Below are 144179 nucleotides of genomic sequence, written 5' to 3' on the forward strand. Positions count from 1 at the left end.
TCCAAACACAGCAGATTACACTTTCTTCTCAAGTGCTCATGGAACATTCTCCAGGATAGAACATATTTTGGGTCACAAATCAAACCTCAGTATATTTAAGAAAATTGAAATCATATCAAGCATCTTTTCTGACTACAATGCTATGAGATTAGAAATGAATTACAGGGAAAAAAATGTAAAAAATACAAACACATGGAGACTAAACAATATGCTACTATATAACCAAGAGATCACTGAAGAAATAGAAAAGGAAATCAAAAAATACGTAGAGACAAATGACAATGAAAACACGATGATCCAAAACCTATGGGATGCAGCAAAAGCAGTTCTAAGAGGGAAGTTTATAGCTATACAAGCCTACCTCAAGAAACAAGAAAATCTCAAATAAACTATCTAACCCTACACCTAAAGGAACTAGAGAAAGAATAACAAACAATATCCAAAGTTAGAAAGTTAGCAGAAGGAAAGAAATCATAAAGATGAGAGCAGAAATAAATGAAATAGCAACAAAGTAAACAATAGCAAAGATCAATGAAACTAAAAGCTGGTTCTTTGAGAAGATAAACAAAATTAAAAAACCTTTAGCCAGACCCATCAAGAAAAAGAGAGAGAGGACTCACATCAATAAAATTTGAAATGAAAAAGGAGAAGTTACAACATACACCACAGAAATGCAAAGCATCCTAAGAGACTACTACAGGCAACTCTATGCCAATAAAATGGACAACCTGGAAGAAATGGACATATTCTTAGAAAGGTATAACCTTCCAAGACTGAACCAGGAAGAAATAGAAAATATGAACAGACCAATCACAAGTAATGAAATTGAACCTGTGATTAAAAATCTTCCAACAAACAAAAGTCCAGGACAAGATGGCTTCACAGATGAATTCTATCAAGCATTTAGAGAAGAGCTAAAACCTATCCTTCTCAACCTCTTCCAAAAAATTGTAGAGGAAGGAACACTCCCAAATTCACTCATTCTATGAGGCCACCATCACCCTGATACCAAAACCAGACAAAGATACTACAAAAAAGAAAATTATAGACCAATATCACTGATGAATATAGATGCAATAATGCTCCACAAAATTCCAGCAAACAGAATTCAACAACACATTAGAAGGGTCATACACCATGATCAAGTGGGATTTATCCCAGGGATGCAAGGTTTCTTCAAGATATGCAAATCAATCAATGTGATACACCATATTAACAAATTGAAGAATAGAAACCGTATGATCATCTCAATAGATGCAGAAAAAGCTTTTGACAAAATTCAACACCAATTTATTATAAAAACTCTCAAGAAAATGGTCGTAGAGGGAAACTACCTCAACATAATAAAGGCCATATATGACAAACCCACAGCCAACATCATTCTCAATGGTGAAAAACTGAAAGCATTTCCTCTAAGATCTGGAAAAAGACAAGGATGCCCACTTTCACCACTATTATTCAACATAGTTTTGGAAATCCTAACCACAGCAATCAGAGAAGAAAAAGAAATACAAGGAATGCCAATTGGAAAAGAATAAGTAAAACTGTCACTGTTTGCACATGACATGATACTATATATAGAGAAGCCTAAAAATGTCACTAGAAAACTACTAGAGCTAATCAATGAATTTGGTAAATTTGCAGGATACAAAATTAATGCACAGAAATCTCTTGCATTCCTATACACTAATGATGAAAAATCTGAAAGAGAAATTAAGGAAACACTCCCATTTACCATTGCAACAAAAAGAATAAAATACCTAGGAATAAACTTACCTAGGGAGAAAAATGACCTATATGCAGAAAACTATAAGACACTGATGAAAGAAATTAAAGATGATACCAACAGATGAGAGATATACCATGTTCTTGGATTGGAAGAAACAATATTTTGAAAATGGCTATACTACCCAAAGCAATCTACAGATTCAATGCAATCTCCATCAAATTACCAATGGCATTTTTTACGGAACTAGAACAAAACCTCTTAAAATTTGTATGGAGAAACAAAAGACCCTGAATAGCCAAAGCAGTCTTGAGGGAAAAAAATGGAGCAGAAGGAATCAGATTCCCTGACTTCAGACTATACTACAAAGCTACAGTAATCAAGACAATATGGTACTGGCACAAAAACAGAAACATAGATCAATGGAACAAGATAGAAAGCCCAGGAATAAACCCACCCACCTATGGTCAACTAATCTATGACAAAGAAGGCAAGGATATAAAATGGAGAAAAAGCAGTCTCCTCAATAAGTAGTGCCTGGGAATCTGGACAGCTACATGTAAAAGAATGAAATTAGAACACTCCCTAACACCATACACAAAAATAAACTCAAAATGGATTCAAGACCTAGATGTAAGACCAGACACTATAAAATTCTTAGAGGAAAACATAGGAAGAACACTCTTTGACATAAATCACAGGAAGATCTTTTTTGATCCACCTCCTAGAGTAATGGAAATAAAAACAAAAATAAACAAATGGGACATAATAAAACTTAAAAGCTTTTGCACAGCTAAGGAAACTACAAACAAGATGAAAAGACAACCCTCAGAACGGGAGAAAATATTTGCAAATAAATCAACGGTCAAAGGATTAATCTCCCAAATATATAAACAGCTCTTGCAGCTCAATATTAAAAAAGCAAACAACCCAATCCAAAAATGGGCAGAAGACCCAAATAGACATTTCTCCAAAGAAGACATACAGATCACCAAGGAGCACATGAAAAGCTGCTCATCATAACTAATTATTAGAGAAATGCAAATCAAAACCCCAATGAGGTATCACCTTACACCAGTTAGAATGGGCATCATCAGAAAATCTACAAACAACAAATGCTGGAGAGGGTGTGGAGAAAAGGGAACCCTCTTGTACTGTTGGTAGGAATGTAAATTGATACAGCCACTATGGAGAACAGTCTCTAGGTTCCTTAGAAAACTAAAAATAGAATTATCATATGATCCAGCAATCCCACTACTGGGCATATACCCAGAGAAAACCATAATTCAAAAAGACACATGCACCCCAATGTTCATTGCAACACTATTTACAATAGCCAGGTCATGGAAGCAACCTAAATGCCCATCGACAGATGAATTGATAAAGAAGAAGTGGTACATATATACGATGGAATATTACTCAGCCCTAAAAAGGAACGAAATTGGATCATTTGTTGAGACATGGAAGGATCTAGACACTGTCATACAGAGTGAAGTAAGTCAGAAAGAGAAAAACAAATATCGTATATTAATACATGTGTGTGGAACCTAGAATGATGGTACAGATGAACCGGTTTGCAGGGCTGAATTTGAGACATAGATGTAGAGGACAAATGTATGGACACCAAGGGGGGAAAGCTGCAGAGTGGTGGGGATGGTGGTGTGATGATTTGGGTGATTGAGATTGACATGTATACACTGATGTGTATAAAATTGATGAATAATAAGAACCTGCTGTATAAAAAAATAAATAAAATAAAATTCAAAAATTAAAAAAAAAAAACTTCACAGTGTCCAAAGTAGCTCCACAAACCTTTAAAAAGGTTATCAAATATTTGTCGAAAATGAGAGAATGGAGGACTAATGAGAAGACAGAGAGAGACCTTTGGCATTGAATTTTATCTCCAAATCATTTACTATTGATCATTCATGCATTTGTTCATTCTTGTGTTCATTCAACAATTATTTTTTGAATGTCTGCTGTCTGCCAGGTCTATTACAGGGATTACAGATACACCAAGAAAGGAGACAAATTCCTTTCCTTCATAAAGTTTACAGGTATGGAGGAGACTTTAATATGTAAGTAAATCGGTAAATGAAATGATTTCAGATTGTTGTGCCGTGAAGAAACTAACCAGGATAATGAACCATAGAGTAATTAGGAAGGGTGAGATACAAAGGAGTATTTCTGTCAGGTAGATCAGAAAAGACTTTTTTAAAAATAATAATTTTATTGAAAGAAAAGACTTTTTTGAGGAGGGGATAGTTGGTATAAACGAGAAAGAGAAAATCAGCCCAGAGAAGGACATTTCAATCAGAGGGAGCTGGAAGGACTAGGATTTGAGTCAAGAAAAGTCTTGGGGAGTTCAAAGAACAGAAAAATGGACAGTATAAGCAGAAGATGCTTAGCAAATGGAGAATGAGTGGAAGGCAGGGACCAGATCATGGAGTACTTTGGAGGCCAGAGGCTCGCTTAGTTCTAATTATAATGGAAAGTCACTGTAGAACTTTAAGTAAGACAATTTGATTTTTGTTTCAAAAAGATCACTCTAGCTACTATGAAAATGGGCCAAAGGGGAGTAAAATTAGAATCAGGGAGATTGTTTTAAGAGGTATACAAATAAGAAGAATGAAAAATGATAAAAGCTTGAACTCGGATGGGGTCATCAAACTATGGCCCAGGGACCAAATCTGGCCCTTACAGAAAAAGTTTCCAACCCTTGGACTAAGAGATTGCGTAAAGTGGTTGGATTCAGAGAAGATTTCAAACGTGGAGGTAAAAAGACTGTCTGCTGGATTGGATGTGGACGTGGGAAGGGAGAATGAAGGAGAAGTATACTGGGTGAGTATGGTTTGGCTTGAGCAAATAGGAATATAATGGTGTAATTCACAGAGATGAAAAGACTGACGGAAGAGAAGTTTTGAGACAGGAAAATTAAAAATTCTATTTTTAAATCTGTGTGAACAGCTCTCTAAGACAAAACCCATATGGAAGGTTTTAATCACTTCTGTACTTTGGGGCAATAATAATGATGAACAAAAATGGTCCTATTATTGACACTATTGTTCTCATTTTATAAATGCCTAAACTTGCATGTTCTGAACCCTGTCCAAACCAAACTATCCTGGCATGGTATAAACACATTACAATATTATTTGTAGTACTATCGTCATTTTACTCCAATCTCTCAACAAAACTCCATTCCTGAAGAACCCAGATGACCCGTATTCTGTATTCCTAAATTTGGTCTAAGAATTTCTTTCTTTCTCTACTGGAGAAAAGTTTATAATATTACTGATTTGTCTCCTGCAAATTCAGGTTTCAATCTGTACTGAGCCCTCAGTCTTACATGGCAAGTCTTTTGTGTGTCCCACGTGAACTCCTCTGGGGTAAATGAACAAACTTATTTTTTAGCTGTTGTTATGAGTTGTTCTCCTAACAAATTTTGAACATTTATGACTCTCCTCAAGCATCCAGCCATCACTTGCCACAGAGAACCTCCATCCTCACCTCCTTCAGTGCACTGTGGCCTCAGACAATGACTCTCTCCCCCTCCTATAGTCTTCTCCCAGCAAGCCCAACTTCTCTCCATCTCCTTCTGTTTCTGCCTCCCTCCTGTACACCCATGTCAGTGGAAGAGGTGTCCCTTTTCCTGCTAAACTTACTGGATTCCATCCCTTCTGACCCCTGGGACCTTACTCCATCAATTACCATCACAATAAAAAAACATAGTAACCCTGAAACAAATAGACCAAAAAAAAAAAAAAGTATCAGCCACACCATCTATCTCCAAATATCCCTTTATCCCCTTTATCTCTTCTTTCATCTTCCCTTTTTAGCCAAACTACTTAAAATAGTCATTTAAGTGCCTTTTCATTTATATTCATTACCCATGCTGTCCTCAACCTTTGGCAAAATCAGCTATTGATTACTAACTTAGATATTCCTGGCTCTACAGAAAGTCTATTACATTGATTATCTCCTTTGAATCCTGATAACACTTGAGAGAATCGTTATCATTCCCATATTATAAAGAAATACATCAAGTCTGGGAAAATTAATTTGCCAATTGTCACACTTAGTATTTGGAAGAACTGGGGTTCAAATCAAGAATGTCCTCCATTTCCCCTTAATAGCTATAATGCCTCCCTTCCACAAAGTAAGGTTCATTTTTTGACTTAGTAAAGCGAAAATTTGGAATTTGAACACAAGTTTTCATTTGTGTATTAATTGCATTGGGTTGTATGTTTTCTTGTTTATTTGTTTTTACTATACCAAGCTGCATTTTCCTGAGAATTTCCTTATACTATCTAGGGAAGGGAGTATAGAATTTAGAAGTTTATCTTTTTAGGAAAACAAGGTCTTCTTGATGATAATTCTTTAAATATGTATTGACCTTTAAGCTTTCACTTAATACTGACGTCTCTTCTCATTTCCAACAGAGCAGATAGATACTTCTAAAATCAATAGATTAGTGATTCACACTGTAGTCAAGCTCTGCTGGGAAGTAAGAGATAAATATGCATTTGTGAGATTCAGAATGCAACTTACAAATATCTGCAAAGCAGAGAACACTGTGTCAATACACTCCAGTCACATATTTGAGAGTCTCCAGCCCTTGTCTACCTAATGCCCATTGGATCTGAAGGATGTAGTAAGGGACGTGGGTGTATATATCTGTCCAGATGTCTTGATCCTGATTATGTTAATTACCTGAATGTAGAACCAGGAAGATTTTTTTTTAATTTATATTTGTTTTTAAAAAATTCCAGCTTTACTGAGGTATAATTGACAAATAAGATTGTAAGATATTTAAAGTGTACATCATGGTTGATTTGATATATGTATACATTTTAAAAGGATTCACCCCATGTAGTTAATTAATGCATCCATCACCTTACATATGTATCTTTTCCTTTCTCTCTCTCTCTCTCTCTTTTGGTGAGAATATTTAGTTCTACTCCTTTAACACATTTCAATTATACAATACAGTGTTATTAACTATAGTCACCATGTTTTGCTTTAGATCCTCAGATCTTATTCATCTTATAGCTAACTCTGTACTCTTTACCAAACTCTTCCTATTCCCCACACCCCCCGCCCCTCAGTCCCTGGCAATGACTTTTCTACTCTCCCTTTCTATGTTTGACTTGAAAAAAAAAAAAAAAAAGATTCCACATATAAGTGATACCTTGTGGGTATTTGTCTTTCTCTGTCTGACTTATTTCACTTAGCATAATGTCTTATTTCACTTAGCAAGATTCCTGCATACTGTCCCAAAGGTAGGATTTCCTTGTCTTGTGGTTAAATAATATAACATTGTGTATGTACACACACACACACATACACACACACACACACACGTGATATATATACACATATGTATATATATATCACATATTCTTTATCCATTCATCTATTGATGGACACTTAGGTTGTTTCTGTATCTTGGCTATTGTGAATAATGATGCAATAAACATGAATGGGAGTACAAATATCTTTTCATTATCTAGTTTTCATTTCTTTTGGGTATATACCCAGAAGTAGGATTGCTGGATCATATAGCAGTTCTATTTTTAATTTTTTGAGGAAGATTCATACTGTTTTTTATAGAGGCTAAGCCAATTTACCTTCTCACCAACAGTGCACAAGGGTTCCCGAGGAAGAACTTTAAAGGCCTTCATTTTACCATTTTACAGGTAAGAAAGTTGAGGTTCAAGAGTGTCATGTGAATTGCTAAACCAATTTTAGGAGAACTGGGACTTAAGCAAGTTCCCCTGACATCTAGTGCACTGATTTTCACCTTCAGAGAGTCACCTGATATAACTGAATCTTGTGTATAAGGACACATGGCGATCTGGGCGCTCAGAGATTCTAACAGTTTGCTTATTGGTATGCACCTGCCGACTCCTGAGTCAGGTTGATGATTTCCCATTTCTCAGACTCCCCTGGGGATGTGAAGCTCAGAATTCCAATCAGTGGCTCTTCTTAGATTCTGAACTTTTAATGGACTGTATCCTGCTAGCCTTGTAAACTGGAAAGAGCAAGGGCAACGTGCTTTCCTCCGGCTGAGGAGTCAATGACTTGGTGAAGATTATCTTGATGTAGGTATGCTCAGTGACCTCTGGAGCAGCAAACTGCAGCTTTCAGCCACATTCATCATATGAGTCAATTCATTAGGTCCCAGCCTAAAAGGGCCATTAATCTCTACAGATTTTGCTAGCCAAACTCCAGAAACTTTCTTGTGTTGAAAAATATGCTGATCCACCTACAAACTTGGAGCAGAGAAAAAGAGAAGACCGCACAGCTGGCTCATCATGCAGACTTGGCCAGGGAGGCTCACCACCACGGGCTGACTCATGTACTTGGCTGGAGAAGTAGATGCCAGTTCAGTGCCCTAGGAACCCTGCTCTCCTCCTGTGAAATTGGAGTCCTGAAATGTTTATGCCAGAGAGATGGGAAAGGCTGGAATAATAATTTCTAATATACTCATCTCTTATTCCCTCTCACCCCCATGTCTACCTCTAGCCCTTGAATTTCTAATAAAATTCCCTTCAGTCTAAATGGTGTAGTGGAAAGAGCACTGAAAAGACATAGGCATTTTAATTTTCTGTCAACTGTTCTTTAGTTGTGAGTCCTTAGCCAAGCCACTTAATCTTCTTGGGATTTGTATTAGTTTCTTGGGGCTGCTGTAACAAATTACTACAAATTTAGTAGCTTAAAACAACAGAAATTTATTAATTCAAAGTTCTTGAGGCCAGAAGTCTGAAATCAGTATTGCTTTGCTGAAATAAAGATGTTGGCAGGGTCATGGTCCCTTCAGAGGTACTAGGGAGACTCCTTCATTGTCTCTTCCAGCTTCTAGTGGCTGCTGGCATTCCTTGGTGTCTGACTGTGTCACTAAAATATTCACAGCCAGTATCTTCAAATCTATTTCTTCTGTCTTCACATCACCTTCTTCACTGTGTGTCCGTGTGTAAACTCTCTCTGCCTCTCTTGTAAGGATACATGTAATTGCATTTGGGGCCCTCCTGGATAATCCAGGATAATCTCCCCATCTCAAAATCCGTAACTCTTTTTGCCACCGTATAAGGCAACGTTCATGGGTTCCAGGAATTAGGATGTAGGATCTTTTGGGGACCCATTTTTCAGCCTACTACAGTCCTCAAATGCCTCATCCATGGAATAATAATATTGGCACTCTAGCCACTTGAAATATGCTACTTAGAGTTCCCTTCTGACTGTGAGATTTAAGATGCTATGATTGATATCAATTCCAAATTTCACTGTGGTCCCAAGCAAGTTCTAAATCCACCAGGGAAAATTTCATTAGGTTTCAAAGTCTAAGAGTAATCCTTTGTTTCTCCAGACTCTACTATCTGGGCCCATGATGGCTCTGCTAGCCTCTGCGCCACCTACTACTGCTCTGCCCTTGGAGTCATCCTTCCTTTTCTTGAAGGGTAGGATGTTTGCAGCTGAGTAGCTCTATCAGTCCATTTCCTGACTGTAGAATTTTAGAAGTCCAGCAGCCTTCTTTCATATTTTCCTGTCTCTGTTCCTTTCAGTCCAAGCTGTCAGTGACCCTTAATTACATCTTCAAAGATGGTTTCTTTTTCCAACTAAGGTCATGTTCACAGCTTCTGGTGATTAGAATGTGGACATATGTTTTGGGGGACCACCATACAATCCACTTCATGCTCCCATCCCCACACCCAATATGCAATACTGGAATAGAGACAGGAGATCTGAAATAAACACTTCAGTAGAAGTGAGAAGAATGTGAGAATCCCCAGTCACTGATGTGTTCAATTCTGAACCCTTACTTGGCAAATGTTGTGATAGCCCTCTGCTTTTTGAATGCTTCTTGATTAACTCATACTCTTAGAGTAGTTCTTTTGCCTGAAGTTCTTCATGGACCTTCCCCTGGGAGATTCTTCCTTTTCCATAATCCATCTTAGACACCTAAAAAGTGTTATTTCAGAGTATGCCCTTTGTGAAATCTGAACAGCTGTCTCAGCCAGCTTCCTCCCTGTAGACTGGTGGAAATTAAAGTGTCGTTCTGAGTTTTGAATAGCCATAAACATTTTTTAGCCCAGGCTCACAGTTTCTTTGACACCATAACCCTTTAAAAGTGCGGTAGGATTCTTATGTATTATATTTGATCCTGATCATCTCATTGTGCCAATAGCCACATCTATGGTTCTTTCCTAGACATATTTCTTATATTTGCTATGTTTTTATGCTTACATTACCTCATGCCTTTTTTTCAAATTATTTGTGAGTTTCTCGGTCTGTCAGACTTCATTGGGAGAACCACATATCTAATCTCTTTCCTCTGAATTACTGTGTTCAGTTGACAGTGTCTACTAGGTACCATGAACTTACATGGATCTCTGCTCTGAAACATCTTATTTCATTTAGAGGTTCTAACAAATGGGTGTTATAGCCATGGCTGTGCCCCTGATTTGATCCTTAACTCAAGACTGAATTTTAATTGGCTCAAAGTTCCTCTCAGTTTTATCTGTCACTGCTTAACATGATAAAATGTTGCCTTTTCTATCCCTATGCATACCCTGATTCCTGAATGTTCTCTATTCCTTTTTCTCCCCCTTTTGCTTCTTGTGCCTTGTCAAATTCAGCCATCTTAAAAAAAAGTTGGTACTAATATCTTTTTTACAGCATCTTCTCTGATATGTGAAAATTCATTAGGGACCTAATTTGCCTTCTAAGTTATTACAGACAGGAGTTTTATCAAATGTTTTGTCCCTGTCAACATTGTTCCAGCCTCCAATAAAAGTTTCAATTTCTGTACCAGTTAGATAGTATAGATTTTGTTGAAGTAACAAAGAAACTTCAAATGGTTTTTAAATGCAAAGTTTTATTTTCTGCTCACACTATATGTCTAATGTAGATTAGCTAGGGTGGGGGAGCTTTGCTTCTCATCTTCTGCACCCACTCCCCATGCAAATATTAATGCAATAGATAATGGTTATTGTGTATCTTACACAATTTTCAACCTTAGTATCAATTGTGTTGTCTGTATGTTAGGTACTTTGGCCTCAAAACTAAAATATTAATTAAACAATTTATTTTCACTTTTAACCTTCCCATCATTTTCACTCAAACAAATAGAAAAAAGCTCACAGCTGAAACTATCTCATTTTTTAAATTAGCAAACTCTAGTCCTGAGTGTAACGGTGCCAATATATCAGTATTATTCAGCAAAGCTTACCTACTTGCTAAGGAGCTGAATATTTGAGGTCCACAACAAAATGAGTAGGACAGTGATTTCTTCTGGCTTCAATACATATTATATTTGATCAATATAATATCAGCTTCAATTCTGTTAAAATTGAAACGTGGGTGTGGTGGTGATTAGAGATATTTCCCCATTATTTCTAGCTCTTCATATCCTAGTTATTCTGTGAAACTGTACTTCCAGGCCTCTTTGTGGTTGGGTAGGTCTGTGGCTATTTCCGACCCATAAGTTCTAAACAAAGTGAGACCCTCAGAATTTTCTTTCCACAGTGAGCAGCAATATTTGAGATGGTGGCTGCTTAATCAACTTGGATTCTACAGTAAAGAGGTAAGAACAAAAATCTAAACTTTGAAAGCCATTCGAAGTTTCTTTGTTACTTCAGTAAAATTTATACTTATTAACTGATATAGAAATTGAAACTGTTATTAGAGGCTAGAAGAACCAAGTTGCAAGTATTCTAATATAAAAGGAGATTTTATTGAAAGCATGCTGGATTTTTCTAATAGATTAAGGGAAGGTTGAACAACCAAAACCATTAAAGGGCTTGGATGCATCAGACTCTTAGGGGCAACTGAGTCAAAGACTGAAATGTGCTCAGGGATCTTTCTGTCTTTTAATTCTGCTTTTTTCCAAATGTCAGCTTTTTTCTCCTCTTCTACCACAGGTCATCCTTTCCACAGATGAGAAAATGTGGTTGTGGTCAGTTTTTAAATTTTATACCGTACAGTTTTGGTCACCTGAAAAGGACTGGGTTAACTTTGTCCCGAGTACACAAGGAAATCTAAAGAAATTGACTAATTAATGTGGGCCACTTATCTACTCTTGAGCCAATCAGCTGTGGTTGCAGTGTGGTTACATTGTACACATGGAGAGTGTGATGACCTTGTGTTCATGTGAGGAGGGTAATGACCCTGTGCTTGCAAGGGAATGTGATTTCTTTGTATGTAGGTGGTGACTTCCTCCATACTCATGTGAATGGGGCAAGAGTTTTGAAGGAGCAATTCCTGCATAGGTATCTTCACTACTTGTTCAAATGTTTTTTGCTTGTTTGTTTGTTTTATTTCCTCACTAAATTTGCTAGTTAGTTGAGTAGGTCAAATCAACCATTTATTTTTGGACTCATTTAGGAATAGCAAACATTTCCTTTAAAATATGAAGATAACAGAACAAGCAATTCAAGAGGACAAGGTCAAATGTTTTCTAGCTGAGCTAACATAGTTTTAGAAGGTCTTTTATACAACTGACCTATCAGTGGAAAGAGAATTGGAGAGGCGATTTTTTATTTCCTAGGGTGCTGAGGGTCTCAAAAGGCATCAGTTACCATATTGAATTTTGGTGTCTCTTAATATTTTATGTCCCAGCCAAGGAATAATTTTCTACTCTTTTCTCTGGTATCATGGCAGTCTGCAATATCAAGACTATTACTCAGAGATTAATTGAATGACTCGCACTTAGTGATTCTAGAAGCGCTGGCTAACTTCTCTCTTGAGAGTTTGCATTTATCCAATCCTTTTTTTCCAAAAAGTAGATGTAACACCATGAAAAACGATTTCCATACCTAATTAATGAAGATAACCTTGCTGGCTCACTCTTCATAGGACATGCATCTTGCATCACAGGGAGGACTTATGCCTACCATATTTTCTTTCTTAAAACTGAGATGACAGTACCTACCACTTGCCAAAATGACATATGCCTTGAATTTTATTATTTGTTTCTAAATGGTTTCTCTGATCAGAGCTATTTACTATTGCTTCTTTTCCTTTGAGATATATCTATATCTATCTATCTATCTATCTATCTATCTATATATATATATATATTTAGAGACATGTACAACAAACCCTTTAGGATCTGACTTGTTCAACTATTTAGAGTTGCATTTGTGAGATTAAAATATAATAATGCCATTTAAAAATGTAAGTGAAAGTAGTATTTTCTCGAAGTAAGACTTCAATATAGGGTTGCTTGAAGCAAGTGAAATTGTGGTTAAAATAAAATCAAATGACCAAAGAACAATAGAGAACTAAATGTCACTCTGAATCCTTTGTTAACTAACAACTTTTCACTGTCTATCTCATTTGGGTATGTGCCAGTCATTGAGCTTACAGTGGTGAACAAGAATTATAAGAGGTAAGGAAATGAGGTCAATGGGAAATACACAAGCATATGAATTACAAAAATCAATTATATATGTATGTTTCAGTTAGATCTCATTTTACCCATTGTCAAACTCCTTTTGTTAAAATATTAAGATAAAACTCCCTTTGTTAAAATCTCAAGATTTTGTGCAAATTTTATTTTCCAGTTGATTTCTCACCTAGACATTAATATGATGCATTAGTTTTGTTTCCTCTCCCCTTTTGAAATTAGGACTTCCTCTGGCTTTTTATAAACTCTCCTGTTTCTGTGATATTAAAGTCATCTTCTTTAAAAACAAAAAAGCTTTGTTATGTCACTCTCGACTTCAAAGTCTTTAATGATTACTTGATAGAAGCAATGTAAATTAGGTTATAAGCATGAAATTTAGAAACTGCCAGAGTTGGCTTCATGTAATCTGAGATCTCAGGTAAATTATTTGGCATTCTTCTAAACCTCAAGGTCTTCACTTGTAAAATGAAAGCACTAAAATTACTTGCCTTATAGAATTTTGGTGAGGACCCATTCCGTAGTTTATAATAACTCAATAAATGATAGTCATTATAGCTATTAACTATTGCATATAAGACTCAATTCCTTTAACACATTACTTATCAGATATACTGTGGAACAGATTTCTCACTGGCTAATAGAGTAGTCCAAATGATTTTTAGTCACTTGTTATTAAAGATTTTCCTGGATCCTTGGCCCATTCTAACCCTAAATTTGTATTATAATCATGAAAGAGTAGTATTTAATATATAAATCCCTGAGAATTGGTTAAAATAATTATTGACTCATCCCTTAATGGCCATGACTTGGTAATGGGGCAAGGGATGAACTGTCTGCATGCTGCCAACATCTGCTGGATGCTGACCAGAGACACTGAGATGAAGGACTTGGTGACTCGGTGACAACATCCCCAAGGCTTTAAGCCCAGCATTCTTCTCTTCTGCAGTGATTGCTATTTATAGCCTTAATTTCTGGAGCATTTAAGCAAGTCACCTCAAAGGAACTTATCAAAGAAAAGTAAGAAGCTACAAGGAGAAGTTAATTTCCCTTATATAATTATGACTTTGAATATAATCACGTTGAAATTACACATGGAAGATAATGTATACCTTGATTATATTTCTGACATATGAATTGTTAGTCCCACAAAATAAGAAATAACATTTATATAGTACTCACAGGTTTTAAGTCATTTACCCAAAAGGATACAGAATTCTCCTTCTGTATCTTCACAGAGCTAAAGTTTCCTTTAAAAAAAAAGAGAGAAGTGTGCAGATAAAATGCTGATTCAATTGTAGCAGACTAGAGTCTTTGATTTGGGAAGTTCCTTTCAAGGTCTCTTCCCCATTCCCTTTTCTTCCACAAACAGACAAGAGAAAAAGATCGTGATGCTGAAGCTTCCATCAGGGGAAGGGAAGAGATAAAGAGATTCAAGTATCCTTTCTTAGTTATCTGCATGTACACAGAGTTCTCCTTCATGGCAGGCTGAGTCTTGATATGATCAGCACTTGAGACACATTTCCTATAGTTTTGGACAACCATCAGGGTTCATGGTCAAGTCTAGTGGCTGGACAAGGACCTACTATATAGCACAGGGAGCTCTGCTCAATGTTATGTGGCAGCCTGAATAGTAGTGGAGTCTGGGGGAGAATGGATACACGTATACATATGGCTGAGTCGCTTTGCTGTGCACCTGAAACTATCACAACATTGTTAATTGGCTATACTCCAATATAAAAAATAAAGTCTAGTGGTTGGAGAAGGTGAACTATGTCATTTAAAAGGTAGGAAGAACTAACCTAACATCTTTATAGATCTCTCTAACCAAAAATTAGACAAAAATAAAATACTAATTTGTCATAATTCCCAGTCCCTTCTTAGTTATTTTGATAGAACACGGTAAATGAAGTTTTATTTGAAAATTTCAAATTATTTAGCAATCCTAATTGGATGAAAATGTTTGAAATATTGAGTCTTCTGTGGCAGTTCAGGGTATATATATAGGGAGATAGGATTTGATGGTTTAGCTTCATAAACACTACATATATAGAATTTAGCTTCATAAACACTACATATATAGAATTTATTTATTTATGACTTCATAGGTGATATGTGGACATAAACAATAGTGAAGTGTTTGCCAAAAACTTTGAAAAAAGGAAATAAAATTACCATTAAAAATAACCTAATATCAAAGACAAAATATGTAATGCCATTTTTTATTATTTAGGATAAGCAAGATTTTTTTTTTTATAGTGAAAAACAGTCCCAAGATCTCCATGGTTAAAACATCAAGGTTTGTTTCTTGTTCATAACATGTGTCCTTCACAAGATATCTGGAGGCCTATGTTCCATATTTTCTTGCCCTTGGGACCCAGAGCAGATCCTATCTGGAGCACTGGCTGCTGTTGGGTACCTTGGCAGATAAAGAGAACTCAGGAGAGTTTTGCACAGGTATTTAAATGTTCCAGTCAGAAGTGACTTATATTCTTCCACTTGAAAAGTATTGATCAAACGTATTAGTCACATGGTCCCACCAAACTCAAGGAGACTCTGAAGCGCAGGTGCTCAGAAGGGCTCTTTATAATGACTACATCTTAAAGAAAGTGATTGGTTCACAGGCCAACATGACTATTGACTATAACCAGGTTGAAAAAGTTAACATATCTGAACAAGGTGTCAATTACGTTGTACATGAAGGTCATCTGCCTTAGTAACATAGAAATAGAGTCATGGATTTAGATATTGGCAATGTGCATTCAAGCCCTTTCTAAAGAAGAGGAATTTAGATAGAAACAAGTATTTAGTTATTCTGACAGGTAAATCCCTACTGTAGAAATGGAAGCATCAGTTAGCAAATCCTGATGGTCACTCAGTATTTGATTATTTCAGTTTCCCTTGATCTAATTTTATGATCCCCAAGCAATCCCTTAAGAATGAGTCTTTCTAATGAGGCTTTTCTACAAAGAAAGAAAAGGATGGTCAGGTGGATGCAAGCATCTAGTTCACTTAGTATAATTTTATTTTAAATTAATACATTGATATTATGGTTTTATAAACTGTTTTCTTGTGAACTTAGCTTGAATCAGTTTCCCAAGTTAAATAAACTCCAGGGCACTGAAGAGATGGAGTCTTTGAGCCTATGTAGCTGAAGGTCAGACACTGAACTATAGCAAACAAACCAAATGAAGTATTTTTTCAATATTTGTGAGGACAGTGCTATCTTAACTTGTGCGACAAGTGGCCTCCCCTAAATTTACCAAAATCCCTTTCTATGTAGTCTTTGATTATGCTTATTTAAATATAACAGGAACACATATGTAGCCCATATATTTTATTTTATTTTATATTGGGGTATAGTTGATTTACAATATTGTGTTAGTTTCAGATGTACAGCAAAGTGGTTCAGTTATACATAAATCCATTCTTTCTCAGATTGTCGCCCATATGTTTTAAAATGACTTGGTAATCAAACTAAAATCAAAGAATTTATAGGAAAGTTTTTAGGCAAAAATCACCTTAATAAAAGTATATACAAATGCCAGCCCAATTCTTCTTCCCAAAGCAGCACAGGAAATGTTTGAAGACAATGCTTTAGTAAGTACAATTATTAATTTTTTTAGTACTTTCAACCATAATTTGAGAAATATGGAAGAACTCCCTCTATGTGGTACATTAGAATTTAAAGGAATGCTTTAGCTGTAGTGTTCTGGGCAGTAATGCAAAGGATTGTAACATTTCAACTTGAGCGCCATTTCAAGGAACCAAGGGACAAGACACGAACTTACCCCTCAACCCAAGTTCTTTTAACTTATCAGTCAGGGGAAGCAGTGAAAAGTGGCAAAAATAATGTAAGTGATACTTCTTTGCTGTTCATTATATTCTTTTATGAACAGAATCATAAAATGTGCATTTCTGTACATGGCTTTATGCAGATATATTTTCTATCAAATTTGGCAGTCAAATATATTCATTTTGAAAGTCAATATTTTTACCATATAAAGGGCTGTAAAAGCCAGGGAGAATTAAATACTTCATTCAGATTCATTTCACTATGATATAATCTGTTTTATGGGTCAACTTGCATAGGATAGAGTAAAAAGTTATTTAATTAAACACTTATCTAGGTGTTGTAGAAGTATTTTGTAGATGTGATTAACATCTACAATCAGTTGACTTTAAAGAAGATTGTCAGGGCTTCCCTGGTGGTGCAATGGGTAAGAATCCACCTGCCAATGCAGGGGACATGGGTGGGTTTGAGCCCTGGTCCAGGAAGATCCCACATGCCACGGAGCAACAAAGCCCATGCACCAAAACTACTGAGCCTGCGAGCCTAGAGCCTGTGCTCTGCAACAAGAGAAGCCACTGCAATGAGAAGGCCACACACGGCAAGGAACAGTAGCCCACCCTTGCCACAACTAGAGAAAAGCCCACATGCAGCAACAAAGACCCAATGCAGCCAAAAATAAAATAAATTAAAAACAACATAACAAAAAAACACCATTCACTTAAAAATAAATAAATAAAGAAGATTATCCCTGATAATCTGGTGGGCCTCATCTAATCAGTTGAAAGCCCTCATGTGCAAAACTGAGATTTCCATGAAGTAGAAGAAATTCTGCCTGTAAACTGCAGTGTCAGTTCCTGCCTTAGAGTCTCCAATCAGCTGCCCTGACCTACAGACCAGACTTGCCTGACCCTACTATCACAGAAACCATTTCTTGAAATGTCTTTCTCTCTCTCTCTCTCTCTCTCTCTCTCTCTCTCTCTCTCTCTCTCCCCATCTCTTTCTCTCATTCTCTCTCTTCTGGTTCTGTCTTTCTGCTAGAACCCTTACTGATACAGATCTTTTGTATACTGGGAAGTGGGGTGTTGCTTTAACAAATACCTACAAATATGGAAGTGGCTTTGGAATTGGGTAATGAGTAGAAACTAGAAGAATATTGAGAAGCATGATAGAAAATGTTTAGACTGCCTTGAAGAGACAATTAGCAGAAATATGAAAGTCAAGAGCAGAGGACACAGAGCAAAGCAAGAAGAACCACAATCCTGCAGCCTGTGGAACAAAAACCACATTCACAGAAAGATAGACAAAATGAAAAGGCAGAGGACTATGTACCAGATGAAGGAACAAGATAAAATCCCAGAAAAACAACTAAATGAAGTGCAGATAGGCAACCTTCCAGAAAAATAATTCAGAATAATGATAGTGAAGATGATCCAGGACCTCGCAAAAAGAATGGAGGCAAAGATCGAGAAGGTGCAAGAAATGTTTAACAAACACCTAGAAGAATTAAAGAACAAACAAACAGAGATGAACAATACAATAACTGAAATGAAAACTACACTAGAAAGAATCAATAGCAGAAAAACTGAGGCAGAAGAATGGACAACTGACCAGGAAGACGGAATGGTGGCATTCAATGCTGTGGAACAGATTAAAGAAAAAAGAATGAAAAGAAATGAAGACAGCCTAAGAGACTTCTGGGACAACATTAAATGCAACAACATTCGCATTATAGAGGTCCCAGAAGGAGAAGAGAGAGAGAAAGGACACGAGAAAATATTTGAAGAGATTATAGTGAAAAACTTCCCTAACGTGGGAAAGGAAATATCTACCCAAGTTCAGGAGGCACAGTGAGACCCATACAGGATAAACCCAAGGAGAAACACGCCAAGACACACAGTAATCAAATTGGCAAAAATGAAAGACCAAGAAAAATTATTGAAAGCAGCAAGGGAAAAATAACAAATAACATTCAAGGGAAGTCCCATAAGGTTAACAGCTGATTTCTCAGCAGAAACTCTACAAGCCAGAAGGGAGTAGCATGATATACTTAAAGTGATGAAAGGGAAGAACCTACAACCAAGATTACTCTACCCAGCAAGGATCTCATTCAGATACAATGGAGAAATCTAAAGCTTTACAGACAAGCAAACGCTATGAGAATTCAGCACCACGAAACCAGCTCTACAACAAATGTTAAAGGAACTTCTCTAAGTGGGAAACACAAAAGAAGAAAAGGACCTACAAAACCAAACCCAAAACAATTAAGAAAATGGTCATAGGAACATACATATCGATAATTACCTTAAACATAAATGGATTAAATTCTCCAAACAAAAGACACAGGCTTGCTGAATGGATACAAAAACAAGACCCATATATGTGCTGTCAACAAGAGACCCACTTCAGACCTAGGGACACATACAGGCTGAAAGTGAGGGGATGGAAAAAGGTATTCCATGCAAATGGAAAATCAAAAGAAAGCTGGAGTAGCTATACTCATATCAGATAAAATAGACTTTAAAATAAGAAAAGTTACAAGAAACAAGGAAGAACATGACATAATGATCAAGGGATCAATTCAAAAAGAAGATATAACAATTATAAATATATATGCACTCAACATAGGAGCACCTCAATACACAAAGCAACTGCTAATAGCTATAAAAGAGGAAATCTACAGTAACACAATAATAGTGGGGGACTTTAACACCTCACTTACACCAATAGACAAATCATCCAAAATGAAAATAAAGAAAGAGAAGCTTTAAATGACACAATAGACCAGATAGACTTAATTGATATTTATAGGACATTCCATCCAAAACCAGCAGATTACACTTTCTTCTCAAGTGCACATGGAACATTCTCCAGGATAGATCACATCTTGGGTCACAAATCAAGCCTTGGTAAATTTAAGAAAATTGAAATCATATCAAGCATCTTTTCTGACCACAACGCTATGAGAATAGAAATGAATTACAGGGAAAAAACGTAAAAAACACAAACACATTGAGGCTAAACAATACGTTACTAAATAACCAAGAGATCACTGGAGAAATCAAAGAGGAAATCAACAAATACCTAGAGACAAATGACAATGAAAACACTACAATCCAAAACCTATGAGATGCAGCAAAAGCAGTTCTAAGAGGGAAGTTTATAGCTCTACAAGCCTACCTCAAGAAACAAGAAACATCTCAAGTAAACAATCTAACCCTACAGCTAAAGGAACTAGAGAAAGAAGAACAAACAAAATCCAAAGTTATTAAGCTAGCAGAAGGAAAGAAATCATAAAGATAGAGCAGAAATAAATGAAATAGAAACAAAGAAAACAATAGCAAAGATCAATAAAACTAAAAGCTGGTTCTTTGAGAAGATAAACAAAATTGATAAACCATTAGCCAGACTCATCAAGAAAAAGAGAGAAAGGACTCAAATCAATAAAATTAGAAATGAAAAAGAAGTTACAACAGACACCACAGAAATACAAAGCATCTTAAGAAACTACTGCAAGCAATGCTATGCCAATAAAATGGACAACCTGGAAGAAATGGACAAATTCTAAGAAAGGTATAACCTTCCTAGACTGAACCAGGAAGAAACAGAAAATATGAAGTGACCAATCACAAGTCTTGAAATTGAAACTGTGATTAAAAATCTTCCAACAAACAAAAGTCCAGGACAAGATGGCTTCACAGGTGAATTCTATCAAACATTTAGAGAAGAGCTAACACCCATCCTTCTCAACCTCTTCCAAAAAATTGTAGAGGAAGGAACACTCCCAAACTCACTCATTCTATGAGGCCACCATCACCTTAAAAACAAAACCAGACAAAGAAACTACAAAAAAAGAAAATTACAGACCAATATCACTGGTGAATATAGATGCAAAAATCCTCAGCAAAATACTAGCAAACAGAATGCAACAACACATTACAAGGATCATACACCATGATCAAGTGGGATTTATCCCAGGGATGCAAGGATTCTTCAATATACGCAAATAAATCAATGTGATACACCATATTAACAAATTCAAGAATAACAGCCATATGATATCTCAATAGATGCAGAAGAAGCTTTTGACAAAATTCAACATCGATTTATGAAAAAACCTCTTCAGAAAGTGGGCAGAGAGGGAACCTACCTCAACATAATAAAGGCCATATATGACAAACCCACAGCAAACATCATTCTCAATAGTGAAAAACTAAAAGCATTTCCTCTAAGATCAGGAACTAGACAAGGATGTCCACTCTCACCACTATTATTCAACATAGTTTTGGAAGTCCTAGCCATGGCAATTAGAGAAGAAAAAGAAATAAAAGGAATGCAAATTGGAAAAGAAGAAGTCAAACTGTCACTGTTTGCAGATGACATGATACTATACGTAGAGAATCCTAAAGATGCCACCAGAAAACTACTAGAGCTAATTAATGAATTTGCTAAAGTTGAAGGATACAAAATTAATGCACAGAAATCTGTTGCATTCCTATACACTAATGATGCAAATTCTGAAAGAGGAATTATGGAAACACTCCCATTTACCATTGTAACAAAAAGAATAAAATACCTAGGAATAAACCTACCTAGGGAGACAAAAGACCTGTATGCAAAAAACTGTGACACTGATGAAAGAAATTAAAGATGATACCAACAGATTTAGTGATATACCATGTTCTTGGATTGGAAGAATCAATATTGTGAAAATGACTATACTATCCAAAGCAATCTACAGATTCAATGCAATCCTTATCAAACTACCAATGACATTTTTCACAGAACTAGAACAATAAATTTCACAATTTGTGTGGAAACACAAAAGACCCCAAATAGCCAAAGCAATCTTGAGAAAGAAAAACAGAGCTGAAGGAATCAGGTTTCCTGACTTCAGACTATACTACAAACCTACAGTAATCAAGACAGTATGGTACTGGCACAAAAACAGAAATATAGATCAATGGAACAGGATAGAAAGCCCAGAGATAAACCCATGCACATATGGTCACCTTATTTTTGATAAAGGAGGAAAGAATATACAATGGAGAAAAGAGAGCCTCTTCAATAAGTGGTGCTGGGAAAACTGGACAGCTACATGTAAAAGAATGAAATTAGAACATTTCCTAACACCATACACAAAAATAAACTCAAAATGGATTAAAGACCTAAATGTAAGGCCAAACACTATAAAACTCTTAGATGAAAACATAGGCAGAACACTCCATGACATAAATCACAGGAAGATCCTTTTTGACCCACCTCCTAGAGAAATGGAAATAGAAACAAAAATAAACAAATGGTTCCTAATGAAGCTTAGAAGCTTTTGCACAGCAAAGGAAGCCATAAACAAGACAAAAAGACAACCCTCAGAATGGGAGAAAATACTTGCAAACGAAGCAACTGACAATGGATTAATCTCCAAAATATACAAGCAGTTCATGCAGCTCAATATCAATAAAACAAACAACCGAATCCAAAAATGGGCAGAAGACCTAAATAGACATTTCTCCAAAGAAGATATACAGATTGCCAACAAACACATGAAAGGATGCTCAATGTCACTAATAATTAGAGAAATGCAAATCAAAACTACTATGAGGTATCACCTTACACCAGTCAGAATGGCCATCATCAAAATATCTACAAACAATAAATGCTGGAGAGGGTGTGGAGAAAAGGGAACCCTCTTGCACTGTTGGTGGGAATGTAAATTGATACAGCCACTAGGGAGGACGGTATGGAGGTTCCTTAAAAGACTAAAAATAGAACTACCATACGACCCAGCAATCCCACTACTGGGCATATACCCTGGGAAAACCACAATTCAAAAAGAGTCATGTACCACAATGTTTATTGCAGCTCTATTTACAATAGCCAGGACATGGAAGCAACCTAAGTCTCCATTGAGAGATGAATGGATAAAGAAGATGTGGCACATATATACAGTGGAATATTACTCAGCCATAAAAAGAAATGAAACTGAGTTATATGTAGTTAGGTGGATGGACCTAGAGACTGTCGTACAGAGTGAAGTTAAGTCAGAAAGAGAAAAACGAATACCATATGCTAACACATATACATGGAATCTAAAGTAAAAAAAAAAAAAGATTCTGAAGTACCTAGGGACTGGACAAGAATAAAAATGTAGGCATAGAGAATGGACTTGAGGGCACCCGGAGGGAGAAGGGTAAGCTGAGACGAAGTGAGAAAGCGGCATGGACATATATATACTACCAAATGTAAAACCGATAGCTAGTGGGAAGCAGCCGCATAGCACAGGGAGATGAGCTTGGTGCTTTGTGTCCACCTAGAGGTGTGGGTTAGGGAGGATGCGAGCGAGACTCAAGTGGGAGGAGATATGGGGTTATATGTATATGTATAGTTGAAATACTTTGTTATACAGCAGAAGCTAACACACCCTTGTAAAGCAATTATACTCCAATAAAGATGTTAAAAAAATTAAAAATATTAAAGAAAAGAAATAATGGCTGAGAACTTCCCAAATCTGGGGAGAGATTTGAATATCCAAGTTCATGAAGCACATATGACAGAAATAAAATGAACTTAAAAAGATCGTCTCCAAGACACATTATAATAAATTTCCAAACTCAAAGGCAAAAAGAGAATCTTAAACGCAGAAAGAGAAAAAAAAATTAAAAAGCTTGTAACTTACAAGGGAACTCCCATAGGCTATCAGTGGATTTCTCAGCAGAGGTTTTACAAGTTGTCAGAGAGTGGGATGGTATATTCAAAGTGCTGAAAGAAAAAAAATTGCCATTAAAAATACTTTAACTTGTAAAGCTACCCTTCAGAAATGAAGGAGAGATAAGGACTTTTCCAGAAAAACAAAAGTTGAGGATTTTCATCACTAGAGCTTCCTAACAAGAAATGTTGAAAGGAGTTCTTCAGGCTGAAATAAAAAGACACTACTTAGTAACATGAATCATATGAAAATATATGACACACTGGTAAAGGTAAATATATAGTCAAATTCAGAATACTCTAATACTGTAAAATGATGGAGTACTAACCACATAACTCCAGTATAAAGGTTAAAAAACAAGACTTAAAAATAACTATACTATTAAAAATTAACTATTAAGCTACGATAATTTGTTAATGGACAAAAAATATAAAAGAGGTAAATTGTGACATCAAAAACATAAAAGGGTAGGGGAATAAGAGGGTAGAGTATTGTATGTGATCAAATTCAGTTTTTATCAGGGTAAAATAAACTGTTTTATCTATAAGACGTTTTATGGTTGCTGGGGTGGAAGAAATGGGGGGTTGTTGGTCAAAGGGTTTAAACTTTCAGTTACAAATTGGATACATTCTGAGGGCCTAATGTACAGCATGATGATTATAGTTAATAATACTGTATTATATACTTTAAAGTTGCTAAGACATAGATCTTGAATGTTCTTGCCACAAAAAAACATAACTATGTGATATGATTGAGATGTTACCCAATGCTATTTTGTACTCATTTTGCATAATATAAATATATTCAATTAACACACTGCATACCTTAAATTTACACAATGATATTTGTCAATTCTATCTCAGTAAAGCTGGGGAAAAACCCATTCATATACAAATAGGTACAAAGAGGGGAATAATTAAATGAATTACGATTAGTCATATGATGCACCATAAAAAATGGCTCAAATCATGGAGGATTCACTTCCAAGTTTAGTCACATGGTTGCTGTCTGGCCTCAGTGTCTCATTACTTGGTCCTCTCTATATTCACCTTCAAATCCTTCTGACATGGCTTATGTGTTCCTTCTGAATGAATGATTCAAGAGGGAGAAAGCAAGACAAAATACTCAAGCTGAAAGCCACAATCTTTTTATAACCTAATTCTCAGGATTAACACACTACCAGTACTGCAATATTTTACTCATTAGAAGTGAGTCCAGTCCACACTCAAGGGGAAGGTATTAAACCTCCACTTCTTAAAAGGAAGGTTATCAACAATTTTCTGCACTTGTTTTTTAAACTACCACATTCACATAATCTGCTGAAAGGAGACCATACAAAGATGTTAAAATATTGGGCTGACATAAAATATTTTTCTATGGCCCACAACAATAATAGTCATCTTTTAAAGACATGTCTAAGAGGGCTATCTTCTTTCATTTCCATAAAGTAAAATATCTCTTTAAGTGCTTCTGCATATTTAGAGAAAAGAGAAAATTGATGAAAAACTTTCGTTATAAAAGCCACAGTTTCACAGATAGGAAATCATTACTTCTTCTAGCAGTGTTTTGTACAAGGTATATACATTTAGTAGGAAGATCTTTCCATTTTCTTCGGTAAGAAGTAAAGTTTACATTTTCACAGTCTGCCAAACATGCAGGTACATGAGCAAAGTCTAGTTTGTGTTTGGATAAGATGTCAACAATCTTTTTTTAAAAACATTTTCTGTGGTTTACATAATTCAAAAAGACACATGCAGGCTTCCCTGGTGGTGCAGTGGTTGAGAGTCCGCCTGCCGATTCAGGGGACGCGGGTTCGTGCCCCGGTCTGGGAAGATCCCACATGCCGCGGAGCAGGAATAGATTCCTGTATTCTAGATTCTAGATTCCACATATATACGTTAATATACGATATTTGTTTTTCTCTTTCTGGCTTACTTCACTCTGTATGACAGATTCTAGGTCCATCCACATCTCTACAAATGACCCAGTTTCATTCCTTTTTATGGCTGAGTAATAGTCCATTGTATATATGTACCACATCTTCTTTATCTGTTCATCTATCATTGGACATTAGGTTGTTTCCATGTCCTGGCTATTGTAAATAGTGCTGCCATGAACATTGGGGTACATGTGACTAATTATTAGAGAAATGTAAATCAAAACTACAGTAAGGTATCACCTCACACTGTTCAGAATGGCCATCATGAAAAAATCTGCAAACAACAAATGCTGGAGAGGGTGTGGGGAAAAGGGAACCCTCTTGCCCTGTTTGTGGGAATGTAAATTGGTGTAGCCACTATGGAGAACAGTATGGAGGTTCCTTAAAAAACTAAAAAGAGAACTACCATATGACCCAGCAATCCCACTACTGGGCATATACCTTGGGAAAACCATAATTCAAAAGGTACTGTAATCATTCTTATTTTCATTATCGGTACTCAGGAAACAGGGTGACAACAGTCACAATGTGAAAAAATTTAACTAGCTCTATATTGATACAAAGCACAATTGTTGATCCATAGGCAAAGTAAAAAATGGACTGTTAATTCTTATGATTACCATGCTCTTAAGTTGCACACTTAAGTGTTATTACATGGAGCAATGCAACAGAGGATGACCCATTATTGTGAACTCCAAATATGTAACCTAACCCTGAAGGTGAATGTAGGGTTCCGCCATTGGGAGGTGATTAGGACACAAGGGTCCTGCCTCTTGAATGGGATTAGTGCCCTTATAAAAGATGTCCAAGACGGGCTTCCCTGGTGGCGCAGTGGTTGAGAGTCTGCCTGCCGATGCAGGGGACGCGGGTTCGTGCCCCGGTCCAGGAGGATCCCACATGCCGCGGAGCGGCTGGGCCCGTGAGCCATGGTCGCTGAGCCTGCGCATCCGGAGCCTGTGCTCCGCAACGGGAGAGGCCACGACAGTGAGAGGCCCGTGTACCACAAAAAAAAAAAAAAAAAAAAAAAGATGTCCAAGAGAGCTCTTTTGCAATTTTCTGCTATGTGAGGACACAGCCAAAATGCACCATCTATGAAGCAGAAAGTTGGATCTCACCGGACACTGAATCTGCCCATGCCTTGATCCTGGAATTCTGGTCTCCAGAACTGTGAGAAATTAATTTCTGTTGTTTATAAGCTACCCAATCTATGGTATTTTGTTAGAGCAGCACAGACTAAGAGAGAGATCATGGCAAAAAGCAGCAACAGTCACTATAGAAGGCACATAATGTGTTGCTTTCAATTGACACAAAAAACAGTGTTACTTTCAGCCCTGTGTTTTTGGTCACTGTATGGGTTCTGTACTTTTTCCCTAACTTTCCACACCTATGGCCATTTGGACTTTCTGCTTACTGGGGAAGAGTTTCTCCAGACAGGAGACTTTCAATGTTAAAACTGGATAATCCTGGGCAAACTGGGATGGTTGGTCATCCTACATTATAAAGAAGTCCCTATACTCCAAAAAAAAAAAAAAAATCAAAGTTATTGCCTGGTTGATAAATACACACTGTGAGACCCTTTCTCCAATTTGGCATAACTACCTCTGCTCACCGAGATTCTGCCACAGGTTTCCCAAAGGATACCTTTCTCTCTCCACTCTGTTTCTCCTTTTCCCTCTCAGCACACTTTAAGCTGGCCATTCACTTAGAAGTAAATTAAAGATGTGTTAGTGAGCTTCACAACAGAAAGGAGAAATTGAGGCAGTTGTCTGGACAGTCTAGACAAAGAGGTTTGTTAATGTTGGCAACTTGAAACTAGGCAGAGGTGAGCATGGGCCATGAATAATCTGATCATTGCTATCTTCCATATATTTGGATACATGCAAAAGAAGGAGTTTGTCCTGAGCTAGAGCTGTCTGTGAAATGCTCCAATCGAGGCCAACAAGGAAAACAGGCTCTCTCCCTCAGGAGTGTTATTCAATATAAGAAGCTCTGGCTAGACCTCTTAAGAATCATCTTTGTTCTTCACTTCCCTGTACCTTTCATGTAATTCTTTATTTCTTAAGGGTCTGCCTACAAGTGGTCCTCACCACTCATCTCTAGAAATGAACTTCCCTTATTTCATTACTGATGAGGTCCCAATCCCATCTCTCCGCTTAAGGGCCTGAGTCAGGATGGAGTGTGTTATGAGACACCTGGTTGGCTATAAAAATGTTTCTCCAAAACTTTGAACACTTCTATGAAAACAAAACAAAGCAATCTAAAACAACAACAAAAAGCAATCTATTCCCTGAATAATATTTCAGCCACACTGAATGACACCGTGACCTATGAGCATGTTTGTGGAACACAAAAGTACCTGCAGGGATGGCAAATGGAGTCTGGCTCAAATGGAAAGAGAAGATGCTGTCTAGCAAGGCTCGAAGGTTGTGACCTCCCTCATCCCCATGATACGAGGCTGCTCAGGCTAATGCAGCATGCATGCAACTTTCACAGAGAGGAAGAGCTGCTGTGCCTAGGTGGAATGGTTTTCCTTCGACATTGGGAGATTTTCAGTTTAGTAGTGGCGACAGAGGTGGAAATATCCAGAGCTGCCAGCTAGAACTCAGGACAATGTAGAAAAAAAATGTTGGGGTTATTAAAACCATATTTTACCCAGATGTCGGTAATGGAGACAAGATCTCACACAGCCCAGCAGTGCTTTTCTTGGTGCTGCCTGGAATCCCAGCCCCTGGCATTGCAAAAATGCTAAAGAAGGCCTATTAATTTGCTGCCAGGGATGTACTTGGTGCCAGGCAAGGATTCTTGCTTCTGCCTTTCTCAGCTTTTTTAATTTGCTTAGCAGTGGTTTTCAAACCAAGCTCCTACAGGGAACATTCCACGTTCCATGTCTGAAATGTTTAGCGCTGAAGTGTTCTGTCACTAAAATAGAATAATGGAGGTTACATCCCAATTCACAGAGAAAACAAAATTACAGAATAGCTATCCAATTTTAGCTGTTTCTCTCATAAATGTTTGGCGACCTTTCAACATCTGAATGGACAAGTATCTCATGAAAAAGAAAAAGTAATATTTGTTAAGATGATTGAAAACATCTCTTGGAATCCTCACTCATGTGGGCAAGTTAATCCACTGCTCTAAAGCTTCAGTTGGTTTTACCATCAGTAAAATGGGGATATAAAACTTAGCTCACTGGGTAGTTATAGTAAACTAGATAATATGTTAGATAATATCTGTAAAGACCTTAGTATAGTTATCTTGGACAAGTTACAGACTCAAAAAATATTCATCATTTTTAAAAGAGATATGGATACTTGAAAATATGAAATGTAATCTTCTAGTAAAATATTTTTTCCTAGTTTGTGTGACAGAATTAGTACTTGGGTGAGAATTTCACTGTGTTTGGTTTCACTGAATTTTCTATTCAACCTTGCAGTCAACCTCACTGAATATGTTTTCTTATGCATTTGCCAATGTTTCCACCTTTTTCTAGGAAGATAGAAATCCTGTGCTAAGATCTTAATTTTGGATTCCATCTTTTTGTTTCTCTTCAATTATTTTGTCATTCCTTTCTGGTGTTAAAAAAGAGAAAACCAGCCCAAGGTGGAGTTGTTCATGCTAAGTTCCGTGTCACCAGACTGAGACTTAATTATTGTTTCGGCTTTTCCAGGGATGAAATCTGAAACCTGTCAATCAAAAATTGCCTGATCAGCACTAGTTAGGTAAACTGCCTGATAGACCTCTACCATCCCCTAAAGGAAAGTAACTTTGCAATAACCAATGCACTATTTTGCCTAGTGTAACTTCCTTGTTGCATTCTGCCTATGAAAGTCTTTCATTTTGTACAACTTATCAGAGCTCCTTTCTATCTGCTAGATTGGATACTGCCCAATTTGAATCAATTTTTGCTCAATAAACTCAAACATTTTAAATATGTCCCAGTTTATCTTTTAACACTGGTCTCAGCTCAGGAGTGGCTCAACTAAGGGGTGAGTTTTCCCTTAGTTTAATCTCTCCAGATGCCCATATCTGCACCCAGCTCGTGTGCCTCTTTCACAAATTTTTGCCTCAGCACTGTCTACCCTCCACCTCTGCTATGTATGACTCCATCCAATAGGTCTCACCTAATTGGCTCTAAATCTACATTATCCTGATTTTTTCGGTTATCTTTTGTATACATACCTTCTCTATGACTAGATTATGAGATTCTTAAGGTTAGGATTACTATATATTTATTTATTTATTGTTAATCCTTGTAGCTCCTAGCAGAGTGTGGGACCCACACTTGGTACTCAACGAATACTTGCTTTCAAACTCTTTCTTATTCAAAGCTGAAAGCATTTAGGGGGTCTGAAAAGAAGGATTTCCTCAGGCAATCTTGAATGGCAGATCAGAATGTAAAATTAATACTAATAACAATATCAGCATTTGGTATTTATAGTATGTTTTATCATATCTAAGTTGACCCTCACAACAACTCATTGAGGCAGGGAGGAATTATTATAGTTATCTTCATCTTACAGAGAAAGACTTTAACTCATGAGGATTGAGTTACTTTTCCAAAGTTGTGCAGATTGAACATTGCAGAGGCAGAATGAGAACCAGGTAACCTGACTCTGTATCCCATACTCTCCCAATGGTGCTGAGCTGTTATCTTCCCAACCCAATTGATGAAATATTTCCCTACAAAATCTCTTCTATATCAGTACATCTGAACCAAGGCATGAGGAGTCATACTTTGCCCTAGAAACAAGAGCTCTCATTGTAAAGAAATTCTTTTTCTGCTTTTCTTTTCTGAACTAAATTTACGTAAGACTCGTGGTCTTGGTTAGGGGTGGATTGTTTTCATTTTAAGTTAAAATATTGCCCTTTAGAGAAAATGGTTGTCTTGGAATTTAGCACCTACACCAAGTGTCCAAGCTTGGAAGTCAGGACAAGGTAGAATGCAGCCAACAGGTGCCCAGGGGGCATCTCAGTAGCTGTAGTCCAGCACAAAGCTGTTGAAGGCAAAGAGGTTGTTACTCGTGAGGTACACTTAGGAGGTCTCTCTTGTTGTGCTATTTCAAAATCATCCCTAATAAAGCTGGTTCCTTGAGGAAGCAGGGGTACACCCTAGGGCAAAAGAATGCCCATACATACAGGAGTTGGATGAAAGCTGAACATTTGCCTCAAACATTTGACACTGTCTTCCCATCAAGAAAAAAAATGTGAAACTGGAAGTCCCAAAAGATTCCCTTCATAGCAATTCAGATTAATAGTTTAAGACACACTTATAATGTCATAGAAAAGTGGAGAATTCTGTGAAAATTTAATAATTATGTAATGCTCGTCATAGCAATAATAACACATTCAGCAGTGTATTAAAAATTAAACAAATAATATGGTATTGTGTGAGAGTATAGAGATATGAAAGAAACCAGAAGAGACTAATGTGAATATTCTTGAGTAGCCAAAGTGAATTTTTTTAGAACATCTAATTGCCAAAATTCAGTTTTAATGAGGGCATGGTGCTGTTTACAAACAGGAATCCAGCGTATTGTATGTCATAACACTGAAAGAATGAGGTAATACTAAGCTTGGCCAAAAACTATGGTTTTGTTTCACTCTTAAATGGTTTAACCATTGTGCTTAAATCACCCAGTTAAATAAATCAGATATATTGTTTGTTTCTTCATTGCCCTGATTGGTTGCTTGATGGAACAGTTCAGTCATAATGGCTGAATTATGGCAAAATTGGTCCCCATAAATACGGTCTAGAGAGGATTATATTCTTTTCAGATTGGAAAACACAGTATAGATTTCCTTGTCCAATGTTTGTAATCAACTATACTTTTACAAGTATCGTCTATAAAATCTCATGCTGGAAGGAATTTGGAAGGACCAATGATACTTTTTGGCAAAATTTGACATTTGCCTCTTGCACAGTGCTGGAAAGAGCTTGGGCTTTGGAATCAGAAGTCTTGAGTTCAAGTCTTAGTCCTATCTCATGTAACTATGTAAATTCAGTCAAGTCCCAATCTCTGGGTGTCTACTTCCTCATTTGTAAAATAGGGGCAATAATACCTACCACACAGGTCTGTAGAAGAGCTATATGGTTGTTATTTTTTCCATTTGTATTATTTTTAGATTCCGCATATAAATAATATCATTTAGAAATGATATGTATTAGTGATACATATTGCTAAATGATTTAGTATTTATCTTTTTCTGTCTGACTTACTTCACTAAGTATAATATTCCCTAGGTCCATTCATGCTGCTGCAAAAGGCAATATTTCATTCCTTTTTATGGCTGAATAATATTCAATTATATATATATACACATATCTTCTTAAGCCAATTGTCTTTTGATGAACACTTGGGTTGTTTCCGTGTCTTGGCTATGGCAAATAGTGCTGCTATGAACACTGGGGTCCATGTACCTTTTTGAATTAGAGTTTTTGTTTTTTTCCTGGGTATATACCCAGGAGTGGGATTGCTGGATCATATGATAGCTCTATTTTTAGTTTTTAAAGGAACCTCCCTACTGTTTTCCATAGTGGCTGCACAAACTTACATTCCTACTAGCAGTGTAGGAGGGTTCACTTTTCTCCACACCCTCCCCAGAATTTATTGTTTGTAGACTTTTTGATGATGGTCATTCTGACAGGTGTGAGGTGACACCTCATTGTGGTTTTGATGTGCATTTCTCTAATAATTAGTGATGTTGAGCATCTTTTCATGTACCTGTTGGCCATCTGTATGTCTTCTTTGGAAAAGTGTCTATTTAGGTCTTCTGACCATTTTTTGATTGGGTTCTTTGTTTTTTTGATATGGAGTTATATGATGTGTTTGTATATTTTGGAGATTAACCCCTTGTTGGCTGCGTCATTTGCAAATATTTTCTCCCATTCCATAGATTGTCTTTTCATTTTGTTGATGGTTTCCTTTGCTGTCCAAAAGCTTTTAAGTTTCATTATGTCCCATTTGTTTATTTTTGTTTTTATTTCTTTTGCCTTGGGAGGCTGATCTAAGTAAATATTGCTATGGTTTATGTCAGAGGATATTTTGCCTATACTCTCTTCTAGGAGTTTTATGGTGTCATGTCTTATATTTAGGTCTTTAAATCATTTTGAGTTTATCTTTGTATATGGTGTGAGAGAGTGTTCTAATTTCATTGATTTACATGTAGCTGTCCAGGTTATTTGTTATGTTTGCATTCTTTGGTAATAAGCATGAATAGAATACACATGACTGGGACCAAACTAGCCCTTGGATCTGGAGATGAATTTGCACTGGACTCTTAGTTTCAATGCATACTTGATAGATGAATAAAGAGACAAACCAATGAAGCATATATTGACTGTCAAATCCTGTAAAAGATTTTTTTTCTATTCCCAGCTATCCAAATCCTTTCCACTTCCTCCGTTAAGCTTTCAGTGATTGCCTCCTTTCATCAGATCTGCAGTGGTCAGCTTCTGCGTTTTGAATTTATATATTATCTTTTATTGCTCTTGGGTATCTTTTTTCTATCCAAATAAAATGAGCTGCTTGAGTGTTGTTATTTCATTATTCCCCCACTGCAACCAAAAGGGTGCTCTCCCCACAAGATGTTTTTAATAAATACGTGCTGACCAATGGACTGGAACCTTGCCTGATGATGGGGGACATTGTGTGGTGGCAAACAGTGGCACAGAGCATGTAATGGAATGCAATCCGTTGCTGTGCATACTAACCGATAAATGCGATGATGTTAACGTTACATGTGGTTATTTTGAAAATGCATATTAAAAACGTCTTGCTTTATAAAATTCATTGCATTTTATGAAGATTATCTGTACTTTTATTTGTTACTTTTATGGTATAATCAAATTTCAATTTGTACCAGAGTATTGTCTTCAGTTGAAAACTTTGGTGAGAAATACAAGTCCCCTACCATTCTGGGATACATTAAATTTAAAGTCTCCTGGAAGTTCTGATCTTTGTTCAAAAGTGTGCTTTGTTTTGCAACACTTTTCCTGCCATCTAACTACTCTGTCTGTTGTCAGGTAATATTAATTCAACACCCATTGGTGAACACCTGCTATAGGTCATAAACTGTAGTAGCTACCAAGGATTCAGAGATAAATATGACACAATCCCTGTCCTCAAGGATTTTACTGTCTGAGGGTGGGAATATCATTTTAAATAGTTACCATAAAGCATTGTGGCAAAGGCAGTGATGGTTCTGTACACAGTATTGTATGATCCCCCATGAAGACCTCCTAACCAGCCTGGGAGAGATCAAGGAAGGCAAGGAATGGGGAGACAAGAAGCAGAGGACAATCCCATGGAAGACAGTGATGCTTTATTAGGAAATGGAACTTAAACCCATGCACTATAGGGAGCATAGAAAGCAAGAGTTAAAGATCACTATGTTAGATCACTTTCCCAGCCATGTGTAAGTGAAATTTGAAGGAGGCAAGTCAGAATGGAGATAAGGAGACCAAATAGAAAAATGTTGCAGTAGTTTGGAAAAGAGATGATGAGTACTAGTTGTAGTTATTTTTCATGGAACTGTAGACTGTCTGGTGTTGGAAGGTACTTCTTTCATAGTTTAAATATTTATATAGTTAATAGTTAATAAACACCTACTGTATGTGGGACAGTGGGTACATAGGGACAAAGAGAACATTTAGTCTTTGTCAAAACAGGAAAAATGCAAAAGTATGACAAATGCTGTGAAGTAGGTATAGTTAGGTATTATGGCAGCACCAGTGAAGGACTACTAACTCACCCTGGGGAATCAGGGGTACAGCACTGTGAGACAGCCAGGGAAAGAAGGTGCAGGTACAGAGGAATCCAGGAAATATAAGAATGGGAAATAATATATAAAAGATACAAAGTCATAGAGGGACATGTCATGTTCTCTTCAGGGAAATGTGAATAATTCTGCATGGCTGGAGCAGAATTACACCCGAGGGGCACAGTGTGAAAGAATATATGTCACTGGTAGGAATATGTTTAGGAATCATGTGAAGATTTTAAGCAAGGACAAAACATATTAGATTTATGTTTGGAAAAATCTTCTTCCAGCAGATGGATAGATTTCAAAAGAAAACTGTAGCTAAGGAGACTGTGAGGCAATGATAAGGGTTTAAATAAATGTAGTAGTTGGAGATTAAATAAAATAGGTCAAATCCAAGAATTGCCCAGGAGGCAAAAATTATAACTGATGATTCCATAGTACTGGGAGCAAATGTGAATGTATGGCCCCCACTCAAGAGGAATGCAGGAAAAACCAGGATTTACTAAAAACAAGGAGGAGGCGAGGTATGAGTCTATGAAAATGATGGAAAATGTATGTTTATTTATTTTCTTTTTTTGAGCCATGGGATAGAAGTTCTAAGAGCTTAGGTAGTATAAACGTTTGGGGATGTGAGAATGAAAGCAATAGTGAGATAATATGATTAGGAGAATATGAATAAAGAGTATGGGAGAGAAGAGATAAATAAAGGGGCTGCCACTGAGGGCATTAGCCAAGAATAATCAACTGATTAAGCCATTCATTCACTCAACAAATACGTTTTGATCTCCTACAATGTACTAAGTACTCTACTAGGTGTTGGGAATACAGTAATGGGCCATGTTTACCAGGGGAAGACTGACTGGCTTTATAGTTTCAGATGTTGAGTTGATTTGGTACTCTTGCTGGCTGAGGCCTCAAGTGGGGAGAGAAAGAATGAAATTAGTGGTCCACGGCATCACCTACAAAGAGCAGCATAGTGCAGTCTACATTACAATACTCATGCACTGGACTCAGCCAGGTCTGAGTCGGCTCTGATGTGTAGGGTATGTGGCCTTGAAAAAGTAATTCAATTTCTCTGTTGTTTTTCTTGTTTATAGAATGAGAATAATGATAGCCACCTTGTAAGTCTACTATGAGTATTCAAATGAGGTGCATTTAAGGGCTAAGTACCCAGCTCAGAGTATGTACAAAATAATTGTTATCATCATCACAATTTGGTACCTATATTTACAGCCACATGTAAATCAAAGACTTGGTTACCTCAGGACATGGAGACCGACTCTGAATTCACTGAGGCCTGTGTGGGCTGACGTGACACGTAAGGTCAAAGGCAGCTTCTTTAAGGACGACTGACTTCACGTGCAAGGACCTCAAAATTGCCACTACTGTTAATTTGCTTATTTTCTACTTTTCTTTTAGCAAGTGAGATCTTTACAATGTTTGATGGAGCTGGGACACTTTATTCTACTTCTTTAGATTAGGGGTCCAAATTCCTTCACTGGGATTAAAGCTAATAAAAAATAATTTATATTTCTATTGAATAGGTTGTGATTACCAAATTCTAGTGATCAATTTGGTTTATGATGCAGGTAACCTTCATCCTTCACGATAATGTTGGAAAAGAGCCTCATGATAATGTTGGAAAGAACCTCTCTTCTCATGGAAAAAGAGCCTCATGAGAAGAGCTTTGATATCAGTCCAACACAGTTATCAGTCTGCTAACACACTGGGTATCCTGGGGTTTAATCAACTGAAGAGAACAGTAGTACTTATTAAGCATGATGATTCTCTAGGCAGAAATCTTCCCAGGGCACATGTGGCAAAGAAAAATGAGGCTGTGACTCTGTGTGGAGCTGAAATAATTGGGGAGGCTGGGGGACCAAGCAAAGGTAATTATTGTCTCAGTTGTCAGAATAATCCTGCTTACTTGGGTTAGATTGAGCTTATGGAATTGAAGGTTTGTGATGTAGGAGTCATTTTAGAAGGCAGACAACAAAGAGTTATTGTAACTACAGGAGATGTTGAATCTGTTCCTGATTTTACTATGATGGGTAAAGTCTACAGTAATATGAAAAAGTAGAATAGTAATGCTATGATTTTCAGACCACTCATTTGGCTTTTTAGACCTTCAACCACGTTTCTCCACTTACTGTACAATGTATCTCTCTCTCCAAGGGTAATATGTAAAATATTGGAATACATCTGTAAATCTTTTCTTTATATTGTACAATATTCAGCTATGGAAAAATAAAACACAGAGTCTAAAAACTTTCTGTCTCCTTACTCTCACTGGAAACCCTTGACTCCAGGTTGACACAGCAGAGAGAAACTGGGTTTTGCAAACAGCCTGACTTGGGTTCCAAGTCCACTCTCACTAGCTGTGTGACCTTGGGCAAGTTACGTTCTATTTCAGAAACCCTTGAACCCATCTAAAAAATGACAGTAAGCAAGCCTACCTAGAGTAGCTGCAAGTGTTAAATAGGAAAGCCTGTTAGAGAGGAAAGCCTGTTAGAGCACAGAGTTCAAGGGCCTGAATCACCCTTTCATTTAACCTCACTAAACCACTGAACAGGGACCTGGGAGTGTACATAACTAATATCCCAGGCCTTGAATTCTAGATCCAACTTTGCCACTTATTCATGGAGTGTCCTTGAGCAAGTCGTTTACCTCAGTGGGCTCCAGCCTTCCATGGGTAAGAGGTAAGAATTGGACTAATGGGCCCCAGGGTTTCCCTCAGCTCCTTGAGAAGCACCTCACTTCCATATGTATGCCCAGACAATCTCCACTATTGGCTTGACTCTTACTCTTTTTTCACTTGTCCCAATGTCTTCTATTTCATCAGCCCATAGTGATCCTCCTACCTCTGCAATAGCATGAGATTTCCTGGGTGTATCACTCACCGTACCCTTGATTGTCACCCACTGGGCACTTGATTATAAGCAGCCTTCTTTTAATTTTTAAACTTTCTTGAATTTTAGGTCTTGGCTCCTTATCTAAAACAAAAATCTTCCTGAAGAAAGGAGTCTGTGTGTGTGTGTGTTTTGCTGTTTTTTGTTTTTTTTTTAATAACATCATTTGGTCAAGATTTACTTCAAGGCCTGAAAATATTGACTAATCGAAAATGGTCCCACTGCAGTTTCTTATAATATATAAATACTTAATAAAAAACTTTAAAAAATGTAGACACTATTAACTAATTCCTAAACCACACACTATAGGTTTTTCAAAAGCAATAGTAATTTAACAAAATGTAAGGTGACAACACAATATCAAAGAATTTTCACACCTAATTAGGACAGAATCAGCAGCAAGGTACTCGAACAAACACAAATCTTTTTTACACTTTCCATGTTCATTTTTAACTTTGTTTCATAGAGCCACTGATAATTGAGGCTTCTTTCAAGTATAGGATTTCTAACATTAAATTACATTTTCTAAGTATTTCTATAGAGGATAAATGAAAAGAACACATAGTACATTGTTTGCCGTAAATTCACACACCAAAAATTCAACGCAATCCAGCTGAATTTATTGCTGCTTCCCCCTTCTCCAAAGTTAGCTTTAGATGTTTTTCTAAATATTATATAAACTGTTTTGTTAAAATCAGTTCTCTCATTTATACGGATTAGGGGAAAATGGTTTTATAAAGAGTTATCTTTAAAATTAGCTTCTAGATAGCACTCTTTAGCCTTAAATTACATTGTGCACATACAACTACAACAGTTTGCATTTGCTCAGGAACATATAATCACATTAAAAACAAATAACTTTGTATTTCATAGTCTAGTTGGCTTTTCAATAGTTTTCCTAAGGGGGAAACAAGTATTTTGTGTTGTTTAAGAAACTGATACATATATAAATGAACTGCTAGGTGCTCATTTAAACTTTGAGGAAACCTAAACATGAAGTTTTGGGTGTTTTTTCCAAAATGTAAGAGCTATGCACTTGAGTGCTGCCAAAGGTCTGCAGAGAGAAAGATGCTGCTGTGCGGAGGTGAAGGGAATGACAACCACATGCACAGAAAGATAGACAAAATGAAAAGGCAGAGAACTATGTACCAGATGAAAGAACAAGATAAAACCCCAGAAAAACAACTAAATGAAGTGGAGATAGGCAACCGTCCAGAAAAAGATTTCAGGATAATGATAATGAAGATGATCCAGGACCTCAGAAAAAGAATGGACGCAAAGATTGAGAAGATGCAAGAAATGTTAAACAAAGATCTAGAGGATTAAAGAGCAAACACATAGAAGAATTAAAGAACAAACAAACAGAGAAGAACAATACAATAACTGAAAAGAAAAATACACTAGAAGTAATCAATAGCAGAATAACTGAGGCAGAAGAACATATAAGTGACTTGGCATACAGGATGGTGGAATTCTCTGCTGCAGAACGGAACAAAGAGAAGAGAATGAAAAGAAATGAAAACAGACTAAGAGACCTCTGGGACAATATTAAATGCAAAAACATTCACATTATAGGGGTCCCAGAAGGAGGAGGGAGAGAAAGGACCTGAGAAAATATATAAAGAGGTTATAGTCGAAAACTTCCCTAACATGGGAAACGAAATACCCACACAAGTCCAGGAAGCACAGAGAGTCCCAGGCAGGATAAACCAAGGAGAAACATGCTGAGATGCATAGCAATCAAATTAACAAAAATTAAAGACAAAGAAAAATTATTGAAAGCAACAAAGGAAAAATGACAAATAACATACAAGGGAACTCCCATAAGGTTAATAGCTGATTTCTCAGCAGAAACTCTACAAGCCAGAATGGAGAGGCATGATATATTTAAAGTGATGAAAGGGAAGAACCTACAACCAAGATTACTCTACCCGGCAAGGATCTCATTCAGATTTGATGTAGAAATCAAAAGCTTTACAGACAAGCAAAAGCTAAGAGAATTCAGCACCACCAAACCAGCTCTACATCAAATGCTAAAGGAACTTCTCTAAGTGGGAAACACAGAGAAGAAAAGGACCTACAAAAACAAACACATAACAATTAAGAAAATGGGAATAGGAACATACATATTGATAATTACCTTAAACGTGAATGGATTAAATGCTCCAACCAAAAGACACACGCTCGCTGAATGGATGCAAAAACAAGACCCATATATATGCTGTCTACAAGAGACCCACTTCAGACCTAGGGACACATACAGACTGAAAGTGAGGGGATGGAAAAAGATATTCTATGCAAATGGAAACCAAAAGAAAGCTGGAGTAGCAATACTCATATCAGATAAAATAGACTTTAAAATACAGAATGTTACAAGAGACAAAGAAGGACACTAAACAATGATCAAGGGATCAATCCAAGAAGAAAATATAGCAATTATAAATATATATGCACCCAACATAGGAACACCTCAATAAATAAGGCAACTGCTAAAAGCTATAAAAGAGGAAATTGAAGGTAACACAATAATAGTGGGGAACTTTAACACCTCACTTATACCTATGGACAGATCATCCAGACAGAAAATTAATAAGGAAACATAGGCTTTAAATGACACAACAGACCAGATAGATTTAATTGGTATTTATAGGACATTCCATCCAAAAACAACAGATTACACCTTCTCAAGGGCACACGGATCATTCTCCAGGATAGATCACGTGTTGGGTCACAAATCAGGCCTCGGTAAATTTAAGAAACGTGAAATCATAGCAAGCATCTTTTCTAAATGTAACACTATGAGATTAGAAATCAATTACAGGGAAAAAAACGTAAAAAACACAAACACATTGAGGCTAAACAATACGTTACTAAATAACCAAGAGATCACTGAAGAAATCAAAGAGGAAATCAAAAAATACCTAGAGACAAATGACAATGAAAACACGACGATCCAAAATCTATGGGATACAGCAAAAGCAGTTCTAAGAGGGAAGTTTATAGCAATACGATCCTACCTCAAGAAACAAGAAAAATCTCAAATAAACAATCTAAACTTGCACCTAACAGAACTAGAGAAAGAAGAACAAACAAAACCCAGAGTTAGTAGAAGGAAAGAAATCATACAGATCAGAGCAGAAATAAATGAAATAGAAGCAATGGCAAAGATCAATAAAACTAAAAGCTGGTTCTTTGAGAAGATAAACAAAATTGATAAATCTTTAGCCAGACTCATCAAGAAAAAGAGGAACAGGACTCAAGTCAATAAAACTAGAAATAAAAAGAAGAAGTTACTATGGATACCACAGAAATACAAAACATCATAAGAGACTACTACAAGCAACTCTCTGCCAACTAAATGGAAAATCTGGAAGAAATGGACAAATTCTTAGAGAGGTATAATCTTTCAAGACTGAACCAGGAAGAAATAGAAAATATGAACAGAAGAATCACAAGTAATGAAATTGAACCTGTGATTAAAAATCTTCCAAGAAACAAAAGTCAAGGACCAGATGGCTTCACAGGTGAATTATATCAAACATTTAGAGAAGAGCTAACACCCATCCTTCTCAAAATCTTCCCAAAAAATGCAGAGGAAAGAACACTCCCAAACTTCTACTACAAGGCCACCATCACCTTGATACCAATACCAGAGAAAGATACTACAAAAAAAGAAAATTACAGACCAATATCACTGGTGAATATAGATGCAAAAATCCTCAGCAAAATACTAGCAAACAGAATGCAACAACACATTACAAGGATCATACACAATGATCAAGTGGGATTTATCCCAGGGATGCAAGTATTCTTCAATATACGCAAATCAATCAATGTGATACACCATATTAACAAATTCAAGAATAACAGCCATATGATATCTCAATAGATGCAGAAAAAGCTTTTGACAAAATTCAACACCGATTTATGAAAAAATCTCTTCAGAAAGTGGGCAGAGAGGGAACCTACCTCAACGTAATAAAGGCCATATATGACAAACCCACAGCAAACATCATTCTCAATAGTGAAAAACTAAAAGCATTTCCTCTAAGATCAGGAACTAGACAAGGATGTCCACTCTCACCACTATTATTCAACATAGTTTTGGAAGTCCTAGTCATGGAAAACAGAGAAGAAAAAGAAATAAAAGAATACAAACAGGAAAAGAAGAAGTAAAACCGTCACTGTTTTCTGATGATATGATACTATACATAGAGAAATCTAAAGATGCCCCAGAACACTACTAGAGCTAATCAATAAATTTGGTAAAGTAGCAGGAAACAAAAGTAATGCACAGAAATCCCTTGCATTCCTGTACACTAACAACAAAAGATCAGAAAGAGAAATTAAGGAAACAGTCCCATTCACCATTGCAACTAAAAGAATAAAATACCTAGGAATAAACCTAGCTAAGGAGGTAAACGACCTGTACTCAGAAAAGTATAAGACACTAATGAAAGAAATCAAAGATGACACAAACAGATGGGGAGATATACCATGTTCTTGGATTGGAAGAATCAATATTGTGAAAATGACTATACTAACCAAAGCAATCTACAGATTCAATGTAATCTCTATCAAATTGCCAGTGGCATTTTTACAGAACTAGAACAAAAAAAGTCTTAAAATTTGTATGGAGACACAAAAGACCCTGAATAGCAAAAGCTGTCGTGAGGGAAAAGAACAGAGCTGGAAGAATCAGACTCCCTGACTTTAGATTATGCTACAAAGCTACAGTAATCAAGACAATATGGTACTGGCACAAAAACAGAAATATAGATCATTGAAACAGGATAGAAAGCCCAGAGATAAACCCACACACCTTTCATCAACTAATTTATGACAAAGGAGGCAAGGATATACAATGGAGAAAAGACAGTCTCTTCAATAAGTGGTGCTGGGAGAACAGGACAGCTACATGTAAAAGAATGAAATTAGAACACTCCTTAACACCATACACAAAAGTAAACTTGAAATGGATTCAAAACCTAAATGTAAGACCAGACACTATAAAACTCTTAGAGGAAAACATAGGAAGAACACTCTTTGACATAAAACACAGCAAGATCTTTTTTGACCCACCTCCTAGAGTAATGGAAATAAAAACAAAAATAAATAAATGGGACCTAATGAAACTTAAAAGCTTTTGCAAAGCAAATGAAACTACAAACAAGATGAAAAGACAACCCTCATAATGGGAGAAAATATTTGCAAATGAATCAATGGACAAAGGGTTAATCTCCAAAATATATAAACAGCTCATGCAGCTCAATATTAAAGAAACATACAACCCAATCCAAAAATGGGCAGAAGACCTAAATAGACATTTCTCCAAAGAAGACATACAGATGGCCAAGAAGCACATGAAAAACTGCTCAACATCACTAATTATTAGAGAAATTCAAATCAAAACTACAATGAGGTATCACCTCATGCCAGTTAGAATGGGCATCATCAGCAAATGTACAAACAACAAATGCTGGAGAGGGTGTGGAGAAAAGGGAACCCTCTTGCACTGTTGGTGGGAATGTAAATTGATACAGCCACTATGGAGAACAGTATGGAGGTTCCTTAAAAAACTAAAAATAGAACTACCATACGACCCAGCAATCCCACTCCTGGGCATATACCCTGAGAAAACCATAATTCAAAAAGAGTCATGTACCAAAATGTTCATTGCAGCTGTATTTACAATAGCCAGGACATGGAAGCAACCTAAGTGTCCATCAACAGATGAATGGATAAAGATGTGGCACATATATACAATGGAATATTACTCAGCCATAAAAAGAAACAAAATTGAGTTATTTATAGTGAGGTGGATGGACCTAGAGTCTGTCATACAGAGTGATGTAAGTCAGAAAGAGAAAAACAAATACCGTATGCTGACACACATATATAGAATCTAAGAAAAAAAAAAAAAAGGTTATGAAGTACCTAGGGGTAAGACTGGAATAAAGACATACACCTATTGGAGCATGGACTTGAGGATATGGGGAGGGGGAAGGGTAAGTTGTGACAAAGTGAGACAGTGACATGGACATATATACACTACCAAACATAAAATAGATAGCTAATGGGAAGCAGCTGCATAACACAGGAAAATCAGCTAGGTGGTTTGTGACCACTTAGAGGGGTGGGATAGGGAGGGGGGAGGAAGGGAGACGCAAGAAGGAAGAGCTATTGGAACATATGTATATGTATAACTGATTCACTTTGTTATAAAGCAGAAACTAACACACCATTGTAAAGCAATTATACTCCAATAAAGATGTTAAAAACAAAAAGAAAACAACAAAAAGACACAGGCACCCCAATGTTCATTGCAGCACTATTTACAACAACCAGGTCATGGAAGTAACCTAAATACCTATCAACAGACGAATGGATAAAGAAGATGTGGTACATACATACAATGGAATATTACTCAGACATAAAATGAATGAAATTGGGTCATTTGTAGAGACATGGATGCATCTAGAGACTGTCATACAGAGTGAAGTAAGTCAGAAAAAGAAAAACAAATACCGTATATTAACGCATATATGTGGAACTTAGAAAAATGATACAGATGAACCGGTTCGCAGGGTAGAAATAGAGACACATATATAGAAAACAAACATAAGGACACCAAGGGGGGAAAGTGGCGGGGGGTGGTGGTGGAATGAACTGGGAGTTTGGGACTGACATATATACACTAATATGTACAAAATAGATAACTAATAAGAACTTGCTGTATAAAAAAATAAATAAAATAAAATTCACACACAAAAAAAGTGAAAAGATTCTGAGAATGGGACAGGACCCAATCCCTTAATGGCTAAATAAATTATGATTCTCAAAGTAATTAATTAATAAAAATGGATGTGAAATCTACAAAAAAGAGCGATATGCATTTAATCGCTGTTTATATAGTGAAGGGATGGGATGGCACATACAGACGCAGATGAAACTCTACATTTTGTAAATGTAGAGTTGTAGGATATTCTAAATGGAAAAACTGACACTGACAATTGTTTACAGGAAGCAAAGGTTAAGAAAAATGTTGAAGAATATCTACTCTTAAAAAGAGAGAAGTATTATACAACACAAAAATTAGACCTAGAGATTCGAAAAATGCTCATTTTACTGTTTTAAAAGAAAAACAAAAAAATAATAGGCACAGAGTGTAGACCAATTAAAACTGAGGCAGCTGTAACAAAAATGGAACACAGTACAGTGATTTGAGCCCTTAAAGGAAATGACTAATTAAAATGAAATTTCGCAAGTCTACATGTCTATAATAATATATAAATGCACAAAATATTAAAAATACGAAGTCTGGATCTTTCCCCTTAGGTTTGTAATAAACTGTCAAACTTCTGCTTAATATAATTGCTTTTATAAGCCTTCTGATTAGTAAAGCATGCTATGCAGGTACATGCATGTTAGAATTTTACCATGAGAATTATAGTTCTCATCTCAAACTAATGACTTGCCTGTTACCCATATTTATATATATTTCTTTTCCATTATAAAACACTTAAGACCTTTCTAGTGGTACATTTTAATCAACATATATAAAACAGAATCTTGATTTTTAAAATGAACCTTTTTAGTACTGTAACATGATGGGTTTAATTGAACAGTTGGAACATAATATGGTAACATTAAACTGTTTAAACTAATTCACAGCTGTAGGAAAATGTTTGATTTTTAAAATACAACCAAGATGAGACTGTAGAGTTATGAGCAGTAAAATATTAGAGAACAGTGAATGAATAAATAAAATGCTTTTCCATCAGTGGCCATTCATTATTTTGCTTTTAGGAACCGGGAAGAAATTGTTTTCTTTGAGTTTCAAATGTTCTGGTAACTCTAGTCGTTTCTTGGCTTCCTCAATATCACCTTGAATTGCTGAATCAAAGAATCAAAGTTCTCTTCTGGTCTGAGGTGGCCAACAATGGCCACATTAAGAATTTCCCCATAGAAGTCCTCTTTGAAAGTATGCATGATATGAGAATACTTTTTTGTATTCTTGTAGTATGGGTTCCATCCTATGCTCACCACCGTCTTACGGACGACTCCACTTCCAACACCGGCCCAACCATGATAAATGCCAGTGGATACATCAGCTGGAATATTATCTACTACTTGTTCAGGAAACTTAGCTGTAGGGATGCCCGGCTGCTTGGAGCCGCGACCGAAGCCCCGCACCACTTGGCCGCGGCAGAAGTACGGCAGGTGCCTCATGACGTCTTCCGCTCGGGGTGCGGGCTGCGGTCCAGTCCGCGCGTCCGGCGGCGTCGCCGTCGAGGCGGTGCCCGGACCCCCCGGACCAGCCGGGGGATACGGGCTGGAGCTGTGCCGGCCGGCCGGCCCGGCGAGCACACGGGCTCACAGCCGGCCGAGCCGCGCGGACCACACGCTGCGGCGAGACCCTCACGCCGCTGACCGAACAGAAGGTGCCGGGCGCCGCAGAGGCTGCATCTGGGCTCCGGAACGCCGGCGATCGCGGAAGTAAGTCAGGAGTGTGTTTTATGCTTTGTGGCTTCCTTCAGTTTGTTCCAGGAACAAAGTAGGTGATTAATGATACCTTGTTGGAGTAACAGTCAACATTAAATGCACAACAGCACAGATGTGTGAGATTATGGATTTAGAACAAGCAATGGCGCCATTCTGGGAAGGGCTGAGCCTGATGCCCTGCCCCAATAATCCACTCATCCACATCTTTCCATCTTTTTCTATCCGTCTGCAAGGACTTTTATCAAGGCTTACCTACGCATGTGGAGAACTAAGCCTGCCTTCTCTCTGAATTTCTGGGAAGTCCTTCTCCAACTTGAACTGTGCTGTTTTACACTGTGAGAGATTTTCAATTCCTTTTTCCTGGGAGCAATGGGCAGAACTAATTTGCATGACATTCTGCGGTCTCGGTAGGGGACAGGCAGGTATGACTCAGAGCCTGTTTGATTTCCAAAACGTCTTTCCGAGGGGTTATGGCTAATGAGCTCACCTTTGAGTCTGCCAACAAAAGAGGCCCAAGGAGACACCCAGGTTAGTTGAAATCCACCAGTCTCAGAGAGGGAAGATGTGGCACACCAGCACGGCTTATGAATGCCTGCCAAGCAACCTTATAAACAGGAAACGCTGACTCTGAGAAACTAGCTTCACCGCTTCAGTCCAGCTTATCACCAGCTAATCCCACAAGTAACTCTTAGTGGGAATAACCAGGAAAAACAAGGGTCATAAAGTCTGTATTCATGAAATTTTAATCTGTGTTAGCATCAGTCTTAGGGCTCTACTTTTATTTATTCATCAAATATTTGTTGTATCGGGGATGCATCAAACAAAAATCACTGCCCTCCCACCCCCCTAGAACTCATATGCTGTTATAAGACTCAAAAAGCATCCAAATTCATACAGAGTTACACCAGTTTACCAACCTAAGCCCCTTTGCCCCTCAGCCCCCAGTCTCTTCAGGGCTTAGTTAACTAGGCTCTATCTCATGTGCAACAAATACTTAGCCCTGTCCTTGCTGCTCAGATATTGATTTCAATATGGTTGAAAAGGTCATAAAAACACCAAAATTCACATTCTGGTCATTAGTGCGGTAACACACTTTCTGAACATGTGCCAATTGTGACTCGTGTGTTTTCCAACTCCCTCATCATTAGTGAGTAGCTCTGTAAAGGATGAAATTGATGATTACCTAATGATGCTGGGGAAAGAGCAGGAGATAGCATTAACCCCCCTCAAAACCACAGCAGCATCATCATACCATGCCTCTTAATAGAACTACACAATTTTCAAAGTACATTTACTCATGTTTTCAATTATGGATTGCTTAGAGCTTTGGTAGGTTTTCCCAATAAAAACTGAAAACCAACTAGAAATCCAGATTAATTTTAAAACATATGTCTTGGATGTCCACTATGTGTAAAACACCTTGCCAGGCACTAAAAACCTACAAATGAACCAAAGAGGCAGGACCCCTGCCCTCATGAGAGTGAAAACAAAGACGTGGAGTACTGAGGGAGCCAGGGAGGGACCCTGAACGAGTCTTAGAAAGCACTGGAAGTTTTCTGGGGAAGCTGAGCCCATGCTTGGCCCTGAAGGGCAAGTTAGACTTTGGTGAGTGGAGGAGTTTAAAATATGAGTTTCTCATTGGCCGTATGACAGAATGAACATCTGTTCCATTGTCTCTGGGGATGGTGAGAGACGTTGGAAAGAGCAGGTAATTCTGCATATTAAATTATAATTCACTAGGTGGCCGGTTAGATGAAAGAGTCTGGTTTTATAATCTTTCTTTCCATGAAGTCACCATATGCTCACCTTTCAGCTGGAACATGGTCCTGGGGCTGAAATGCTTGGCAGCTCGTGACCGTTTTTGTTCCATAAGATTAAAATTACTTTTTTAAAAAAATTATAAACACAATCAATGGGAATTGTTTTTTAAAGTTGGGAAAAGCAGAAAAGTATAAAAAAGAACAGAGAAATAAACAGTAATGCTACAACTCAGAGAATTCAGAGAATATAGGAATTTACATTTTTTAAAAGAGATTTCTATTCAACATTTTTCACTGATACAGATACTCATTCATTCACACAGACAACTGGGCTCCTTCCGGGTGCATTGGGAATAGGAGAAGAAGGAGGTCACAAATGGTACATTTCCAGTACTTAGCAAGGCACAGCGGAATCTAATAAATAGGTTTTAAAATACATAGGTAGTGTTGGTTGGTTTCTAGTTTTTAGGAGATTGTGGTTATTTCATCCTGTGAAAAGTTTAAGTTCCATGAAAGTCTGTGCTATGCGTGAATACATTATTATTTAAAATGACTTTTTGAGGTAGGTGTGTTTTCTTATCCTTGCTTTACAAAGGAATAAGTTGATAAAATATATTCATTTCACTTACCTGAATGACTCTGGCTTCCAGAATGGTAACTAGGCTCTGGTACTACTTCTTAACACAGTGGTTTAACTTCAGAGAGCTAAACAGAAGCGCTAAACAGGTTTAATTAAAACTGATGGGAGCTTTGTAAGATTTTCTTTTTTTCTTTTCTTTGATTTTCTTTGTAAGAGTGGACTCTATTGACTCTATGGCCTTTGCTTGTGTTGGCCACCTTGATATGCATCCCTGTTTGGACGAGCAACCTTTTCCTTCATTAATAGGGGGAGAAGAATCTGGAAGTGTAAGAAGAGAATCAAGTAGGTTGGAAGCTAGATGGAGGACCAGCTAGAGAGAGGGAAAACCCCTGACTACATGATGGACAATAAAAAAAAAAAAACATGGCAGAAGGAAATGTCTAAATTTTTAAGTTTTTTTGTTTTGTTTGAGTTTGTACATTCATTAATGCTTTTATGAGAATACATTCCTCTGAAGGGACTAAAAAAAAATGTTGAGTTTCTGGTCTGGGTCAAAGCCGTTGATGGTAAAGATAATATATGTGGATGAACACCCAGGATGGAGAGAAAACTTCCCAGGCCCTGGTATTGTGCATATGAGAAGAATGGAGGAGCAGAGACGGGAGTTGATAAATTCCCTCTCCCTAGATTTCTAGGAGGCCCCAGCTGCAATCTGAGTTCTAGATAGATATAAAAATTGCAATGAATATGCATAAATAGTTTATGGTACTGATGTGAGCTACCAGTACATCCTTAGGGCATTATGACTGCGTGTTGTGCCTCCCAGACACCTTGGTGACATCAGTGTTTCCCAGGGAACCTTTCCTAAGCGTATACATCTTTTTATGCCTTCCATGATGTTGTTTCTCTTGCCTGAAATGCCACTTTCCCTTTTCCCACCCTAACCTCTCACCACTCTCTATTGAAACGATACCTATTCTTGACTTATCAATCTGGACTGTAATGATTTGTTTGCTTGTCTGACTCCCTTAGTTTATAATCCTCTGGAATGTAGGAACTGTGCCTAGTACAGGGGTTAATATATAATAAGAACTTAATAATTTATTGATTCAGTGACCGAATATGAATAAACAAATAAATAAATGAATGAGAGCAAAACTTAAGTCCCACCTCTTTTATGAATTTTCCTATTCTTTATCTCTACTAATATCCAGCTTACCTGAGGAACATTTTTTCTAATATATACTAATAATATGCCATTCCTCTTACTACATTTATTGGGTACTTATTATGTATAATAAGTAAGTACATATAATAAGTATAATAAGACACTGTGAGATTGCATTTAATCCTTACAACAACCCCATGATGTGGGTACTATTATTGTCTTTACTGGTAAGGAAATAGAGTCTCAGGGAAGGTAGGTGACTGAGCCAAGGTCATGCAGCTGATAAGGGACAGAACCAGGATTTGTGCCCAGACAGTTGGACTCCAGAGCCCACACTTTTCCCACTCACCTCACAAGTTCTCCTGGTCCTTCAGGGCTAACCATAGGCTTGGCTTCCTCAGGAAACTTTGCTGCACTTGTGTCTCAATTGTCTATTTTCTCATCTCTCCCTACCAGACTGTAGACCCTGTGAGGCAGGAATCATGTCTCTTTTCTTCCCATTTTATGTGATCACCATCTTGTGAAGTTATTGGAAAAGGGATTCCTGTTCGTACCAGGCAGATGAAGAAAGGGTGGGCCCGGGGATTTGTCTAGCATTGCACAGCCACTTTCTGTCAGAGCCAAGGGTAGGACCTAGGTTTTCAACTCTCATCCCAGGCTTCTTCTCTGGAAGAAAATGCCTTAGCAAAGCCCTTTGTAAACAATTTGGGGCAGATGATAGCATTTACGGAATTCTAGGATTGCAAGAAAACACAATGATTACCTAGATAAATGTCCTCCTAGAGTGGAGAGGTAGCTCATCCAAGGTTGTGGACAAGTAAGTAGAAAGATTGGAGTAATGAGAGCACAGAGAGAGAACTTGCAGTCAAAAGATCTGGGATTTAGCCCCAGTCTGGCACCCAGTTCTTACTGACTGACATAATAGAAAGTATAAATTATTCAGGTTTGAACCAAGTTGATAATGTCTTTACTGTTATTGTCCTTGGCCTATATGCAAAAACAGCTTCTCTCATAGTTTTTCTCTCCTTTTATTCTACTTGGCACAGACACTTATTGGATTGCTTTATTATTTTTTTTCCTCGACTTGTGCTGTCTGGCAGTCTTCTGGACTGCTTCTCCCAGCTGCATCTCTCCAACCTCAGCCCTGGTGAGGTGCAACACCCCCTACACACCTTTGGTTTTCATCATAGCTGCTAAGTCAGCCAGTCTGTGTTGCTTGCCTCCCTTCCAGCTGTGTTCCACACACCCAACTAAGTCCATTTCCTGGCTGCCATCCTGACCCAGAGCTGCAATTGCTAAAATATTAATGATGCCCATTGTGAAACAACACTGTGAAGCTTGCTGTAAAGTAACATTGCCAGAGAGGTGGAAACAATGAAATGGAAGAAATAAAGCGAAACCATAATATGAAAGAGGGCCTCAGCATTAAGGCAAAGGAGGACATATCCTTAGCTCTGCCTTCCTCTTCCTAATACCAGGATCTCACTGTGGGAAATGCAGCATCACTGGCTGAGATTCACTATCTTGGCCACCTAGATGGCTTGCATAACAAGGTGGGTGACCCCTGTGGTTTTGCTTGGCTGCCTGCTCTCCTGGGTCCCCTGAGAGAGAAAAGAAGGGAAGGGCAGCATAGACCTGAAAAGAAAAGGCCAACTGTATGGGTAAAGGAAATAGGGGCTCCCTGTGGTTAAAAAGCATTGGTGTGAGGAGGATCTAAAGGCAGAGAAATGTGATTCCACCCTTTGTCCAATCCTTAATGGAATCACTTAGCCCTTTATAGTTTACGTATTGGATTTCTTAACCATATTCTGTCATTATCGTTATTGTATTCCTGGTGCCATGCATGGTACTTGGCACAATCACAACGCTAAGCTGTATTTTCTGAATGGATGGATGAATAATCAGAAAGGGGAGTGAAGCGAGAAAAAAGCTGACCCTTAACATTTGCAGCATAGTAAATGTTAATATGTTTATTCCTTTTATGACGAAGAGAGTGAAAAGGGCTGGGGACAGAGACATCACAGGAGGAGGAAAGATAATGCCACCTCTGCAAAAGACACTCCTAAACTACACATAGAAGAGAAGGAGACCCTCCAGGACAGGCCTTCCCATCCAGAATATTGAGACCAATCCGAGTGAGTTTTCCAGAGCTCTCACAGCTACAGGACGTATGCCAGCCTTTCCAGGTGCCAGTGAGTCAAACCCCTTTTTCAGTTTTCCAAAGCACCCTGACCACACTCCCTTTCCCTCCAGGTTCCTAATTTGAGTTCCATTCTCTGACCTCTCTCTTCTTTCTTGTTTTTGTCTTACTTGAGACAGATTCCCACAGGTTCCTCTGGTTCCGATGCTCATTTTCATTACTGGGTGTGCTAGTAGTCTTCTTCCGATTTAGGAAATTCTTCTAATCCTCAGTCTTTCAGCCCCCAAACTCTTCCACCTCCCCATTTCACCTCACAGTCTCCTCCCTCCTGGAGCACGGAGCTCTGTAGGTGAACTTCTAGGCAACCATGGCTCATGTGGTGGGGGAGAGTGGAAGCATGTCCCCTGAAGGCAGAAGGTCTGTTCTAGGTGAGGACCCTAGGTTTCCTTCAGACAGTCATAGCTGCAGACCTTCCTTCCCCTTCCTCAGTTTCTGCCCCTTCACTCCACTACTGAACCTGTTCACAGACACTGCTCAGCAACAGGCAGCTTATTGGGTAGTAAAAGCAGCAGCAAGGCTGTGACAGGTGCTCCAGCAGCCAGGCTTCTTTTTCAGGCTGTGAGCATGCACACAGAATACATGGTGTGCAACAGAGCCATTGTCACTCATATAAAATCGTTGCTATGGAACTTGTTGAAAGTGAGAAACTGTGGATTTTATTATAAGTGTGATACTAGTCAGAAGGGCCCAGATAGCCGGCATAGCAACTATCAACAAGCTCAGGGAGAAGAAAAGAGAGCGGTAGAAACCATTTAGGAGTCCCAACTGATGTTAACATAAGTGGACATCCTCAGGTCTCCTGGCCCCTTTCCCTTCACCCAGATTGGTAGGTTGCAAATCTAAACATTTTCAAATTCGCAGTTGTAGTCAGTCATCCGGCACATTATGAACTTCCACTGGCGATCCCTGTGGGGAGAGAGTCAGAGAGCTAACGTCAGTGAGAAAAGACACCTTAGGAAAAACCACTGCTAAGAGTAAAGGAGTGAAAAACCTTTGGAGCATTTAGGGCCAACTAATTTCACTTTCCTCTCAGAAGACACATCTATGAAGTCACTAGAAAACCTACAAGTAATCGTCTATGAGGTCAGGAGTCCTGGACACCGCCTCACCTAGTTCAAGTTGCACCTAGGAGGGGACTAGCTAGGTCACTGGCATGTCGAGGTCCTGTTTATCACCAGTGATCAGTTCACCACTGCTCTGTCTCAAAGGGACCTCTTGGACATATAGGTTAACAACTTGTAATAAAAGCATTTATTCAACATTGTCTCCATTTCACGGTAAAGAATCTTCTCTTACCTAGGCCATCCATCTGCTCATTCTTTCTTTTCCTAAATACCTATCATGTGCTACGCTCCATGCTATGCCCTGTGTGTTCCCCTTCAGAAGACACTATCATAGGGAAATGAAGGGAGGGGAAACAACTCTAAAACCCGTAAAGTGAAAAAGAAAATGCCTGCCATTCTTGTATAACAAATTGAATTGAGTATTTGTTTAAATGGTCAGGCATGGGTATGAGAGGACATAGAATTGCTCAATTTTGAAATAACATGGTGTGGATACATTTCAAGGAATGTTCTTTGCTAAGGGCTAGCCTAAGTTCTTTGTTCACCCATTTAACAAAAAATTTTTGAGATCCTACTCTGCACAGCACTTTTCTGGTCTGATTTTGTTTAACAATGTTAACGGTGATGGTATTGACAATTGTAACTACTATTTGCTGAGTCCTCCAATCTATCCAGCATTGCACTAGATGCTTTACATATTTTTTCATTTAATCCTCATGATAAGTCATTGTTAAGGTGAAGAAGCAGACTCAGAGAAATAAGTGGCCTTCATTAACATAATTAGGTGACAATTTCAGGTTCCAAGTTTGTTGAACTCAAATCTTCCTCTTTATCTTATATCAGAATGCCTCCATAACTTGATACCCATAATCCCATCGAGGACATGGGCTGTCACATCCTTCGCAAAGTCTTGATGAAGGGCAAAAAGAAAGAGTCATTCCATATACGATCACACAAATGCTTCCCAAGCACAGTGAGGTCATTCAACCTTAGAATATCCTTCTTCCTTTTCAATCTGAAAGGCCTCTTCCCAGATCAGTTTCTCTAAAACACCAACAGTGGTAAGATCTCCATCCATCTGGAAGGGGGGCTGACTACTCTCAGTTCTGGGAGATAACAGCAGCTATGGTACATGCTGCTCAAACAGCCTAAGGCAGGCTTTATCATTTGAGTCTGCTGCTCCAGCTTCTTTGTGTAGAGTTATTGGGCATAGGGTCCTCCAGTACAGATCTTTAAGAGCCTGGATAACCAACTATTTATTAGTATTTATTCCTGCAGTTGGCAACAGAGGACATGGCTTGTTTTAGATGGAGGTTAGAAAATTGGTAGCATGCATATTTATCAAATGAATTTTATTACTGTAGACAAGTCTTATTTATCTCTGTGCCAACAGACACAGGTAAATGAGATCTTCAGCCAGGCATTCACGCTACTCTTTTACGAGGCTTTTAATTGATGCTAAGCAAAGTGTAGACTACTTGGTTGTAAAAGAATCAAGGTACCCAAATCAGGCTTAGTCGCTGATTTCTTTCCTGGACAGTGGTGCTCAAGCAGGGGCAGTTTTGCTCCCCAGGGTTCGTTGTTGCTGTTGTCACAACTATGGGTGGGGGTTGCTACTGCCAGCCAGTGTGTAGGGGCCAGGTGCTGCTGAACATCTAGACTGCACAGGAAAGGCTCCTGCAACAAAGAAGTATCTGGCCCCAGTTGTCGGTAGTGCCCCAGATGAGCAACTCCATTCCAGGAGGAAACCACTACGATTTGCATGTAGAGGAAAAGCTCCTGCCCAGTGAGTCCTGTGCACTGACAATATTTATCCAAGGTAGTGGCCTCAGCCTCTTTTAGCAGAATGGAAGAAATCGAAGTTGTGGACCTTTAAGCCACTGATTGTTAGTGACAGTAGCAAAATTACATGGGTATATTCATTTTAAACAAATGCATGACATAGTATCTCAGTTTTCCAAGATTTTGAGTTAAACCACATAACTGAAAATTTCCAAGCCAAGCAGCTGGACATTTTAACTGCCAAAATGTACTTATTTGCTGGAAATTTTGGATGGCATGCTTTCTTTACTGTATTCCTTCCTGCCTTCTTAAGGAGGAAATGCAGAACTAATTTTCATGATGACTTGGAGACATCATTAGGAATATTGAGCTCTCTGCTATAATGTTATCCAGTGCTGCCTGTTGGGGATACACACTCCTGCTAAATGTCACCGGGCTTCCATAGTCTTTGAGTTCTTAGGTCTTTCCTTTTCTTTCTTTCTTTTTCTTAAGTATGTTTTTGTGTGTGTCACATCATTCAGCTATTTCTTCTCACTGGTGAAGTGAGTCTCATTCTAAGTAATATCTTCCCTCTTTATTTTTTAATTTGCCCCTTCTAGAAAATAGTAACTAAGCTAGATAAAAACATATCTAAAATACAAATAACTAATGTGTGAGAACTAAGAAGTTCTCCTATGAGCAAATGTAAGGGTTTTTGTTCATGGAGCCGGCAACACGTATTGTGTCTTTTCAGAGCTACTTCATGGGTTTTTTTTTCTGTTTTATTTTTCTTTTTTTAAATTAAGGATTGTATCAGTTGTATTGTATTGTATTGTATCAGTTAGGTGTGATATCATTGCACTCAAAAGCATAAATATACACAAAACATAAGTCACACTCAAATTTGTCAATCTATTATTTAATGAGTTAGGTTTTGTCCTATTTGAAAAATATTTATTGCTAACTTTTCAGGAATTCATTTGCTGTGTAAAGTGATGATCACCTGACTAAAAGTAGACAGATCAACCTTTTAACACCTGAATTTATTCATGTCTCTTTATTAGTAGGGAGAAGAATTTTTATTTTCTTCTTCTTGTTTTGTTTTGATGTATTCAATATTTGTGATAAGATTGGGAGCTGATTGTGAGAGCAAACAGATTTAAAAAATTAGTGTCGTTTTCTTTTCCGTTATTTAAATTCTCCTTTTTTATTTCTAAATAAGGTTGGTAAGTTTTGTGTGTTTCTCCCCTCCAGCCCCCTCTCCTTCTTTTCTCTCTCTCTTCCCACAACCCAAAGTGGGGACCATATGGAGAAATGGCATTGGAGAGGGTTCATTTTGACAGTGGGTACTCTTTCAATCATTTTTGTACTCTCTTCCTAATGTTTGGTAAGGAAAAATGCTCTTTGAAATTGAATACAGGGAAAAGCTTAGAACATCATGGAATACCAAGTTGGGAATTTCCTGCTCTGAGCAAGCTGGAACACAACCTCATCTCCAAGGGTGAGCTGCTCCATGAAATGGGTTCAATTCTCATTGCTTTCCACTATCCCATCAATCTCTCAGTTAATCTTAGACCAAGTAAGAAACTCAAATAGGGAAAACCCCAGATCCAGGTTCCTGCAGGCATGATCCTTGTGTGGAGCTAATTCCTGACCTCGCTAACCCTAGCCCATGGTGAAGGCTCACCTTTCCACTGGAGAGAAAGTGGTTGTTGCTCCTCGTATATAGTAATCGTAATTGTAGGAAATCATGTCCATTTCCTCACCATAGTGGCCTGGATATTCTGTTGTCAGCCTATGTGGGAAGAACAAAAGGTTAGAGGGAAAAGATAAAACTATTATTGCTGGAGGCAAACAGGAGCAAACAAGAGACATACTATAAAGGAGAGATGGAGTTTGAACGTTATGGGAGACCCAAACCAGAGGTGGATGGCCTCCACCAAGCTATTCCAGGCTGCAAAATGATGGACAGCTTCCTTGCACTTCTCATATTCCTTCTTGCCGTTAAATTATACACTGAAAAAGATGTAGATAAATCCTCAGGCCTCGAGGAAATATTGATTAATATCAATATTAATCCATTCCATTCAAGTCCACTAGAACCACGTTTTCAAACTGTGGATTGTGACTTAGTTGCAGATCATGAAATTAATTTAATTGGTTAGTACCAGATGAACTTTAAAAAAAGAAGAAACAGAATAGAAAATATCAGAGACTGCATTGTACACACTAAAGATAAGTTCTTGGGTGTGTGCGTAAAAACTTTGTTTCAAGTATATATGCATGTTTGTATTTATATGATGTTTGTATTGTGTAATAGTTTAATATGCATTTTATATTGTGAGTCATGATCTAAAAGGTGTTTGAAAAATATTAAAGTAAAAGGTAAGCTGTACAAGGGTGGTCTTTACCTAGTCTGCCATTGTTTCTTTGGCGCCTAAAACAGTTCCTGGTACCTAGTAAGTATTTGCTGAATAAATAAATAGCCTTGGGAGAGTCATTTAATCTCAGTTTCCTGGTCTATAGAAGAATGAAAGCTACCTTATAGGTTTGTCATTGACAGTAATACAAATATGTGTGACACGTGGTAGGAGTTGAATTATTAGAAGAAATTTTGTTTCTTCTTCCTCCTTCTCCTTTCCTTCTTTCTCCAAAATTACGTCAATCCTGGGCCTCTCTCTGAAGAGGTTCGTTGTGGTCCACCCTGGAATAAATCTTGAATTTCCTGGTTCTTATAAGGCTAAACCACTGGGGCTCTTGAAGACCAAAATAGTCCTTTCAGTATGATGCAGGTTCCCCAAAGTCTTCATCTGCATCCCCAAGGCTGCTTGGGAAACAAATAGTGAGTGTTAGTAATTTAATGTGATTTGGGGTCATTGTATGTTGATGATAGAAACATCTCTCCCTGTGTAGTCCTAATACTGCAAGATTGTCATGAAATCTTAAAAAGATTGATTTATAAACTGGAAGGTCTCCCAAGAGAATCTCAGTGCTTAGATGCAACAAGATCAATGGTTAGCTCAGGGTAACCTGGGTTAGCCAGAGCCCTAAAAATTCACTGTCTTTGTTCATAACCATCCCTTTTCCCACATTATGCAGTTGTCCTTGTTCTCTGATTTTTCTCTTCTTAAGACATAAGCATGCTCTATCAGGATGCCAGACCCAACATGTTCATGAAAGGAAATAAGGCTAATGCAGAAGTCTATTTTGTGCTTCTAAAGAGACCCAGAACAGGGGCTTTATCTTTCTAATGAAAATGTTAAATGACTCATAAGTGGACCTAATAGGTTGTCATTTGGATTCCATTGGTTTATGATCCCTGAGGATCCTAACAAGTGCTAGATTCAAATTTACCCAAAGAAAGAGGGATTGGTTGAGAATGTGGATAATGCAAATTAGGATTAAAAGAGATGGAGTAGGAGGTGGTTTTCTTGCATCAGGAAGCACAAAGTATTTTCCAGAACTTTTAGAGCATTCTTTAGATACAGTGTATAAAAGTTAATTGCCAAACATTTTAATACCTGCTGAGGCAAAATCTACACAAGGCAATACTGCATTAGGCTAAATCCAATTGCCAAAACTATTGGAAATAATTAGGCTAGTCTTCTATTTAAGTCTTTACTGATCTACCTTCAGATGATTTGGATAGTTAAATACATTTGGAATAAGTGGGAAAGAGGCTTGCATTTTTAAAAAATCATGACATTTTAAGCTTCAAAGGGGGACAAAAGTCATCCAACGCTTTCTCCAACGAGCATTCCCTATTGCTTCATTTTTGGAGGTGATCAGACCAAAGGGCCTGCTGTTCAACTGGGAGATTTCTCTGTGGGGGACTGCTGTTCAGTGAATTTCTAGAATGCCCTGGAGAAGGTATTATGCATGCTTATTTGTGTATTTCCATCTTGATCCCAGGCAAGTTTTTGTTTTTGCTTCATTTCTGGGGTTTGGTGTTGTTTTGTTTTAGTTATAAAATCATGAGATAAAGTTTAGACTATCTTACAGAATCCTAGATTAAAGAGGCTAGGGAAGGAGTTTGGATATTGATAGAAATTATCCCTACTTTATGAAACTGAAAATACAGAGGGAGAAAGGCCCCTTTCCTCCCCTTTGGGAGGAAAGTGAACCTCCCAAACACCATTCATAGAGGGAGCTGCTGTTTCAATACGGTCCAGGATTCTGAATTTTAGAACCAGATAGATGTGTCTCCGTTTAGTTCGTGATGACATCATGCACACACAAAATATTCTAATAAGTGAAAGCCCTAGTAATGGCTCCTCAGAGGAAAAAAAGAATTTAAACTTTCAGAACTAGGTATTGGGACAAGGGCATAGGGACTTGTCGGGAAATTAAGAGACTACAGGGAAGCAGAAGATCAGCGTTTCATAAGCTATGGCAATGAGCTTCCAGAGGGAGAGAGGGGGAGAGTTCAGTGTGGTTCCAGATTCCTTGTGAATTACCAGGTCACTTCAGGCAGCTTTTTGGCAAAACACACATCATACTGAGCATTGCCGTACATTCCTAGGCCAATTACAACAATCAAACAAGCCTTCAGCTTGGCAAGATGAAGGGAAAGTTCAGTCAGAAAGGTGTCTTTATTCAATTTACTGAAATGAGTCTATTACTGAAGCTCTTCTATCAGGAGCCTTACATACCCCTTTACAAAGAAGTACATATGTGTGTGTATGTGTTCCTCCTATCACTTTTAGATGAGTGACTATTGGGGTACAATTCCTCGCTTTACATTACTTTTTATGCCCTATGCAGGCAAGATGAGAGAGACAGAAAGTTGTTCCAAAGCTAAGTGAGAACTTGATAACATAGAACCACTTGTACAGCTTCTTGTATTAGATAAGGTTGAAGGAGATGGAAAGAAATTAGTTATGAACTGAAGAGAGCCCATACAAATGGAAGGGATTTTTAAGACTGATATAGGATTTTCTCGTCTAAGGTTATTAAAGCTCTGAAATTATCTGTAGATCCAACTAGAATCAATAAATGTTTTCTCTCCAATACGTTACCACTAACTGAACTGCAGCTGATAGATGGCATTCTCCTTTGCTGTGAGAATAGGACATATCACAGAGCTTACTCAGATATATGTTATCACATTCATTTTAAAAAGGGGAGTAGAGATAGAATTTAGTTAGCTAAAGAGGACAATTTTACTTTTTGTCGGAGGTTTGCTTAAGAAATTATGCGGTTTTTAATAGTTAAAGGGTTTTGACTCTATTCTTTAACAGAAAGTGACTCAGTATAAGATTTTAACAAACTTCACCTTTATTATTGATTACTGAGACTTGAACATAAAGTCAGACTTCATAGCACCAGCATCTATCTGTTACTTGTCTGACCTGCTGGTAGGTAGGACAGCTGGATTATTTGGGGTCATCCTAGAGGCTCCACTTTCAGGCCATGCACCCCACTGGAGTGCACATGAACAAATGGGGCCATGTCTCATGACCCAAAGTCAGCTAGTGTCACATCTCAACCTTATCCCACTTCGTGAAATGCCAGAGAGGCATACACTACAGACTCCTACTGTAAAAACTGGAAGAAAACTCAGCACTTACAAGTTAACAAACCAGAAGGGGGTACCTGAGGAAGCCATACTTCAGCATTTTTAAAGACAAGAGGAAACAGTGTTTTCCATCCCATTGTTAAGAGCTCAGCCCATGCTCAAACAACATTTCAGAGAAGCTTCTTCTGGTCAGTCCAATCTCTAGTTCTGTTTTGCTCCTATTTTCTCCACTTCCTAATTAACACCTCATCTAAAATATCACATTCTAATGTTCTATTACTTGTTAGCACCACATATTTAGCATCTGATTAAAAACAGAATACTGTATAGCATCTTGTTTCACGATGATGATCAATACAGTGAACTCTTTGAGGGGTCATTGGTACATGGAGGTCATATACACCTTTATGATCTAGTTCAGCAGTGGGCATGGAGGAGAAATTCAACATTTATAGACTTGATGTGTTGAAGCTGGCCTACATTCTGCATCCAGCCAAAAAGAAGATGCCCCTTTCTGACAGGAAAATCATTGAGAAATGTCTTAAATAAACAGAATCTGTTTGTGATCAATCCTCTTGCATAATAAATGCTTTTCTAGGTAAGCTACAAGAAATGAGAAAACTTTAGGTTAGGCTAATTTGCCAGTCGTCTGGCACCCGCAATAGGTGCTGTACCAGAACCTGTTTGAATTACTTTTGCAAAAATGCGAAAAGTAAAACCCAATTGCACTTATGCATAAAGGAAAGCAACCTCAAGGGAACAGTCACCCTGGCTTCTACTGCAAAGAGCTGGGGAAAGTGGTCAAGTGAGACTAAATGACTCTGTAGTCACCAAAGTGCCCTTCTCTGCAGAGAGACCCTGAACTCTGGGGGTATGAGAAAGAATGCAGTATGTTCATGTCTGTCCACTTGTGGCGGATTTTGGAGATCTATATATCAAACGGTTCAAATATGTATCACAACATGGGGAACACAGTTCCAGAGATATCTGTGACTTAAATTAGAAGAGGAAAGTCCCTAAGTATTTTCCAAATCATTCTCTTAGAACTGAGTTTCCAGCTCGCTGTCCAAGCTCAGGGCTGGTCAGCAAACACATTTGTTTTGATTCATGCTGGCTTTCACTGGCCAACTTACATCATGGTTGCTATGGTCCTGCAATCAGTGGGGGCAACTCCATCTGCAACATCTCCCCTTCAGCAAAAATAACCACTTTCTTCTCTGTTTTCACTACTGGGTGCCTACTGTATTGTTACCTAATACTTCACCTGTCCAGGTCTTATTTCCTTATCAACACTCAGAGAGCTCAGTTCTCTGCAAAGAACATGGGATTGGGAAGCAGATAGACCTGTTGGAATTGAGTTCAGTACTTTGAACAAGTCGCAATTTCTGCACCTCAATTCTCTTATCTGTGTCATAGTATCATGAGTTGCATGCATAAGAAATAAACGAGGCACAAGCCTCTTAGATAGCCTCATCCACCAGAGGGCAGCCAGCAGAAGCAAGGAGAATTACATTCCTGCAGCCTGTGGAAGGAAAACCACATTCACAAAAGATACACAAAGTGAAAAGGCAGAGGACTATGTACCAGAGGAAGGAACAAGATAAACCCCAGAAAAACAACTAAATGAAGTGGAGACAAGCAACCTCCCAGAAAAAAAATTCAGAATAATGATAGTGAAGATTATCCAGGACCTCGGAAAAAGAATGGAGGCAAAGATCGGGAAGATGCAAGGTGTGTTTAAAAAAGACCTAGAAGGATTAAAGAAAGGATTAAAGGATTAAAGAAAGAATTAAAGACCAAACAAGCAGAGATGAACAATCCAATAACTGAAATGAAAAATACACTATAATGAATCAATAGCAGAATAACTGAGGCAAAAGAACATATAAGTGACCGGGAAAATAGAATGGTGGAATTCACTGCCATGAAACAGAAAAAAGGATGAAAAGAAATGAAGACAGAATAAGAGACCTCTGGGACAACATTAAACACACCAACATTTGCATTATAGGGGTCCCAGAAAGACAAGAAAGAGAGAAAGGACCTGAGGAAATATTTGAAGGGATTATAGTCAAAAACTTCCCTAACAGGAGAAAGGAAATAGCCACCCAAGTCCAGGTAGTGCAGAGAGTCCCAGGCAGGATAAACCCAAGCAGAAACATGCCAAGACACATGGTAATCAAATTGACAAAAATTAAAGACAAAGAAAAATTATTGAAAGCAACAAGTGAAAAACGACAAATAACATACAAGGGAACTCCCATAAGGTTAATAGCTGATTTCTCAGCAGAAACTCTACAAGCCAGAAGGGAGTGCCACAATATACTTAAAGTGATGAAAAGGAAGAACCTACAACCAAGATTACTCTACTTGGCAAGGATCACATTCAGATTCAACAGAGAAGTCAAAAGCGTTAAAGGCAAGCAAAAGCTACGAGAATTCAGCACCACCAAACCAGCTCTACAACAAATGATAAAGGAACTTCTCTAAGTGGGAAACACAGAGAAGAAAAGGACCTACAAAAACAAACCCATAACAATTAAGAAAATGGTAATAGGCATATACATATCGATAATTACCTTAAACGTGAATGGATTAACTGCTCCAACCAAAAGACACAGGCTCACTGAATGGATACAAAAACAAGACCCATATATATGCTATCTACAAGAGTCCCACTTCAGACCTAGGGACACATACAGACTGAAAGTGAGGGGATGGAAAAGATATTCCATACAAATGGAAATCAGAAGAAAGCTGGAGTAGCAATACTCATATCAGATAAAATAGACTTTAAAGTAAAGAATGTCACAAGAGACAAGGAAGGACACTACAGAATCACCAAGGGATCAATCCAAGAAGATATAACAATTATAAATACATATGCACCCAACATAGGAGCACCTCAATACATAAGGCCACTGCTAACAGCTATAAAAGAGGAAATCGACAGTAATACAATAATAGTGGGGGACTTTAACACCTCACTTACACCAATGGACAGATCATCCAGACAGAAAATTAATAAGGAAACACAAGCTTTAAACAACACAATAGACCAGATAGATTTAATTGATATTTATAGGACATTCCATCCAAAAACAGCAGATTACACTTTCTTCTCAAGTGCAAATGGAACATTCTCCAGGATAGATCACATCTTGGGTCACAAATCAAGCTTTGGTAAATTAATTGAAATCATATCAAGCATCTTTTCCGACCAGCACACTATGAGATTAGATACAAATTACAGGGGAAAAAAAAGAAAAACCCCACAAACACGTGGAGGCTAAACAATACGTTACTAAATGACCAAGAGATCACTGAATAAATCAAAAAGGAAATTAAAAAATACCTAGAGACAAATGACAACAGAAACACGATGATCCAAAACCTATGGGATGCAGCAAAAGCAGTTCTAAGAGGGAAGTTTATAGCAATACCATCCTACCTCAAGAAACAAGAAAAATCTCAAATAAAAAGCCTACTCTTATACCTAATAGAACTAGAGGTAGAAGAACAAACAAAACCCAAAGTTAGTAGAAGGAAAGAAATCATAAAGATCAGAGCAAAAATAAATGAAACAGAAACAAAGAAAACGGTAGAAAAGGTCAAGAAAACTAAAAACTGGTTCTTTGAAAAGATAAAGAAAATTGATAAACCTTTAGCCAGACTCATCAAGAAAAAGAGGGAGAGGACTCAAATCAATAAAATTAGAAATGAAAAAGGAGAAGTTACAACAGACACCACAGAAATACACAGCATCCTAAGAGACTACTAAAAGCAGCAGTATGACAATAAAATGGCCAAGAGGCACATGACAAGCTGCTCAACATCACTAATTATTAGAGAAATGCAAATCAAAAGTACAATGAGGTATCACCTCACACCAGTTAGAATGGGCATCTTCAGAAAATCTACAATCAACAAATGCTGGAGAAGGTGTGGAGAAAAGGGAACCCTCTTTCACTGTTGGTGGGAATATAAATTGATACAGTCACTATGGAGAACAGTATGGAGGTTCCTTAAAAAACTAAAAATAGATTTACCATATGACTCAGCAGTCCCACTGGGCATATACCCAGTGAAAACCATAATTCAAAAAGACACAGGCACCCTACTGTTCATTGCAGCTCTATTTACAATAGCTAGGTCATGAAAGCAACTTAAATCCCCATCTACAGATGAATGGATAAAGAAGATGTGGTACATATATACAATGGAATATTACTCAGCCATAAACAGGAACAAAATTGAGTCATTTGCAGAGACGTGGATGGACCTTTAGACTGTCATAAAGAGTGAAATAAGTCAGAAAGAGAAAAACAAATATCGTATATTAACGCATATATGTGGAACCTAGAAAATGATACAGATGAACCAGTTAGCAGGGTATAAATAGAGACACAGATATAGAGAACAAATGTATGGACACCAAGGCGGAAAGCGGGGGTGGTGGTGGTGGTGGGATGAATTGGGAGATTGGGATTGACATATATACACTAATATTTATAAAACAGATAACTAATAAAAGCCTGCTGTATTAAAAAATAAAATATTCAAAAAAAAGTCAATGTGTTAACATGATAAGTGCTCAATAAATAAAAATCATCATTATCATCATCGTGATCAACAGGAACTGAATCAAATTCTATGAGTTGTGCTTATTTTATATTCATTTATATTCAGTCTGATTAAATGAATTCATGAATAGAAGAATGAATGATTATTTCTAGAAAACAGTAAAGGAGAGCAGACTAGAGAGAACAAAATGACAAATTTGGTCTCAAATTGTGAGGTTTACTTTGTTTTAAAGTAGCAAATAGGGCCTGGCCTTCGTTACCCAATACTTACTAGACAACCAGCGACATCTCTGAAGTTTCTTCTCTTGAAGTTTGTGCATAAGAAAGGAGGCAGCACTGATATGCACGCAGCAAACACATTTCTGTATTATAAATATGGCACAGTAATTACGATGGCCACCCCAACTGATGAAAGGTATGACTGATTTTGCTCAAGCTCAGAGGGGCCATTGTCTCCCGAATGAGTGCTTTGTGCATCACGCAATGCCAGGCAATGGTTGGTGCAGGGCACCAAAGCATCTAAACTCAATGCACGCTGCTTTAAATGTTAACATTCAGTCCTATTTCTCAAAGTGTGTGTGTCTCCATCTCTATAATAACAGCTTCCCACCTGCTCAGAAGAACCAGTGTAGAAGCTGCCCTTCCCACCAGACCTCTGGGAACAGTGCCGCAGCACGCATTTGAGCTGGGGCGGGGGTGACAGACGCCACAGTGGAGGTACCTATGAGGTCATTCTTGTCCCTGCCACGATTTCATGGGGAACAGTCATGCAGACACTATCCATCTTGTATTAAAATCTGAACAATAAGAGTAGGAGTTAAAGATTAGCTTTGATGGAGTGCTTTGGGGTAGACAGAGGAGAATGTTATGATGAACTGATTTTCTTGTTGTTGTTAGCTAGAGCTATCTAGGAGTTAAGAAGAAAAATTCTGTGGCTATGACTTGAGCAGGGGAGAGGGGGACAAGGCAGCGGAAAATAGAATGCAACATCTGAGAGTCGTAGAAACTCAAGGCTGAAGGAAAACTAACGGGTTATCTATGTTAATTCTGAAGAAGGCCATTATTTTTTTGGTCAAAACATATTATCCAGTGAACCTGATGTAAGGTCACGAATCTGGAGAAGAACCATTTAGGAAAGGAAACACATGCTCAATTCAAAACTGTCGGTTCCTGGGACATATTCTCCACATGGACAGCCTTAGCATGCTGATGGGGGACAGCCTGGGGCATGGCATGCAGCCGCTGGAGCCGTTTGGAGACTGAGGAATTATTTCAAACAGTCTGTGAAAGGTTGTGGCTTCCTCAGTGACGTGTTTGTGGTTTGCAGATGAATGGACTAAGAATTAATTCTCACATATAAATAAATATGTGTAACGTTTACATATGTATCCAACCCCAGTGGGGACCGGTGAGTGACGCCATGTCTGCATCTATCAGGAATTCGCTTTCTTGCCAGAGCTCAGTGATGCTGTATTATCTCATGAGAAACTGCAGAGACTGAAATGGGAGCAGCACCTTGGTTCCCACCAAACAAATAAATCCCGCACTTATGTGGGAGTTGGTTGGATGATTTTTTTTTTTTTCCTGTGCAGAGTGGTGCTATTCCTGAATCCCTAAAAGCTTGCAAGCACAGAGAGGATAGATGCTCACTTCTCAGTGTCAAGCTCAATGCTGCAGAATGGCCTTCAAAGTGGGAAGAGAAAAATGTCCCCACCTACACATGTCCAGTTCCCTGGGAGGTGATTCAAGCTAGTTAAAGTGATGTAAGGGAAGGTTTCAAATAAGAGAGTTATCAGGAGTTTTCACTGTGGGAAGGTGTGGGAAAACAGTTCTCACTCCAAAGAGCTGTTAAAAGGATCAAATAAAATGATGCTCGTGAATGAAGTCTTTTTCCGCTATAAAACATCATCATATCAATGTCAGGTTTCACCACTGTTACAGTTCCTATGCGCCTGTGATGTTTCGTTATTCATTCGAGAAATGTATTAAGGGCCCGCTTTGTGCCAGGCGATATGCTGAGATGCTGAAGAACTATGACCTAATTCATGCCCTAGAGGTTTCATTCAATTTAGAAAAACATATACCGTCATGACTCCGGAAATGTAAAGATGCCACTAAAATGTCTAGACACACCAGTGGGATAGTGAGTCATGCACTGCTTACCATGGTGATATGGCAGCCTCGTTCTGCTGCTGCTCCAAGTGTCCCTTTGAAAAAGTACCATTTCCTTGACAACCGTGGTAGCTCTCAGCTCTAACACCACGCAACCGGAAAGAGGTGCAGTAAGTGAAGCCTTCCTTAGAGGGACCGCTTCTAAGTTGACTTGCTGTGTCTTTCTGAGTAATTCTCTCCTTTCTCCCCCCACCCTTTGGTTCTACCATCCATCAGTGACATGTCTGGGTGATGTAGTGGGATGAGGAAGGGGCAGGGTAGGGTGGTGAAGGAAGATGGGCAGACCATTGCAGACCAAAGCCAAGGATAAATATGGTTACCAGAGATTTGAATGTCTTGGGCAACTTAAGAAAAGTTGCACATCTCTATCTGTCAGTCTTTGATATCAAGACTTTGTGCCTACCTACATAGTTCCATGTTCATTAATTTCCTAGCATCTTAATGATTGGTGGGCTCCTTCTACACTACCCCAGAATGTGAAGCCCCTTCGGCCTTGGATTCAGGACCTTTCACAGTTATATCCTACACCCTAGCCATGCCTGTTTGCCTGCTGTGGTGGAGTAAGAACAGCTTTATGGAGGCATTTTGGAAAGCTGGACGAGGTCCCTGCCCCATCAGATAGCTACTGATATCAGCTGACGTTGATCTCTGAAGTTACCATTTATCATTGCTTCAAACAGAAAAATGTTAAGAGTTTGGAGATGCATATCCTTAGAGACATTGTGCCCCACGTGGGCATCTGTGGAATAATGCTCTCTGGTTGCAGAGAATAAGCATAACCCACAAGGCTGTTCTTCCAAGCATCACTCTGAGGAGAGATACATCATTTGAGTCAGCCAACCTTCAAATGTTGACACTTTTGGATTCCTTTGTCCAAAGCAGAAATGTCTGACTTGTTTGCAGACTGAAGAACTGGGAACAAGTTACGTTGTCAACATCCAGTGTAAGTTATCAGGGTAAATAAATATACATCCTTCTCCTAGTCAACCCAAAGTCTAGGTCAGGGGATATGTGGCATCAGCCCAGGGAGCCGGAAAGGAACAAAATTTCACAGACTGGAATTACATAGTTATCTAGAAAGCACTAGCCTCCTTTTTCAGTCTGTAATTATATACTATGTTTGCCACTCTGACCTGGAACAGGGTTGGCTTCTTCCAAAGAAGTCCCGTGGGAAAACAAAAGTTCCCAGATGGGTTCAGCAGCCTTGGATGTGATGAGTAGTTACTGTGATAGAGGGAAAAGAGCACTAAAACAGGAGTCAGTACACTTCAGCTTAGAAGTGAACCCCCATGAAATAGCTGGGTGGTTTCGGGCAAGTCACATCCTTGCTCTATTCTGTTTGTTTCCTTTTCTGCCAAAAGAGGGATATAGGAGCAGTGGGTTGATGACTTGTAAGGTCTCTCCCAGTGTGAGTATTATTCTGACATTTTCTTCCACTCATCCATCCGTCCATCCATCCATCCCCTTCTATAGGCTAGATGCTATATTTAAAACTTGTTTGTGACAGCCCAGGCTTATTTGAAGCCAGAAACCTGGACCAGAGCACCGCCCCCCACCACCCCGCAAGCTCCTCTCCAGCCCCAGAAGCAGTGAGGAGTTGCGTTTGGCTGCTAAACTCACCAGCAGGAATATGGGCATCTCTTGCTGTAGCGACAACAGTAAAATTGCCACTCCCGATCCAGCACTGACTCGAAGTAGCGGCTCTGGAATCCTGCCACCAGTCCATTGTTGGAGCACGTCTGGTACCTGAAGAGAAGAGAACAAGTCCAAGTCATCCAACCACAACGATGCACAAGTAGAGCCCCCCTTTCCAAGATCCCAGCTCCCTCAGTTATTGAGTCATGACACTCTTTCAATGACCTAGATTCTTTACAATTTATTCCATTTTTATGCAAATCATAAAAAAACTTTGTTTTACTGGTAGGAATGATGTATACTCACCATTAAAATTCAAATGATTCACAGTCTTTCAACCGAAGGAAAATTGGGAAACTCTGCTCTTGTTAGACCTCTATGAATATATTGTTAGATGGAAGAATGCATAAATGAATGGATATAGAGGCATCTAGAATTTTTACAAATGCAATATTATATTGTTCATGCCATTTAAAATAAAAGATAATGTAATTCACATTACTTGCATTAAAATAAAAAGAATACAAAGAGAAGCTTTCACAAGACCTTCTTAGAAGCATAAGCCTGGAGACGGAGCACAAGGATACTCAGCAGGCAAAGCCCAGATGGGCACAGCGATTTGCACAGGGTGACCCAGTACAAGCTGTGGGGAGCTGGGACCACAACCCCAAGTTTTCACAACTTATCCAGGAATCTTTCTATTGCCCACTAGACGGCAAGCTCTACATGGTCAGGGAGTGTTTGGTCAAAATTCTATCCCCAGTGCCCACTGTGGGTCCTGGCATATGGAGGCAGTCCTTACAGAGTGGTGACGGGCCACCTGAACTCCTCAAACATCCTCTAAGGGTCCCTTTCCTGTCTAAGCTGCTCAGTCCTAATTCTTCTAGTCTACAGACCCTCCCTGCAGTCACATGAATTTTCACTGTTTCATTCTATCTGGGCTGCTGTTGGTCTAGGAATCAGCCTGTTTCATCTTCACAGCACCTTGCTAGCTAAGTGTTGGCTTAGAATAGTGTAATCATTTCTCCCTTTGTTCCATCTCCTGTCCCACTTTCTCCCACTCCTTCCCCATATCCCACCGGTGCCTTAAGGCTTGCTCCTTTTGCTGTGTTGATGAGGTTGCTGTTCTCCACCTGGCCACAGTGGGCTCCCACCTTGCGCAGAGTGAGAGCTTTCATAAAACCTTCCAAAGGAGGTCTTTAGCTACCTCTGCTTCTTTGTATTTTTACCCACCTGGCCATTGATCATGTTCCCTCTTATGAGTAAGCAGAGAAGGCAGTTGTCTCTGTGTCACAACCTGACAGCTGCTGGAATACAACCCTGCTTTTCAAGGAAAGGTAAGTTTCCAGAAAATATAATAGATAAAGTAAGAATAAGTACCTGATGCTGATAGGTGAGAGGGACCTTGCTGACACACAAACTATAAAACCATCAGTGACTGGATTTCATTTCATTCTTTTTAATTATTGGAAATGATCTTCTGGGTCTGACAAAACTAGATATTAAATATATTTCATGTCTGGTCAGAAAGCATCTGTGCTTTTCATCATTTATTATTCATTTATTCATTTATGCTTATATATATTCAAACATGTATTTATTTATCCATTCATTCATTCAACAAACTTGTACTCCCTCACTATTCTGTTTCAATCACAGTGCTTCTGTGTGGAAAGAAGAATTGAGAGATGGGCTTGGTACTCGGTCACCATAAAAACTGGCTTGAATTCCAGGTTCCCAGGACCTGTAAGAAGTTCTGAAAGACCTTAGAAAGCTCAACTGTAGGAGAGCAATAGTGCAATTTATGACATAAATTGAGACCTGTGCCCTTTGATGATCTAGTCTTCTTTGCTCTACCAGTACTCGCATCTCATCAGGAGTATTACCGCCTTGGAAAACACCTGGTATGTATCAGGAAGCCACACACTTGGAATGGACAACCAAGGTCTGAAGGGTAGCCTTGGGGGCTGATCTTTTAGCATGGTCTCATTCTATCCTAATCCTAGCAATGCGAGTGAAAGCCAACTTCAACAGAAAACTCTAAGAGTTGTAAACAAAGCTCATATGTGTCCAAAGAGAGACAGTGCAGCAAACTGGTGCTCTCTGTGAGCTTCCTCCTTACCATCACTAAAATTCTGCCTTCCTCTAAAACAGCCCTTTCAGAACTGAGCCAGGCTGTGGTTTCCCTGGAGCTGTTGTTCCATTGTCTTGGTTTGTCCTGTGCACTCAGACTATCACGGGGATAGCATTCCCAGGGTGGTGAGTTCCCATAAGCAAAAATAAATGTAGCAAGATAAGCTGAATGGTTTCACGGGGTACCAGTTCTGAAGGCTATCCAAGTTCCATGAATTCTCCGCCGGCTGCCAGCCAGGCAGCTGACCCCATAGTCCTGTATGGGAAGTGTGTGTGTGTCACTCTTTCACACACCACCTCAGATAACACTGCCCTGTGAAGATTATTTGGACACTACAGGCCCAGGGCCTAAGAACATATGATGAAAGTTAGACAACCAAAGAGAGCTCACCTCCCCCAGCTTCTGTCCCATTGCACTCACATTTTAGTAGAGTGAGCCTGCACTGGAGTTTGGCAGTACATGAGGCCAACACAATGAAATTATTCCTTCTAGAATTGGATTTTTGTAAGGGTACATTTTCACACTCATGTGGGAGCAGTATAGCAGGGTGGTTAAGAGCATAGGCTATGTTGCTGGACTGGTGCTCCAACCACTTCTGACTGTGTTACCTTTGACAGGCTTCAGACCCTCTAATGGTCTCAGTTTCCTCATCTGTGAAATGGGCATAATAACAGTATGTACTTATTAAAGTTATTGTGAAGACCAAATAAGGCAATGTATATACAACTCTGGGGATAGTGTCTATTAATGATTAATAAATTACTTACTATTGTCATCATACTTTCATTTAGTCCACACGGCACTTGTGAGTATACTCTGTGAAATCTGCCCTTGGCTTCCCAGTCTCCATCAGTGGAAAGCTGGTGGACTCATATGTGTTCCTTGAGCTGCTGTTTCCCTAAAACAAAGCTCACAGCAGTCAACTGTCTTAGTCACTGACACACCCACTTTGCAGCATAGATATTTGAGTATGACTTATTGCCCCCAATAGATGGTAAAGTCCTTGAAGGAGAAAGATCACTTAATCTTCAATTTGAATTCCCCACAGTGCCTGACAATGGGGTCTAGCAAATGTCTGATGGAAGAATGATGAACAAATGAATGATCAGGGCATCTTCCATTATCAGAGGCAGAATGGACTTTTAAAAGCCCGTCATTCAAATCCAGGAAGGGCCCTGAAACTCCCTCCAAGTAGTTCTCAGGAACTCACGTTGAGCAATCCATCTTCCCACTTCCACCTTCTCTTTCAGGAACAAAGCCTACTCCAGGACGAGGGTGAAAAATGAATATAGCTTTAGGCATTTCTCTCCCTTTCAATCACCTTTTTAAAAAGTACCTTATTTAATAAGACTCAGTTAAACATTTGGCCACAAACTGCAGGATTGTAAACACAGGAACCAGGCAGGTGAGAAAGGGAATGAGGGCAGCCTGTCAATGGGAGCGGCGGGGGAAGTTGGAGAAAACTTGAATCATTAAAGTGATTCAGATTCAATTTTTTTTTAAAGAGTTTTATTAGCAACTAATCAAGATGCTTTTTTTTTTTTTTTTTTTTTTGCAGTACGCGGGCCTCTCACTGTTGTGGCCTCTCCCGTTGCGGAGCACAGGCTCCGGAGGCACAGGCTCAGCGGCCATGGCTCACGGGCCCAGCCGCTCTGCGGCATGTGGGATCCTCCCGGACCGGGGCACGAACCCGTGTCCCCTGCCATCGGCAGGTGGACTTTCAACCACTGTGCCACCAGGGAAGCCCCAGATTCAATTTTTTAAAAAGGTTGATGGTGAAAAGACATTCTTGAGGATCTGCTTTACTTCCCAGCACTTGGTTGTTGCTCCTGAATGGTCCACAGAAAAGAGTTTGAGCCCAAGACTGTAGCTTTCCTGGTGTACAGTGACAGGACCCCAGCTGAGCCCTAGGCACAGACTCCCTGAGAACATTCCCTCAGAGTCTCAGTACACTGGGGTGCCCTCATTCAGGACTCTCTCCTCTCCATTTGAAAAGCCATATTTTCTTTCTTATCATCTCTTTGAAGCTTGGAGGCTCAGTTTCACAAACTGGAGCACTGTTAGCTGTGCTCCATCTGACACTAGAAACTTTCTACTAGGAAAATCAGCAGGCAGTTACTCCTCCTCTGACAATAGTCATGGACCTTTTCTGAGAAAGTGGTCTTTCTGAAAGTGGTTTCTCTCAGGGCCTTCACCCTAAAAGCAAAGACAAAACCTTCTCCTGTGTCCACAATAACAAAACATGGAAGTGATAGGATGCAGGGGAAAGAGCCCTTGTTGAGGAATCAGCAGCATGAGTTCTGGTCCTAGCCCTGACCTTCACATGCTGTGTGGAGCCTCATCTAAGTCACTGTGAGGATGAAATAAAATGATGCCTGCAAAAATCTTGGCGAAGATAGAAACAGGAAGATCCAGGATCCAAACTCAGATTTTTCTGAGGCCAAAGCTCCTGGTCATGAACTTTCAGGGAGCACAAACTGCTGCTCCAGGATTGTCATTCTGCTTCTGGTCCAATCTTCGGCCAGGCTTTCTCACTGTTTTTTTGTGTTCTTCATTGGGTCCAGGGCTGTTGGTCAGGCCCAATGATGGAGGCCAGGACTGGAAGGTGTGCACATATCTGGTTTTGCTGGTGAACTCCTCTGTGAAGTTTTAGTCTCTCCTTCCAGTCTCTGCTGGTCTCAGTCCCAACTCAAAGAAAGTCCAAACTCTTAGCAAGTTGGGCGTGGCATTGGGTTGAGTGGAGAACAGGGTAAAGGAAAGCAGCACTATCTTGGTTAAGAGCTTTTATAGTCCCATCAAATGGGTGGGCTGGTTGTGCTGGTAGCTTTCTTCCAGCTCTATAAACATACAGACGTGTTTCCAGGACTGTTCTCCAGTCTTCAGCTCCACGGCAAATATGAAATAAGAGCAGCTTTGATCATCATCCAGGCTGGTGGCCACTCCATGTGACTGGGAGACCATGTGGCAAAGCTCTTACTCCCCAGTGTTTCTCTCCCAATCCAGCTTGATGAGGATTTAAATTCCACCAAGGGGGACTCATTCTCTTAGAGTAAAGTTTGACTCCTGTAAATTCTATTTTCCCCAGAATAATCCTTTGAGTTGCTATCAGACATTTATAACATGGGTCACAGAGTTTCAGAATGTTTGTTAAGTTTTTCAACAAATAGTCATTAGAACCTACCTATGTCAGGTGCTGTACTTGGTCTGCAATCCTTTCCAGACAACTGTGCTAATAAGAGACACCACAACAATACAGATATTGGAGAGAAGAAGTAGATTTGTAGTAAAGAGAGAAAAGAGAAACAAGAAACTGGCTTGGGATGGTGGGGCAGTGAAATGGCAAGGCGCAGAAGTAAACCAATTTGGGAGCACGTTTGCCTACTTAAAGGAGCTTTAAAAGTTCTGGATTTCTCTCTTAAGCCCCAAAAGAATGACTCCATTCCCCATCTTGTCCTTTCTGCTGACATTTATACCTACTTCCACAAAATGGAGATGACAATTTCTACCCTGATAGTATTACATGAAGATTAAAGAGAAGCTATATGTCAAGTGTCTACCCCAGAGCATAGCACAAAGTTTATTATGAAGGGGCAGGAAAGGAGCTCTCCCAGAGATCTCCCTCTGAACGTTAAGACTGAGCTCCACCCAACAGCAAGCAAACTCCAGTGCTGGAAGCCCAATGCCAAACAATTAGCAAGACGGAAGCACAACCCCACCCATTAGCAGAGAGGCTGCCTAAAATCACAATAAGGTCACAGACTCCCCAAAACACACCACAAGACACAGTCTTGCCCACCAGAGAGAAAAGATCCAGCCTCATCCACAAGAACACAGGCACCAGTCCCCTCCACCAGCAAGCCTACACAACCTACTGAACCAACCTTGCCCACTAGGGGCAGACACCAAAAACAACAGGAACTATGAACCTACAGCCTGTGAAAAGGAGACCCCAAATACATTAGGTTAAACAAAATGAGAAGAAAGAGAAATATGCAGCAGATGAAGGAGAAAGATAAAAATCCACCAGACCAAATAAATGAAGAGGAAATAGTCAGTCTACCTGAAAAAGAATTCAGAGTAATGATAGTAAAGATACTCCAAAATCTTGGAAATAGAATAGACAAAATGCAAGAAACATTTAACAAGGACCTAGAAGAACTAAAGAGCAAACAAACAATGATGAACAACACAACAAATGAAATTTTAAAATCTCTAGAAGGAATCAACAGCAGAATAACTGAGGCAGATCAATGGATAAGGGACCTGGAAGATAAAATAGTGGAAATAACTACTGCAGAGCAGAATAAAGAAAAAAGAATGAAAAGAATTAAGGACAGTCTCAGAGACCTTGGGGACAATATTAAACACACCAACATCCAAATAGTAGGGGTTCCAGAAGAAGAAGAGAAAAAGAAAGTGTCTGAGAAAATATTTGAAGAGATCATAGTTGAAAACTTCCCTAACATGGGAAAGGAAATAGTCACCCAAGTCCAGGAAGCACAGAGAGTTCCCATACAGGATAAATCCAAGGAGAAACATGCCAAGACACATAAAATCAAACTATCAAAAATTAAATACAAAGAAAAAATAGTAAAGGCAGGAAGGGAAAAGAAACAAATAATATACAGGGGAATCCCCATAAGGTTAACAGCTGACCTTTCAGCAGAAACTCTGCAAGCCAGAAGGGAATGGCAGGACATATTTAAAGTGATGAAAGGGAAATACCTACAACAAAGATTACCCAGCAAGGATCTCATTCAGATTCAACAGAGAAAATAAAACGTTTAGAGACAAGCAAAAGCTAAGAGAATTCAGCACCATCAAACCAGCTTTACAACAAATGCTAAAGGAACTTCTCTAGGCAGGAAACACAAGAGAAGGAACAGACCTACAAAAACAAACCTAAAACAATTAAGAAAATGGTAATAGGAACATACATATTGATAATTACCTTAAATGTAAATGGATTAAATGCTCCAACAAAAAGACATAGACTGGCTGAATGGATACAAAAATAAGACCTGTATATATGCTGTTTACAAGAGACCCACTTCAGACCTAGGGACACATACAGACTGAAAGTGAGGGGATGGAAAAAGATATTCCATGCAAATGGAAATCAAAAGAAAGCTGCAGTAGCAATTCTCATATCAGACAAAATAGACTTTAAAACAAAGACTACTACAAGAGACAAAGAAGGACTCTACATAATGATCAAGGGATCAATCCAAGAAGAAGATATAAAAATTGTAAATATTTATGCACCAAATATAGGAGCATCTCAATGCATAAGGCAAATGCTAACAGCCATAAAAGGGGAAATCAACAGTAACACAATAATAGTAGGGGACTTTAACACCCCACTTTCACAAATGGACAGATCATCCAAAATGAAAATAAATATGGAAACATACACTTTAAATCACACATTAAACAAGATGGACTTAATTAATATTTATAGGATATTCCATCCAGAAACAACAGAATACACTTTCTTCTCAAGTGCTCATGGAACATTCTCCAGGATAGATCATATATTGGGTCACAAATCAAGCCTCAGTAAATGTAAGAAAACTGAAATCGTATCAAGCATTTTTTCTGACCACAATGCTATGAGACTACATATCAATTACAGGAAAAAAAATGTAAAAAAATACAAACAGATATAAGCTAAAAAATACAATACTAAATAACCAAGAAATCACTGAAGAAAGGAAAGAGGAAATAAAAAAATACTTAGAAAAAAATGACAATGAAAACATGGCAACCCCAAACCTATGGGATGCAGCAAAAGCATTTCTAAGAGGGAAGTTTGTAGCAATACAATCCTACCTCAAGAAACAATAAAAATCTCAAATAAACAATGTAACCTTTCACCTAAAGCAATTAGAGAAAGAAGAGCAAAGAACCCCCCAAAGTTAGCAGAAGTAAAGAAATCATAAAGATCAGATAAGAAATAAATGAAAACTAAATGAAGGAAGCAATAGCAAAGATCAATAAAACTAAAAGCTGGTTCTTTGAGAAGATAAACAAAATTGATAAACCATTAGCCAGACTCATCATGAAAAAGAGGGAGGAGACTCAAATCAACAGATTTAGAAATGAAAAAGAAGTAACAACTGACACTGCAGAAATAGAAAGGATCATGAGAGATTAGTAAATGCAACTATATGCTAATAAAATGGACAACCTGGAAGAAATGGACAAATTCTTAGAAAAGCATATTCCGAGACTGAACCAGGAAGAGCTAGAAAATATAAACAGACCAATCACAAGCACTGAAATTGAAACTGTGATTAAAATTCTTCCAACAAACAAAAGCCCGGGACCAGCTGGCTTCACAGGCGATTCTATCAGACATTTAGAGAAAAGCTAACACCTATCCTTCTCAAACTCTTCCAAAATATAGAGGAGGGAGGAAGAATCCCAAACTCATTCTATGAGGCCACCATCACCCTGATACCAAAACCAGACAAAGTTGTCACAATAAAAGAAAACTACAGGCCAGTATCACTGATGAACATAGATGCAATAATCCTCAACAAAATACTAGCAAACAGAATCCAATAGTACATTAAAAGGATCATACACCATGATCAAGTGGGATTTATCCCAGGAATGCAAGGATTCTTCAATACATGCAAATCAACAATGTGATAAACCATATTAACAAACTGAAAGGTAAAAACCATATGATAATCTCAATAGATGCAGAAAAAGCTTTCAACAAAATTCAACACCACCTTATGATAAAAACTCTCTAGATAGGAGGCAGAGAGGGAACCTACCTCAATGTAATAAAGGCCATATATGACAAACCCACAGCAAACATCGTTCTCAATGGTGAAAAACTGAAACCATTTTCTCTAAGATCAGGAACAAGACAAAGTTGCCCACTCTCCCCACTATGATTCCACATGATTTTGGAAGTTTTAGCCACAGCAATCAGAGAAGAAAAAGAAATAAAAGCAATCAAAATCAGAAAAGATGAAGTAAAGCTGTCACTGTTTGCAGATGACATGATACTATACATAGATAATCCTAAAGATGCTACCAGAAAACTACCAGAGCTAATCAATGAATTTGGTAAAGTAGCATGATACAAAATTAATGCACAGAAATCTCTTATATTCTTATACACTAATGTTGAAAAATGTGAAAGAGAAATTAAGGAAACACTCCCATTTACTATTGCAACAAAAAGAATAAAATACCTAGGAATAAACCTACCTAAGGAGACAAAAGAGCTGTATGCAGAAAACTATAAGACACTGATGAAAGAAATTAGATGATACAAACAGATGGAGAGATATACCATGTTCTTGGATTGGAAGAATCAATATTGTGAAAATGACTATACTACCCAAAGCAATCTACAGATTCAATGCAATCCCTATCAAATTACCAATGGCATTTTTTACAGAACTAGAACAAAAAATGTTAAAATTTGTATAGAGACACAAAAGACCCTGGATAGCCAAAGCAATCTTGAGAAAGAAAAATGCAGCTGGAAGAATCAGGTTCCCTGACTTCAGACTCTACTACAAAGCTACAGTAATCAAGACAGTATGGTACTGGCACAAAAACAGAAATATAGATCAATGGAACAGGATAGAAAGCCCAGAGATAAACCCACACACATATGGTCACCTTATCTTTTATAAAGGAGGCAAGAATATACAATGGAGAAATGACAGCCTCTTCAATAAGTGGTGCTGGGAAAACTGGACAGCTACTTGTATAAGAATGAAATTAGAACACTTCCTAACACCATACACAAAAATAAACTCAAAATGGATTAAAGTCCTAAATATAAGGCCAGACACTATAAAACTCTTAGAGGAAAACATAGGCCAAACACTCTATGACATACATCACAGCAAGATCCTTTTTGACCCACCTCCTAGAGAAATGGAAATAAAAACAAAAATAAACAAATGGGACCTCATGAAAGTTAAAAGCTTGTGCACAGCAAAGGAAACCATAAACAAGACAAAAAGGCAACCCTCAGAATGGGAGAAAATATTTGCAAATGAAGCAACTGACAAAGGATTTTTCTCCAAAATTTACAAGCAGCTCATGCAGCTCAATATCACAAAAACAAACAACCGAATCCAAAAATGGGCAGAAGACCTAAATAGACATTTCTCTAAAGAAGATATAAGGGTAGCCAACAAACACATGAAAGTGTTCAACATCACTAATCATTAGAGAAATTAAAATCAAAACTACAATGAGGTATCACCTCACAGTGGTCAGAATGGCCATGATCAAAAAACCTACAAACAATAAATGCTGGAGAGGGTGTGGAGAAAAAGCAACCCTCTTGCACTGTTGGTGGGAATGTAAATTGGTACAGCCACTATGGAGAACAGTATGGAGTTTCCTTAAAAAACTAAAAATAGAACTACTCTTTGGCCCAGAAATTCCACTAGTGGGCATATACCCTGAGAAAACCATAATTCAAAAAGAGTCATGTACTACAATGTTCATTTTAGCACTATTTACAATAGCCAGGACATGGACCCAACCTTAGTGTCCATCGACAGATGAATGGATAAAGATGATGTGGCACATATATACAAAGAAATATTACTCAGCCATAAAAAGAACCGAAATTGAGTTATTTGTAGTGAGGTGGATGGAGCCTGTCATACAGAGTGAAGTAAGTCAGAAAGAGAAATGAAATACTGTATGCTAACACATATATATGGAATCTTTAAAAAATTGGTTCTGATGAACCTAGGGGCAGGACAGGAATAAAGATTCGATGTAGAAAATGGACTTGAGGACATGGGGAGGGTGATGGTAAGCTGGGACAAAGTGAGAGAGTGGCATGGATGTATATACACTACCAAATGTAAAATAGATAGCCAGTGGGAAGCTATCATAGCACAGGGAGATCAGCTCAGTGCTACCTAGAGGGGTGGGATAGGAATGGTGGGAGGGAGATACAAGAGGGAGGGGATATTGGGTATATCTATACATATAGCTGGTTCACTTTGTTATACAGCAGAAACTAACACAACAGTGTAAAGCAATTATACTCCAATAAAGATGTTTAAAAATAAAAAAGGCAGGAAGGCAGGAAAGGTAGTAGTTTTTATTATTACTATTATCATAAATATTTGCAATTAAATGGAAAGAGAAGCTACATTCTAGTCTCCACAAAACTCTTTCTGTTGGAGCCTACATTAGGAATTATCAAGGTTGAACACTTCCAGTGGGGCAGTAAGATTAGCCTCAGAAAGTAGATGATAAAACTTAATTTGAAGCTCACCTGCTCCAAGAAATCTTCCTTTCTTGACAATTGTAACTCTTGCTGATTTTTCTTCCTCATGATACATTGATGTCACCATCACACATTTCACCTAACATGTACTATCTCTGAACCATCTCATCGTGGGATAGTGCAGGGGTTTTGAAGGTAAATACTGTACCACTGATTACTGGTCCCCCTGCCACAATGATGGGGATATGAACAGTCTCTTTAAATAATGCTGAGTTATATGCTGTCTGCTCTCTTCCTGCCCACATTTGGGTAAGAGTTCTGCTATCTTCTCCATGTAGGGTTTTAATTCTGCTAGTATATAGCAGGTTTCAAGATGGTGAATCAGAAATGAACTGCTGAACAGCTTCTCTGGATAGAAAGCCATAGGACAGGACAAGGGAGAAATAGAAATTCTTCCCAAAACACAAACTCCTGCCCTGTTTTAGAAAAATACAAGCAGTAGAGGCCAACCCAAAGGCCTCTGAGAAGATCCAGGTTATATTATGAGATGTATTTATGTCCTGAGATCACTTTTGGCCTGAGCACAATTCCAGGTCACGCAGGGATTTCAGGCTTAATTAACCACAGGAGCTCCTGAAGTCAATTATTTACAATATTTGTTAACCAAGCGATCTAATACTACCGCTGTGTTATCTGAAATGTGAAAAATATTTGACATTCATATTGTACACTTAATATGTATACTGAATTATATGTTCCCGAAACGAAATGTTACCTGTCAGTGGTCTTTGTAATCTAGCAATTTGTATATTTCAACTCCAGCTTTATAATTTACCAACTGTGTGACATTTATCTCTTTGAGTGTCAGTTTCCAGAGAGTAGTCATTATAGTAAGGATAAATAACTCTTATATAGGACTTACCATGTGCCAGCCATTGTGTTAAGCACTATACCTGCATTATTTATTTTAATCACCAAAACAATCCTGTGAAATGGGCTTGGATAATCAGTTCCCCACCACCACCACCATTTGATGGATAAGGAAACTCAGGTTTAGAGAGGTTAAGTAATTCCCCAAAGGACACACAGCCAATAATACATATATATTATCTCATTTAATTCTCACAACAATTCTGGGGCATTGTCTTTGTAGAAGTAGAAGCTGAGGCTTAGAAAGTTGACATGACTTGCCTAAAGTTAGTAGTGGGGCTGCATTTTGAGAACTGTTCTGTTTGTCTCCGAAGTCCATATTCTTTCAATTACTTCAAGATACCTCGAAGAAACACACACATACACACAGAGAGAGAGGAGAGAGAAAGGTATCCTAATTCTGTGGAAATCTCTTATTCATTAGGAATATTATATCTGACAAGTATGCAGACAGAAGCAAATCCCCTACTGGGAGGAGTGAACGTTTACCATCCTATGAGCACAGCCAAGAGCCATTTTGCAAAGCCCAAGTTCCCTCAGACAATTGATTCCTAGATCTCAGGACAGTGACCAAGATGGAAAGTTGGCAAGAACCCTAGATCTGCTATAACTCTATTCTCCCACACTCAACCTTGTTTCCCTCAGAGGTCAATCTTACAGAGGTGTGATATCTTCTTTAGCCCAGAACTGACTACAACTTTATTCAAGACCAAAAATACCACCAACATTTAATATTCACCGGCAGCACTGTGGTATCAGCACTGTGGCTTGGGTTCCACCTCTGCACTAGCTATGAGCAGGCAAGTCTCCTAATGCTTCTGAACCACGTTCCTTCATGTATAAAACGGGGGAAATAATAATGCTGCCTTGCAGTATTATTGTGAAGATCAAATAAGATTAGACCATGAGTAGCACAAGGGCATAGCCTGTATGTTATTTATCTTCATAATCTTGGAGTCTGGCAAAGTTTGTGATAATAAACATTTGGTAGTGAATGAATAAGAAAATGAATGTATGACTGAGGAATACTTTATAAACTATAAAGCACCATATCAATTAGGATTAAGATAATGGCACTTATACTTAATGTACTTGTTTCACTGCTTTTTCAGTTGCTTCACTCTTGGCTTTAATTCCTAATCTATGATGTAGGGAGGTTGTTCTGGATGTTACATGAGATCCCTCCCAGTGCTGAGATTTTGTGATTCTGTTACACTCTGCCCTTTAAACTCCCAATATGTACTCTACCAGCCTGCCTCCTTATTTTTTAATCTTTTAATTCTGAAATAATTTTTGAGATACAGAAGATTTGTAAAGATAATACATAGGATTCATGTATGCCCTTCACCTAGCTTACCCTAAAGTTATCTTTCGTCACTCTGGTGCCTTTATGAACACTAAGAAATTAACATTGTACATCACTAAACTCCAGACTTCATTTAGGTTTTACCAGGTTTTCCATTAATGCACTTTTTCTGTTACAGGATCCAAACCAGGATACCATGTAGCATTTAGCCCGTATGGCTTTTGCAATAAAAAGTTTTGCTATTGTATTTTTAAAAGCGTATTGGGACATTAAGATTTGTGGGATAATGGAAACCTAATAAAGAATTTATCCTGAGCTAACAAGTGTGTCAGCCATCCTCTGCACATGGTTTAGAGAACTTCAGGAAGTCAAAAAAGACCATCCTGCATGGTGGTGAATGCAAGAAGCCAAAATGAATTGTGTACAATAAAATTGAGCCCCATATTATAGACACTGGAATATTGAGAATCAAAAATGTAAGCATAAGTTTGTTTTTGAAGTCTGTGAGTCTGTCTGTTTGTAAATAAATTCATTTGTATCATTAGATTCCACATATCAGTGATATCATATGATATTTGTCTTTCTCTGTCTGACTTATTTCACTTAGTATGATAATCTCTAGGTCCATCCATGTTGCTGCAAATGGCATTATTTCATTCTTTTTTATGACTCAGTAGTATTCCCCTGTATATATGTACTGGGGGGGAGGGATAAATTAGGAGTTTGGGATTAACATATACACACTACTATATAGAAAATAATCAACAAGGACTTACTATACAGCACAAGGAACTCTACTCAATATTCTGTAATAACCTATATAGGAAAAGAATTTGAAAAAGAATGGATATATGTATATGTATAATTGAATCACTTTGCTGTACACCTGAGACTAACACAATATTGTAAATCAACTATACTCCAATATAAAATAAAAAATTAAATTATAAAATGTAAGCAAAATGGTTTCCCTTGCAGGAAGATCTCAGGCTTCTTTGTTTAGGGCACTGTGAGATGCTCGATGCACTAACTAGTCTTATTTGGTCTTTTGCTACATATTTAGTGGGGCCCACTATGTGCCAGCGTTATTCTAGTGCTGGGCAATATTCTATACAGTGGTGAATGAGACAAAGTCCCTACATTCATGAAGCTTATAATCTGAAGGGGACAAACTATAAATACAAATCATGTAATGACAAGAGCACTGCGGGAAACGTAACGCAGCTTGGGGAGTAGAGTGTGAGAGACGTTGGTTTAGAGGAGGTGGTCTGGGAAAACGTCTCTGAAGAGGTGAGCACTGTGTGTACTGAATGATCAGAATAATGAATCAGGACGGATTGCTCCGTACTAGACAGAACCTTGGTCTCAGTTAGAATCAGATTATGGAAAACTGAGTTCCTACTGTAAAAAAATTAATAAGCAGAAACCTCAGTTAGAGTCAGGAGACCAGAAAGGGGTGCTCTCATACCCTTCAAAGATAGCAGAGCCCAACAGAAGAAGAAAGATTTCCTCTTCTTGCCTGACAAGAGCTCAGCCAATGAGAGATTGTCATAATGCAACCAATGAAAAGCCATGAACTTTGTTTAATATAGGCCCCCCCAACTTCCTTTTCCCCTCTATAAAAGAGTTTTCTCCTCTCCATTTTGTGGGGGACTTGTGCATGCCTCACTATAGTTGTAGACCCTAAATTGCAATTCTTTGCTCCTCCAAATAAACCCATTTTTTTCTGGAGTTATAACTGGCTGTCTATTTGTTTTAGGTCAACATTTTGTTGTTCCATATGTGGGCCCAGTGAAGCCTGGATCTGAGCTTCATCCTCTTTGCGTTTTGAAGCTCTCCAGGTTTTATTTGGGATCTGTTTTAAGGTTTCATCTTTTTTGGTTAAGACCTTGTTCTGTATGCAACTACTCATTTGGCACTTCGGCCTGATTTTTGAAATCAGACTTATCCAGCTTGAACTGGCTAGCCACCAGTCCATTCCTTCAGGAATAGGGGCTATTCTATTGGAACTGTGCTGAGCAGCTTCCTGCCTGGCTCTTCCAGGACTAGACTGTTCCCTTAGAACTGGCTGGTATTAGGCCTGCAGGCTGTTTGAGCTATTTGAGCTGCTTAAGTTGTTTGAAAAGAATTATTTTACTCTAGAGAAAAAGCTCTGAGAAATAGGATCCCAGTTATCTAAATATTTTGAGGGTACCCCTTCCCTACAGGGATCCTGGCCCATTTTATGTTTGAAAACCAAGGTCCTTCTTCATATGCATGTCTAACCAAACTGGACTGACCTAACCGAAAGCAATTTAGAATGGCAATGACCATTATGAGGAACTTTTGAAATCCCTAAACGTACTTTTCTTAAAACCAAATTGGACAACCATAGCTCTAAAATTTCCAAAACTAAATGGAATGCCTATTTCGATTGGTATTTTTAGGCTTCCAAACATTATCAGCAGCCTAAAATTGGATCTTTGCAAAATAAGATTTTAAGATGAACTAAGGTAAACAATTAAAGAAAGGTAACATGGCTCCCAAAGCCTCAGGCTCTTCTTCCTTGGCTTCTCTGTCTCAGGCTCCATCTCCAGCACCATCTTGTCTCACTCCTCCTCCTGCTCAGGTCCCACCTCCAGTGCCAGCTTCCCCCTTCCCTTCTTTTTGCCTGCCTACACATCCCTTACATCCCCAGTTCCCCAATACTAATTCTCTTGCCAGACTTCCCCTTTTCTCTGAAACTCTCCCCACTCCCTTTTCCTCTGAACTTATCAGAACCTAACCCTTTAAAATTAAGCCTTTGGGGGATCCAGAGGACAAACCCTTAATTTCTTATATTTCCTAGACTAACACTGAACTGTGAGTCAAGGTCAGAGATTCTCCCAAAGTAACTGGAGATCCTCACAGATTTGCTGAATTAATATAGTCATTCAGATTTATCAACCTGGTTTCTAAGACTTAACATCAGCTTGTTCATAAGCTTGTAGGTGAAGACCACGCCCAGCATTGAATGAAAACTGTTAGTAGAGGAAAGACCAGCCCACTAACTTATTTTATGATCAGATTCAGGCAATCAATAAGTGACTTTGTTGAGGAATTCCTAGGGCTTTTCCAAAGACTGTTGAATGGAACAAAATTCAGACTTGCACACAAAAATCTGATGAACCTGTTTATGACTATTACAATAGATTTCATATTATTTTTAAAGCAAATTCTGGTCTTTCTTCAGATGTTGATTCCACCCATGTAGCTTGTAACTCTATGTTTAGTCATAGGCTGACCCAGAACATCTTCCTTCTGGTAAAAAGGACCAGGACGGAACAGGAAAATTTGTCCACTCCAGATTTAGTTAATCTGATAAACCAGCTCTCTCATACTTTAACTGAGTCACCTAAAAGGAAGACTGACAAAATTCTTAACCTTCAACTCCAGCAAGTGAAGGCCCTTAAATGATCCCCCACCCACCCCGAGTTTCTGCTATTATTGCAAAAAGTCAGGACATTGGAAAAGAATTTGCTACAAATTTAAGTGCTTTAGGTGCCTTCAGCCCTCTAATCAGCCTTTTCCAACATCCTCCCGGTTCTCAGTGACTAAGCTCCTGGGAACTATAGGAGCTCTTCCCAATCCTCCCTCTTAATTGACTTGAAGAACGTTTCTCCAGATTGGAGATAAATCTCTTCCAGACCTCACTGACACTGGAGTCACACTCCTGGTACTCAACCCCTCTACTGTCAATCACCCCTTGCCTTGTAGCGCTAAAACAATTCAAATAGTAGGGATCTCTAATAAACCTCAAGAGGTTTCTGTCCTTGGACATATTCCCTTTTGTTTAGGCCCTTTGAAAGACACATACCCCTTTCTCCTTAGTTTCTCTGCCCATCCATTTATTAGGTCAAGACTTCTTAGAGAAGTATATAGAATTTTCTTTCTCCCCAAAGGAGAAAGCAATTCTAGAATTGACAGTAGTTATCCAAGCAGCCAACCAGGTGAATTAAATGACTCTTTGACATCTTTTATTTGCTTTGTTTTTGATGGTACCAGAGTTTATTCTGGAAACACTGATCATCTACCCCTATTGAATCAACTACCACCCTCCTTATGGGCAAAATCTACAGCTGATATTGGAAAAAGTCACAGCCCACCTCCCATCAAGATTCAGATAGATCTCTTAAAACCTCTTCCCAGAATTAATCAACATCCTGTAAGTAAAGAAGTCCTTCAAGACATAAAAACCATCTTAGAAGATTACAAGGCTCAAGGCCTCACTGTCCCTTAACTAGTCCCTGTAATGCTCTTATTTTACTGGTGAGAAAACCTAAGGACTTAGAGTTGAGGTTTGTCCAGGACCATTTCACCATTTCAGTAGAAGCTCTCCTGAAAATTCTCATCACACTCAACATTTCTCAGCTGCCTCACTTCATAAGAAGTCCTTTCGTTAGCTGTTCCTCACATCACTCTTTTATGTTGTAATAATCTTAATTCTGCTACTCTTCTCCCCTCTGTCACTGATGAAGTTCCTCTTGACTTCTTAACACTGATGGATCACCTACTGACTCCTTGTAAATGATCTGTAGGAAATTCTTTGGGTAATGTTGACTATTCATGGTTCACTAGTAGTTCTTATTTAAAAGGTGACAATGGCAAATGTTGTGCTGAGTATGCTATTGCAACTTCTTTTGATATTGTTGAGGCAGTACCTTCATCTATGGCTACTTCAGCCTAACAGGCTGAATTATATGCTCTTATGTGGGCTTGTACCTTAGTCAAGGATAAAACTGCCAAAATTTGGAGTAGCTCATGATTTTGGAATGTTGTGGAAGTAAGATGGTTTCCTCTTCTCTATCATGTGACTTATCTTTGGTAAATTCATAAATTCAAATAATTAGCTCTAAAACAAGCTACCATTTTGAAATATCTTCTTGGGAATTCTTTGAAGCCCTGGGGAAAAAGTGGATGTCAATATACTGAATGCTCTTCTTCTGAATTCAGACTCCATGTAAAGCTGGTTTGCCTCAAATTAGCCTCATCAAATTTCGGATACACAAAATCTCTATTGACTGTCCATGATGTGCCAAGAATTTGTTTTAGATTTAGATTTGTTTTAGAGTTCTCCTACACTTTCTCCTGTAAGCATCATGGTAACACCCTCTAACAGCTTGTGAGGTGGGTGTCACACTCTTTTCTTTTTTTCCAGAATGAGAAACTGAATGCCCAAGACCACAGAGCTCAGAGATGATAGAAACAGGAGCTGCAAGTCAAAGTTTCCTGATTCTAAGACCAGAGCCCCTTCCACCACACTCCAGCTCAGCCTCACTACAAAATTCCAGTTTCATCCTGTTCCACACAGGACCCACATGTCCTGCAGCCTGGGTCAACCCAGGTTTGAGAATACTCCCCAAGAACAACTGAGGCATGCTCTGAGATGGCAAAATGCCACTCATGGAACCCAGGTAAAGCCTCCAAGCAGTTGTTAGTGAGGGACCAGCATGCACACTTCAGAATCTGCCAACTGAAGAAGTGATTTTCAACAGAGAAACCCTAGCAAAACAGCAGTGTTACAAGTCACTCAGCCATGACGGAAGCACTTTTTAAAGACTGTGCTCCAGTTAGCAAGTGTCTTTAGCAGACCCTATGTACTGTTGTCACATCTGTGTTCAAGATTCCTCGTCCCCTCTTAAAATAAGCCTGAAAGCTAATGTAGTTATACAAGGCAGCCAAATTGCACAAAACTGTCAACTCTTCCTCCGGAACAGATTAAGACCCTGCAGCCAACGGGAAGATATAACTGCTCCCCAGTTTATGAGCAATTTCTTTCCTTCCAGATTTTTCACTGAGACTGGAGTCTAAACTCAAAGCAATAATCATCCAACAAAAATGCCTCTGGAATAATTGAGATCAGTCTTGGGACAGCTGAGTCCTACTGTTTTTCATGTTTGTACATTTTTTACTCTGTGATTAATGGAGGAGGAGATGAGAGAACAGAGGGTGGAAAGGGAGAAAGAAAAAAAAATATTACTTGACTCTGCATACTCAAAAATGTGGAAGAAGAGAAGGTGGAAGAGAGATCGTGCCTGTAAGTCTCTCATTCGACTTGCATTGGTCAAACAAAATCATATAATTTCTACTCCCTCTCATACTTTTCTTCAAACAGTTTGGGAGTTAATGACAAACCAGTCACACTCTGGCAAGTTTGAAACTAAACATAATTTGTCTTCTCTCCCTAGCAGGGGTAAACACAAGAATCAACAGAATGAAAGAAAAATCCAACTGTCTTTTCAGAGCCAAGCAGAGGAAAGAGAACTGGAGCCACGGAACCTTGCGAGATCATGTAGTCTGACTGCTCACTTTCCAAATGTGGTGGGAGCCTAGAGAGCTGAACCCGTGGTTCAAGGTCACCCAGCAAGTTGTCTTTAGAACCAGGATCTAAATCCAGGCCTCCTGATTCACAGCCCAGGGCTCTTCCTTTGGGACTTAAGAAATCATCTGAGTGTGTTTTGCTGTGGCTTTACAAGGGGAACATTAGAAAGGGGCCCCACCCACATAATAGCCCCCTAAGTTGGAGGACTAGACAGACAGTTGTAATTTGGGCATCCCCATGCTCTGTGCCAGGCAACTGGCCTGGCTACAGGGAACCACTGGAGACTGTCAGTCATTGAGGTGAGGCTGCATTTGGAGTCAGCCATCTGTCAGAAGGGGGTTTGGATAATTAAATCTGCTCACTAGAGGCAGTGAGGGGGATGAGAAAGGCCCAATAATGGGGCCCCTGACCTGAAGCTGCCTGTGTGACCCTCTTCCCATCCCTTCCACAGGCTGGCTGAGCCCCTCCTCAGTCATGGTAGTAAACAAGCTGGTCCAATCCCTCCAGGGCTGGCTTCTGCTGTGATTTGCAGAGCCCTCCGTCCTCAGGATGAAGAACTGCCCTGAGTCCAGTCCTGTGGCCCTGGCTGTGCTGACTGAGCCCACAATGGGCAGAGGGAGCAGACTCTCAAGTCTGTCTCACCCATCACCAGGGCTAAGCACATACACTTTGGAGCTGAGACTCACTGAATCCAAATCCTTGCTCTACCACTTCCCGGCTGAGGAAAACCCTGATCTCTAGACTGCGTTCTATCTACCTATAAAATGACTTAGAGATTTGTTTTGAGCATTAAATGAGATAATGCATAGAAATCCCCCAGCATGGTGCTTGCTCAGGGTAAGCACTCAATCAATGGCCACTGTTTTTATTACTGAGAGGTCCCCTCCACCCATCAGTCTTTTCCTCTCGATCTCCCATCATTGTTCTGTGTGCTGCTGGAGTGACCCTCAGAGTTTTGTGCTTGACCATCCCTAACCCCCATTACACCACATGCATGCTGGGAGTCCTCAAAGAATCTTCTCTCTACAGTTACCATAAGAGCAGGCTGCCCGTTGGGCTTCCTCTTCCCCAGGCCAGCCTTCCACAGGGTCTGCTTCCACCCATTCCTCCGACCCACCCAGTGGTCCTGCTTTCATCCTGGCTGCTGTGATTAACTGGCCTCACAGACCATAGCTCCTAGGATGGGCTCTGACCAAGTACTAGGGTGAGACAGTCCCACCCCACAGTGAAGACACAGGCTCAGACCATTTCCATGTCATTAACCATGGCAGAGTCCAGTCAGAAGAGAACAGTCCTTCTCCCCAAAAGACTTTAGTAAACTATTTCCCAGCAATGAAACCCATTTTAAATTCAGACAGAGAGAAGGACCTTGGTACTCAAAACTGAGAGAGCACATTTAATCGGGGCAGGAGAGAGCTATTTAATTTCACTTCTCTTTGCCTAAGCTTCTTTGACCCCTCTCCCCACTCGTTTGCTCTGTATCAATATTTCTCAAACTGTCTGTGGTGAACGTCCCACTGTTTATTTTCCCCAAACTATTGGGTACCAATACTTTTGTAAAACAGTCAAAATAAATTACTACCAAACTAAAATGTCACTTGGATGTCACAATAATGTTAAATTGCTATAAAGTTCCGTAAATACTTTGAATTTCTGTACTTAACTTTTGGCGAACTGGTAAACGTTTCGCAGACCCCTGCTAGTCCTGGACCAAACTGAGAGTAGGGCTGCTTCTGGAAGGAACAGAACCACAGAAGAGTCCATCTGCCATGGACACCCCCCCCCCCCATTCTGGGTTTTTGTCCTGTAATGCGGTCTGCTCAGCAGTGACCCTGCCCCACCCAGAGCATGCAATGGAAAGGTTCCTGGTAGAACTTGCCCAGTCTCTAGTAAGTGCTGTTCCCTGAGCACCAAGCATCCCCCAGTGAGAGGGATATGCTGCGATAATACCGGCCGTGTGCAGCCCGCTGGCTCTTACCATTCCATTCCAGCCCTGTTGATCTCCTCCCACCAGCATTCTGTAGGCTCCCCCAGGCTCTGAGGTGTGGGCATGCAGGCGTAGTTCCACTGTCTGTCAGAACCTTCCTTCTTGTTGAAGATGCTCCTCACGGCCACCACCACCTGCCCATGGGGACACTGGTAGCTGAAGCCCTGCCGGTGCAGATTCACCCACCCATCATCACTATAGTCTTGGTACTGCTGATATGGGTACCCATAGTCTTCATACTGCCCCCAGGTCACGGTGACCAGTGGCAGAAGCACCCACAGAAGAGTGAGGTCCATGCTGTCTGGGTTTCTGGCAAAAAATGTCACCCTATGTCTGCTGGGCTGCTGGTTTTATACAGCTGCTGCTGACATGTGGCTTCCAGATGTGGGCGAGCAAGCAGGCTCCAACTGCAGTGTGTCATCGTTTAAGCAAAACTTTTCAGCGGCGAGATATTGGCCATAAGTACATTCAGTGTGTTTTAAGGTGGAATTCTAAGAAAACGTAAGGAACATGCAAATAGAAGAAACTCCCTAGAGGAGGAACAACTTAGCAGATAGATTATAAAAGCAAATGGCTTCACACACCTCAGAAACATTCACTTGAAAAAAGGAGCAAATTTGTCCCTCATCTCTTAGCACTTCACTTCTCTCTTCCCTACCCCCCCCACCCCACCACTAACAAACCCCTGTATTTGTTCTCCAAACCAGCCTTCCAGGACCACACAAATATGCAGAAAGTGATTTCAAAACACCAAAATAATAGGTTGAAGGGTCAGAGTTATTCACATTTCTGCAAGGCTAGATACCTACTTTAAGTTCTCAGCCCAACATCTTTTAACCCTGAGTTATAAGCATGGAATGCCAGTTTGCAGGCTACTCTGAGAATTTTTAAGTCACATATGGAAGTACTATGGGCCCCTGGAGAGATAAGTTGGGCATTACTGCTACATTTAAACATCCTTCTGAGCTGCTGAAATTGGACCCATCTACACCTAGAAACCATGCTCGGCTGACAAATACGTCATGAGTTTAATCTGAATACAGCCACTTTTTATCCTTCGGTGGTTTTCCCCTCTGTGTTGAGTTTTCTTTTTAATGAGGTATAACTTACATATAATAAAATTCATCTCTTCTATATTCAGCATACAGTCGTTCAACCAGTACCATAATCAAGACACAGAACAGTTCCCTCAACCCTCTAGTCCCCTTATGCCCTTTGGTAGTCAAATCCTTCCCAATACCCAGCCCCTGGTAACCACTGATCTACTTTCCGTCACTGTAGTTTTGCCTTTTCCACGATGTCAAATAGATGGAATCATACAATATGCTGCCTTTTGTCTGACTCCTTTCACTAGGAAAAATGCTTTCTGGATCCATCCATATTGTTGTGTGTTAGTGTCAATAGTTCATTCCTTTACACTGTTGAGTGGTATTCTATGTTATGGCTGTACTACAGACTGCTTATACATTTACCAGTTGAAAGACATTTGTTTTTCTTTCCCAGTGTTTAGTAGTTATGAATAAAACTACTATAAACGTCCATGAATAGGTTTTTGTGAGAAGAAATTTTTATTTCATTTGGGCAAATACCTAGGAGTGAGAGTACTGGATTAAGTGTATATTTAACTTTGTAAGAAACTACCCGATTTCTCAAGTGCTGAACTATAGTGCATCCCTCCCAGAAAAATTGCAGTTTCTTTTATTTTAACCATTTTAACAAGTTACTAGTTTCCAGTAGTATTTCAGTGAGGTTTTGATTTGCATTTCTATAATGACTAATGATTTTGAGCATCTTTTCATGTGTTTATTGGTCATCTGTCTGTTTTCTTTGGTGATTTAGCTGTTCAAATTTCTTGAGCCCTTTGGGCATCCCCTAAGTGGGTAGTATTTCCCATTTTTCATCAGGGCTGTCCCTCAGGAAGTTTCTTAAAATTGTGGTTGTAGACCAATGATTTCTCAAGCTCCTGTGAAGATTGTTAAAATGCAGATTCCTGGGCTCCAGACCTACTAAATCATAACCTCACAGGTGATGCCCAGGTATCTACATTAAAAAATTCTTCCACGTGATTCTTATTCACACCAAAGTTTAAGAACCACTTTCCTAAAGGAATGTGGATCCAGGGGAAAAAAATCACACTATGAAGTCCACCCCTTGTCAATTTATAGCACATTTACCAGATGGCATTCAGGCTAAATTAAGGTCACCTTGAAGGAGAAAGTTACACATGGGAGGAAAGCAAACATGTGTGTGTATTTGTGTGTGTGTCGAGCGTGTAATTTGCTCTGAGGATGTAGTTATCAAAGGGAGGGGAAGAGGCTCTGGGCTGACTAAGCATGAGTCCCAGTTTGTTTTAGTACCACCTTCTCCAATAACAGGGGTCCCCAACCCCTGGGCTGCAGACTGTACCGGTCTGCAGCCTGTTAGGAACCTGGCCACACAGCAGGAGGTGAATGGCGGGTGAGTGAGCGAAGATTCATCTGTGTTTACAGCTGCTTCTCATTGCTCTCATTACCACCTGAGCTCCACCTCCTGTCAGCATTATGGTGAGTTGTATAATTATTTCATTATATATTACAAGGTAATAATAATAGAAATAAAGTGCACAATAAATAGAAAGCACTTGAATCATCCCGAAACCATTCCCAGCTCCCCCGCTCCCCTCCCCCGCCGGTCCGTGGAAAACCTGTCTTCCTTGAAACCGGTTCCTGGTGCCAAAAAGATTAGGGACCACTGTCCTATCTCTCCTATCCCTAAGTAACTCCCCAGTGCTGGCAACTGGAGTCCTCCAAGCTTAGGGCAACCACTTCGGTTTATGATAGGCTGGAGCAATTATTCTCAACCCTGTCAGCACTTAAGAATTACCTGGGGAACTTTTGAAAGACACCAGTGTCTGAGTCTCACCCCAGATCCCTCAGATCAGAAGCTTTTGAACCAGACCCAGACAAGAGTATCCTTTAAAACCTTCCTGTATGATTTGCATGTACAGCCAAGGTTGAGAACCACTACTGTAGAGGTTTTAAAACGGATCGTCCTGATGCTCATGAGTTATATCCTGCATTCTGGATACGTCTTAAGATTTAAAGAGCTCCAAGAGACAATGCAAATCATTGTAAGCACTCATCTTGATCACACGTTCATTTCCCAACACTTTCCAGGCCCTTCCTGTTCCCCATTCTCTGCAGACCTCTTTTATCTTACAGTTTACAGCTTCCATGGCTAGACACCCTGTAATGTGCACAAGTAAACATCTCTAGAGTTTAGTCTAGTTTGGGTATAGATTCTTGTTACTTAGAGTTGATAGCATCCTAACTCATGCAGTGTTGCAGGGGATTCTAGAAACTGAGGACTTGCAGCCCATTGCTAGAAGTTTCCCAGAGACTGGCTGTCCTGAGCAGACATTAAGAATGTACGTTTAACGCATATGCAATTTGCCATGTATTTTCAACTAGGTTATCATATTATCTTTCTCACAGCCTTGTATATATTAGTGAGGCATTATTGGGATTTGTTTTTCACAGGTGAGGAAACTGTGGTCAGGAACTTTTTTGGTTCAAATTCCTAGGGCCGCAAGGGCATGACCCCCAGGTCTTCTGATTCCTAGACTGTGATTCCTTTCATCATTTCATCAAAACTGCAGTCCACTAATTATATATCAACATTTAGAAATAATTGCCGGGCTTCCCTGGTGGCACAGTGGTTGAGAGTCCGCCTGCCGATGCAGGGGACACGGGTTCGTGCCCCGGTCCGGGAAGATTCCACATGCCGTGGAGCGGCTGGGCCCGTGAGCCATGGCCGCTGAGCCTGCGCGTCCGGAGCCTGTGCTCCACAATGGAAGAGGCCACAACAGTGAGAGGCCCGCGTACCGCAAAAAAAAAGAAAATAATAATAATAATAATCGCCAAATAAAATATTGATAAGGTTACTAATATTAAATCACACATAGTAATTAATTTGCACTATGAATTTCTGCTGTTATTGGCAAAGTATGCTCAGTAGGCCCTGGGGAACGTCAAGAACTCAGTATTAGATCAGTAGTTTTCAAAGTGCGGTTCTAGGGCCCGCAGCATCAGCATCACCTGAAAACTTGTTAGAAACTCAAATTCTCTGGCCCGACTCCAGACCTACTGAATCAGGCATTCTGGGGTGGGGCCCAGCAAGATTCATTTTTACAAGCCCTCCAGGTGACCTGATGCATGCTGCAGAACCACTACACACAAGTTATCTCAGAAAACTCTACCTCAATTTCAGGAGTCACTTGGTAAGGAGTAACACAGTCACGCTAACGCCTATCTGACCCCAGCTCAATCATACTTATTCCAGAGCCCACAGCATAATCACTGGACTGTCTCATTTCCTAGTAGTAATGAACTTGAGATGTTTTGGAGAGACTCTGCCAATGAGTATTCCAATGCCTTGATGATTCTTCTTCCTTTTCCTTTTTGTCTCCTTTTCTTTCTTCTCCTTCTCCTCCTTCTAATAGCTTTATTGAGATATACTTCGTACACCATACGAGTCACCATTGAAGGTATATAATTCAATGACTTTTGGTATATTCATAGAGTTCTACCACCATCACCACAATCAATTTTAGAACATTTTTATCATCCAACAAGAAATTCTGTACCCATTAGCAATCACTCTCCATTTTTCCTCAACCTTTAGCCCTAGGTAACCACAAAATTACTTTCTGTCTCTGTGGATTTGTCTCTTCTGGATATTTCATACAAAAGGAATCATTCAATATGTGGTCTTTTGTGATTGTTTTTTTAGTTAGCGTTTTTTCAAGGTTCTTCCATGTTATAGCATGTGTCAGTACTTCATTTATTTTTTTTTTGCCAAACAATATTCCACTGTATGGACATACCGCATGATATTTATCCATCATAAATTGATGGACATTTGAGTTGTTTCCACCTTTTGGCTATGAACAATGTTGCTATGAACATTTACATGCAAGTTTTTGTGTGGCCGTATGTTTTCATTTCCCTTGGATGTGTACCTAAGAGTGGAGTTTTGGAGCTATATGGTAACTCTGTTTTTAACTTTTTGAGGAACTGCTAGGCCGCTTTCCAAAGCAGCTGCACCGTTCTACATTCCTACCAGCTGGGTATGAGTGTTTCAATTTCTCTACATCCTCACCCATACTTGCTATTAGGCCTAGGTTCTTCGGAAAACTATGGAAAGCCACAGCTGCTCTGTTGAGACTTTTTAGAACCTGGATCCACTCCTACCTGGAAGCCTCCTCAGGCATAGAATCCCTTCTTGAGAAATTCTGAATATGCTGTTTGGCCTGATTTCAACGGGGAGCCTCCCCAAAGGCCTTCGAATCAACACATCCCTCTGAGCGAGTTACTTTAGGATTGGGGCAGATCCTGTTGTACATTGCGAGTTAAAACAGTATATACTCACGATGTCACTCTAGAGCAGATCTACACCTACTAGAGCAATCTGGATAAGACCTGTTGGCTCCGTGGACAAGCTATTGGAAAGGCAGAAGGCATGGCTCATCCTAGTGCCTGGGAGAAGGTGGTAGCCCCAGATGAACAGATACTTAACCTAAAATATTGACTGGAAATTATTGGAGGATTCCATTTGGGAGCACTTTCTTTTTTCCCTTTTAACTTCTGTGTATAATTAGGATTTGGCTGCAGTGCTATGTGGCCAAAGTACAGGGTCTTTATATATGTACTCTCAGGAAAGACGGCAAGTGTCTGCTGAACCGTTCATATTTTCCTCCAAACAAGAATATTTGCCAGCTTCACCGTTTAGCTGAGGAAGGTCTTGAATAGCCCTGGTATACCCAGTCTGTCCTCCCCTTCCTCAAGCTTGCCTCTCTTTGTGTGATCCTTTTCTTTCCTATGATGGAACCCACATTTTTGCCATTTGAAGCTAGCCTTGAGAGCTAAAATGTTAAAAATGCTCATACTGCCGGCAGCAGAGAAAGTTAAAGAAGTTCAGGAAGAGCTGAAGTTAAGAAGAGAGAGGAGAGAAGATTGGGAGGGGTAGAATAAAGTGCACCTACTGTGTGCTGGATACTCAACCATGTGCTTTACATGTGACAGACCAGTTAATCTTCCAATAGTTCTAGGCTAACCATTTTATGGTTGAGGAAAATTAGGTTCAGAGAGAATTAATAACGACCATAATTTTCATAGCTAGCACAAAGCACCAAGGGAACTTCATGGAGTTCATCAGTCTTTTTCTCTTAATGTGGAGATGATATTAACCAAGGTAGTGGCAGGACCCGAAAGCCGTGGCACACGATGCTAAAAAGAGCAGGGGCTCCTGGACTCCAAATATCTGGGTTAGAATCCTGGTTCAACAAGTAAATGAAATGACATTAGACCAGAATATCTTGCTTGACACTATTGATACTTTGAGCCAGATAATTTCTTGTTGTGGAGACTGTCCTGTACATTATAGGATGTTTAACAGCATCCCTGGCCTCTATCCACTAGGTGCCAGTAGGTCTCCCCTCTCCAAAACGTGATAACCAAAATACCTCCAGACATTGCCACACATTCCCTGGGGAATAAAATCATCTCTGGTTGAGAACCACTGAGTTAGACAAACTTGTTTTATTATCTGTAAAACGAGAGATAATAGCCACCATGCGATGATTGTGAGAATCATATCAAATTGTGGACTGGCAAAGACTTTGTAAATTATAATGCTGGACACAAACGTAGGTTGTCATTATCACCTCAGAAAAACACTAGACACTGGAGCGGAGGGGATCGTTAGGCAAATCGGTGTGATGTGCAGCCCGGGGCTCTGCAGGCAGCTGAGTATCCTTGTGCAGAGATGTGACTGGCGGAATTAGCCTGGGAATGAGCAAAACTGGGAGGGTGTTGTTTCACCACCCTCAGGGGCTCCGTTAGTCCATGTGAAGAGTGTGGATGGCAGAGGTCACTGAGAATGAGTTGCAGGGCTGAGCAATGAAGGCAGAGAGTGAGGGAGGAGAATTTAGGAGTTCCGGAAGCAGCAGGCAGGAGGAAGCGCCTTCATGGTGGAGAAGGAGGCCTTCACGTGCACTGGAACCAAGGTTGGGAAGGGAGAGCCAAGCCATGTTTGTTCTGAGACGCTCATGGAAGGAAGCTGGTAGGTCTAAGTGCCGAATCAGTATCTGGGGATCTGTGAGGATGAATGAAGCCCAGAGACACGGAGGCTGCTGGAAATATCACTTTAGTAAATAGATTATGTGCTTGTAAGTGAAACAACATGTTGAAATCAGAATACATGTAATCAAGAGCTAATGATCTGCTAGAGAGCACTGCTGAAAGGAATGTCCCGTTGGAAAGATATGGATACAGATGAGGAAAAAAAGAAAATAATTCATTCAGAAAGCACTGACGTGGTGTCATTCCAAGTCACATTTCCTAATTTGAAATCGGCTTTTAAATGCTTAAAGCTATGCATATAATCCACATGATCTAGCAGCTAGTAGGCACTCAGTAAATACTTAGTCTCTTCCACTGGCAGGGCTGTAGCATGAATCAGTTCATCCTTGCGTTGATTGGAGGCGGGAAAGCTGGCCTTATTATTTCCACTTTACCAGTTTGGAAATGGAGGCTTTGAGAAGTAATGGCCCAACTTACAGACATATTGGGTGACAGGGTCTGGATATCAACCCATGTCTCCCACTTCCAAATTGAGGGTCTGAAGCACCCCACATTGCTCTGACAGTCAGTCCCATCACCCCTGCCGGGTTTCTCAGGGCTGTGGAGGACTTGGCATCGTGAGACTCGACGAATGTCTCCTGTAGCTCGTGCACATTTAACAAGCCCATTCTGAAGCAGGCAGGGGCAGGAGCCTCCCTGAAGGTGACTTTCCTCTCCAGGGAGACAGTATTTCCATTGTCTCTGCCAGTTGCTTCCCCAGCACTGTCTGTCTGCCGCTTCCTCTGATCTTGCCTGACTACCTTAACTAAGATTCACTCTCTTGCTCTCATTCCCGCAGGGACGCACTTGTACTTCCTTTGGGGTTGTACACTCACTTAACCTTTCTGGCCTGCAGATGATGGACTTGGTCACCTAGGAAACCTATTGTCTCTCCCAACTCTAAAAACACATGACCACTCCAAATCAGCATTTCTCAAAGTGAGGTCCACAGACCACCTGCAACATATTTATGGAAAAATGTGCTAAAGGCAGATTCCTGGGGCCCCATCAACCCTACTGAAGTGCAATCCCTGGGGACGGGGCCCTGGAATCTGTGTTTTTAATGAGCTCCCCCACCCCCACTCCCACCGTGACTTTCATGCATAACAAAGTCTAGAACCACAGGGTTAGGTGCATGTTCATTCCCTGAGAATGAGTCTGATTTCATATCGTTCCCCGAGTGAGTGAGGCAGACCACGCAAGGCTCCCTCTGCCAACTACCCAGCTGCTGGTCCGGGTCCAGGTGTGTCCCTGGCTCCATGGCACGCGGGGCTGCGGTGAGGGCTTTGCACTATAATCCTGTTTTCACGGAGCCCACCCTGGCTTCCTGCTCACACACCGCCCATGCAGACAGTGACAGAGAAGAACTGAGAACCACAGCAAAGGCTGCAGCCCAACCTTCCTCCCCTCCCTGTCAATAGCCTGGAGCCAAGCACGCTGGACGCTAATGACTGCTATTTCCTAACCCAGCTTTTTAAAATGCTGCAATATTAACATCTACCAAAATAATTCAACCCTCTTGGACGGTGGGGTTGCTTCACCTAAGCAGAAGCACTGATTGAATTGCCAAAGCCATGCAGGCTGTGTGTGTGTGTGTGTGTGTGTGTATCTGTGTGCATGCATGGGTGTGCCCACATTCATGCACTCATAAATATATGCACATACTTTACTTTTAATCTACACAAAATTAAATGAGACAGTATGTAGAAAGTGCTTGAAGAGAGGCTGGTATTAAAAAAATTAATGAGTTATGGTCTTGCAAGGTGATGTGACAGATATTCTTCATTTCACTTTCCAGAGTACTTCTCTTTCCTGCCGGGGGCCCTGAGAAGCATAATGCACTGCGTGAAAGTGCCCTCCGGCCCTCAGGTCCTCATTAGGCTTGGCCAGTGGGAGGCACCAGGGGAATATTAAAGCATGAGAAGAAAGGGGCAAAATAGTAATTTCCCTGCCAAGCCCTGGTAGGCAGTGACTGGGTTTCTCTCCATGAAGCCTCAGCTTCTGTTGGCTGTCCCCTCTTCTAAGACTAGGTTCCAGTAACATCACCCTTTCCCTGCCCCTTCAGGCCTGGGGGCAGTATTTCAACTGTTTCTAGTGTAGCTGACCTGGGTGTTCACCTTTAATCCTGTTCACACCTTTGCACATGGTTCTTTCATTTATTCTCTCCAGTCATCCCTCTTGAATATGTACCTGTTTCTTGCCGGGACCTGGCTGATATAAATGATAAGCGCCTGGATTCAATACAAGGGCAATTCTGAAACATGGTGACTGTCCTCAGCGCTGGACATCTGTCTCCAGTTGCTTGTGGCCCTTAGCTACCCAGTGGGAGAAAAATGTTCCTTTCAGTTGCGGGATGTTGGGAAGCGTCAATGTGGTTCCTTCTTCAATGTGAAGCCAGCCCCACTTCTCTCCACCAACTTTCTACCCTCAGCGCTCATATCACTCCGTCCAAATGCCCACGTTTGCAACTTGTTCCATTTGCGGAGAGAGCAAAGATTTGTGTTCCACCAGACTTTAAAACAGATTATCTGCACCAGCTGAGCGACCTTGGGCAAGTTTCTTTCTCAGCATCAGTCACCCCCTTTGAAAAACTGGGAAAAGTTGTCCTTCAAAGAGTGCAAAGATGACATTCAAAATCATGAGTATGAAAGTGTGTGCCACAGTTAGACATACTGATGTAAGTGTGCAGGTCTGTGAGACGTCAGTTTTCTTTGCTCAGGAAGATCTCCAGGGACAGAGATTGTATGGCCTAGTGGAGAAGCCTGACTCACATACATCAGGACAAGTCAAAGGGATTCCCAATCTGTTTTCTGGACAAGATTTACCTTTGACTTCCTGAATAGAACAAGTTGCAAAGGTGGGAATTTGACACAACTGAAAGGAGCACCCAGAGTCTCCCTAGGGTGCTGGAATCTTGGGATTCTCCCTTACCTCCTTTGGAGAGATAATCCAGATCTGTGAATGTGGCCTCAGATGGGGTCTGCTCCAAGAAGACTTCATGAGAGAAAGGCAAAGGAGAATTTTTCAACATTTATGGTAAACCAGTGCAAAGTTCCTCAAACCCCACAAGGACTAGAATACCCCAAATACAAACTTTGAGGAAGGAGATCTATCTACAAATTTTGACTTTGAATCCTTTAAAAGAATAGTCCAGAAAAGGCCAGGGATAAATATCTGAATACAAATTGTTTTACATCTTGATAATCTCCATAAATATCAAACAATGATGCATTCATCCCTCCTGCTTCTAATAATTGCTATCTAATTTTGACTGATGAAATAAAGTTTCCATTTTAAGGCAAGACAAGAAAAAATTAAACATAAAATTCTCTCTGTGTGTTTATTTGGGCCTCCTCCCTCCCTGGTGTGCAGTGTGCATCTGCATTACACATTAACCACAGCTCCTCAAAGACAGGAGTGCCTGTTCAACCATAAAGATCAATTTTTGTTTTCTTTCTTCTCACACTAGCAATGTAACTTCTCCAAAGAATAGTGTTCTTTCCCAGGTCTGTAGGGAGTCATGGTGACTTGCTGCTTGCTTTGTACGTACTTACCTGGACTATATATCCTTGGTAAACTTTATGTAAAATGTCAGTATGTCATTCTGATGTATGATCCTTTGTCTCGAAAATGTACATGACTATGCCTTTGACTTCTAACAAGCGGAACAGTTCTCAGAGCTTTCTGAGAACTTGCCTCCCCGGTTATAATCCTCAGTTTGACTGGAATAAAATTCTTTCTTTTTCTTCTTGATAGCTAATTGAATTTTCATTGGCATGACAAAGTTTCTTCACTCTCTGAGTACAAATTCTTTCATTGTAAAATAAGGAAATCAGTATTCATCTTGGGAGATTATGGTGAGAATTAATCTACTCCCTTTTCTTCCCAATTGCCAATTTATAATCCAGCTCACAAAAGGAAGACAATTTGATGAAAGGAATCTAGGCTTTTTTTTTTTTCATTTGCTTTCTAGTCCTGGGTTGGAGAAAGGTAGGTGAAGGTATACTTACGGTCAAAAGCCCAGGAGTCTTTGATCAGTTTTGTGGAGCCTACTCTTCCCCTAGTGGATTAGAGAGGTTGGAAAGGAATCATCAGGACTTGAGATCAAATCTCTGCCCTCCAATATCCCTTGAAGCCTCAAGTAAGTAAACATAACTCTCTGAGTCTCCTCAATTATAAAAATTAGCATAATAATATCCAGTTCTCAAATGTATTATGAGGATGAGATGATAATTGAGTCTGTGAAGTGCTCAGGCAGTGCCTGGCTCAGAGGAACCACTCAGGAGTTGAGGACAATCCCTATCCTCTTTTCTAGGCTGCACAGTCCTGTCCTCTGACACTCCATTTCCACTGCTCACCCAGTAGACATAGAGGTGCAGCCTGGGATGCTTTCAACTCCTGCTGATTAGAGAACTTACCCAAATAAGCAGGTGCGTGGTAGAGTGGTGAGGTGAGGGATTCTGGAGTCAGCAAGAAGAACTGCCTTTGGCAGTTGGTTATTTGAACTCTACGTTTGTGTTTGCCCAGTTGTAACATAGGGATAATAGTATCTACTTCATAGGATTGTTGTGAGTATGAAAGGAGAAAATGCACAATGCTTCATAGTAGGCATTCAACAAAAGATACCCGTTGACTATTTTAGGCAAAAAAAAAGCTCAACTCACATGCAGCCTCCTCTCTGAAGAGTTTTCTGATCACACAACTCAGATGTCATTGCTTTGAGCTGCCATAACACATTGCCCGTATTTCTTTTTAGCATGAAATTGTCATGCTGCCATGTGTTAAAATTAGCAGCTTACACGAGACTCCCACACAAAGTTGTGTGCTTCTTGAAGACAAGGACTGCTTGTTTCAGCCATGAGTTCCTCAGAGTCAGTGTGGGTACATAGTAAAGGCTCAAAAGCCATTGTTGAGCTGAACTGAAATGATGAATTAAAACAGAAAACTCCTTCTGCCAAACACGATACCTAGGAAGAGAGGTGCCGTGTCTCCCCAGCAACAACTAAAACGGTAAGAAACAAACCAAATTTAACAGTCGCCCTGACATGGGTGGTCAGGAAATTGATTGAGGGTGAGAAGTGATTGAAACACACAAAAATTCCATTTTATAGGAAAAATAACTGAGAAAAATATGAGTAATGATATTAAACAAGTTATTTGGAGAGCATCGAGATCGATGAATTGGGCAATTTTTCCCAGGTTTGCCAGGAAAGGGAATAAAGGTCACTCAACTCCTGACAGTTTTTTTTTTTTTTTTTTTTCCTTTGGTACACGGGCCTCTCACTGTTGTGGCCTCTCCCGTTGCAGAGCACAGGCTCCGGACCTGCAGGCTCAGCGGCCATGGCTCATGGGCCCAGCCGCTCCGCAGCACGTGGAGATCTTCGTGGACTGGGGCACGAACCCGCATCCCCTGCATCGGCAGGCGGACTCTCAACCACTGCGCCATCAGGGAAGCCCAACTCCTGACAGTTTAACTTTTCAAATTCAACTTTATTTACTGTCACTCAGCTAAAGACAAATCAGTTGACACACTGAGTAGAATAAATATTAAATGGTGGATCACTTAAAACTCTGATTTATGGACCCTGTACAGCTTGTAGTATGTACGCAGATAGCATTGTACTGACAGACTCTGAGAGGGGTGGGGACGAAGTGAGGAGAGGAGAGATGGGAATTAAAGCTCTGCAGGTTTCCACTCATATCACTTCCTCCTCGTCTGGGAAATTTTATCTTCTCCTTATAGTCCAAGAAACTGTTGTGCAAACACCTCACACCTGACAGACCTGTTGGATGAGAACCATGGTATGAGGTTTCAGATATCAGGGCAAGATATGGCAGTAATTTTCCATGAAACAAAAGCAGACAGCATCCCTCAACTCCAGGGCTTCATCAGAAGAGACCAAATACTTGCCAACGGCACCAAACATGCGAGCAGGATGCAGCGCAGGAGAAAGGGAGGGAGGGGGTGTTTATTCCAGCACATATGCAGCCCCTGTCCTAAATCAGAGCCAAACTGGATGCCACTAAACCTAAGTGATGCAGGGTTTCACTGATACAATTCCAGCTCCTCAATGTTAATGAGCCATTTACAATTACGATGAAAAATAATATTTTTTAAAACTAAACTTAGTATCTTTCGTTTGCTTAAAAGGTCCAGAAGATACTGGTGTTAGTGCAGATGGTTCTAATTCTTATGCTCCTGAAGTCCACAGACTTTCATCTATGCCTGGGATCTGCCTTGTGCTCATGCAGACTGTCAGGCAAGTTGCTTAACCGTACAAGTTTGGGAGGGAGTGGGCAGTTTCCCAACCGGTAAAATGAGGAGGTCGGTGTAGCTTATCTCCAAGATTGTGATTCTTAGCATTCTAAAGATCATAGACAACTTTGAGAATCTGATGAAAACACTAAACCTTCCTTCCAGAAGGAAGTGCATACATTAGACTTTTAACATACATTTTCAGGGACGTTATGGACACCCTGAATCCAACCACAGACCATGGGTCCCTGCTCCAGAGGATTCTTTCCTAATATTTTATGACTATGAATTGCTACCAAGAGAGGATAAACCACAGGGCACTGCTTCTGCCTTCAAAGACCTAATTTTAAATTCAATATTCTAGAGAGTATCAGGTTAAAAATGTAAAAATCTGATATTTTCTGAATTTTAACCCATACAGTATTATAACATTTTAATCAAACAACTTCAGATAAGCCTTAGGTTCCTTTCTGTATATTTGTAAATAAAATTAAATTTTCTTAATGAACCAGACTTTCTACTTGAATTATGATTTCAAAGGTATTTCCCTAGGAAAAAAAAATTGACCCTAGACTGTAAATATAAACAAATAATCACATTTTGATAAGAACTAATATTCACCTGTGAAGCCTTATTATAGGCCTGATTGAAGGAACCACCCTGATGTGACCATTTTATTAAAATGCCAGGAAAACACACTTAAGGGTTGACCACTTAGCAGAAGCACTGTGTCAGTACAATCACAAATTCCCTTTTAAATGTCTACTTTGTGACCTGGAGCATTTTAAGGATTGATCCAAGAGGTCAAACAGGAAATGAGTTAGGTGGGTGGTGAGAGGTGACAAGCATAGGAGATTTCAACACAGGGGGAAATATTAAGAAAATGAAACAATCATAACATGGCTAAAAGCTCTATTGGGAGGAAAAAAGTATTAGGTATCTTAGCACCTTCCAAATCACATCCTTTTTTCTACTTAAAACGTGTTCAGACTGTCTTATTCATTTACATATTTCCAAAGCCCAAGTCAGCATCTGGCCCATTGTTCTTTCTGCAAATGTTTTGCTTCCTTCTTCCCATCTTTTGGCCAAAAAAATGACAGAGTAGGAAGCAAAAATATCTGTACATACCTCCTCTTCCTGTTGCAGTGTCTGAAGTCCTATTAGATTCTGTTCCTTGGGCAAGCGTGTACAGTCCCCAACCCGTCCCTGTTTATGCTGTAAATATTTCTCAGATGATTAAGACTATAATGGGATTGTAATCATTAATATGATGTGAAATGTGGTCTCCCAGTTCAATTTCTCATAGTTAGCCGAGGCTGGGTCTGGAAAAACCAAAGACAATGAGCAAGGACAGGTAAGTTCTGACTGACATCCGGAAGAGAGGGAGACCCTAAGAGATGACTAAGGACACTTGTGCTGAGATGGGATGTGCTGGGGGAGAAGACACCCGGCGGAAAGGGAATGCTGAAAGAACCAGTTGAAAACGCACAGGGAAAACTACCTTCTTTTCAGTTTTGACCCAAATAATTCCAATCACTCTAGTCTGGATGTGGCAGTTGTTTTACTTTGAAAACTTTGTACATGGGAGGCAGTAAAAATATCTGTGGAATGAACGAAATTATCACCCACACCCCTGAGCCATATGATAACTAAGTTAAAAATCCTTCTCATACAAAATGCAGCACTAAAGCCGAGGCCCCCTTAGAGCTGACTGACTTTCGTCAGTGACAGTGTGGCCATCTGTCTGAAAAAAATGCTTTTAAGGTCGTTCTCCATAATTCTGCAGCCCATGTTTCTTTCTAGTCATGCAATCTGTGCATTTCATTCTATCATTATTTCCTTTGCTTTTCAGTGTGACCACATTGAGAATACAACTATTCTCCTATTCACTGTATTGGTAGCATTTATGGAGCATCTAACAAGTGCCAGGCATTAGAGAAAGTATCTGAAAATGCATTTGTTCATTTGCATCAGGTTATATTAACACTATCCCCATTTTACAGATGGGGCAATTGAAATGCAGGGAGTTCAAAGCCCTTCAGTTAGTAAGCCCTGGCTCAGGCTCCCATTCCCTACTGTGTGCTTCAAAGGCAGGACTCTAAGTCCGTCTGTGCAGCTGTGCTCTGCAGAGAGCAGGCACTCAGTCAAGGTTGCTGACAAGTGAGAAACAGTTCACCATATTAACTGCAAATCACAGGAGAGCTCAAGTCTCCCCAGGAATAATAAATGCCAAGGCCCTGGTGCCATGTGGGCTCCATTTAGTCTGGACTTGGAGAACTCTCACTCTTCTAAAGCTGTGCCCCTGAGAGCCTGCTGTTCATCAGGCAAAATACAAGGAGGGGGATCTGGCAGGGCTGGGTGCCATTTTCACACTCTGCTCAAAGGTGTGGGTGATGTATCAGAGGCCTGAAAGTGGCCTCGAGAAGTAGACAATTTCTCTCCTACCCCTTCCCATACCCGGGGACTCTGTAGCTCCACCTTGCAGGTTGCTGCTTTCTGGGCAGAGCAAGGCGGCCTGGTGCTGTTTTCCCAGGACATAATCTCACCTTGAGCAATTCCTGTTCTCACTGCTTCATTCTTCTACGCTAGCCTGGTAGAAACTACCTCGTGCCAGCTAGTGAACCGGAACCATGACCTATTCCTTCCTGTAGGGCAGTAAAGGCAAGGTCTGGCCTATGCTGGTAACTACAAACCAGCCTGGGCTGCCCTGGGTCACCTCATCCCCCAGTGAAGCAGCTTGGCTTTCTGATTGCTTTCTGAGTCCCAGCCATCCCAGAGCTGGAAGGTCAAACTACCTGCTCTGAGATTGGCCTCTTAATCATAAGTTCTTGTAATCATCATCACCGTGCTGTGAAAATGATCAGAATGTCTCTGATTTCCCAACTGGGAAGCAGTGGCTCAGCTACGTGAAGGAACATACCCGAGGCACACCCTGGAGAATGTCAGAAAGAAGGCTGAAACCTAGCCTGTCTGGCTGTGCAGTCCACGCTTTCCCCGAGACCACACTAGCTTACAGCCTCTCTCTCCTGCTCCTCTCTGCAGGACACTCAAGCGAGAGGCTCCTCTTTCCAGCTAGGGCTGGATCCCTGCACTATTTATTCCACTGAGCCAGAGCAGGGCCCTGAAACTCTTCCTCTCGAACCCACTTCCCACTGCAACTTAATCACATTCGTTAAACCAGGAACAACTGGCTTTGCAGCAGCATTCACCTGAGGCTAAATTCACCTTCAACCATGTCCTGTGCACTGCTCTCTGAAATCCTGAAACTTAATCACAGGTTTTTCAAAAGCCGGTACCGTTTCCTTATCCCACAGTGCAATCTTCTAGGCTAGAGATCAGAATGCCTGGTCTTGATGTAGTGCAAAGAGCATAGACTCCGGAATCATACAGGATGATCCCAAACCTTAATCACTCTGTGACCTTTGGCAAGTCACTTAACCCCTCTGAACTTCAATTCGCTAATATTTACCTCCCAGGGTAGATGTGAAAATTAGCGATAATGTTTATAATAAACCTAAGAGCGAGGGGACATAGTAGATTCTTCACAACCAGTAGCTATTTTTATTATATGCACCACTTCATTGGTATGTGGCATAGGGAAAAATCTATGCCTATGTCATGCCTCAGTTTCCCCATCTGCAGAATGGAAATAATCTGAGTCTCCTGCCTAATTCAATCTCACAAAAGCTGTAGAGATAGTGTACCTGTTTACTGGCAAAGATTGAGTTCCCTCAATGAGTAAAGGAGAAAAATTCTGGCCATGCGTGACCCACAGCCATTATATTATTATGCAACTTCTTTTTTCTCCAGAGCTTCTTGCACTTGGCAAGCATTTATTTATTCATTCTCTCATCTTCCCTTTTAGCATCATACACTGAGGACTTTAGTAAGCTGTTCCAGGAAAGCAATGCACTTCCTGCCTCTCATTAAACACATGATGAGTCTGGGATGTTGTTAGTTATCCAGAAATAAATCAGGTCACATATAAGCCAGATTTTCTGGCCATTTTAAGGACCAATTCAAAGAACCTCTTGTTGATCTAATAAAAAAACTTACCTAATGATTTCGGGTTGCTTCAGGGATTCATTAACATTTATTGAACACCTATGAGGTGGTGGTAGTTTTATACGTGTATATATATAACATAAAATAAAATATAATATAATATAATTGATATAATATAATATAACAAGGCCTAATGAAGAAACATGAGGATAATTTTTTTTTAATTTTTATTGGGGTAAAATTGCTTTACAATAGTGTGTTATTTTCTGCTTTATAACAAAGTGAATCAGCTATACATATACAAATATCCTCATATCTCCTCCGTCTTGCATCTCCCTCCCGTCCTTCCTATCCCACCCCTCTAGGTGGTCATAAAGTGCTGAGCAGATCTCCCTGTGTTATGCAGCTGCTTCCCACTACTTATTTATTTTACATTTGGTAGTGTATATATGTCCATGTCACTCTGTCACTTCATCCCAGCTTACACTTCCCCCTCCCTGTGTCCTCAAGTCCATTCTTTACATCTGTGTCTTTATTCCTGTCCTGCCCCTAGGTTGTTCAGAACCTTTTTTTTTTTTAGATGCCATATATATATATGTTAGCATACGGTATTTGTTTTTCTTTTTCTGACTTACTTCACTCTGTATGACAGACTCTATCCACCTCACTACAAATAACTCAATTTTGTTTCTTTTTATGGCTGAGTAATATTCCATTGTATATATGTGCCACATCTTCTTTATCCATTCATCTGTTGATGGACATTTAGGTTGCTTCCATGTCCTGGCTATTGTAAATAGAGCTGTAATGAACATTGTGGTACATGACTCTTTTCGAATTACGGTTTTCTCAGGGTATATGCCCAGTAGTGGGATTCCTAGGTCATATGGTAGTTCTATTTTTAGTTTTTCAAGGAACCTCCACACTGTTGTCCATAGTGGCTGTATCAATTTACATTCCCACCAACAGTTCAAGAGGGTTCCCTTTCCTCTGCACCCTCTCCAGCATTTATTGTTTGTAGATATTTCGATGATGGCCATTCTGACTGGTGTGAGGAGATACCTCATTGTAGTTTTGATTTGCATTTCTCTAACGATTAGTGATGTTGAACATACTTTCATGTGTTTGTTGGCAATCTGTATATCATCTTTGGAGAAATGTCTATTTAGGTATTATGCCCATTTTTGGATTGGGTTGTTTGTTTTTTTGATATTGAACTGCACAAGCTGCTTGTAAATTTTGAAGATTAATCCTTTGTCAGTTGCTTCATTTGCAAATATTTTCTCCCATTCTGAGGGTTGTCTTTTCATCTTGTTTATGGTTTCCTTTGCTGTGCAAAAGCTTTGAACTTTCATTAGGTCTCATTTGTTTATTTTTGTTTTTATTTCCATTTCTCTAGGAGGTGGGTCAAAAAGGATCTTGCTGTGATGTATGTCATAGAGTGTTCTGCCTATGTTTTCCTCTAAGAGTTTTATAGTGACTGGCCTTACATTTAGGTCTTTAATCCATTTTGAGTTTATTTTTGTTTATGGTGTTAGGGAGTGTTCTAATTTCATTCTTCTACATGTAGCTGTCCAGTTTTCCCAGTACCACTTATTGAAGAGACTGTCTTTTCTCCATTTTATATTCTTGCCTTCTTTATCAAAGATAAGGTGACCACATGTGTGTGGGTTTATCTCTGGGATTTCTATCCTGTCCCATTGAGCTATATTTCTGTTTTTGTGCCAGTACCATACTGTCTTGATTACTGTAGCTTTGTAGTATAGTCTGAAGTCCAGGAGCCTGATTCCTCCAGCTCCGTTTTTCGTTCTCAAGATTGCTTTGGCAATTTGGGGTCTTTTGTGTTTCCATACAAATTGTGATATTTTTTGTTCTAGTTCTGTGAAAAATGACAGTGGTAGTTTGATAGTGATTGCATTGAATCTGTAGATTGCTTTGGGTAGTAGAGTCATTTTCACAATGTTGATTCTTCCAATCCAAGAACATGGTATATCTCTCCATCTTTTTGTACCATCTTTAATTTCTTTCATCAGTGTCTGATAGTTTTCTGTATACAACTCTTTTGTCTCCTTAGGTAGGTTTATTCCTAGGTATTTTATTCTTTTTGTTGCAGTTGTAAATGGGAGTGTTTCCTTAATTTCTCTTTCAAATTTTTCATCATTAGTGTATAGGAATGCAAGAGATTTCTGTGCATTACTTTTGTATCGTGCTACTTTACCACATTCATTGATTAGCGCTGGTAGTTTTCGGTAGCATCTTTAGGATTCTGTTTGTATAGTATCATGTCATTTGCAAAGAGTGACAGCTTTATTTCTTCTTTTCTGATTTGGATTCCACTTATTTCTTTTTCTTCTCTTATTGCTATGGCTAAAACTTCCAAAACTATGTTGAATAATAATGATGAGAGTGGACAACCTTGTCTTGCTCCTGATGTTAGAGGAAATGGTTTCAGTTTTTCACCATTGAGAATGATGTTGGCTGTGTGTTTGTGTTACATGACCTTTATTATGTTGAGGTAAGTTCCCTCTATGCCTACTTTCTGGAGGGTTCTTATCATGAATTGGTGTTAAATTTTGTCAAAAGTTTTTCTGCATCTATTGAGATGATCTTATGGTTTTTCTCCTTCAATTTTTAATATGGTTTATCACATTGATTGATTTCATTTGTGTATATTGAAGAATCCTTACATTCCTGGGATAAACCCCACTTGATCATGGTGTATGATCCTTTTAATGTGCTCTTGGATTCTGTTTGCTAGTATTTTGTTGAGGATTTTTGCATCTATGTTCATCAGTGATATTGGCCTGTAGTTTTCTTTCTTTGTAACATCTTTATCTGGTTTTGGTATCAGGGTGATGGTGGCCTCACAGAATGAGTTTAGGAGTATTCATCCCTCTGCTATATTTTGGAAGAGTTTGAGAAGGATAAGTGTTATCTCTTCTCTAAACGTTTGATAGAATTCACCTGTGAAGCCATCTGGTCCTGGGTTTTTTTTTGTTGGAAGATTTTTGATCACAGTCTCAATTTCAGTGCTTGTGATTGGTCTGTTTATATTTTTTATTTCTTCCTGGTTCAGTCTCAGAAGGTTGTGCTTTTCTAAGAGTTTGTACATTTCTTCTAGGTTGTCCATTTTATTAGCATATAGTTGCTTGTAGTAATCTCTCATGATCCTTTCTATTTCTGTGGTCTCAGTTGTTACTTCTCCTTTGTCATTTCTAATTCTGTTGATTTGAGTCTTCTCTCTCTGTGCTACCCTCCTGATTTCCCCCTTTTATTACTGTTAGTGTTTGCCTTATGTATTGAGGTGCTCCTATGTTGGGTGCATAAATATTTACAATTGTTACATCTTCTTCCTGGATTGATCCCTTGATCATTATGTAGTTTCCTCCTTTGTCTCTTGTAAGAGACTTTATTTTAAAGTCTATTTTGTCTGATATAAGAATTGCTACACCAGCTTTCTTTTGATTTCCATTTGCATGGAATATCTTTTTCCATCCCCTCACTTTCAATCTGTATGTGTCCCTAGGTCTGAAGTGGTCTCCTTTAGACAACATATATATGGGTCTTGTTTTTGTATCCATTCAGCCAAAGTATGTCTTTTTTTTGGAGCATTTAATCCATTTACATTTAAGGTAGTTATTGATATGTATGCTCATATTACCATTTTCTTAACTGGTTTGGGTTTGTTATTGTAAGTCTTTTCCTCCTCTTGTGTTTCCTGCTAAGAGAAGTTCCTTTAGCATTTGTTGTAAAGCTGGTTTGGTGGTGCTGAATTCTCTTAGCTTTTGCTTGTCTCTAAAGGTTTTAAATTCTCTGTCGAATCTGAATGATATCCTTGCTGGGTAGAGTAATCTTGGTTGTAGTTATTTTCCCTTTCATCACTTTAAATATGTCCTGCCACTGCCTTCTGTCTTGCAGAGTTTCTGCTGAAATATCAGCTGTTAACCTTATGGGGATTCCCTTGTATGTTATTTGTTGTTTTTCCCTTGCTGCTTTTAATATTTTTTCTTTGTATTTAATTTTTGGTAGCTTGATTAATATGTTTCTTGGTGTGTTTCTCCTTGGATTTATCCTGTATGGGACTCTCTGCACTTCCTGGACTTGATTGACTGTTTCCTTTCCCATATTAGGGAAGTTTTCAACTATAAACTCTTCAAATATTTTCTCAGTCCCTTTCTTTTTCTCTTCTTCTTCTGGGACCCCTATAATTCGAATGTTGGTGCATTTAGTGTGTCCCAGAGGTCTCTGAGACTGTCCTCAATTCTTTTCATTCTTTTTTCTTTATTCTGCTCTGCAGTAGTTATTTCCACTAGTTTATCTTCCAGGTCACTTAACTGTTCTTCTGCCTCAGTTATTCTGTGATTGATTCCTTCTAGAGAATTTTTAATTTCATTTATTGTGCTGTTCATCATTGTTTGTTTGCTCTTTGTTTCTTTTAAGTCCTTGTTAAACGTTTCTTGTATTTTCTCCATTCTGTTTCCAAGATTTTGGATCATCTTTACTATCATGACTCTGAATTCTTTTTCAGCTAGACTGCCTATTTCCTCTTCATTTGTTTGGTCTGGTGGGTTTTTACCTTGCTTCTTCATCTGCTGTGTGTTTCTATGTCCTCTCATTTTGCTTAACTTACTTTGTTTGGGATCTACTTTTCACTGGCTGAGTGTTCATAGATCCCATTGTTTTTGGTGCCTGCCCCCAGTGGCTAAGGTTGTTTCAGTGGATTGTGTAGGCTTCCTGGTGAGGGCAACTAGTGCCTATGTTCTGATGGATGAGGCTGGATCTTGTCTTTCTGGTGGGCAGGACCATGTCCAGTGGTGTGTTTTGGGGTGTCTGTGACCTTATTATGATTCTAAGTAGCCTCTCTGCTAATGGGTGGGGTTGTGTTTCTGTCTTGCTAGTTGTTTGGCATAGGGTGTCCAGCACTGTAGCTTGCTTGTCATTGAGTGGAGCTCGGTCTTAGCGCTGAGATGGAGATCTCTGGGAGAGCTTTCGCCATTTGATATTACATGGACCTGGGAGGTCTCTGGTCGACCAATATCTGAACTCGGCTCTCCCACCTCAGAGGCACTGGTCTGACACCCAGTCGGAGCACCAAGACCCTGTCAGTCACACAGCTCAGAAGAAAAGGGAGAAAAAAGGAAGAAAGGAAGAAAGAAAGAAAGAAGAAAGAAAGAAAGAAAGAAAGAAAGAAAGAAAGAAAGAAAGAAAGAAAGAAAGAAAGAAAGAAAGAAAGAAAGAAAGGAAGGAAGGAAGGAAGGAAGGAAGGAAGGAAGGAAGAAAGAAAGAAAGAAAGAAAGAAAGAAAGAAAGAAAGAAAGAAAGAAAGAAAGAAAGAAAGGAAGGAAGGAAGGAAGGAAGGAAGGAAGGAAGGAAGAGAAAAGTTATTAAAATTAAGAAATTATTAAAAATAAAAAATATTAAAAATAAAAAAAGAAAGAAGAGAGCAACCAAATCAATAAACAAATCTACCAATGATAATAAACTCTAAATACTAAACTAAGATAAACATAAGACCAGAAACCAATTAGATGTAGAAAGCAAACCCCAAGTCTACTGTTGCTCCCAAAGTCCACCTCCTCAATTTGGGATGATTCGTTGTCTATTCATGTATTCCACAGATGCAGGGTGCATCAAGTTGATTGTGGAGATTTAATCCACTGCTCCTGAGGCTGCTGGGAGAAATTTTCCTTTCTCTTCTTTGTTCGCACAGCTCCTGGGGTTCAGATTTAGATTGGCCCCGCCTCTGCCTGTAGGTCACCTGAGGGCGTCTGTTCCCTGCTCAGAGAGGACGGGGTTAAAGTAGTGGCTGATTAGGGGGCTGTGGCTCACTCAGGCTGGAGGGAGGGGTACAGAATGTGGGGCGAGCCTGCAGCACAGAGACCAGTGTGACGTTGCAACAGCCTGAGGCACACCTTGTGCTTTCCCGGGAAAGTTGTCCTTGGATCACAGAACCCTGGCAGTGGCGGGCTGCCCAGGCTTCCGGGAGGGGAGGTGTGGATAGTGACCTGTGCTCACACACAGGCTTCTTGGTGGCGGCAGCAGCAGCCTTATCATTTCATGCCCGTCTCTGGGGTCCGTGCTTATATCTGCGCTGATAGCCGCAGCTTGTGCCAGTCTTTGGAGCTCGTTTAGGTGGAACTCTGAATCCCCTCTAGTCGCGCACCCCGAAACAATGGTCTCTTGCCTCTTAGGCAGGTTCAGACATTTTCCCGGACTCCCTCCCGGCTAGCCTTGGCACACTAACCCCTGCATGTTTTGTTCACGCCACCAGCCCCAGTCCTCTCCCTGGGATCCTACCGAAGCCCGAGCCTCAGCTCCCAGCCCCGCCCGCCCCGGTGAGTGAGCAGACAAGCCTCTCGGGCTGGTGAGTGCTGGTCGGCCCTGATCCTGTGTGTGGGAATCTCTCCGCTTTGCCCTCCGCACCCCTGTTGCTGTGCTCTCCTCCACGGCTCCAAAGCTTCCCCCCACGCCACCCCCCGTTTCAACCAGTGAAGGGGTTTTCTAGTGTGTGGAAACCTTTCCTCCTTCACAGCTCCCTCCCACTGGTGCAGGTCCCGTCCCTCTCCTTTTGTCTCTGTTTTTTCTTTTGCCCTACCCAGGTACGTGGGGGGGTTTCTTGCCTTTTGGGAGGTCTGAGGTCTTCTGCCAGCGTTCAGTAGGTGTTCCGTAGGAGTTGTTCCACATGTAGATGTATTTCTGATGTATTTGTGGGGAGGAAGGTGATCTCCATGTCTTACTCCTCCGCCGTCTTGAAGGTCTCTCCGGGATAATTGTTAAGTAATATGAGTACTTTCATAAGGGTATGAACAGTTTTATGGAAATGCCAAAGAGGAAAAGTAAATTCTGCAACATGAGTGAAAAGGCAGAATATCTTCATAGAATAATGATAACAGATATTTGCTGAGATCCTTCCTAAGTGCCAGGAAAGTACACAGTACTTTACAGGTATTATTGTCTCAAATATGCACAACAATCTTTTGAGATGGAGGTTAGTATTACTCCAATTTTAAAAAGAAGAAACTAAGGCTCAGAGACATTAAGTACACTGTATAAGGTCCCGCTTCTGACCACATACGGACGAAGAACCTGCACTTGGCAGTACTGTGCTGTGCTACCTTCCCACCAGGAAGTGACAATTGCATACTTAGTGTGTACCTGGTGGTGTACTCAACACTTTACATGTATTGAATATTATATCATTTAATCCTCACCACAACCCTGAGAGCCGTATGAGATAATAGTTTATTATTCTCATGTAACAGATGAAGAAACTGAAGCTCAGGGAGAACATAAGCAAACTTAGTTCTGTATGTTGTCAATAAAATAAGTTGAGATTTGATTTCACCTGTCTGATTGCAGAAACCTTACTCAATCATGGTGCTATTTTGCCCTTAAATGCAGTGGTGACACTTGAGCCCAATTTTCAAGGGGGAACAGAATTTGGCCAGAGGAGACAAATATTCAAGTCAGGAATGTAAGTCTGGGTGAGGGGAAGAGACTCCCAGAATCACAAAGCAGATGGAGTAGAGAAGTGCTTCTCAAATCTGAAATGCATAAGAACCAATTCAGAATCTTTCTATAATTACAGGTACCAGTACCCTACCTGGACCTGCTAAATCAGAACCTCTGGGGCCAGATACCTCTGCGTCATTAAAAATAGCCTCCAGAAGTTCTGATTCTCACAATAGTTTGAGACCAGCTAGTGTAGAGCCGTATCTAAAAGACACTGAGGAAAGGAGATGTTGGAGAGTGCCCATTCCCTGGATCAATCCTAAATATGCCTTCATGTTATAGCTGTGATTTCAGATCATGGATAGAACTAAACCACTGGGAACACAGCACTGGGCTAATAGAACTCTTTCCTCAAGCAAGAAGGGGCCCAATGCTGACTCAAACATTGCTAATGATGGTCATAATTGTTTCCAAGGTCCTCGAGTGAAAGGAAGCCCGAACAAGTAAATGAAGGCAGAGTGGAGCAGGGCTACCAAGCACAGGATGAGTGTGACCTTTGGAGGTCAAGGTAAAGGAAATAGAGAAACATTGAAGCAGGAAACTATGTGTGATTTGCTCACCGGTGTATCCCTGGGTTAGGGGACACTGTGATGCATTGCCCATGTCCCACCTTCAGGATGGAAGCATAGACTTTCCCTAGCTGCTGGGAATGCTGGCTGCGGACGGTTCACAGCTGAGTGCCTTCTCAGGCATTGTCCCTGGTAGAAGAAAGTTCCTTGCCCAAGGTTTTATCCCCTCTACGGTCGCAGACCAATGGCTGGTCAGTACAGTGGTACAAAGGCCTGGGGCCCTTGCCTCAATTAAGACAACTCTGAAGGGCCATCCTTAGCTCCAGAACTCTCTGTATGACTAGCTGAGGCCTTCGTTGATACTGGGTCAAAATTCAACTTCTACTTTTTCCCAATCCTGCCTTCCTCACTCACTTACAGGTGTCGTAGCCAAAAGCATTTGTCAATAGACCTGCCAGCAAAATCTGTTTCCTAGGGAGCCCAACCCAAAAAGATACTCATTGTAGGGTTCAAATAGTATTTGTGGAAGTCTGAGTGAACACTGGAAGGGGGTAGAGCTGCCAGTAAAATCAATTCAATTTAGTATAAACATTCCTCCAGAGATGGGAAAGAATGGAAACCATGGCCACTTTCCATAGTTTTATAGGCAAACATTTCCTAAGATATAGGACAGCCTCCAATTAATGATGCTGTCATAATTTATTATTTCTTTGAAAGACAGACATTTAAATGATTGCTGCAGAGCACAGTAAACAAAAAGTCCAAAGCGGCCATAAACACATAACTATTCATCAAAAAACTTTTAAAATCCTTTAAAAGTAATGGTGTTTTGCCATGTGTAAAATCCAATAGACCTAAGAATTTTCAAATGGACGTTAAGGTAGCATTACTTTTCCTCTGGCCAAATTAACCAAAAGGAGAGAGGGCAATCTTATTGTCATGTCTATCGGTGTCTATCAGGCCAAGTTCAAATTATATTAGTGTAAGTGGATCAGGAACTTGTGAATTAAATTACCCTTTGGATGTTGTGTATGTAATCATTAAGACCATCACCCTGGCAGATGGAAAATGCTTGCGTCACAGCGCAAATACCACTGAAATCAGACTCCTTGTTACTCTTCAAGAGCCTGTATAATAATAAAACTTGGTCTCTTGATTGAGAGTCCTATCCTGTTTATTATTTCTTTAAGAGGCAATCATTCATACATGAGATGTGTCGTTTATGCTGCCAGGTCATTTCTTATTGAGACACAGATGGAGAAAAAAATAAATTTCCTTTACAACTACCCTCACCCATAGTATAATAGTGTGTGGACTCCAAACCGGGTCTCTCCTTTGTTACTATCACTCTGGGCTAAGTGAGCAGCAGACCTGCCTTGACGTGGCCAATTTGGAGTTTTTTAAGATTTCAGGACATTTATCTCAAGGGAGCCTACTAATAAAACTTGTAATGGCTGCCAATGTTTAATAGACAGGCAAGGTCTTTGGTTCTAGGCACTTTGCAGTCATTATCTTGAATCTTATTGAGAGTCAGATATGTAGATAAGTATTCTTAGTTATGTTTTAAAAATGATAAAACTAATTCAGAAAAGCAAATAGATTACCTAAGTTTGCATAATGATTAAGATAGCAGACCCGGGATTCAAACCCGAGAATAGACTAACAAGCATCACTAGGACATTCTGCTCCTTTATTTTTTATAAGTGATTCCAACTTGATAAAAACAAAGAAAAAGCAGGAATCCGAAAGGAGAGTAAGAGTTAAACCACTGGCTGTCTTGGAGATATCAGCTAATTCTTGGTGATCTGGGTGACCACCCATGTTGTAGGAGTCCATGCAAATCAGAGAGGGTAAGGAAAGCCGGAACCCTAAAGACCATCTACTCTTCACAAAAGAATAAACTAAGTTACAAGAAAGAAAACACACACACACAAATAGGGCCCACAAGGAAAATTGCCGCTTTAAACTTGGCCACAGATGGAGAGGAAAAAAAGTATTATTCCCCGAAATAAGAAATCTTAACTGAACATTGGCCCTCTTGGGATTTCTTGCCAAATTCATATTACCTATTTAGTTTAAAAAAACTGCAAGTTAAAACTTTATTTTTAGATTGTATTCCATCTGTAGCCCCCTATCATCTGGCTAAACAAAACACAATTTCTTTATGGAAGAATATAGCTTCACCAGGACCCTTTTCCACATAAAGTTAAATCAAACAAGAATATAATCAAAAAGCATGGAAAAAACAGGGTATCACGGATGAGAACCAGCAGAAGCAAACAGGTTGTAGAATCAGATGCATGAGGATTTCAGATATTGGATTTGTTAGTTGTGGTATATAAAGTGTGTATATTTAATATGTTTAAATACATTTTTAAAAATTTTGCCCGCGCTGTGCAGCTTATGGGATCTGAGTTCCCTGGCCAGGAATTAAACCTCGCCCCTCGGCATTGAAAGTGCGGAGTCCTAACCACTGGACCTCCAGGGAATTCCTAGTTTAAATACATTTTTAAAAGTGCCAGGGGCTTCCCTGGTGGCGCAGTGGTTGAGAGTCCGCCTGCCGATGCAGGGGACACGGGTTCATGCCCCGGTCCGGGAAGATCCCACGTGCCGCGGAGCGGCTGGGCCCGTGAGCCATGGCCGCTGAGCCTGAGCGTCCGGAGCCTGTGCTCCGCAACGGGAGAGGCCACAACAGTGAGAGGCCCGCGTACAGCAAAAAAAAAAAAAAAAAGGTGCCAAAAGTATGAGCAAGAAATAAGAGACTACAAAAGTGACAAAGGAGAGTCAAATAAGATCAAATATAGCTCCTATAAAAGAAAGTATACTTGAAATTTACAAACTCATTGAGTAGGCTGAGCAACAGATTAGACACAGCTGAAACGATAAGTGAACTGAAAGCATCAATTTGCAGAAATAAGCCAGGATGTAGCACAGGGAAACAATGAGATGGGAAACATGAGGAGTATGGACCATAGAGACTAGATGACTAACTTAGGTCTAATCAGAGTTCAGGAATGAAAGTGGAGAAAAGGCAACACTATTTTAAAGAATTGATGATTGATATGAACCTTTAGTTTCAGAAAGCCCAAATGTACCCCAATCAGACTTTAGCTTTTGTTACCTTCAGTGCACCACCAGCTCCGGATTCTTCTAGCATCATCTTTGGTGACAGTTGGCAGCCTGAAAGTCTTCCTCAGTGTTCCTGCACCACCCAAACCTGCTTTCCTGTGCCCTTGTGATTGAGAGCATCTCATTCCTTGCTTCCTCCTGATTCCCAGCACTAGACTGTTGCTGATTGTTGCTAGGGGCTTGCTAATCTGCTCTAGGCATGCCCTGGGTCTCAGGTTGTTAGGGTGGGTCTTTCTCTTTGGTCCTGCCCTACTCTCAGCAGTGGGATTCTTATAAAAACTGGCCCAGGGAGATTTCCATCCCCTTACCCTGGGGCTAGTGTTTTTTCTTTTCTTTTGCTTTCTCCCAGCCCCAATGGGTCTTCAATTTTTTTTTTTTTTTTTTTTTTTTTTTTTTTTTTTTTTTTGCGGTACGCGGGCCTCTCACTGCTGTGGCCTCTCCCGTTGCGGAGCACAGGCTCCGGACGCGCAGGCTCAGCGGCCATGGCTCACAGGCCCAGCCGCTCCGCGGCATGTGGGATCTTCCCGGACCTGGGCACAAACCCGTGTCCCCTGCATCGGCAGGCGGACTCTCAACCACTGCGCCACCAGGGAAGCCCTGGGTCTTCAATTTTGACCTAGGGGTGACAGAGTTAGCTGCCTTCCCACAAGCAACCGCAGGTTTTTGTTCGTTAGAGGAGAGGGTGTGGGTGATGTTTCATGCTTTATCTGCAACTGGCCTGCACCATCCATGGACGCTCCCTTGGGTCGGTCCCTAGCCCTAACTTCAGACCTTCCATGAGCACCCAGTAGATGTCCAGAGGGAAGAATCTCCAAGTGGATGAATACGGCCTTAGTGTCTCTGGCTCCCAGGGGTTCCATCTTTCACAGTAGCCTACACTCGTCCTCTAATAACTTGTTAAAAAACATTAGCTGCCTCCTTACACGCAAGATATGTAGCCCCGTATTCCTTCTGTGCTTGGCCACAGGTGACTCAGTGCTCATGTCCCATCTCTCCTGGGAGGCCCCCTCTCCACGCAGATCAGTCCAGGATTAGTGAGAACTAAGACAGCCTCTCCCTTGAAAAGCCTTCCTTAGACCTTTTACCTTTGTTACAGACCAAGATGAGTTTCACCCTCTCTATGGAGGAAAATTTGAAGAAATAATACACCCAAGAGAACCAATAAAGTATTATTCCTTTTTTAAACCCAACTCCTGGGTACAGTAGCAAAATTTCAATATATATATAAGTTAAATGAATGAGTCAAGAGGAGATTGCTATTGTTTATTTAAGATAGAGCAGCAGGCCTAATAGGAAGTGTTAACAGATGTGTACCACACCTAGAGAAGAATTTGCAACGTTTAAAATCAATGGGATTAATACATTATAAAAATAATTCCTATTAATCATTGAAAAAATAGAAAATGAGTAAAAGATATGAATACAATGCACAAAAGGAGAAACCTGGACGACTAAAGTTAAAGAGATTCTCACCCTTACCTGTAATAAGAGATATAAAAATTAAAACAACAATATTATGTCACTTAATACCCACTTAATTAATGTCTCTTATGACATATTAATTATGTCACTTAAGAGATATAAAAATTAAAACAACAATATTATGTCACTTAATTGAAAAAAAATTAAAACTTAGAAGACTCCAAGTTTTCAGCAAGTTGGGAGAAACAGGAATCCACATGCCTAGCTGGTGGGAGTGGGAACAAACACAGTCTTCTTGGAAAGTCATCTGGCAGCTCTGAGGGGAATTAGGAAGTCTATGCACCCTAGCTTATTAAGGTAAAATAAAGTTAATAAATGTGGTCCTTCCATAGTCCTTTGCTCTTAGGTTGGGTTCTTCAGGAGGGAGACTCTGGAGACATGGAAATCTGTGTGCTGGAAGTTTATTGGGGAAAGTCCTTGAGATCAAGAACTGTGAGAGAGTAAAGGAGGCAGGGTTGGGTTAAAGGAGAAGCTGAACTACGGTGCAGTCTCCACAAAGGCCTCAGCTGATCCCACAGGAGCTCTGGGCTGCACTGTCCCTTCAGAGTTATCCCGAACTGAGGACAGAGAACCAGGTCTCTCTTCCCTTGCATCAACCAGTCACTCCTCATAATCAGAATTTGGTTCATGGAGGAGCCTGTAGGACTAACCTGCTAAAGTATTTGGTAGTTTATTATCAACTGCTTTTTCGCAACCCAAAGACGGTTATGGGTTTTTTTTTTAATAGATCTTTATTGGAGTAAAATTGCTTCACAATACTGTGTTAGTTTCTGTTGTACAGCAAAGTGAATCAGCCACGTGCAAGATGGCTATCTTGAATGAAGCAATTCTTTTAGAAAATATTATTTGCAAGACACCATGGCAGGAATGCAAATGTATTCATCACAGTTAATGTATTTGGGGGAACTGCGTTTAGATCACGTGTCTGATGCCATGTAACTTAAATTTAGAAATAAAATGAAGTATGCAGAAGTAAATCCTTTGTAAAATGAGGGCAGTAACAATATCTATCTCATAGGGTAGATATGAGGATTAAAAAGACCGCCACAAAATAAATGCTAAAAATCCCCCCCAAAACCAATGTCCACCCCCAAGAGATCTGGATTTCATTCATTTAACTTAAAGTATAGGCCATTCTAAAAAGCCCTCCAGGTGATTCTAGTGTAATCAGGGTTGAGAGCTACTGCACACAGTTAATTCTCCAGCCTCATGAGTTACTTGCCTCTTAGTAGTTGTAGTGAATAATCCACACTTCGTTGAATGGTGATATTCTCTCAAATTTCTGCCTTTCACAGGTGCTGGACAGGCCTTTCTCCCCTTCTTTTCTTCACCTAGGCCTGAGAGTCCATCAAGTCTGTCAACACTTGGCTCAGACGTCGGAGTCCCTCCAGGACGGGGCTGTGTGCCTTCCTGGGTGTTTCCCACTGTCCCGCTGCTTTCCTCTAGCATGGCCTTTGTCCCAATGTGTTGTAATTGTCCAGTCAGTCTTCATGTATATATGGTGAGTCTCTTGAGGTACATATTATATCTTAAAATCTTTTGTGTCAAGAATAGTCCCAGCAGTAAACATTCGAAGGAATCACTGGATCCTGGCTGGAGCATCACGGTGTTTTAGACGAAACACTAATCTATATCTGAGTCCTTTCTTCACTACTAACTAGGTATGTAGGCCACCTCGAAGATGATTCCTCAGTGAGCCCTGTCTCCTGCAGTTCACGCCCCACTGTAATCCCCTCCCCTTGAGCATGGTAGATTTACTGTCTCCCCTCATAAAACACAGAAGAAATGACAGATGTCACTTTCAAGGTTAGGTTGTAAGATGACTGTGGCTCTGTGTTGGGTGCCCTCTCCCATGCTCTCTCTGTCTCACTGAGGGAAGCCAGTTGCCCCATTGTGACCTGTCCTATGGAGAGGCCCACACAGCAAGGAACTGAGGGAGGCCTCTGGCTAAGAGTTAGTGAGGGACTGAGATCCTTAGGCTAACAGGCTGCAGGGAACTGAATTCTGCCCCACAGTGAGCTTGGAAGCCAACCGTCCCCCAGGTGAGCCTCCAGGTGTAGCCTTAGGATAGACTCTGAGCCAGAGGCATCCAGCTCACCTGTGCCCTGATTCTTGACCTACAGAAACTGTAAGATAATAAATGTTTGTTGTTTTAAGTCTCTAAGTTTCTGGGTAATTTGTTACACAGCAATAAATAAAAAATACACTGGCTGTATATTCTTAAGCAGTGATTTAATTCATTACACTCCCGTTTATTCATGTGTAAAAATGGAGATAATGCCATCCACTCCACAAGGGTGTCATGAGACTTAAATGATATGATGCAGATGAAACCTATTCTTACAGTATTAAATGTGACATAAAAGCTAGATATCCATCTCCAGGAACATCATATTTTAGATAGAGGCCTTTTCAATCTTGTTTAATATCATGCATTATGAGCTCCCAGAATTAATAAGGTAGAGGTATATGCTTAACTTTATTATATCTGCTGGGATGACACTGAAGTGTCAAGCTGTGCATTTAATTAATTTAACATTCAATGCCTATACACATTTCTCTTTTCTCATTTCATTCAGCTCACAATTAACTCCTGTAGTAAAAATCACAGCATCCTCAATGGGTGTTTTAGTTCTCTTCTGTTAAACCTAAGGACTGCTTTTCTCAAAAGAATTCAGAAAAGGAGAAAGGAGAATGGGTCCTGTATTCAAAGCCTTAGCAGCTGCCTCTGCCTGGCCCCTGTGCCATGGGATGGGCAGAATGGTGGTGGTCAGCAATAACCGTTTGTGAGGGCCTTGCTTTTGCCCTTGCCCTGTGTTATGCTGATGCCTGAGGAATGAAGAACCGTAAACGTGGACTCAGTTTCCATGGAGCTCACCACCTAATGGGGGTGTAGAGCCTGCAAAGTCACATGTGCAGTAGAACCAGGAAGTGTTATGTAGACTATATATCCTACAGTCTTCAGTGGAGAAAATAACCAAGATGAACCCCAAGAACGGAGGCCTGTTCACTCTGCTTTATAACAGAAAAATAGGAAGTTACGATATTTAGATAGAATTTTAAAATTTTCACAGTGGTTCCTATCTCTTGACTACCTCATAGTATTTAACAACAATCAAGGGACTTCCCTGGTGGTCCAGTGGTTAAGACTTCACTTTCCAATGCAGGGGGTGCAGGTTCGATCCCTGGTTGGGGAGCTAAGATCCCACAGGCCTCGCGGCCAAAAAACCAAAACATAAAAACAGAAGCAATATTGTAAGAAAGTCAATAAAGACTTTAAAAATGGTCCATATCAAAAAAAACCTTTAAAAAAAAAAGCTTTAAAAATTTTTTTAAAAAAACAAGCATTCCTTCAAAAATTATATTTGGGTACCTATTATTTGCAAAACACTATGCTTAATGTTGTGGACATAAAATGTATGAAAAAAGATTCTGTTCTAAAAAAGAGGTCTTCCCTGGTGGCACAGTGGTTGAGAGTCCGCCTGCCGATGCAGGGAACGCGGGTTCGTGCCCCGGTCCGGGAAGATCCCACATGCCGCGGAGCGGCTGGGCCCGTGAGCCATGGCCGCTGAGCCTGCGCATCCGGAGCCTGTGCTCCACAGTGGGAGAGGCTACAACAGTGAGAGGCCCGCGTACCGCAAAAAAAAAAAAAAAACTAAGATAAAAAAGAAAAAAATAATAATCGTACCACACCACCACCACGAAAACTACAACAGCACAAATTATTAAGTGCCAGGCATTGTATTAAGATCCTTGATACGTTGATCCCCTTTAGCTTCACAAAACTTTAATAGGAAGATAAAAATATTTCTATCAAAGATGAAGACTAAGACTCAGGAAGGGGAAACCATTTTTCCAGGGTTATATCAATACAAGTAAAAAGTCATAGCTAGGACCCAAGGGGTCTGTGCGTCCTCAGACCCTTATTCTGTACCTCACCACCTCCCAGTCTGTCTTTACTTTGGTTGTTGATAGCATCAAGTGACATTTTATAAAGTATTGTATGATTCTACAGAAGCATCTTCATACATCATTTATTTTCATGACAAACCTCAAATCAGTAATACCCTGTTTATAGATAAGAAAATAAGGCTCAGGCAGCTTAAATGACTCATCCAGTCTATAAATTTGTGGACTGACAGTTGTTATGAGATTCAGCCCTGAGCACACAAGAATATTACTATTTAAGATGGATTCGTGAGAGGTAGGCTGTCAGGTGCTACATAGAGCAGGGTAGAGAGGGATCATCATGGGAAGAAATGAGTCATTGGAGGAAGAGTGTCTTTAAGGATGAAAGCGGCAGGCGAGAGGTGCCCAGAAGCTACTTCTGCAGGGAAACAGTGCGGGGGCATCTGTGTTGAGGAAGGGGTAGTTGGCTAAGGGTGCCGGTCCCAGCTCTACCCTGTCCTGTCACATGTGGCACAAAGGTGATAATGCTTATCCAGTACCTCAGAGCTGTTGTGACGGCTGAAGTGTTAATGTAAAGGGAGATTGAAAGTTGTAAGGTGCTTTACAAATATCAAGCCTTGTTATCCTGACTTTAGATGAGACAAACTTGAGGTTCAGAGTCTTGAAGTCCTTGCCCAGAATCAAATAGGAAGGTCCAGCAGGACCCGGGTGTCAGCACCAAACTCCTGAAGTACCCGCCAGCACTGCAGACCCTGCCTAGTCAATATTTGGAGAGACACCGATTGCTGAGCTTTCTGTCTATGAGGACATGCTGCTTTCCAGGAACGTGAAGAAATAAGCTAACCAAAGAGAGACCTCTACCTGCACATTCACTGGTCTGAGCAAGGTGGATAGAAGGAGGTTTTCAGAGGGCACCTTATGTTCAGGGTCCCCATTCTCTGCAGAGGTCGGTTTCAGTTACCTTCTCTGTCCCACTTGCAAAGAGAAGTTACCTCTAATGTATAGCTTCAAGGAGAGGTTCTCAAACTTTTCTATGGTAAAGCCCATGTACTCTTCTCAATAATGTTATTAAATATATCAATTACATTGGACTACAAAAGAGACAAATTATATTGAAATGCACTTATCAAAATATTAAAATCTTTTTATATAGTAATTATATTTGTATCTTTATGGAAGTATTAGATAAAAGATTTAGCAGTGGGTCTAATAACTACTTCAATTTCTAAGTAGAGATATGCACAAATGATATTTCAAGTATCTGTCACACCTGTACAATAATATTAAAAAATATGCAATTTCTATTGATGACAAAGTCATCAATTAGATATTCATAAATACTGCAGTAGTTTGTTGGCAGTATTTGTCATTGAAAAACATATTGCATTTCAATTAGAGATCAGTGAAACAAAAATGCCATTTTTTTCCTCTCTAAATCTTTGTACATCCTCCTTTTTCCACCCCGGAATTCTATCATGAATCCTTTGGGACCCAAGATTAAGAATCCCTGGTTTAGAGGAAATTAAAGAAGGCTTTTGAGTGGAAGACAATAAATTGTGGAGGAAATAACACTTATGATGGCATTTAATGTTTACTATTTTTCATTTACTAGTAATATATTTACCAACTTCAATTATACTTTACTGCAGATGTTAATTATATTAATTATTTCTCACTGTAAATATTAGTAAAATAAATGGCTGGACAATTAAGAAGTAAAATATGTTTTTAGGTCACAAATATATCACAAACTGTTACCCTAATGAATTTATACTCTGTGTTTCAGTTTCCCCAGATCATAGATGATCAGGGTAATAGCAGCAAAGAGTATAATGTAAGGGTCAAGAGTATGGCATTTGGAGCCTGAAATAAATTGGTTCTACACCACCACGCACTAGCTGGGTGGTCATAGGCAAATTAATTGACCTTTCCTGTTTTAATTATATAAAATAGGAGTAATGATATTAACTTTTGAGGACTGTTAGAGTGTCAAATGAGACTATATACATATATAATATATATGCATATATTTTGTACATATATACATATATATTATATATATATGTACACACATAGCATTTGCCACTGCATCTAACACGTACTAAGTGCTTAACTAGAGTTTGCTATCACTGCAGCTATGATTATTATTACCTGTAATCACCGGGCATTTTGGCTATCAAATGAAAGTCAATAAGCCTGACATATAACAATGACAACCTACAGGCTCCTTATCAGCAGAGTCCTCAGGTAGACTTAGAGGTAATGAGAAAGAATCAAAACCTGTCCTGTGCTTTGGGACCATCAGCCTTAGCTAGAAAATGGCATAGGGAACAGCCCTTGTGTGATTAGAGAGGACTGACCTTTGGTGTGTTTGGAAAAAATGGGTTCTGTTTGCCTTGGAGAATCTCTTATCACCCTTTCAGAGAACTCTCAGTTTTTGTCGACCCCCTCTCCTATAATCCAGGATCTCTGGTGTCCAGGCTTCTCTCTCTAACACTCCACTGTGTACCTCATGCAAGACAAGAAGGGAAGGGAATTTGTATCGATTGGGCCTCTCCTATGTGATGCACTATTTGGTTCTCCTTAGGTGATGAGTGGTCCCAAGCTTGGAAGCTTTTTATGTTTTCTCTGCTTCATTCTTTCAAAGTCCTGTTTTTGAGTCCACATCTGCCTAATTTTAACCAGTCAATAATACTGAATGTTGAGGATGACTTAGTTTCCAATTTGCTGCATAAAATATATCTATATCTCAACAGAAGCTTTTAATACCAATACTGAGATGGTGTGAGACTGTACACATGGACCCATGTAGACCTGGGTTGCATTCTGGATCTGCTGTATCCTAGCTGTGTCACTTTGGGCGAGGCAGGAGCCCCTCTGACACCATTTTTACTAGTAAACTAGGAATGATAAGAGCGTTAGCAGTTTGGTTAAAATTATAAAATGAGACTTCGTTTATAAACATCTTACAACACTATACATATTTTAAATGATAGTTACCACTAATAAACATAATGGGACTTTCAGCTTGTTGGAGAACATTTGATGTGAGACTAGAAGAACTTTCAGCTGTCTCTTATCACCCTGTGTGGGAACATGCTTGCTTTGTCAATGAATGTTGACACACTGAAAAGATAATCACACTTCAGTCTTTTCATAAACACAGCACCCATAAGGAAAATGTTACCCAACTGATCTTCAGATCCAGGGTGGAGGTGAGGCAAGGTCTAAAATACCAACATATACCTATCCTGGAAACGCTTCACCTCTTGCTCTTGAAACACCACATATCTGGGCCTCCTGGCACAAGAACAAAACTCAAAGTAAGGCCGGCACACAGATTGAGAGTGACTGAGCGCTTCCAGCCTTTTCCCCTCTTGCTTACAAAGGCTTGAAGAGGCAGTCAGTGTAGCCTCTGAGTCCTCCTTAAAGTTTGGGACTCTTCAGCCTTGGAATCCAAATTACTCTTCTGGATGCTAGCCCAGAGCAAAGCTCTGGCTTCAAATTCTCTGGACGGCAGCCATGGTAAAGACATTTGCTACTGCCAGCAGTACAGGAGAAACATGGAAAACACTGCTCAGGCAAGAACACAGTTGAGCGTTTCTAGGATACCTCAACCAGGAGATAGCTTTGTCACCAGCTTCTCAGGATAGAGAAACCAAGCCCTCTGCTTCCCACTTGGCTCATCATCACAAATATAGCAGAATTGAAAGGAACGTCAAGGGATCGAAGACCAGTCTGGGAGAACCACAGTTCATGATTAAACAGAGTCTCAGTCCTCATTTTTCTCTCCTGAGGGTCTCAAGAGTTTCCATGTGCTTAGGTAAAGCACATATGGGGAACCAAGCGTGCCTTTGGTAACACTCTGTTCCACGTTGCATGTACCTTTTCCCCCCTCCTTTTTAACTTTTTGGATTTTAGGTGCAGAGCTTTGATTTAATCAAACACCTTTCTTAATTCATAACACACTATTATGTTTGGTCCCACAAGGTCCCTTTCTTATTTTATTTTAGTTTTCCCTGCATCTCCCATTTCCTATTACTATTCCTTACCATTGAGAAGTCACCTCCTTTATGATGTTTAATATACGTTCTTCATATGTACGTATCTGCAGAAAATATGTGGTGGTGTTTTGTGTATGTACATGCTTTCAGCTTCCATAAGGGTGTCTCATTGTATTTCTTACCTTTTTACTCAATATTATATTCTAATGTATACCCACTAGTTAATTGCTTTTGACGGCTGCATAATATTCCATCTAATCGTGGAGAGCTATTTGCTGCTACAAATAATGCTGCTGTGTACATTTTTCTACATGGTGCTTCATGGGCTTGTGTGAGACTTTCTCAGGCATGTTCTCAGGAGAGAGACTGCTGTATTGTAGGGTGCATAGACTTTCTAATTCCCCTCAGAGCTGCCAGATGACTTTCCAAGAAGACTGTGTTAGTTCCCATTCCCACCAGCTAGGCATGTGGATTCCTGTTTCTCCCAACTTGCTGAAAACTTGGAGTCCTCTAAGTTTTAATTTTTTTTCAATTAAGTGACATAATATTGTTGTTTTAATTTTTATATCTCTTATTAAGTGACATAATTAATATGTCATAAGTGACATTAATTAAGTGGGTATTAAGTGACATAATATTGTTGTTTTAATTTTTATATCTCTTATTACAGGTAAGGGTGAGAATCTCTTTAACTTTAGTCATCCAGGTTTCTCCTTTTGTGCATTGTATTCATATCTTTTACTCATTTTCTATTTTTTCAATGATTAATAGGAATTATTTTTATAATGTATTAATCCCATTGATTTTAAACGTTGCAAATTCTTCTCTAGGTGTGGTACACATCCTTTAACACTTCCTATTAGGCCCAAGTTGAATAGAAATCTTTAATGTTTGTGTAGTCAGATCCAACAATTTTCTACCTCATAATTTGTGTTTATACAGTCTTGTTTAAAAAAACCTTTTTCCACCCTAAGGTCATATTTTCTCCTATTAGCTTTAAAGTTTCACCTTTTATATTTTGGGCTTTAAGCCATCTGGAGTTCATTGTATACATGGCATGAAATAAGAATGTATATATTTATTTCTCATAAGTGAGCCAGCTTTCTTAACACCATCTACTAAACAATTTATCTATTCCCCACCTCTATTATATTCCATTTCTTTACACATGTGCTCTGTTCCTGGGCATTCTTATCTGTTCCATATTTTATTTGTCTGCTGCTGTGCTGTTATATACTATTCTCTCTCCACTCTTTGTATGTGAGTGTGTGTGTGTGTATGTGTTTGTGTGCACACACATGCACACACAAAATTGACAACTCTTTGTGAAACCTAATTTTTCAATATAGACTTTAGAATCAGTTTGTCAACTTTTTCAAAAATTTCAGCTAAAGTTTATATTGGAACATGTTAGATATATACATTAATTTAGGGGAGAGCTGACAAATTTATAATATCAACTAATTCCACTTCATTCATTATTTATGTCTTCTATGTCTTTTAATAGAATTTGAAAGATTTATCCATAAAATTTTGTCATTCCTTGTTATTTCTATTCCTGGAAAGTTTAGAGATTCCTGATATTGTGAATGCCATTTCAATTTCTATTACAGTTTCTTGGTGGTTATTGATAGTGTAAGTTGAATTTGTACCTGGCACCTTTGCTGAAGTCTTATTAGTTTAGTAGTCTATTATGCTGTAGGTTTTTAACACGTATCTGACTCCTTTTATTAGGTGGTACCTTGAAGACAGATGTATACTTGCTCTTTACACTTTTTATCACTAAATCTCCTTAAGCCTTTTCCATGATGGCTGACCCTGTAACAGAAATTCTGGCTATCAATTTTTAGCATTTATTGTGCTAGATACTAACCTAAGCACTTTACATGTAGTGTCTTACTAGTTCCTTACAAAAACCCTACTTGATTTTATTTTTATCTATACTCTACAAATGAAGAAATGGAAGCTAAGACAGTAAGTCGTCTCAGGTCACCCAGCCAGTAAGAGACTGAGACAAAACCAGCTATCTTTGACTCTAAAGCCAAGGTCCTCTACAGTGGTGCTATTCTAAATTTGGGCTTCAGAACTTTTCACAATTAGCTAGGTAAAGTCTATGTTATTCACCTACACACACACTTTCAATGAAAACATGAGGATAGTTTTTATAATTTTACCTATGCTGTGCTTGTTCTGATTATATTTATTTAACCCTAATTTGATATAATACCTAACATAATTATAATAAATATATTTATATTAACTATAATAATATATATATTATGTTATATAATATATAATAATATATTATATATATAATAATATATATTAATATATAATAATAATATATATTATAATTATATATATAATATATAATATATATATGTCTATATATATAGACAAAACTATAATAATAAAAAATAAAAATTGTCTCTAATAGTAAATGCAAAATTGGGGCGGGGGCTTGTCTTTGGCATGTCTTTGTTTTTTAATTTATTTTTCTGATAATTATTTTTATTGTCTTATAAAACAGTTGAAGACATTTTGGAAAAACAACCAACCAAACAAACAAAAACCTGGTTCTTTACCACTGATTGCTTGAGAAGCTGTAATCTAGAGTATGTGTCATTTCTCTATAAAGGTGTCCCTTGCTGGCTTAAGTGCCTGAAGATGCAAATAGGATGGATCAAAAGTTTTGAACCAGTCTGTATTTGGGTGCCTAGTTGTTTCAATCATTTTAAATGGGTGATTTGTATTTCTGAAATACTCCAGTCAAATGAGAGCCATCCTGATGAAAACCTTTTCCTACAGAGAAATCATTATACTGTTCCCACCTAGCCCTCTCTGCTATTTCAGACATCAGTGTCCATTGGATCTACAAGGCAAGAGTCTACTGCTGGCCCTAGAAATACCAAGCAATGCCTGAGCTCTGAGCTGGAGCAAAGTCTTTTATTCTAATAGGAAACTACCAAACTTTACATTTAAATCTCCTTCATTTGGAAAAAGAAAATTGTGAGTATGAGCATGACAGTATCTGGAGGTTAATTATGTAGCTGTTGACAATGAAGCTGTCTTATTTAAAATAATAAATGCAGTATTTGACCATAGATTGGAGTATTTAAGCCATCAGCACAGGTGAGCTTGTATAATAATACTGAAATAAAGCATTGAATCTGTGAAGGAAGATATAATATCTGTAGAGAACTATAGAAAAAGAAAAAAAATTAAGATCAAATCACATTTCTTAGAAAAAGTTGTGTAGGATAGTCTGACAGATCATTCAAAATGATAGGCAATTCAATTAATTTTCAGTCTGGTTGCTTTAAAATAAATTATCTGGCTGTGTTTTTGAGTACATAATGTTACCATATTTCAAGCATAATAATTAGTAAAGCTGGAAGAAGTAATATGGATTTTACATTTAGATTTTAACTTTCCTGTATGTCACTTGTACAAAGATTTTTATAGAGTGCTATTTAGCTCATGGAAAAAAATGGGAAAAAATCCAAATATTTAACAATAAGAGAATTTTTGCTAAGCCACCTTTATAAGTATAATGAAATAGTTATTGCATAATCTTTAAAAATAAGTAAGCAGAGTATATCAATATAGTAAACAAAGGATCTACAAGAGAGTATTGAGTGTAAATCACGAAATCGAAAGATGATGTACATATACAAATTACAACAGCATAAAAATTTGTTCATGAATTCAGAAAAATAACTGGAATTTAGCTAGATGGAATTCATTGTATGTATTTCATCTGTAAGTTTATGACAAAAATATTTTTTAAAATAAAACATCTTTGTGTTGCAAATTTTTTAACTTTACCTCAATGTATAGATAGTTTATGCAATTTGGAGACTTTCATAACTCTCAGATAATATAATAAGGAGTACATAAAAATAAAAGGTAGTGGGTGGGTTTTTTTTTAATTTTGAATTTTATTTAGTTTATTTTTTATATAGCAGGTTGTCTATTAGTTATCTATTTTATACATATTAGTATATATATATCAATCCCAATCTCCCAATTCATCCCACCACCACCACCACCACCACCACCACCCCCAACTACTTTGCCCCCTTGGTGTTCATACATTTGTTCTCTACATCTGTGTCTCTATTTCTGCCCTGCAAACAAGTTCATCTGTACCATTTTTCTAGGTTCCACATATTGCATTAATATACAATATTTGTTTTTCTCTTCCTGGCTTACTTCACTCTGTATGACAGTCTCAGGATCCATCCACGTCACTACAAATGACCCAATTTCGTTCCTTTTTATGGCTGAGTAATATTCCATTGTATATATGTAATACATCTTCTTTATCCATTTGTCTGTGGATGGGCATTTAGGTTGCTTCCATGTCCTGGCTATGGTAAATAGTGCTGCAGTGAACACTGTGGTACATAACTGTTTTTGAATTATGGTTTTCTCTGGGTATATGCCCAGTAGTGGGATTGCTGGGTCATATGCTAATTCTATTTTTGTTTTTTTAAGGAAACTCCGTACTGTTCTCCATAGTGGTAGTATCAATTTATATTCCCACCAACAGTGTAAGAGGGTTCCCTTTTCTCCACACCCTCTTCAGCATTTGTTGTTTGTAGATTTTCTGATGATGCCCATTCTAACTGGTGTGAGGTGATACCTCATTGTAGTTTTGATTTGCATTTCTCTAATATTAGTGATGTTGAGTACCTTTTCATGTGCTTCTTGGCCATCTGTATCTCTTCTTTGGAGAGAGTTCTATTTAGGTCTTCTGCCCATTTTTTGATTGGGTTGTTTGTTTTTTTAATATGGAGCTGCATGAGCTCTTTATATATTTTGGAGATTAATCCTTTGTCCATTGATTCATTTGCAAATATTTTCTCCCATTCTGAAGGTTGTCTTTTTGTCTTGTTTTTAGTTTCCTTTGCTGTGCAAAAGCTTTTAAGTTTCATTAGGTCCCACTTGTTTATTTTTGTTTTTATTTCCATTTCTCTAGGAGGTGGGTCAAAAAGGATCTTGCTGTGATTTATGTCAAAGAGTGTTCTTCCTATGTTTTCCTCTAAGAGTCTTATAGTGTCCGGTGTTACATTTAGGTCTCTAAGCAATTTTGAGTTTATTTTTGTGTATGGTGTTAGGGAGTGTTCTAATTTCATTCTTTTACATGTAGCTGTCCAGTTCTCCCAGCACCACTTATTGAAGAGACTCTTTTTTCTCCATTGTATATCCTTGCCTCCTTCATCATAGATTAGTTGACCATAAGTACATGGGGTTATCTCTGGGCTTTCTATCCTGTTCCATTGATCTATATTTCTGTTTTTGTGTTAGTACCATACTGGCTTGATTACTGTAGCTTTGTAGTATAGTCTGAAGTCCGGTAGTCTGATTCCTCCAGCTGTGTTTTTCTTTCTCAAGACTGCTTTGGCTATTCAAGGTCTTCTGTGTCTCCATACAGATATTAAGATTTTTTGTTCTAGTTCTGTAAAAAATGTCATTGGTAATTTGATAGGGATTGCATGAATCTGTAGATTGCTTTGGGTAGTATAGTCATTTTCACAATTTTGATTCTTCCAAACCAAGAACAGGGTATATCTCTCCATCTATTTGTATCATCTTTGGTTTCTTTGATCACTGTCCTATAGTTTTCTGCATACAGGTCTTTTATCTCCTTAGGTTTATTCCTAGGTATTTTATTTTTTGGTTGCAATGGAGAATGGGATTGTGTCCTTAATTTCTCTTTCTGATCTTTTGTTCTTAGTATATAAGAATGCAAGAGATTTCTGTGTATTAATTTTGTAACTTGCAACTTTACCAAACACATTGCTTACCTCTAGTAGTTTTCTGGTGGCATTTTTAGGATTCTCTATGTATAGTATCATGTCATCAGCAAACAGTGACAGTTTTACTTCTTTTCCAATTTCTATTCCTTTTATTTCTTTTTCCTCTCTGATTGCTGTCACTAGTACTTCCAAACTATGTTGAATAATAGTGGCAAGAGTGGACATCCTTGTTTTGTTCCTGATCTTAGAGGAAATGCTTTCAGTATTTCACCATTAAGAATGATGTTTGCTGTGGGTTTGTCATATATGACCTTTATTATGTTGAGGTAGGTTCCCTCTATGACCACTTTCTGGAGAGTTTTTATCATAAATGGGTGTTGAATTTTCTCAAAAGCTTTTTCTGCATCTATTGAGATGATCATTTGGTTTTTATTCTTCAATTTGTTAATATGGTGTATCACATTAATTGATTTGTGTATATTCAAGAATCCTTGCATCCCTGGGATAAACCCCACTTGATCATGGTGTATGATCATTTTAATGTGTTGTTGGATTCTGTTTGCTAGTATTCTGTTGAGGATTTTTGCTTCTATGTTCTGCAGTGATTTTGGTCTGTAATTTTCTTTTTTTGGAGTATCTTTCTCTGGTTTTCATATCAGGGTGTTGGTGGTCTTGTAGAAGGAGTTTGGGAGTGTTTCTTCCTCTGCAATTTTTTGGAAAACTTTGAGAAGGATGGGTGTTAGCTCTTCTCTAAATGTTTGATAGAATTCACCTGTGAAGCCATCTGGTCCTGGACTTTTGTTTGTTCGAAGATTTTTAATCACAGTTTCAATTTCATTGCTTGTGATTAGTCTGTTCATATTTTCTATTTCCTCCTGGTTCAGTCTTGGAAGATTATACCTTTCTAAGAATTTGTCCATATCTTCCATGTTGTCCATTTTATTGGCATAGAGTTGCTTGTAGTAGTCCCTTATGATGCTTCGTATTTCTGTGGTGTCCATTGTAACTTCTTCTTTTTCATTTCTAATTTTTATTGATTTGAGTCCTCTCCCTCTTTTTCTTGATGAGTCTGGCTAAAGTTTTATCAATTTTGTTTATATTCTCAAAGAACCATCTTTTAGTTTTATTAATCTTTGCTATTGTTTTCTTTCTTTCTATTTCATTTATTTCTGCTCTGATTTTTATGATTTCTTTACTTCTACTAACTTTAGGGTTTTTTTGTTCTTCTTTCTCTGGTTTCTTTAGGTGTATAGTTAGATTGTTTATTTGACATTTTTCTCGCTTCTTGAGGTAGGATTGTATTGCTATAAACTTCCCTCTTAGAACTGTTTTGCTGCATCCCATAGGTTTTGGATCATTGTGTTTTCGTTGTAATTGTCTCCAGGTATTTTTTAATTTCCTCTTTGATTTCTTCAGTGATCTCTTGGTTATTTAGTAACGTATTGTTTAGCTTCCATGTGTTTGTGTTTTTTATGTTCTTTTCCCTGTAATTGATTTCCAATCTCATAGCGTTGTGGTTGGAAAAGATGCTTGATATGATTTCAATTTTCTGAAATTTACCAAGGCTTGATTTGTAACCCAACATATGATGTATCCTGGAGATCGTTCCATGTGCAGTTGAGAAGAAATTGTAATCTGCTGGTTTTGGATGGAATGTCCGATAAATACGAATTAAATCTATCTGGGCTGTTGTGTCATTTAAAGCCTGTGTTTCCTTATTAATTTTGTGTCTGGATGATATGTCCATAGTGTAAGTGTAGTATTAAATTCCCCCACTATTGTTGTGTTACTTTCGATTTCCTCTTTTATAGCTGTTAGCAGTTGCCTTGTGTATTGATGTGCTCCTATGTTGGGTGCATTTATATTTATAATTGTTATATCTTCTTCTTGGATTGATCCCTTGATCATTGTGTAGTGTCCTCCTTGTCTCTTGTAACATTCTTTATTTTAAAGTCTATTTTATCTGATATGGTATTGCTGTTCCAGCTTTCTTTTGATTTCAATTTGCATGGAATATCTTTTTCCATTCCCTCACTTTGAGTCTGTATGTGTCCCAGGTCTGAAATGGGTCTCTTGTAGACAGCATATATATAGGTCTTGTTTTTGTATCCATTCAGTGAGCCTGTGTCTTTTGGTTTAATGGTTTAATCCATTCATGTTTAAGGTAATTATTGATATGTATATTCCTATTACCATTTTCTTAATTGTTATTGGTTTCTTTTTGTAGGTCCTCTCCTGCTCTTGTGTTTCCCACTTAGAGAAGTTCCTTTAGCATTTGTTGTAGAGCTGGTTTGGTGGTGCTGAATTCTCTTAGCTTTTGCTTGCTTTTAAAGCTTTTGACTGCTCCATCGAATCTGAATGAGATCCTTGCTGAGTAGAGTAATCTTGGTTGTAGGTTCTTCCCTTTCATCACTTTAAATATATTATGCCACTCCCTTCTGGCTTGTAGAATTTCTGCTGAAAAATCAGCTATTAATCTTATGGGAGTTCCCTTGTATGTTATTTGTCATTTTTCCCTTGTTGCTTTCAATAATTTTTCTTTGTCTTTAATTTTTGTCAATTTGATTACTATGTGTCTTGGTGTGTTTCTCCTTAGGTTTATCCTGCCTGGGATTCTCTGTGCTTCCTGGACTTGGGTGGCTATTTCCTTTCCCATGTCAGGGAAGTTTTTGACTATAATCCCTTCAATATTTTCTCAGGTCCTTCTTCTCTCTCTTCTCCTCTGGGACCCTTATAATGTGAATGTTTTTGTGTTTAATATTGTCCCAGAGTTCTCTTAGGTTGACTTCATTTCCTTTCATCGTTTTTTCTTTATTCTGTTCTGCAGGAGTGAATTCCACCATTCTGTCTTCCAGGTCACTTATCTGTTCTTCTGCCTCAGTTATTCTACTATTGGTTCCTTCTAGTGTATTTTCCATTTCAGGTATTGTATTGTTCATCTCTGTTTGTTTATTCTTTAATTCTTTTCAGTCTTTGTTAAACATTTCTTGCATCTTCTCGATCTTTGCCTCCATTCTTTTTCTGAGCTCCTGGATCATCTTCACTAGCATTATCCTGAATTCTTTTTCTGGATGGTTGTCTATCTCCACTTCATTTAGTTGTGTTTCTGGGTTTTTATGTTGTCCCTCCATCTGGTACAAAGTCCTGTGCCTTTTCATTTTGTCAGTCTTTCTGTGAATGTGGTTTTCCTTCCACAGGCTGCAGAATTGTAGTTCTTCTTGCTTCTGCTGTGTCATGGGTGTTTTATATAGCCATCTTGATCAAGGGTCAGTGACCATGGCCTGTGCCAAATTCAGCCTGCTGCCTGAGTTTTTAAGTAAAGCTTTATTGGAGCACAGCCATACCCATTTATTTATGCTCTGTGTATGACTGCTTTCCAGCTATGAGGGAAAAGTTGAGTATTTGCCACAGATACCATTGGGCCTGAAACCCTAAAATATTTACTATGTGGCCCTTTATAGAAAAAGATGCCATCTGCTAATCTCGATTATTGGTTGAGTTGATATGAATTAGAATCTATTCTCATTCACAAGATTTCCATTTAAACAACAGCTATCAAGGAAAGACCCAAAACTGCTTCAAATTATTTAGGTTTATGTCTGTAAAGAAGTGTAACTGATTGATGATAGGCTGAAGAAAGTTTGGGAAACAACAATGACAGTATTTTCAGAGTTGAGAAATTTTAGAGTGATGGCTTTTTTTCTAAGCAAAGTATACATGAGTGTACCAGAGCTATAAGACCTGAATTTGGAGTAAAAGTGAATGAATAGAACTCAAATGATAGCCTGGGCCACCTGGGCCCTACTGTCAACTTTCCTCTAAAAGCTTTTTATTTTTCGTGCAAGGCTATTTTGTAGGAAGCTATCTTGTAGGAAGCTATGTCCTCTTAGGGACAAAAAATGTTTTTATGGTAGCATTAAGTTAAAATCTGTGAATTTTCTGAAGGTGTCAGAGCAAGAGTGAGTCTCAGGAGAGTCTAATAAACAGTAAACAGGGTGAACTGCAAAGTCTGCTTCTACAGAAGTTGTCCATACTTGCTGGTTTTCTGTTTCTTCTGCTACATCATCCAAGTCCTTCCCACCTTCCCCCTCCCTCATTTCTGGAAAGATGGTTTTCTGTCTTGGGTTGCAGGTGACTTGTTCCAAAATGGTTTTACATTTTAATTCCTGGAATAGGCCATTAAGAAACTTCATACCTGACTGTCCCTTTGTCCTAGAATTTTGGAAAATGTGTCAGCCTGCTTCCAGAACAATTAACTCTGTTTTGAGGTCACCTCTGTGGATACAATTTCAAACTTTTATGAGAGAAATGAAGTTTACCAGTTTAGTAGCTAGAGAAGAAAATTAGTCATTTTTAGTAGTTTCTGCAGTGAAGCAAAAGTCACTTTCTGAACTCTTCTTTTTCTTAGTGATCACAAGTAAATCTGTATTAGTAACATGATAGAATTCTAGAACACTTCCTGTATGCTATGTATATACTTCCTATACACTGAATACCATTTACTATATACTAGAATACTAGAATGTAGGCTACTTACTATGCAGATACACACACACATGCACACGCATACATTCACACGCATACATGCACACACATGCACTGTGGCTGACAATGACCCCAGAAAACGTGACACTGAGGACAAGAAACCTGAGGAGTTTGGTTAGCTGTGGGGTAGAGAGCCTTTTAACTCAGTGAGGATGCTTTGATATCCCTTTCTCTCCCTTCTGTGCCTGTCCTTATCTTTTTATCCTCCTTTGTCACTCTGTTCCCCAAAGCATCCCCAACCCAGCAGCTGGGTGCTCACACCAATTCTCCTGTGACTAAAGAAAGTTTTCTGATTATTTTATTAGTATATTTTCCGATTAAAGTATCCGTGACTCAGGTATGATCCCTCTCAAGGATATTTACATTAAAAGGACCAAGAGGAGAGGGCAATGCATTACTGAAATAAGCATATTTCTAGTAGTTGTATTTCCATACCATAGTATCACTATATCCAAGGTCTTTTTTTTTTTTAATTCTTTGGGAAATTTGTATAAAATTGGATATTTCTTTCTTAAATGTTTGGAAGAATTTATTGTATTTGTGGAAGTATTTTTTTTGAATTTTATTTTATTTATTTTCTTATACAGCAGGTTGTTATTAGTCATCAATTTTATACACATCAGTGTATACATGTCAATCCCAGTAGCCCAATTCATCACAACACCACCCCCATCCCACACCGCTTCCCCCCTTGGTGTCCATATGTTTGTTCTCTACATCTGTGTCTCAGTTTCTGTCCTGCAAACTGGTTCATCTGTACCATTTTTCTAGGTTCCTCATATATGCGTTAATATACGATATTTTTCTCTTTCTGACTTACTTCACTCTGTATGACAGTCTCTAGACCCATCCATGTCTCTACAAATGACCCAATTTTGTTCCTTTTTATGGCTGAGTAATATCCCATTGTATATATGTACCACATCTTCTTTATCCATTCACCTGTTGATGGGCATTTAGGTTGCTTCCATGACCTGGCTATTGTAAATAGTGCTGCAATGAACATTGGGGTGCATTTATCTTTTTGAATTATAGTTTTCTCTGGGTATATGCGCAGTAGTGGCATTACTGGATCATGTGGTAATTCTATTTGTACTTTTTAAAGGAACCTCCATACTGTTCTCCATAGTGGCTGTATCAATTTACATTCCCACCAACTGTGCAAGAGGGTTCCCTTTTCTTCACACCCTCTCCAGCATTTGTTGTTTGTACATTTTCTGATGCTGCCCATTCTAACTGGTGTGAGGTGATAACTCATTGTAGTTTTGATTTGCATTTCTCTAATAAATAGTGATGTTGAGCAGCTTTTCATGTGCTTCTTGGCCATCTGTATGTTTTCTTTGGAGAAATATCTATTTAGGTAATCTGCCCATTTTTTGACTGGGTTATTTTCTTTTTTAGTATTGAACTGCATGAGCTGTTTATATATTTTGGAGATTAATCCTTTGTCTATTGATTCATTTGCAAATATTTTCTCCCATTCTGAGGGTTGTCTTTTCGTCTTGTTTATGGTTTCCTTTGTTATGCAAAAGCTTTAAAGTTTCATTAGGTCTCATTTGTTTATTTTTGTTTTTATTTCCATTATTCTAGGAGGTGGATCAAAAAAGATCTTGCTGTGATTTATGTCAAAGAGTGTTTTTCCTATGTTTTCCTCTAAGAGTTTTATAGTGTCTGGTCTTACATTTAGGTCTCTAATCCATTTTGAGTTTATTCTTTTGTATGGTGTTAGTGAGCATTCTAATTTCATTATTTTACATGTAGCTGTCCAGTTTTCCCAGCACCACTTATTGGAGAGACTGTCTTTTCTCCATTGTATATACTTGCCTCCTTTGTCATAGATTAGTTGACCCTAGGTGAATAGGTTTATCTCTGGGCTTTCTATCTTGTTCCATTGATCTATGTTTCTGTTTTTGTGCCAGTACCATATTGCCTTGATTACTGTAGCTTTGTAGTATAGTCTTTGTAGTATAATCTGAAGTAGTATAGTCTGAAGTCAGGGAGTCTGTTTCCTCCAGCTCTGCTGTTTTCCCTCAAGACTGTTTTGGCTATTCAGGGTCTTTTTTGTCTCCATACAAATTTTAAGATTTTTTGTTCTAGTTCTGTAAAAAAATGCCATTGGTAATTTGATTTCATTGAATCTGTAGATTGCTTTGGGTCATATAGTCATTTTCACAATATCGATTCTTCCAATCCAAGAATATGGTATATATCTCCATCTGTTGCTATCATCTTTAATTTCTTTCATCAGTGTCTTATAGTTTTCTGCATACAGGTTTTTTGTCTCCCAGGTAGGTTTATTCCTAGGTATTTTATTCTTTTTGTTGCAGTGATAAATAGGAGTGTTTCCTTAATTTCTCCTTCAGATTTTTCATCATTAGTATATAGGAATGAAAGAGATTTCTGTGCATTAATTTTGTATCCTGCAACTTTACCAAATTCATTGATTAGCTCTAGTCATTTTCTGGTTCCACCTTTAGGATTCTCTATGTATAGTGTCATGTCATCGGCAAGGAGTGACAGTTTTACTGACTCTTAACTCCCTCCTCCCCTCCCTTTCTGTATCTACCTTCCTTAGGTGCTGAGAGCACTTACTCATGAGCCCAAAAAAAGACTGCAATTTGAGGCACAGCTCCCCCCACCTCCAGGCATGCATCTTCTAGATCTACAAATGTCCAGAATGACAAATGCAATGCAAGGAAGATCAGCCAGCCAGCTGGTGGGGAGGTCATGGCTCTACTTTGCTTTCTTCTACTCACACCATCTCTAAAGAAAGACAGAAAGCATCTGGGAGAACCACTGACTGAACCAGATCAAAGAATTCATTACCGAGGGCCCATCACTGGGCAGATAAAGCTCAAGAGAGGAGCTAGAGTGAGGGAGATGCGAGGACAGAGCTTGAAAGTGAGAATGTGCTGGAGAGAAAAGGTGACAGGCGTCAGAGCTGGTTCAGGGCCAAATGCTGAAGTCAAGTTTATTTGGGGGGTCCTCATTTTCTTAAGCTTCACTGTGCCCTCAAGCTGACAGTCCCTTCCTGGAGCTAGCCTGGCCTGCCCCAACTTGGTCCAGACCTCTCTCATCTTTTCCCTTCAAAAGATACCTGTTCTGAAATAACCTTCACCCACCCTCTTTTTTTTCTTTCTTTCTTTCTCTTTCTCAGGTCCTGTCTCTCTCTTTTTCTGAGAAAGGAATCTCTGCTGAGACTTTAGTGAGTAATAATGAATCAGTTAGTTGACTTTCTCAAATAAAATATTTGCATTTTAAAAGGAGCCAAAGAAAAGGTAGAATTTCAAAGAAAGCTCCCTGAAATTCCACCCCACCCTCCCGTCCCCATGCTGAGCTGTTCTTGCTCATAAGTGTCTCTATCTCTTCCTCTCAGGATCTTTTTAGGGAGCACAATAATTTAGGGCTACAGAAACTATAACTTGTTCTTGCGTACATTTGTGATACCTGTGAAGGCTACAGAAGTTGAACCCTAGATTTATAAATAGCATTAAAGTTATCTTTTTAGTGACTTTAAGCTGATATTTTGTTTTTGGTTTTTGGTCTGAATCCCTAATCCAGATTCTCAGTAGTATAGTTATATGAGTTCGTTGAGAACAGGAGTGGGGAAACACACAAAGGGAAGAATCAGTGGATGGTTAAGTTTTACTAAAAAAGTCTTCTGGACCCCAGTTTGAGGGAATCAGTTGTGTCATCTGCTCTTAATATAGACAGATGGCTAGACAAAGCCTCTCAAGCCTGTTTCTTTTCTCCTAGTTACCATTAGTCTCTTGATGGCAACTACCATAATCGCTGGGGGTTTTCCCATGAAGCGAACCTAGTAATTGAGAACACATTGGATGAAAACTTGTTTTTCTCTCACAACCGTGGGCGGAGATTTCATAAGGGATAACATTAACTATGGATCTCCTCTACCAAACCTCCACACTCATGCCCATAGAAGGAGATGTTCTAAGCTATTTTTAGATTTGTTTAGAGATTGGGAATGGACCAAACAAGGTATTGATCCACTCCCAAGGGGAGTATTTCAAGGGGGAGAAAAAAGTTAGTCAGACCATATTTTATGGCACTTGCTTTATAATAATCAACATAATGATCACATAAATATGTATGATATGCAAACACAAAGAAGAGTCATCAAACAAGTAGGAGGCTGAGAAGAGATTGACATCTGTGCTTCTGATCCTTTCCTCTGTGCCCCATTGTCAGGAACGTTTTGTGGGTCATTGTTGCTCCTCAGCCTCTTAACTGGGCCATACCAGGTCCTCCTGGTTGACAGCACAGTCAGGTAACTAGTTCCTCATAGTATAATGTGAAGCAAGGGGACATTAGCAAATTAAACAGAATACTTAGCATACTTGGAAAATTTTCACTAAAATAAAACAAACCTTTGTTGATTTTTCCATCTGACCTAAGATTTCTGATAGTTATTCTGCCCTCCCCTCTCTGTCTCAGTCTATAGATAGAACTACCCCATCACTGTGAAAGCAAATCAATATTTACCTCCATTCTATGCCAGGTGCCCTGAACTCACACGTTGATGAAGCACAGAGAAGAGTTATCTATCTAGTTTTCAGGTCTAAAGATGGTAATAGCACCAGCATGTCCTTCTATTAGAGAGAAGATATAAAATATGTATTAAACATCAAAAATCTTTTGATACTTTCTAAACACCCTCAGGAATCAAACCACCTGCAAAAGACCATCAGGCCCAACTCCATTGAAAGTTGTTTCTTGACAAAGGAATTTGTCACTTGCTTGTGGGGGTCATTGATTTCTGTCATGTAGTTTCAACATCAAAATCATATCATGATTTTCTTCTCATTAGCGCAAGTTCTCTTTCTAAAGATATTTCCTTTGATGTACCCACTACTTCTATCTACAAGTTGTTTAAATTTTTAGTCTTTATTCTTTGTCATTCTTGCATAGCAGGAAAGGAAATCTTAATTGCTGTGTATTTACAGTCAATCTCTAGACTGTTGGTTTAATTCATGCATCAATTCAATAATTCATTTGATAAATTTGATTAAAATCACACTTGTGCCATGCACCTTGATAAGGATCCAAAAATTGAATAAGACATTTTGGAAATAGAGACTGGTGATAGTTGCACACCACTGTGAATGTAACAAATGCCACTGAATTGTATGCTTAAAAATGGTTAAAATGGAAAAGTTTATGTTACATGTATTCTACTGCAATAATAAAAATGCTTCGCTCCCAAAATTGAATGAGACAGTCCTGGTCCTCCCACTGCACAGAGTTTAGTAGGAAAGACCAACACATGCAATAAAGAGTCCTTGGTGAGAAGATAGATGTATGTAAAGGGCATGCTGGATGGAAAGGAGGAAGGAGTGAATTAAATTTAACATTTCATTTATTTTTGTTTTATTTTTTAGTGGTGGTGGTGGTGGTGACTACAAAAGGCCTCTAGAGCTGAGGCTTCAAAGGTGAGCAATTCTTCTCCAGAAGCCAAAGGCTCAGTCTTCCCTCAAACGCTGGATTCGACCATGCAGGCAAGAACATTTGGTTAGAAGTAGAAACCTTGGGTAGCTTAGTCTTTTTTTTTTTTTAAGATTTTTTTGATGTGGACCATTTTTAAAGTCTTTATTGAATTTGTTACAATATTTCTTCTATGTTTTGGTTTTTTAACCCCAAGTCATGTGAGATCTTAGCTCCCTGACCAGGGATCAAACTCGCACTTCCTGAATTGTAAGGTGAAGTCTTAACCACTGCACCGCCAGGGAAGTCCCATGGGTAGCTTAGTCTTAAATCCAGTACTTCTTTCT

The 144179-nt window shown here is 39.2% G+C and overlaps 1 protein-coding gene, 1 long non-coding RNA gene and 1 pseudogene across 2 annotated transcripts; 1 reads left to right on the forward strand and 2 right to left on the reverse strand.

Annotated features, from left to right (window-relative positions):
- Positions 1 to 44759: 44759 nt before the first annotated feature.
- LOC137219656 (riboflavin kinase pseudogene) lies at positions 44760 to 45735 on the reverse strand (annotated as a pseudogene).
- Positions 45736 to 51208: 5473 nt separating this feature from the next.
- DPT (dermatopontin) lies at positions 51209 to 90490 on the reverse strand. Its single transcript, XM_067728568.1, has 4 exons — positions 90107 to 90490; positions 68172 to 68297; positions 55966 to 56073; positions 51209 to 52359 (listed from the first exon to the last, which is right to left on the reverse strand). Exons 1-4 carry the CDS (start codon positions 90409 to 90411, stop codon positions 52293 to 52295), a joined length of 606 nt encoding a protein of 201 aa, XP_067584669.1. The 5' UTR covers positions 90412 to 90490; the 3' UTR covers positions 51209 to 52292.
- Positions 90491 to 115460: 24970 nt separating this feature from the next.
- LOC137211711 (uncharacterized) lies at positions 115461 to 122326 on the forward strand. The gene is made up of 2 exons (XR_010937188.1): positions 115461 to 115555; positions 121463 to 122326. It is a non-coding gene; the product is annotated as an uncharacterized lncRNA (long non-coding RNA).
- The last annotated feature ends 21853 nt before the right edge of the window (positions 122327 to 144179 follow it).

Source organism: Pseudorca crassidens, chromosome 2, assembly GCF_039906515.1.
Source record: "Pseudorca crassidens isolate mPseCra1 chromosome 2, mPseCra1.hap1, whole genome shotgun sequence".
Lineage (NCBI taxonomy): Eukaryota > Metazoa > Chordata > Mammalia > Artiodactyla > Delphinidae > Pseudorca > Pseudorca crassidens.

What these genes read in the sequence shown, in the direction of transcription:
- DPT (XM_067728568.1), bottom strand. Translation starts at nt 90,411, where the DNA reads ATGGACCTCACTCTTCTGTGGGTGCTTCTGCCACTGGTCACCGTGACC. An exon ending in AACAGGGCTGGAATGGAATG is followed by an intron (nt 68,298 to 90,106) that starts GTAAGAGCCAGC and finishes TCTTCTCTTCAG; the next exon opens with GTACCAGACGTGCTCCAACA. An exon ending in ACTTTCTCTCCAGTGGAAAG is followed by an intron (nt 52,360 to 55,965) that starts GTGAGCCTTCAC and finishes CTCTCCCCACAG; the next exon opens with GGATCGCCAGTGGAAGTTCA.